The following is a 144,179-nucleotide window of genomic DNA, read 5'->3' as shown; positions in this document are numbered from 1 at the left end:
GAGGGTGGGGGGGGAGGGAGATATATTTAGTGAGACACTTGAATCTATGTAAGCACAATAAATTAAAATCAATTTTAAAAAGATAGAAAAAGAAAACATAATTTAATGAAAATGGCTATAAAACTGTTTGTAGTATTGAGGTCATTTACAGTACAGTTTAGAAGGATTTCTATTCAAAATAATAAAAATAAAACAGTTGTGTTGGTCAAAATGGTAGCTATGGAAAGCACCCAGTTCTCCAAACCATGTCCGGCTGGGCATTAGGAGACTGAGGTTTGGATTTGTTTTAGAACACCCTCTGGTGAGTACCTTGTAGGACAGCTGGTGGCTGGAGGACCGCCATATTCTCACTTAATACAACAAAATAAAACACATACTGTACACACAACTCCTCTTTACTACTTGGGCAAAGTGATTTTTAAACGAAACTCTGTCTCATTAAATAACAGCGAGAAAATGGACTGGAATGAAAAATGGCGTGCCATGGTCTCTGGGTTCTGGTTGTCAGATGAGCCTGCTGGTGGGGACCGCTGCTCTCCAACATGCTCTACAGTGCACGGAGCATTCTTTTCATTCTTACAGCAGCTCTCCATGGGCACATTCACCCCCATCTTAATGATGAGGACACTGAAGGGCTATGATGTGTTCAACCACGTGTTGAGTCATTCATTTACTCAATGTGTGAAGTAGACCTGGGAACAAGGAGTTGAATGTCTGCTCACAAGGGTGCAAAGTACACTCTGAGAAAACCACAACTATCCTATTTAGTAATTTCTGGCATGAAAGGGGGCGGAGGGCTCTGGTAGACTGGAGGAACACTTGGAAATGACATTTTATACAGATTTGGCAGGAAGGGTCCTCAAAAGTGAAGCAATTGAGCTAAGTCTTGACATAGGCATGGCATATTGCCAGGTGACCAAAGCTGGGGAATCTAGACCTCCTGACCTTGAAAAATCTATCTTGTACTATAAAACCTTGTAACATACGTGTGGTCCATGATAAACTAACTATAATATTACTGTAAAGCCAGGAGCTGCCATCATGGCCATTCACATGCAGGTTCGCATTGGATTCGGACAGATGGTAATGAAACAATGGAGCCAAAAACTGGTGGGCCATTATCTTTAATCCTAGCTTGCACCCGGCGGGCAAGTAGAAACACACACTGGGCTCCAAAACTCACTCATTCAGTGCTCACAAAGCTACTGACTTTATCCGAGTTTCCTAGAATCAAAGGTTTCTAGCTCACCAGACTTATTCATCTCTGTTCCTCATCTCCTTCCTTCTCCCTGCACAAACTCTGCACAAACTGGCTTCTCACTCAGCACTCCACCATCTTGGCTGCTTCTCCTGTTCTCCTTCACATGGCCTCTTTCTGCTCTCTTCTCTAATGCTAATCTCAGGAACCAAGAGAACAAGTTCCTGGTCTACCCCCATTTTTTTTTGAGTTTTTTTTTGTATTTTTCCAAAGCTGGAAACGGGGAGAGACAGTCAGACAGACTCCCGCATGCGCCCGACCGGGATCCACCCGGCACGCCCACCAGGGGCTACGCTCTTGCCCACCAGGGAGCGATGCTCTGCCCCCTTGGGGCGTCGCTCTGCCTCTACCAGAGCCACTCCAGCGCCTGGGGCAGAGGCCAAGGAGCCATCCCCAGCGCCCGGCCATCTTTTGCTCCAATGGAGCCTCGGCTGCAGGAGGGGAAGAGAGAGACAGAGAGGAAGGAGGGAGGAGTGGAGAAGCAAATGGGCGCCTCTCCTATGCGCCCTGGCCGGGAACCGAACCCGGGTCCCCCGCACGCCAGGCCGACGCTCCACCGCTGAGCCAACCGGCCAGGGCCTCTACCCCCATTTTATAGTGTAGAAATTCAAACCTTTTCAATATACAAAATAGGGAAGTCTCTAATATAAAGTCACTTATCTGAGGCATAATAGGATTCCTCATGAGAGTGTACCACCCTACATCAAAAAGGGTGGGAAAGCCTGACCTGCGCAGTGGATAAGGCATCGACCTGGAAATGCTGAGGTCGCCGGTTCGAAACCCTGGGCTTGCCTGGTCAAGGCACATAGGGAGTTGATGCTTCCTGCTCCTCCTCCCTGTCTCTCTCTCTCTCTCCTTCTCTCTCTTCTTTCTAAAATGAATAAATAAAAAAAATTAAATTAAATTAAAAAAAAAGGTGGGAAAGGTTTAGTCCTAAAACCAAGCCCCAGGCTATAAGGATCCTGCCTGCCCACAGCCCGTCCCCAACACACATTAATATCACCTGGGCAACAAGCTTCCATGTGGGCAGCGCCATCTTTAACAAAGTGAGCATAATATATTTTATCTGCCCAACAACTATATATATATATATATGTGTGTGTGTGTGTGTTTGTGTATTGCTTTGGTCAAGTTTAAGTTTTTAAAAACATTTCTTTTTCACAATTTGAGTTTATTATTAAATTTTTTTGAAAATTATGGGAATAAGAAAAATAACAAATTTTTGGTTTATCAACTTCAGATCATTTTTTCCTGCATAAAGAACCACGTGTGCTTCAACCTAACAAGATGTCAGGAACATTCATTCATTCTCCCATGTCAATAAACATGGAGCTGCGATCTCATTTGTAATGTTTGCAGAGTGTTAAATCCTGCGGTTGCACCACAGTGCATTTGGCTGATACCCTGCTGATGGACATTAGGGCCATTTACAGAACAGCTCTGAAGCAATGCCAAGCTGAGCAAGAGAACATGGTCCGGACAAAGGCAGCTGGGACACATCAGGTAATAGTTATTCAGTGACCCACCCTTGCCTTTCTTGTAAGTTATTTGCCTTTGAATCAGCTGCAATTTTGAAAGTTAATCTGCGTGTTTTGCAAGAAAAACAAATAAGCAGAAGTGCCCTCTGGAGCCTTAGGAGCAGACACGATTTGTATGCAGTGCAATCTCAGAGCCTTGCTGGGGGCCGGGGAACAAGGGAGAACACCAGACTCTTCATCTGTTTGAGGATGAGTTCATTAGGAGGGTAGATTCTGAAATGCAATACAACCTTGAACAACAATAACAACAAAATACCATAGAACATTTCCCATGTCACCGAGGTTTGCTTTGAAAATAAAATTTATATCGACAAAAATATGGTATGTTTATATCTTAATGACGCCTTTAAATGTTCTCTGAGTTCCAACACAGACATGAGTACTTTAAAGAGGCCCAATGGGGTGACCTTGAAATCGACATACCTTAGCTGCTTCTTTCCTCCCTCTTTTTGCTACCCTCTTGCAGTTTTATTATTTTCTGAGTGCCAACTTTGTGCCAGATGCTTTGCAAGTATTAGGGATACATAATGGAAATAGGCAGAGCTTGCTCACGAGGACCTTATTCACGGTTCCTCCAGGCAGTGGGCTATGGAAACAAATCCATCAGTACATGTGAGGGCACTAACTGCACGAGGTCCCAGGGGAGCATAACTTTGTCTCGGGAAGTCAGAGAAGTTCACAGAGCAGCTGACATTTGAACTGAATCATGCCAGGAAACAAGGGTGAAAGGCTTGTACAAAGGCATTGAGGGTGAAATCATGAGACCTATATGTGCAGAGAAAAGTGCAAGGCACTGAAGTATTGGGGACCCTCCTGGAAGTGGAGCTGAGGCTTACGGAGGAGGAGCTATCTATGGATTCTTCATGGAGAAATGGCACAATTAGTCAGGATCTTTCTCAGTTCTTTGCCTTCAAGCATACTCTCTAAGGTGGGTAATCAGAGCCAGAGATATTTCTTCTAGTTTTGACACTGCTGCTACTCAGTACCCACATCATGGCCCATCTCAACTGGGCCTCTGTCATCTATAAAATGAGGATCACAGGCAAGTGCAGGATGTAAGGAGAAAGGGGGGAGGGACTTCAGATGGTGGTTACTCCTGAATGATCTGTCCCCAGAAGTGTGGCAGCAGCAGGGAGGATGGGTATGAAACCAGGTCAGAATCTAGAAGGGCCTGGATGATGGACAGGGGGACACTCATGGGCAGAGGCAGGATGTAAGTCCTGGGGGAGGAGCTGGTGCCCTGCAGGTGGTTGGGGATGTGGGGGGGGGCAGGAAGAGCAGAGACCAGCTGTGACCTGGGAGAATCGGCGTGTCTCAGGGCTCAGACTGCCACTTTAGCCCTTTCCACAGGTGCTAGAGAGCATCACCAGGCCTGAGGCAGCTCTGGGACAGCAGTATCCTCTGTAATTTGGGCATGCCCCCACTACACAGTCCTCAGTGAAAATAGAAAGAGAGAGAGAGGCTTATGATCCCTGAACTCAAGAGCACCCAGTCTGCAGTGACCCTAAGGCAGGGGTCCCCAACTACGGCCCGCAGGCTGCATGTGGCCCCCTGAAGCCATTTATCTGGCCCCCACTGCACTTCCAGAAGGGACACCTCTTTCATTGGTGGTCAGTGAGAGGAGCACAGGATGCATCTGAGTGTATTGTATGTGGCAGTGTCGCTATGTACAGTACTACTTCCGGTGACGCGGGACGCATGCGTCACAGCTCCAGAAGCGCATCATATCACTTGTTACAGCTATCAGTGACAAATATGGAACCAGACATTGACCATCTCATTAGCCAAAAGCAGGCCCATAGTTCCCATTGAAATACTGGTCAGTTTGTTGATTTAAATTTACTTGTTCTTTATTTTAAATATTGTATTTGTTCCCGTTTTATTTTTTTACTTTAAAATAAGGTATGGGCAGTGTGCATAGGGATTTGTTCATAGTTTTTTTTTATAGTCCGGCCCTCCAATGGTCTGAGGGACAGTGAACTGGCCCCCTGTGTAAAAAGTTTGGGGACTTCTGCCCTAAGGCCATGGACACTTCCTGTTCTGACCAAGTGTCTTGGTGGAAACATGACACTTTTCCCCAACATGACAGAGGCCGTTGAGGGCAGGGGCTCTGGGATCTCCTCCTCTGCTGTCCTGCACAGCCCCTGTATGGCAGGACACGGCGCAGAGAGAGTGCTGTTGCATAAACTGCCACTTGTGTTGAACAAACCCAGTGGAACATAATCATGGCACTTTTTTTTTTTTTTTGGTATTTTTCTGAAGCTGGAAATGGGGAGAGACAGTCAGACAGACTCCCGCATGCACCTGACCGGGATCCACCCGGCACGCCCACCAGGGGGCGACGCTCTGCCCCTCTGGGGCGTCGCTCTGCCATGACCAGAACCACTTTAGCGCCTGGGACAGAGGCCAAGGAGCCATCCCCAGCGCCCAGGCCATCTTTGCTCCAATGGAGCCTTGGCTGCGGGAGGGGAAGAGAGAGACAGAGAGGAAGGAGGGGAGGGGGTGGAGAAGCAAATGGGCGCTTCTCCTATGTGCCCTGGCCGGGAATCGAACCCGGGTCCCCCGCACGCCAGGCGTTCCCCCACACACCAGGCCGACGCTCTACCGCTGAGCCAACCGGCCAGGGCCAATCATGGCACTTTTTTGTTGTTGTTGTTCTCCTACCATCCTTTTAAAAATTATTTACCTAGGACACTTGAGTTTTCTGTTCACACTCAGGTTTTGCAGTCACTTGAGTTGCAAACAGTTTCCTTCGAATAATTAATAAGGCTAGTGTGTGTAATAATATTCAGAATGAAAATTAGCATTCAGTCTGGTCCCCACTTCTTAGCTGGGGTGAAGGTTGGTGTAAGCCTGCTGTGTTAGAGGCCCTAGTCAGCGTTTCACTCTCTCAACTCATGTCTCCCCACCTTGCAAAAGAAGGCTTGCCGCTGAGCGGGGGTGCGTTCATTAGTGGGACAAGGAAAGGTCTCCTGCGGTGGGGCCTATGTCTGAAGCAGCCTCCTGGTGGCAGTTATTTGAAACTGAGTCTCTCACTTGTGTTACATTTGTGGGCTCTCAGAGACCTTTGCTGGTCCCTCTGACCACAGCCCCTGTGACATGGGCAGTGTGTTCTGTCCCTTTGAATGTCATTCTCCTGAGCCCCTGGTTTGCTGATGGTGCATTCTACAGTGAATCTCACCATTGGGATCCCCTTGGCCTCCTGGCTCTGCTCTTAGGCAGGTCTTTTTTTTTTTTTTATTTTTTATTTTATTGATTTTAGAGAGAGGAAGAGAGTGAGAAAGACAGAAACATTGATCATTCCTGTATGTGCCTTGATCAGGGATTGAACCGGCAATCTTTGCATATTGGGCCAATACTCTAACTCAGTGGTCCCCAACCCCAGGGCCACGGACAAGTAATGGTCCGTGGGCCATTTGGTACCAGTCCACAGAGAAAGAATAAATAACTTACATTATTTCTGTTTTATTTATATTTAAGTCTGAACAGTGTTTTATTAAAAAAAAATGACCAGATTCCCTCTGTTACATCTGTCTAAGACTCACTCTTGACACTTGTCTCAGTCACATGATACATTTATCCATCCCACCCTAAAGGCTGGTCTGTGAAAATATTTTCTTACATTAAACCGGTCTGTGGCCCAAAAAGGTTGAGGACCACTGTTCTAACTGACTGGCTCGTCTGCTTCCTGGTGGTCTGGGAAACATATCTTCTTGCTGATCAATTCTGGGAGTGTAGCCAGTCCCAGGGCACCCTCTTCTACTGTGCGGTACAGCCTGCTCAGTGTCTCAGCGTTTCCCTGACCCCCAGTCCACTGGAACACAATGCAAGATCTCCTACTGCAGTTGGGGAAGGGCCCTCATAAGTCTGGAGGAAAGATGGTCGCCCCTCCACACTCCACACTGGCAAATGGGGACTTGGCAACAAGCTCCCTCCCAAGAAATCTTTTCCCTATGCTTCCCCCTTCTTTCCTCTCTAGATACTTCTACATTCTCCAGGATGGGGTGTGCTTAAGGTTCATAGAACCAGTTTAGGATAGTGCCCTTTTGAACTCCCCACGTGGTGCACTGGCTCACACTCAGCTCTGCTTGGTGGCAGGTGAGCCCAAGGCAGGCAAGTTCCATCTTGTAGCCCTGTTACAGGGTGGGTAGAAACCCTATTGGGCTGGGGTCAACTCAGAGAGTCTCCATTCACTCACGCAACGGCTGGCTTCCTGGTCACTCCACCGTATCTGTTCTTTGTTAGGAGGCTGGAAACACCTCAGGGACTGGACAGCTCTGACGTTTAAGCAGTCCTTAGTCCATTCAACTTGCATTAACTTTAAGTTATCAATTACTTATTAGGTAAGGCTACTGGCTGGGACTCCATTCAGCAGAGTATGGAAGTGGTCAAGATTGCTCCACAAACTCGAGTTGCAATGCTGGCAGATATCTCTCGCTTTTCCAATTCCATGGCACATAACTTCCCTCTACCTGGCAGAATGTCAGCTTCTTGAGGTCGCTTCTCTCACGTGTCCTAAGATCCAAGGTCAGGTGTGGGAGGGAGAGCGCTGGAATCGCTGTGTCCGACGCTGCCACACGGTGGCGCCATTGAACAGTCCCTCGGCTTTCCACAAAGCGGCTTTTGTCCGTGTCCCAGAGCAGCCTCTCAGGTTCTCCGAGGGAGGATGACCCCATTCCCTGGGCGGTAACCTCAGCCAGGGGTGACCCCTCCAGAGCTCACGAGGTTGCCGCTCAGCTGAGTTATGCTGCCAGTTTTCTTTCCCAGCCGCCATCCAGGTGCCAGCTGGTCCCAGGAGCCCCAGGGCAGACCAGGCTCCCAGAATCCCTGAGAGCCTTTGTTTTCAACTCGAAACACAGCGTCCTCTTATCACCTCCCCTTCCTGGATAAAGGGGCTACTTGCCATCATCCATCTGCACCTCTGAGAAATGTACCTTCAGTGACTCCCTGGGGATTCCAGATGCCCTGCCTCTTCCTTTCCTGCCCTTTACATCAGGTCAACCGCCAAGGCAGGTCACCTTGGTTTTCTGTTGGAGTCTACTGGCTAAGAAGCTGGCAGTTTTCTCCCTAAAGAAAGGGACTACAAATGTAATCTTTTAATCTTACACAGGTTCCCTTCTTGTAAGTCACTTTGTCTCAAAGTTAAAGTGTGTCTAACATGCTTTACGATCTAGAACAATCTGTGACCCTGACCTTCACGGTCGACCTCTGGGAACACATTTGAAAACCACACAGCAGTCTGACCCCTCTGACTTATGAAAGTGACTTGGATTCCCAGGGCTTGTTCATGCATGACAATTAGTTTTTAAAGTTTCCAAAAGCAAAGGGTAGACTCCATGGGGATGCAGAGTGGGAACCCAGTGTTTTAATTTCACTGGTGGAAGTCACAAGTGCTAAATGTCCCACCAGCGACTAAGCTGCCTCTCACCTCTGCTGAGTAGGAGCCAGGCACTAAGGGGAGCAGAGTGCTCCCAGGGTCAGACATCCCACAATTTGTGGTAATAACAGTTGCCATCTTTTTAAAATTATTTTTTTTTATTTTTTTATTTTAGTGTGAGGAGGGGAGGCAGAGAGATAGACTCCCACATGTGCCCTGACCAGGATCCACCTGGAAAGCCCACTAAAGAGTGATCTGCCCATCTGGGGCTGTTGTCCTGTTGAAACCAGAGCCATTTTTTAGCGCCCGAGGCAAAGGCCATGGAACCATCCTCAGCACCTGAGGCCAACTTGCTTGAGCCAATTGAGTCATGGTTGTGGGAGGGGTGGGGAGGAAGAGAGACAGAGGCAAGAGGGGAGTGGAGAAGCAGATGGTCACCTCTCCTGTGTGCCCTGCCTAGAAATCGAACCCAGGACATCTACATGCTGGGCTAACACTCTACCACGGAGCCGACTGGCCAGGGCAACAGCTGCCTTCTTTGAACATGGGCTATACGCAAAGCATTTGGGGAAGCACTTTGCATATGTTATTTCTAATCCTCATGATCATTCTATTTGTAGGTACTAATTATCCCCATTTTAAAGGTGGGGAAGTGTGGCTCAGAGAAGTTAAGTAACCAGTCCAGTGTCACACAGCTAGTTATTAGTAAAGTTGGGATTCAAACCCAGATTTTAGGACTCTGCGACTCATTGACTCCTAATCCTATGTTACTTCTTGTGAATGGTGTCTACTTTGGAAGAAGATGGCAGGAGGGCAATTGGGAATGGATCTTGCCATATTGCAGGGTTCCTTGTGAGATTTCAAGTTTGGGCAGATGATACCTTTGCCTATGAGTCAGTCATGAAAATTGTCCTGACCTATAGTCCCCGGTGGAAAGAGAATCAGTGGGTGGAAGCAGAGGGCACAGAATAAACTTAACCACTTCTTGTCCTTGGCAATAAGTGAGCTTCTTGTTCATCTGGCATCTTCTTTTATGTCTCTGTGCCTTTGTCCTGTTGTTCCCTTGCCTGGACTTACCATCACTCCCCACCCTGTTCCATTTGGAGAAAGTCTGACTGTCACTTCTGCAGAAGAAGGCCTTTCTTTCTCTGATGGCTTCCCAACACACAGGTGGAGTTAGGCACTCTCTCATCTGTTCCCATTGTTCTTGCCCAGGCACCAGAGCATTATTCAAGACATAGTCATTGTTTGTGTAGGCCCAGGGCTGCCTTGTGGGAGAGGAGTTCTCTCCCACCCAAGACAAAAGCAGATGTCAGGAATAATCAGAGCCTCAATTATTCAAAAACAAAGATCTGAAGGGCATCTGTAGAACCCCCAAAACATAGGGGGGCAGAGGGGTTAAGCTGAGGCTAGGAACCAAGATCCTGGAGAAGCTAATGGGAGCCACACTAGCAGGGCAGGTCCGGAGGTGCAGCGTCTAGCATGGCCGCACACAGATGCGGGTTCTCTGTAAGCGGGTGATAAATGGGGGAGGAATGGCTGGGATGAATTATGACGAACAGTCTTTATAAAGCCAAACCTGAGGCTGTCTTTGTCACAGGCAGTTACCGCAGTCCGGGTTGAAGTCATAATTCCCTCACACTTCCAAAACTTTCCCATGTGTTTCCCAACCAATTTCCCTACCAGTTTGACCAAAGACCTGGACCACTTGAATTGGTCACCACACCGACCATCCTGGCCAGTCGCGCTCTGAGCAGCACCCCCCTCTCCAGGTACCTGTGTGCAGAGCTGGAAATAGCTGACCCCTTCATGATGACACAGTATGACTCAACCCCCTCGTCTGGGGGCCGGCCCCCACTGCAGTCCCTGTACCTAACTGTGCCCAGCAGCCCCTTGTTTTTCTAACTGGGTGTTGAGAATTTCCTCAGTTAAGCCTCCAGGTCTTCCTTCTTTCCGGATTTAATGAGCTCATTTATTTTTCTTTTTCACTTAACAGGTTTTAGGGCTGGATAATGAGTGGTGGGTTCTCTTTAAGAGCCACGTAGGGTTAAGCTCCGGGCACTTTTCTTGCCATTTCCAACTCTCAAGTTCCCAGTGTTTCTTGCATTCCTTCCCATCTGTGGAAGTTTCTGGAATACAACAACAGACAGGCCTCCGGGTTTTTTGTGTTGGTTTTTCCTTCCTGCATCTTTCCTGGCACAGTTGTTGCAAGATAAGCTAGCTGGTGCTTTCTAGAGAATAGAAGCTGTTGAAGATCATCCATTTTTAAATACAGAGTTTTGTCTCTGAGTTTTGTCTGGAGCTTTGGGGAGAGTGTGGGTGGGGGTGCTGGTTTGTGAATTCCAGGGAGACCTGCCAGAGGCTGTTTAAGCCTCTTTTGTGTGAAGCCGCTGTGAGAGCTGCCAGGAGGGCACACTAAGGGAAGGGAACTTGGAAGCCTCGCCGTGGTGGTTGGCGTTGGGAAACTTGCAGCCCAGAGAGAATGAGCAAGAATGCAGGGTCCACGTGGGGAGAACAGGAATCTACAGAGGCTCCAGGGCTGCCTCAGGTCCTAGAAGCTCCTCGAGGTAATGACTTCACAGCTGCTTTGTTGAATCACGTACCACAGAAAGTTTATCCCAAAGAGCAGGGGTCCCCTGCTATGGCCCGCGGGCCACATGCGGCCCCCTGAGGTCATTTATCCGGCCCCTGCTGCACTTCCGAAAGGGGCACCTCTTTCATTGGTGGTCAGTGAGAGGAGCATATTGACCATCATTAGCCAAAAGCAGGCCCATAGTTCCCATTGAAATATTGCTAAGTTAGTTGATTTAAATTTACTTGTTCTTTATTTTAAATATTGTATTTATTCCTTTTTTTTTTTTACTTTAAAATAAGATATGTGCAGTGTGCATAGGGATTTATTCATAGTTTTTGTTATAGTCCGGCCCTCCAATGGTCTGAGGGACAGTAAACTGGCCCCCTGCGTAAAAAGTTTGGGGACCCCTGCCAAAAAGGCTCCTTGTGTGCTTGTCCATCCATTCATTGGGCCATCCATCCACCCACACATCCAATAAACAAAGACTGAGCACTTATGGTGAGGCCAGCACGGGACGCAGTGCTGAGGCTACAGGAGGAATGACTGGGTACAGCCCTAATGAATGCTCCCGGGTCACCTCTGCACAGCTCCTCAAGTGAGGACCCCTGTGTGCTGGAGGCCAACAGACATTGGGAGGTACCAAAGGATAAGTCACAGAAACCTCAGCAAGCCATGCTTGGGTAGTTTGCCCAGCAGTTAGCTCCTTGTCTTCTGATGAACCCCTGAAGCTTGGGCACAACACTCCCCGTTTTGAGCTACACTCCCCACTGAGAGGCTGCAGCCCTCAGCTTGCTTTGGCCTGGGATCCAGGATGTGGGTGGCAATTGGGAGCCTGAGATGCTTCCATCCCAGCTGAAAGCCACAATTCCAGAGCCATTGCAGCCAAAAATATTGTTGTGGTCTGACTCCTCACCCAATCCCGAAAGATCAGAGAGGGGCTCAGCTGGGGGGGGGCAGCCTGCCTCCCTCTGCGTTGGGTTGCCAGGAGTATTAGTTTGCTTGGGCTACAGTAACAAAGTGTCATAGACTAGGTGACTTCAACAACAGAAATTACTGTCTCACAGTTCTGGAAGTCAGAAATCCAAGGTCACGGTGTCAGTTGTTGGATCTTCCTGAGGCTGAGGCAGAATCTGTTCCATCCTCTCCTCTCGCTTCCGGTGGTTTTCTGGCAATATTTGTTGTTTCTTGGCTTTTAGAAGCACCATCCCAATCTCTGCCTCCATCTTCATATGGCATTCTCTCTGTCTAGTTTCCCCTTTTATAAGGACACCAGTCCTATTGGATGGGACCCACTCTACTGACTTAATAAACTACATCTGCAACAACTCTGTTTTCAAATAAGGTCACACTTTGAGGTACTGCGGGTTAGACTTCAATGTATGAATTTTAGGAGGAGACAGTACAGCCTGTCACCATGTTTCTGACTTGATCCTCCTGCTGCCATCACAGTGCCTATGAAGAGGGGGCTGGGGTGAGTTCACTTCAGGGAGGGTTGGGGTGGGGGTGCCCCAGAGAGACAGCAGAGCAAAACATCTGCTAGACGAGTGTTTGTGCTGCAGAGCAGCATGGCCCATGGAGGTCTCACGGGCAGCTGCACAAAAGGGGAACAGCAGTTGGCAGGGACAGGAATTGGTTCTCTTTGCCTTTGTGCTCAAAGCTGCCAGGGACTTGAAGGGGAGGAGAGCCCCACAGAGTAGCCCTTTAGTCTGGAACAGAGCTGCCCGAGGATAGCAGGGTGCAGGCCACCCCTAGGATCTGGAGGAGAACAGTGGTCAGGGTCCAGAGGTCTAGCAGACTTTTGGGTGGTCTGGTGGGCAGGGACTCGAGTGTGAGACTGACTGTGGGGGTGTCTGGGTGACTTGACTTTCATTCCTGTAGCCATTAGGATTTACTGAGACTCTTTTAACCACATCGTCTTTAAAGGACAGATGAGTTTAATTAAAAAGCATAATTAAAGTGAGGCATTGTAGTAGAGCATTTGTAGACTTTGGCAAATAATTTTGAAAAAGAAAATACAGGACATTTGCCTTACTAAATATTAAAATTTAAAATATATATTCAGCCCTGGTTGATAGCACAGTGGATAGAGCATCATTCCAGAGTGCTGAGGTGGCCAGTTTGATCCCAGGGGTCACGGGTTTGAGTTCTGGTCAGGGCACACATGAGAAACAATCAAGGTGTGCACAACTAAGTGGAACAACAAGTTGATGCTTCTCTCTCTCTCCCTTCCTCTCTCTTAAAAATTAATAAGAAAAAAATACATATTCAAAAGAATGTTTTGACACATGAATAAATAGCTCAATGGAATAGGCCAGATTTCAGAAACAAATACATTATGTTTACATTCCTAAAATTTAATAAAAGTGACATTTCAATTCATTGGAAAAATTATGATTGATTCAAGAAATGATGTTGAGCCTGATCAGTCAGACTGAGACACAGAGGACCCAGGTTTGAAACCCTGAGGTTGGCTTGAGTGCGGGCTTACCAGCTTGACCACTCAAGCTGGTGTTTGAGCTTGGGATCATAGACATGACCCCATGGTTGCTGGCATGAAGCCCAAAGTTGCTGGCTTGAGCAAGGGGTCCCTCACTCTGCTGTAGCCTCCCAGTCAAGGCACATATGAGACAGTAATCAACGAACAACTAAGATGATGCAATGAAGAATTAATGCTTCTTATCTCTCTCCCTTCCTGTCTGCCTGTCCCTATCTATCCCTCTCTCTGTCTGTGTCACACACACACACACACACACACACACACACACAGAAATGGTGTTGACATAATTGGCTCTCCATTTAGGGGAGAAAATTGAGACATCATTATATACCATATCCAAAATTAAATCCCAGATGGGTTGAGGTTTAAGATCTAATTTTAAGTAAGCAAATAAATATGTACACAAAGTATTTAAAGAAAATTTAGAGTAAAATTTATTTTCCAAATATGTATAACTTTGGAGCAGAAGGGATATTTTCTTTTCTTTTTATTTTTTGTGACAGAGACAGAGAGAGGACAGATAGCAACAGACAGACAGGAAGGGAGAGAGATGAGAAGCATCAATTTTTTGTTGTGGCACCTTAGTTGTTCATTGATTGCTTTCTCATATGTGCTTTACTGGGGGGCTACAGCAGATGGAGTGACCCCCTGCTCAAGCCAGCAACCTGGGGTTCAAGCTGGTGACCTCACTCAAACCAGATGAGCCCGCGCTCAAGCTGGCAACCTCAGGATTTCGAACCTGGGTCCCCTGCGTCCCAGTCCGCTGCTCTATCCATTGCACCACCACCTGATCAGGCCAGAAAGGATATTTTTAATGATGTTGAAAATCCCAAAAACTGTGAAGGAAAAAAGAAAATAACACCTGTTTTGACCTTCTCCCCCCCTCCCAGATTTTAAGGAAAATACCCACCAAACTATAGACTCAGATAAACATTTTCAGCATGTATGAATATTATCCTTAATTTACCCAAAACTCATATAAATTGGTAATAAAATGGCAAAAGGCAATGAGAACAGGAAAAAGATATGAACAGGCAATTCACTGAAGAGGAAATGAAGATTTAACGGAGTTGAGAGGATTAGTCAGAGAAAGTCAAATTTAATTACTTATTCATTAGATTGGCAACAATTAAAAAGGAGCAGGAACATCCTGTGCTGCAGGGACTGCAGGGGAACAAACACTTAACACTTTTTATCCATGGCTGGTGGGAGTGTGAACCGCTGACACCTCAGGGGGAAAGTCTCTGGCGATGTTTATCACAGTTCCGAATGTGCACATTGCCTCAGCAACCCCATGTTGGGCTGTCATTCCAGGTGACAGGAAAGCACCAGTACCCAGGAATATATGAGCGGGGTGTTCACAGAGGCACTGTTTGCTGTGGCAAAATGCTGGCTCTGCACGACAGTCTGTCAACAATAAAATGGCCGAATAAACATGGTGCCTCCATGCTGTAGGATGTCACGTAGCTGTCACAACAAAGAATGAAAAAAGTTAGATCTAGCAACATATCCACATGGAGAGATGCTAATATATGAAGTGCCAAAGGAGTTGTGAAAAAATGTGTGTACTTTGCTCCTATTTTTGTAAAAACGGCGAATAAGCCAGTCAAACCCAGTGCATATGCCTGTTCTGGGTTTGCATGTATTTCTGCAGCTCGCAGAGTGTGGCTCAGCAGCACAAGTTAGCTCAGGGCACAGGAACAACAGGGAGTGATTTTTCACTGCTTTGTTTCTAGTCTTTGGCTCTTTTGCTTATAAGAATTGTGTTTCTGCTTTTTTCCCCCCTTTTTTTTAATTAAAAGCAATTGGGTAAAGACAGTTTTAAAGGGGAAAAAATGACAAAGTGTCTAAAAGACTTCTATGACTCATTGGGCTCTAGGGTAAAGTTCACTGTTTTACGGACTTGTAAGGCCCCTGGGATCTGGGGTCTGCACACAGCACCAGACTCCTTCCCTTTGTTCTACCCCTTTCCCTTTGTTCCCCAGCTGTGCAGAACCAGGAGCATTTTTGAAAGCTCTCTGCCCTCTCACATACTGAGACCTTTCTTCCCATGGGAATCCCTGAGACTGGGCCAAGTACCTGCCCACCAGTCCTTATAGTGTCTTCTGCCTATGCCCTGGCGGCATTGCTCGCCTCCCCTGTAATCAGCTATTTACTTAGTTTTACCTTCTACTGGACAGTAAGTAAATACCAAGAGAGCAGGAGTAGCATTCCTCACGGTGTCCCTAGTGCCTTGCCTAGGGCATTGCAGGTGCTACATACATGTTGGTTGAATGAAATGAATGGATGTCAAACATTAGAGATGCAAAAAAGGAAGCAGAGTCTGTGCCCTCAAAATTGTGAGGTGGACCGACAGGCATGTGAACAGTCCAGTTATAACACAAGAGGATAACTAGCCTTATAAGACAGAGGAAACACAAACTACCCAAAATTGCCTGAGGAAAGACCGAAGATTTCACAACTGAGAAAACATTTAATCAGAGATTGGAAGGATGAATTGTCGTTTACCAGGAAAAGAAGAGGATGGATGTTTCTGGCACAAGGATCAGCTCCTGCAAGGGAGTGACAACTAGAAAGAACACAGTATATTCTAAAAAGTGCAAGAGATTTAGCATTGCTTGAGTATGAAGTTCAAGATCAGGGAAAGGAGTATATATGAAAGACGATAAATGGAGGCTGTTATAATGGAATCAAACCATTCATGTAGTTCCCTGCAGGCTTTGCCCGTGAGTTTAGAGTACAGGGGGAACTACTGAGGAAGGTTTTAAGTGGGGGTGTGACATAAGGGATTTTATAGCTCACAGTGGCAAAATGTGGAGGGTGGGTTAGGCTGGGCAGTGGTGACGAGATCAGGTGGAGGGAGACCGGCCAAGCATGCCAGATGGAAAGGGGATATTACAGTCTTCTACTGGGAAAGTCATCAGGGCTGAGCCAGGGCAGAAACTGGGCTCACAGAGGATCAGTGAGGTAGGAAAGAGGTCAAGTTGGCATGAGTCGGTGGGCGGTAGGCTGGCCTGGAGATTGGGAGGGAGTTAAAGAGACTCTCAAATTTCTGATTTGGCAGCTTGTTTCATTTATTACAATAAGTAATTCCAGAAGAGAAGCAATTCTGAGAAAGGTAGTGTCTGCCAATGGCTGTTGCTGTGGCCATGCAGGTTCCCATTGGATTTGGGCAGACAGTAAAGGAACAGTGGAGCCAGAAAATGGTGGGCCATTCCACTTATTAAAGTCTCCTAACAGCGGATGAGCAAACAGGCAGGGTTCCCAAGCCCCTCAGCATTCTGGACTCACAGGCCCCCACCAGCCTCAGCACTCCCCAGCCCAACAGGCCGGGCTGGAATCTCAGGGGTCCCAAGCCCCTCTGCCCCCCCATCCTGCCCCCAACTCTCTCTTTCCCTCTGCACTCTCCAGCAAAACAGATTGGGGGGGGGGGATCTTCTCCAGCAAACAGTAGCAATCAATCACCCCTCCCAAGCAGGAAGGCAATCCACAATTTGCAATCTGCCGCCCTGAGAGCATGCATCTGCAGCTTCCATAGACTATGCACTCATGACGCTGCCACAGTACAAGCGATACAAGGGAGCAAACCTGAAAAAAACATTTGTTTACCCAACAGGTAGAAAATGGCAAACTCGATTTGGGCCATGTTGAGTGTGTCTTTTCCCTAGGGTTGCTAAATCCACAAACTGAATGGCTTAAAACAGAAATTTAATCTCTCACAGTTCTAGAGGCTAGAAGTCCAAACGCAAGGCATCATGAGGGCCATCTCCCTCTGAAACCTGTAGGGGAGAACCCTCCTTTCCTGGCCTTTTCAGGGGTGGCCGTTAATACTTGGTCTCCTTGACTTGTATCTGAATTCCCCTAATCATATCCTTGGTCTTCACACGACCTCACTCAGGGTGTCTGTCTTCAGATGGCATTTTCCTTTTTTTCTAAGAACACCAGTCTTACTGGACTAGGAGCCACCCCAGTGACCTCGTCTTAACTTGATTAGGCTACATCTGCCAAATAAGGGCACATTCACAGGTACTAGAGGTAGGACTTCAACACATCTTTTGGGGGGTGTAAGGCCAGCAGCCGCTGCCGTGGCCATGCAGATTCTCATTGGATTCGGGCAGACGGTAAAGGAAGAGTGGAGCCAGAAAATGGTAAGCCATTTCGTTTATTAAAGTGTCGTACTGGCGGAAGAGCGAACAGGCAGGGAAGACCACTTCTCTTTTTCTCTCCAGACTCACCCAGACTCAGAGGCCCCCACCATCAAAACAGGGCTCCCCAGCCAAACAGGCCAGGCTGACAGGGCTCCCCAGCCTCTCAGCACTCCCTCTCTCAAGCCAAAACAGTCTGGGGCAAAAAAACCCCAAAACACACACACAAAAAAACCCTCCTCCAGCAAACAATGGCCCCTCCCAAGCAGTAAGGCAATCCGCAATTTGCCATCTGCTGCCCTGAGGGCCAGCACCTGCCGCCTTCCATAGACTATACACATGGCGCTGCCCAGGCCAACGCAAAGCGAGCAAACCTAAACATGCTTGTTTCAAACTTGAAACACATTGGTTTGCCCAACAGGGGGACACACACAATTCAGCCCCTTACCCTGAGTTTGAAGAGCTATGGGACCTTGAGTGGGGATGTCCAGGAGGCCCCTGGATAGTCCTGAGTGAGTGATCAGGAGAGAGACCTGGGCGGCATCTTTACCTAGAATCTGCCAGCAAAGAGAGAACCGCAGGGGATGAGCATGGCAAGCAGTGAACCGCCTAAGAGGAGAATCCCTGGGGAAGGTCACGGTTAAGAGGCAGCAAGGAACAGAGGCTTCCCTGCAGGAGATGGCTGAAGAGAAAGGGGCTGCGTGTGCCTGTCTGTGAGGACTCCCAGGGCATGGCCGTGATGGGGCTGCCCGCATCCTTCATTCAGTGAGAGTTGACTGTCACCATTGGAGCACCAGACTGTTTCCTGTTGCCTCGTTCTTTCACGTCTGAATCCCTCCCCCACATGTGAGGGGCTTTTCTTCCTCTTGCAGGAAGCCTTCGAGCCCTACAGCCATCCCGTGAAGGAGCTGCAGGCTGTTAGGAGAGGTTGCGAGGGCAGCTGCCTCCCTAAACCCAGCACCACAGTACAGCATTGATGGAGCAAACAAGGACGGCTTGTTTGTGTTTTGCCATTTCTTCAGAAATGAGCTGGCAGTTCTGTAATAACATTGAGGAATTACACTTGACTGCAAAGCCAAAATATTCCCATATGGTCATAAAAGTGTTTTCCAGAGCGTACACATCCTTTCCCCTCGAACCGTGCCCCCCCCCCCCCAAGAGAGGCTGCAAGGCGAGCTTTCAGGTATCAGGAAAAGTTGTAGATTCTAGAAAATGAGACTGAAGCTCAGGGCAAACCAGAATGGCTCAGCCAGGGGACTCAGAAGGGAGTGCCTTTTGGATATGGTAGAAAAATAGCACGTGCTCTTCATTGAGGGGGGTGGGCTTGGCTGCTGTGCTCACTGCTGTAGCCCCGGCAATCTGGTAGGCTCATGGTAGACACTCAGTGTAATCCCAGTAGCTGCGGCCACCATCACAGCTGCCTAGCCCATGCAGGTTCGCATGTGATTCGGATAGACGGCAATGAAACAACCCAAGAACTGGTGTTCCATTGTCCTTTATTCTAGATTCACATACAGCAGGAAATACTTCCCTTTCCGTTCAGGGCTCCCAAAGCCACTGACTCATTCGAGTTTCCTAGAATCAAAGGTTTCTACCTCACCAGCCTTATTCACCTCTATTCCTCATTCCTTCTCCTAATCCGCCATTCTAGCTGTCTCCTCCATGTGGCTTCCCTGCCCTGCCTTCACGGGCTCTCCCTAGAACATAATCACTCTTCCCTAGAAGAACGTGATCTCTCCTCCTTTTAAGACCTTTTGGCATGAAAGCCCTCCCCCAACACACATTAGTATAATCACGCCCATCCCAAGCAAGAAGGGCAACTAATATCACCTGTGCGACGGGCATCCACGTGGGCAGCGCCATCTTTAACAAAGTAAGCATAATATATTTTATCTGCCCAACACTCAATAAAGGTTCTGGGTAGCCCAGGAGGTGAGACCATGGTCCACACTGGGACGTGTGATGCTCAGCTAACATGGGCCACCCACTCCAATGCTGGGTGAGCAGGAGGGAGACACTTGCAGCAGTCATCTTTTCTCTTCCCCTGAGGAGAGGCCAGTGGTCAGGACGCTGGGCCTCACACTGCTCCAGCAAAATCTGTCTTCACTGGTTCTGGGACATACACAACAAAACAATGATCAGAGTAACTATTGCATAATGATAATAACAACGCTGGCTAAGGGTTATCACGTGCTTGTTGTGGACCAGGTTCAGTGCTATGTGCTTTATGTACAGGCCGTCCCTGGGTTACGAATGGGATGGGCACTGTAGGCTTGTTCTTAAGTTGAATTTGTATGTAAGTTGAAACAGGCACATTTACCGATTAAATGCAACTCAGATGTTTGTCTTAACACAGTATTTATTTTTTACCTTTCTGTGCATATAAATACTTAAACATTTTCAAACCTATATCACCTATCTCATTTGTTACCCAGGAACTGCCTGTACATTATTGCAACTCTTGAAACAACTTTATGAGGTAGGTGCTATTTATATCACCATTGAAAACCAGAAAAGTGAGATTTAAAATGATGAAGTCATTTTACCCAAGTTCTCACAGTAGATTGTAGTGGTGGAAGGTAGGGGGTGTTTGAACCCAGACTCTCTGGAATTAGAGCCCATTCATTGAAGCCCTTCACTGTACTCCTGAGCTTTGCCAATATTGTGTTGAAATTTCTTATCCACTCACTGCATGTATAGCTTATGAATTATTGCCCAAGAGATGGAGTAAGAATGATGTTCACAGTTAGGAAGCCCTCAGGGCAGCTGCTGTCAGGTTCTGGGAATTACACTATGATTTTGGCTTTGGAGAGAAAAAATAGTGAGTTTAGTGGGAAATGCAGAAGAGCATTGGTGCCCAGGGTCATAACTTGCCCATAAGCTATGCATGTTTGTTGGGCTGAGTTTAGCTGTCACCACATGCAGCCCTACAAAGAGCAGGGACTCATTAACTGCGTTTATGCATCGGAACCTGTGACTCATAGCCTTTGGGGATTGGCAGGTTCCCCAGAGATAATCTAATTTTATCCTTTGATTTCACAGGTGAGAAAGCCTGGCACTCAAAGGACAAAGCAATGACTATGGCAGATTAAAGATGGCTGCAAATTCTCCCATGAAGAGTAAGAGTTACAACTCTCCCCTTGAATCTGGGCCGGCTCTGTAGCCACTTAGCTAACACAGAGCTGCCTGAGTGACCCTGTGCCAGTTTCTGGACTCAGGATTTAAGAGACTGGCAGCTTCTACTTTTTGCTCTGTGAACAGGGACTCTTGGAACCCAGATGCCATGCTGTGATGAAGCCCAAGCAGTCCCAGAAAGACACATGTGGAGAGGAATTGGTGTTCCTGATCATAGCCCCTGCTGACAGTTAGCATTTTGTGGCCAACTTGGAAATGGATCCTTCAGATCTAGTCAAGTGTCCCTTGCTAGAAATACTTGGATTAAGAACAGCTATTGATGGGGCCCAGCCCAAAATGTAGATTTATGAGTAAATGAAATGCTTGTTGCTATTTTAAGCCCCTAACTTTTGGGATGGTTTGCTATGCAGCAATAGATAATCTGAATGAGGACTAAGTAGCAGATGTTATGGCCCTCAGCCCGTGTTTCTTCCACTCCAGTGAATTGGTATTCACCTAGGTCATTTATCGCCTCAGTGGTCTATGAAGCTGGAAAGACTGCTGAACTGAATGTCTTCAGCAAAAGTAACCAAATCTAATAATTATGAGACTCCCTGGAGCCTGAGGGTGAAGTATGTAGATTCTTGAAGCCCATTACCATTCCAGCCATATACTGGATTAGCATCCTTAGGAGTAGACCGGATATTTTTAGTTTTTAAAGCTTCCCAGATGGTCCTGATAATCAGCCAGCTTTGGAAACCATTGGAAGCAATTGGGAGAAATATCCCAGCATCACCTGTGTGCATAGAGTATCCTACATTGACATCTCTAAAATTTTTCTGTTTATGTTAAGATTCCAGGGCAGGATAAATGATTTCTACTCCCTACTTAAGACAACCTGAGGCTCCAAGTTCTTAACACACTTGTCCTTCATTTAACTTAGTGTTGGTCTGAGATCTTCAGTGTAGATGTCTCTGATGTCCCTGCACCAGGCTGATATGACAGTCATTACTTTTGTTTGCTAAATATTTATGGTTCTCTCTTCTTTTCTTGCCCTTGTGATTGAGTGGGACCATATGAAGGAGCAGAAACAACATGTGGAACTTCTGGGCCAGAGCATTTTATTACTAATGTAAGACTCTCCAGAATCCTGTCCTCTCTTTTCATCTGCCTCATGACTGGCAATGTTCCAGATGGTGGTTGTTCTATCAGCATGGGCTCCTGAGTGACAGTGATGTACAGGGTCTCCTTGCTGACTTCGAACAGACATATGTTATTAGCAAGAAAGGAATTGTTATTGTTTGAAGCTGCTGAAATATGGAGGATGTTTGTTATTATGGCATAATCTAGCCTAACCTGACTGATACAGCTGGCAATGGTAAGCTTATCAATATGAAGTCTCCTCTCTCTTCAGTATCTATTGGGAAGCAGCATGCCCATTAACCATTTTGAGTTTTTATGTTTTTCACTTTGAAGACATATTAATCACAAGGTTCTATTCCCATTCTTGCATAAAAGAACACTTTCCCCCTCATTAAACTGGTCAGGGACTTATCAGTATTCTCTGAACAGCCAGTAAGTGTTGAGAACATGATGTTATCAGTTCAAAGGCAATGGCGTTTGCTTGTTTATCACACAGGGACTGATAATTATAAATAGTGGGGCATAAAGTAAATTAAAAAAATTCTACTTAAATGTATGAAATACTTCTAAAAGCTGTCGTAGAAAGCATGTTTCCAATTTCTCTGAAAAGCCAGTAGTGAAACGAGAGTGGGTTTTACATCAGTAAAGGTGACCTCTGTAGTAAGACAATATTTTCAGAGATAATTTTTCTCTCATCTTGCAGCAGAGAAGTGGAGATCCCTGGTATTCAAAAAGACAAAGTGCTGAACTAGTATATGGTGCTCTATTGATGCCGCTGTGACTTGTCATTATTATTCTTTTCCTGAAGATGAGAACATAAGTTGAGGGGTTGCTTTCTTTTATCTTGCTTATAAAAATAGTCTTCAATGCTTTCTTTGGCATCCTGAATGGTAGGTTTTCTTTCTCATCTAACAAGTGGTTATCTCTCTAATTGTTCTATATTTGAATTTGGTTTCTGAATTTAGAAGCTTTAATCTTTTATTCAAGTAATATGTATATATATTCTGTTAATAATAATTCAGATCTTGAAAATCATGCTGAAATCCCACCTTGCTACCTCTCATTTCCACTTACCTCCCCAGAGCAAATTGCTGTTATCAATTACCTGTGGATCTCTTCAAATCTTTATGCACATATTTACATCCATATATATACCTGTAAAATTATATTTTTGTTTTAACTTTTTTATATCTGTAGCGACAAATTGCTTTCTTCACTTTGAGGAAGGAGGGGCAGGCCCCCTCTTCCCTGACAAGGAAGAAACGAAAAGAACACAAGGCAAAGGAGCCAGCTGGGGTAACCGAGTCAGCCAGTGATAAATTAACTATATCTCATAGTTACAATACAAAGCAAGAATAGCAGGACCTGTATGAAACTATGGCCAGTGATCTGGAAACTCCTCCCCCCTTGCTGACCCCACCAAAACTTTCCTTCCCCTCTCCTTGAGTCCTGGGAAACCTTAAACAAAGAAATAACATGCCCATTGCTTAGAGACTGTAAAGGTATATAACCTGTAAGAAAATCAACTTTGGGGAGTCTGTGTTTTGGACCTACAAATCCCATGTGCTCTGCCAGCTTTAATAAATTCTCCTTCCTTCATTGATGAAGTTATCTGAGTGTCTATCCTTCATCAGGTCGCTTCCTGCTACAACTTAATAATAATAAACTTAAAAATAATAAACACGTCTTACAGAGTTTTCCCTTATATATAAATACAGGGGTCCTCAGGTTATGACACAGTTCTGTTTCTACGAGAGTGATGTGACTTGAATTTTGGTGTAAGTCGAAATACACCCTAGCCTAAGTCACTTACCTATCCTAACAGTTGTAAAATCATAATCTAGAACATAAAAACACAACTAAGCCACAGAAAAGGAAAAGGACATAAATATACTGTACTGTAGCAACAGAAAAAATGACCAAAAATATGAGTGTTAAAATAAAGTATGACACTAACGGTGTAAGCCAAAACACTCATGTCTCAATTTTTTTAAAGTTTTTATGGGAGTGAGCGTTGTAAACTCAAAATGGCTTTGTCGAGGATCTGGAACTTGCACTTAATAGAGACTCCTCAATCTCCTCCCAAATGGTTGGATCCTGGCGTAACAGTAGGCCATTTCCCCTTATTTTTGCCATCATTTTATATTAAGCAACTTTTATTTCAAAGATGAAAAAATATTTCATTCCTATTTCTCCAATTAATAGTGAGGTTAAACAGTTTATATATATATATATATATATATATATATATATATATATATATATATATATATATTTTTTTTTTTTTTTTTGTATTTTTTTTTTTTTTTTTTTCTGAAGCTGGAAACCGGGAGAGACAGTCAGACAGACTCCGCATGCGCCCAACTGGGATCCACCCAGCACGCCCACCAGGGGGCGACGCTCTGCCCCTCAGGGGCGTCGCTCTGTCGCGACCAGAGCCACTTCAGTGCCTGGGGCAGAGGCCAAGGAGCCATCCCCAGCGCCCGGGCCATCTCCGCTCCAATGGAGCCTCACTGCGGAGGGGAAGAGAGAGACAGAGAGGAAGGAGAGGGGAGGGGTGGAGAAGCAGATGAGCGCTTCTCCTGTGTGCCCTGGCCGGGAATCGAACCCGGGACTTCTGCATGCCAGGCTGACGCTCTACCACTGAGCCAACCAGCCAGGGCCAGTTTTTATATTTTTATTTGTATAAATTACTTCTTTAGAATCTTTCCTCATCTCCTATGGGATTGTTTCTTTCTCTTATTAATTTATGGAGTTCCTAAATTAATAAGATATTTGTCCTTTATCTATCATATTTGTTGCAGTTATTTTCTTAGTATGTCTCTTTGAACTTGGTTTGTGGGGTTTTTTTTCTAGTTGCCTCATCCCCTCTGTTTTCCATAGGTCAAGTTCTTCTATTCCCTGAGTTTGGTGCCTCTTTTTAATACTGTTAGCTTTCCTCAAATGTTTAATGATTTGTGACTGTTAGTAATTCTTTGTTTTTCCCTGTTAACTGCTCTGCATACATTACCTGCTTGCAAGCCTGTATAGGATAGGGTGAGAGGTGGCAGAGATGCCTTGCTTGCTGCCTTGCTTGTGTGCTAGTGTGCACAGGGAGCCTAGGGAGAAACAAACTGCTGTTAGGTGTGTTACTCTGATAGTTAAGCTCCTAGGTAGGAGAGTTCCTCATATTTTCAAGGGGTGATAAGTTGCCCAAGGCAAGTGTCTGCTTCTCCCTCCAAGCACATATGTTCATGGCTCATGTTTAAGCAGACAGCTTTGTTGTTTGCTGCCGGATCCAAGTAGAAGATGGGAAAGAGGAAGGAGAAAGGATTCCACACACCTCTGGTTCTTACTGTGGAATTACCCTGTCAGTGAGCTCAGGGCCCCTCCTACTCTACTGGCTTGTACCCAAGGTTGCTGGCGTGAGCAAGGGGTCTCAGTTTAGCTTGAGTCCTCTGGTAAAGAGATGTTATGAGAAGCAATCAATGAACAACTAAAGTGACATATGATTTGATGCTTCTCATCTCTCTCCCTTCCTGCCTCTCTCTTGTTTTCTCTCTCTCAAAAACAACAAGAAAAAAAAACAACAAGTCTTGTCATTTCATCAAGGTTGTAAAATTCTCTGAGCCATCGAAAGCCTGATAAATGGGGTCTCTTAGGATATATTTATATCCCAAAATTCTTTTTTCTTAAATTGAATTTATTGGGTGATACTGGTTAACATAATTCTACAAGTTTCAAGTGCCCAATTCTAGAACACATGTCTGTGCACCATACTGTGTGCTCACCCCCACCCCATTCACCTGTTTCAAGTCTTTGTTTGTCACCATTTAATCACTCTGTACTGTTCTCCACCTACCCCGCCCCGGGGCAATGACCACACTATTGTCTTTGTCCATAAATTTTTTTTTCTCTTTTTTTGCTCAATCTCTACACCTCCCTCAATTAGCCCCCCCATGTCCCAAAATTCTTAATCTGAGAACAAAATTCAGTGAACCTCTCTAACAACATTAAATAAAATAAATGTTAATTCTCTGCTTCTACCAGTTCTAGTATTCCTCAAGGTATAGTCCCAAAGCAAAATTCAGCCTTACTCACTCTCTTTTTCCCATAATGTAAGAAAACCTTCATAGAGAAAATATCCTGATAGAAGATTAACAGAAACTGAGGTCACTCATCTTCTCTGTTAATGTAAGTGTGGGTGCCAGTTGTCCTTTTAATTGCAGTGGCCCATTTGTGATGTGTGGACTAAATTTATCCAAGGTATTGTACATATTAGTAGGGAGGAGCCAAACCCAGGAGGTATCACTCCAGGATCAAATAACAACAGAAATTTACTGAGATAACAGAGTTTATCTTTTTCATCCTTTCCCACTCATTGGTGGGAGAGAGTATCAGAGAGTATCAGAGAGAGGTATTAAGGGCTGCTTGCCAAGGCCCACCTGCAGCAACGAGAAGTTACAAGGGCATATATATATTTGTAACAGGCATGGGAAACTTATAAAAATATTGCCCCTGAGCCACGAGCCACAAGCCACAAGCCAAGGCTGTTCTGTGAGAGTTATGGCCAGTTTGTTTTCACTTCATTCAGCCAGGTTTGTTAGAGGACAGTTTTGTTCTCAGAAGACTTATTAGTGAATAAGGGCTATAGTCAGGTTGCAACTTGTAAACTGACTAGGATATGAATATGTAAATTATATTCTAACACAATTGAAACATGCAGCTCATAAGTCAGATAGGGCCTTTGGGGAAATTCCAGTCAACAAAACTGTCAGAGATAAATTTGAAGATAGATGTTTTTTTTTTTAATGCTCTCTGGGTTTCTTCCTTTTATTTACCCTCTTTATTGTACCTAGTTAGCACAACTATGGTTAGATAAGAATATTTACATTAATGAAACAAACCATCTAATCTTCCTCTCTTCTCTATTACTCAAGAGAAGCATTTACTATCCCAGAAATATCAGACTGAATAGTGTAATATAAACCAGAAAGGATGACTTATCTTCTGAGTCAGGATGGCTGATAGATTTCACTGGGCAAATTCTTCACTCCAAATTCTTAAGAAGGACAATCTACTCTGGAAAACAAGATATACCCTCAATGGACCAGAAACCAGGGAAGGAAATCACTAAAACATGGCATACATATAGAATTGAATTGAAGAAGAAAACCACAACCAAATGCACATAGGAGAGCAAGCAGCTACAGAAGCTAAATAAAGCCAAGACAGGGAGAATAGAGTAGGAGGGGAGTAGAATAATTTTGAACCTGGGACCTCAGCGTCCCAGGTCAATGCTCTCTATCCACTGTACCACCTCTGCTCAAGTGACAAGACATTTGAACATGTTAACCTTGAAATTGCAGGGGAGAACAATTCAAGTACTTCTAATTTATTTATTTATTTGTATTCAGAGGAAATACAAATTTATGGAAATTGTAGATATTTCATGGGAATGAATTCTAAATATTAGAAGAGAGCCCTAAATTTTTTAGTGCATACAAATCATTCCTTAATAGGAATGCTCTTGGAATGAAAAGTCTAGTATATTTAGAACTACAGAATATCATCTCTAACAGTGTGACTGTTGGGGTTAAAAGTGTATTGTATCCACTGGGAAGAAGATAATTTGAAGTTTTAGAGACAGTGATATGCCTAGTAGACTAAACTAGGAATATATATACACCATAGGTTTAATAACAACAAAGCCTGTTGATACTAGTTCTATAATTAAGAGGGAAAAGAATTGAACTGAGACCAGTATCAGGCATATAAATGTTTTATAGAAGCAACATTTATTAAAATGTTTTTTAATTTCCTTTGGTGTTAGAGGTAAAAAGCCCACATTTCAGGCTTGCAAACAGACTATCAGTAAAACTTACATATAGTCTACACACATACATGGTTCATCACTGGAAAAAACAAAATGCCCAGCCTGGTGGAGTGTTACTGATTCCAGGCTGTGTCTGCAATAGCCAGTATTACTAAAACCTGAGGATGATTGTGCAAGATGGACACAGGTGCTGGTATCATTCATCAGACTACTTTTCCTCATCAGTGAGATGATGCTGTCTTTTGTGCATGTGTTTTTCAACCAGTGTGCAGCAGCACACTAGTGTGCCGTGAGACATGGTCAGGTGTGAGTATAAATACATTTAGAAACTATATTATTAACTATATGTATAATATATACTGTGTTAGAGTGTCATTTTGTGTCATTTTGGTAGGTGGTGTGCCCCAGGATTTTGTAAATGTAGGAAATGTGCCACGGCTCAAAAAAGGTTGAAAACCACTGCAAGGAACCCTTGTGGAAAGGAAAGGACTGGCTCATCTAAGTGCAGGCTCTCTGGGATACAGTGCAATCCTGTATACTCTGTGTTTGGTGTTTTGCCTGTGGCATTTCAGCTCCCTATCGTGGATTTTTTCTCTGCTCTGTATTTGACGATTGCATGAAGCATTTTTGGTAATGAGACTTAAATCTTTGTTTTGGACAAATGCCACCATCCTTAAGTATATGTTTTTCAGCTTGGATTATTGCCACACTTATTTTATGAACATTTGTCTGCACTAAGATGTAATTTTGTTTTTTTGTCTAAGGTCTGTGACAGATTCTAATCCTTCCCCCTCTGGCTTTATTTTTTGTCTTTATATACGGAATACTCATCAGTGGTTGAAATATCTTTGGCACACTCTTAGATCTTGATGGCTTTCTTGCCTCTAAGCCATTCGTGACTGCTTGGAAGCACGTAGACAGTTTTTATTCCTCAGCTCTAATGGATTAAGCCATAGTTCATATTCTTAAAAAAAATCTTTTTGAGTTACTTTATGCTGTGCTGTCTTCAGGATTTTATTCTCAGTTCTTTAACTTTCTATAGTCAGGCAAAGCCTGGGGGAGAGAAGAGTGATTGACCTCTAAACTGTTTACATAATGAAACTAGCTGGACTCTTTTTATGAATCTCTTTGATTATGAAAGTAATATATAAATATGTATCTACTAAATAAAGCTAGAAAATAGAGAAAAAGCTAAAGAACCCAATATCCAGAGAATATGTGTATTAGTTTTAGTGTCTTTTTTTTTCTAATCTTTTTTTATTTGGTTAAACTGCATAATCACTTAATAGCAGCTGGGGTTACAACTCAGATTTGTAACCAGCTTTTAAATTTCATATTACATCATAAACAGTTCCTCATGTTGATATCAATTCCATAAACATTTGTAATTGCTTCAAGACACTAAATCATAAAGATGCAGCATAATTTAACAACTCCTATATTGTTGAACACCGTGTTCCAAATTTTCACGAGTGTGCGTAATGATGTAATGATTATCTTTGTGCATAATTTGTGCATTGTTTCCTAAATTGGTAGTTTACTGCCTGGAACTTGACTCAAAACTTCAGAAGAAGCCTTGCCAACACAGTGTTCAAATATTTAAAGTACAAAAACATGGAAATCTGAATAAACATTTACAGAACCATGGTATATTTAACAAAACTAAGAAAATTGATGTGGTGCCATAATTGACTCAAGTATAGATAGATTTCACCCAAATTGTCCCAGATTTACTAGTATATTATTTTCTGTTCTAGGATGCAATGAAGGATACTAGATGGCATTTAGGATTAGACTTTTAGAACATAATATAATGACTGTCATTTTTTCAGCAAGGGAGCTGCATTGAATGTTTTTGGGTCATTGCATTGTTATGTCTTCTTCTTACCCTGACTCATAAATGGAAGCCTTGCTATGCTGTGGGACTCTTGAGTCACACTTTCCAACCTGTCTTCCTCCTGGAAATATTTGACTATAATTATCATGTTCCTAACACATTCTTTTTCTTCAGTCTTACCATTCTGAACCCCTTGAATTTTTCTTCTATGATCTGGTTCCTCATGTGATCTGGCTTCTCGTGTGATGATATTTTGCAAGGCCTCATAACTGATTGTGTGCAGCTTGTCAGAACCTCACTGATGGTCTGCTGCCTAGAACTGGATCAACACTCAGGAAGTCTCGCCAACACAAAGTGCATTAGAATTTTCACTACTATTATCTCCAGTACTTGGCTTTTTGACACAGCCCATGGCTATGATGCTTCTTTTAGTAGCTGTATTTCTTTGTTGACTCAACACTGAATGTCTTCAAATAAAATGTTAACACCAAATAAAAAGTTGATATTAGTATGAGGAAATGTGTATGATGGAGCATGAATTTGAATATTCCTTAATCAAATGAAATAAAGTGTGTATGTTATTTATCCCATTCTTCATCCATGTATTCTCACTGGGAGTGATTAGTGAAAAAAATCCTCTGCTTTACAATGGTTTGTGGCTCTCCAAAGCTTGGACTTACCAAACAAAATCTTATTTTTTAGTATTTAATTTCTGTCAGGGAGAAATTAAGTCAAATTAAAATGTTCTTCTTAGGGGAGGTGATAATAAAAGTTACACAGTTATTATCAACAAGTTGTCCCAATCTGACAAAAAAATTTTAATTTTATGGAGACTTAAATGTACAAATATCTTTACTATTAACTGATCCAAATCATCAGTAAACAATAAACATATTAAAGAAGGAAGCACCTTGGTTATAAGCACCTTGACTATTCTCAGAATTGAGAGAGTTAGTAGTTTAGTATGATTATTCATAAATCAAAGATTCTTCCTCATGGATAACATGGTATTGTTTTGAGTTCAAAAATATGATAAAATGGGGAGCCATCCTCAGCGCCTGGGGCCAATGCACTCAAACCAATCAAGCCATAGCTGCAGGAGAGGAAGAAGGAGAAATAAAAAGAGGGGGGTGGGTGGAGAAGCAGATGGTTGCCTCTCCTGTCTTCTCCTGGGTGCCCAAACTAGGAATCAAACCCAGGACATCTGCAAGCCAGGCCAACACTCTACCACTAAGCCAACCAGCCTGGGCCACTTATACACTTATATTTCAATAAATCTTTTTTAAGCAAAAAACCCAAAAACAAACAAACAAAAAAACCCAATGACATAAAAAAAGACTCTGATAAAATGTTTTAATAAAATAAAGACAGATTAGGGTCAATAGTATTTCCTTGGTTTATCAGTTTAATAACCAAAATTAAATGAAATCAGTTTGAAACAGCTATTAATAAATCTTTCCCAGTTCCTAATGCTTACTGAATTCTCTTTGGAAGCTTATAATTTCTCATCATCACTGTCATCATCATCATCATCACTACTTTATATTGAGCAGTTAGCATGTGCAGGTTCATTGAAATTGCCTTACTTTTGTCACCACTTTGAATCTTCACAAATACCTTCCTGTGAGGTAGGTATTAATATCCTCATTTTACCAAAAAAAAACTGTTGCTAAGTAATTTTCAAGGCCATATTTCCCTTAAAGGATGAAAGTAGTATTAGAGGCTTTCCTGATTCAAAAACTCATGTGACCATTGTCTCTCATTCATACTTTTATTTTTTTCTTTTTAATAATTTTATTTTTTTAATGGGGTGACATCAATAAATCAGGATACATATATTCAAAGATAACATGTCCAGGTTATCTTGTCGTTCAATTATGTTGCATACCCATCACCCAAACAGATTGTCCTCTGTCACCTTCTATCTAGTTTTCTTTGTGACCCTCCCCCTCCCCCTTTCCCTCTCCCCCCGTAACCACCACACTTTCATCAATGTCTCTTAGTCTCACTTTTATGTCCCACCTACGTATGGAATAATGCAGTTCCTGTTTTTTTCTGATTTACTTATTTTACTTCGTATAATGTTATCAAGATCCCACCATTTTGCTGTAAATGATCCGATGTCATCATTTCTTATGGCTCAGTAGTATTCCATAGTGTATATGTGCCACATCTTCTTTATGCAGTCATCCATTGATGGGCTTTTTGGTTGTTTCCATGTCCTGGCCACTGTGAACAATGCTGCAATGAACATGGGGCTGCATGTGTCTTTACGTATCAATGTTTCTGAGTTTTGGGGGTATATACCCAGTAGAGGGATTGCTGGGTCATAAGGTAGTTCTATTTTCAGTTTTTTGAGGAACCACTATACTTTCTTCCATAATGGTTGTACTACTTTACATTCCCACAAACAGTGTAAGAAGGTTTCTTTTTCTCCACAGCCTCTCCAACATTTGCTATTACCTGTCATGTTAATAATAGCTAATCTAACAGGTGTGAGGTGGTATCTCATTGCAGTTTTGATTTGCATTTCTCTAATAACTAAAGAAGATGAGCATTTTTTCCTATATCTGTTGGCCATTTGTATTTCTTCCTGGGAGAAGTGTCTGTTCATATCCTCTTCCCATTTTTTTATTGGATTGTTTGTTTGTTTGTTGTTGAGTTTTATGAGTTCTTTGTATATTTTGGATATTAGGCCCTTATCTGAGCTGTTTGAAACTATCATTTCCCATTTAGTTGGATGTCTGTTTATTTTGTTATCAGTTTCTCTTGCTGAGCAAAAACTTCTTAGTCTGATGTAGTCCCATTCATTAATTTTTGCCTTCACTTCTCTTGCCTGTGGAGTCAAATTCATAAAATGCTCTTTAAATCCCAGGTCCATGAGTTTAGTACCTATGACTTCTTCTTTGTACTTTGTTTCAGGTCTTATGTTTAGATCTTTGATCCATTTTGAGTTAATTTTAGTACAGGGGGACAAACTATAGTCCAGTTTCATTCTTTTGCATGTGGCTTTCCAGTTTTCCCAGCACCATTTATTGAAGAGGCTTTCTTTTCTCCATTGTGTGTTGTTGGCCCCTTTATCAAAAATTATTTGACTATATATATGTGGTTTTATTTCTGGGTTTTCTATTCTGTTCCATTGGTCTGAGTGTCTATTTTTCTGCCAATACCATGCTGTTTTGATTGTCATGGCCCTATAATATAGTTTGAAGTCAGGTATTGTAATGCCCCCAGCTTCATTCTTTTTCTTTAGGATTGCTTTGGCTATTCGGGGTTTTTATAGTTCCATATAAATCTGATGAGCTTTTGCTCCATTTCTTTAAAAAATGTCATTGGAATTTTGATGGGAATTGCAATAAATTTGTATATTGCTGCGGACGATCTCTTTTTGGGTGATGGGTATGCAACAGAACTAAATGACAAGATAACCTGAAAATGTTTTCTTTGAATGTATGTACCCTGATTTATTGATGTCACCCCATTAAAATAAAAATTTATTTATAAAAAAAATTGTATATTGCTTTGAGTAATATGGCCATCTTGATTATATTTATTCTTCCTAACCAAGAACAAGAAATATTCTTCCATCTCATTATATCTTTTTTGATTTCCCTTAACAGTGGTTTATAGTTTTCATTATATAAGTCCTTTACATTCTTTGTTATGTTTATTCCTAGGTATTTTATTATTTTTTTGTTGCAATTGTGAAGGGGATTATTCTTTTGAGTTCGTTCTCAGTTGTTTCATTGTTGGCATATAGAAAGGCTATTGACTTCTGTATGTTAATTTTGTATCCTGTGACCTTACTGTATTGGCTTATTGTTTCTAGTAGTCTTTTTGTGGATTCTTTGGGGTTTTCGATGTATAGGATCATATCATCTGCAAAAAGTGATACCTTTACTTCTTCTTTTCCGATATAGATGCCTTTTATTTCTTTGTCTTGTCTGATTGCTCTGGCTAGAACCTCTAGTACCACATTAAATAAGAGTGGAGAGAGTGGACAACCCTGTCTTGTTACTGATTTAAGGGGGAAAGCCTTCAGTTTAGTGCCATTTAATATGATGTTAGCTGATTGTTTATCATATATAACCTTTATCATGTTGAGATATTTTCCTTCTATACCCATTTTGTTGAGAGTCTTAAACATAAAATTGTGTTGTATTTTATCGAAAGCCTTTTCTGCATCTATTGATAAGATCATGTGGTTTTTGTTCTTTGTTTTGTTGATATGGTGTATTATGTTAACCATTTTATGTATGTTGAACCATCCTTGAGATTCTGGGCTGAATCCCACTTGATCATGATGTATTATCTTTTTAATATGTTGTTGTATTCGATTTGCTAGTATTTTGTTTAGTATTTTAGCATCTGTATTCATTAGAGATATTGGTCTGTAGTTTTCTTTTTTTGTGCCATCCTTGCCTGGTTTTGGTATGAGGGTTATGTTGGCCTCATAAAATGTGTTTGGAAGTATTGCTTCTTCTTCAATTTTTTGGAAGACTTTGAGTAGAATAGGGACCAAGTCTTCTTTGAATGTTTGATAAAATTTGCTGGTATAGCCGTCTGGGCCTGGACTTTTATTTTTGGAAAGGTTTTTAATGTTTTTTTCTATTTCTTCTCTACTAATAGGTCTGTTTAAGCTTTCTGCTTCTTCATGACTCAGCCTAGGAAGGTTGTATTGTTCTAGGAATTTATCTATTCCTTCTAGGTTGTTGAATTTAGTGGCATAAAGTTTTTCATAGTATTCTACAATAATTCTTTGTATATCTACAGTGTCCGTGGTGATTTCTCCTCTTTCATTTTGAATTTTGTTTATATGAGTTCTTTCTCTTTTTTTCCTTGGTAAGTCTTGCCAAGGGTTTGTCCATTTTGTTGATCTTTTCAAAGAACCAGCTCCTTGTTCTATTAATTTTTTCTATAGTTTTTCTGTTCTCTATTTCATTTATTTCTGCTCTGATTTTTATTATCTCCTTTCTTCAGCTGGTTTTTGGTTGTCTTTGTTCTTCTTTTTCTTGTTCTTTAAGGTGTGAGGTTAAGTGGTTCACTTGGGCTCTCTCTTATTTGTTCATATATGCCTGAAGTGATATGAACTTCCCTCTTATCACTGCTTTTGCTGCATCCCATAGATTCTGATATGTCGTATTGTCGTTTTCATTTGTCTGTATATATCTTTTGATCTCTGCACTTATTTCTTCTTTGACCCATTCATTTTTTAAAAGTATGTTGTTTAGTTTCCACATTTTTGTGGGATTTTTTCCCTCTTTTTTAGCAGTTGAATTCTAGTTTCAAGGCTTTATGATCAGAAAATATGCTTTGTACAACTTCAATTTTTCTGAATTTGCTGATGTTGTTTTTGTGGCCCAACATATGGTCAATTCTTGAGAATGATCCATGTACACTGGAGAAAAATGTATACTCAGTCACTTTGGGATGAAATGTCCTGTAGATGTCTATCATATCCAGGTGCTCTAGTGTTTTGTTTAAGGCCACTATATTTTTGTTGATTCTCTGTTTGGATGACCGATCTAGAGCCATCAGTGGTGTATTGAGGTCTCCAAGTATGATTGTATTTTTGTCAGTTTTTGTTTTAAGGTCAATAAGTAGCTGTCTTATGTATTTTGGTGCTCCTTGGTTTGGTGCATATATATTAAGAATTGTTATGTCTTTTTGATTCAGTGTTCCCTTAGCCATTATGAAATGGCCATTTTTGTCTCTGAGTACTTTTGCTGTCTTGTAGTCAGCATTATCAGATATGAGTATTGCTACGCCTGCTTTTTTTTGGAGGTTATTTGCTTGGAGTATTGTTTTCTAGCCTTTCACTTTGAATTTGTTTTTCTCCTTGTTACTTAGATGAGTTTCCTGTAGGCAGCATACAGTTGGATTTTCTTTTTTAATCCATTCTGCTACTTTGCCTTTTTATTGGTGATTTTAATCCATTTACATTTAGTGTAATTATTGACACTTGTGAGTTCCCTATTGCCATTTTATAGATTGCTTTCTTTTAGTTTTGTGTCTTGTTTGATCCTTCTCTTTCATTTTTCTATCTTTTGTTTTTATTTGGTTGTATTCCATACATCTTTTCTCTGTTGCTATCTTTTTTAAATCATGTGCTTCTGTGGTGGTTTTTTCAATGGTGGTTACCTTTAAATAATGAAAAGGGTTCCTACCCTGTTCATTGTAGTGCACTATTTTGTGAGTACTTTTGCACTCCATCGTCTTTTGCTACAGTTAATCTCCATCCTCTCCCCCCCTTTCTTTTTGTTGTTGTCACAGTTTAAATTTGGTTTTATTGTGTTCTTCTTGGAGCTTTTACTTGTGGCTCTGTTTTTTTTTTGTTCTTTGTATCTGATTGGAGAACCCCCTTTAGTAATTCCTGGAGTGGGGGTTTTCTGATGATAAATTCCCTCATCTTTTCTGTATCTGTGAATGTTTTTATTTCTCCTTCATATTTGAAGGATAGCTTTGATGGGTATAGTAATCGTGGCTGAAAGTTCCTCTCTTTCAGGACTTTAAATATTGGGGTCCACTCTCTTCTAGCTTGTAAAGTTTCTGCTGAGAAATCTGATGATAATCTAATGGGCCTTCCTTTATATGTTGTATTCTTCTTTTCCCTGGGTGCCTTGAGAATTTTTTCTTTGCTGTTAGTTTGTGCCAATTTCATTATGATGTGCCTTGGAGTAGGTTTGTTGGGGTTAAGAAAACTTGGAGTTCTGTTTGCTTCTTGAATTTGAGGCTTTAGTTCTTTCCACAGGCTTGGGAAGTTCTCATCTATTATTTGTTTGAGTATATTCTCCGTTCCATTTTCTCTCTCTTCTTCCTCTGATATTCCTATTATTCTTATGTTATTCTTTTTGATGGAGTCAGATAATTCCTGTAGGGCTATCTCATTTTTTTAATTTTTGAGTCTCTTTCTTCTTCTCTCTGTTGTGCCTCAAGTTGCTTGTCTTCTATTTCACTAATCCTACCTTCTATCTGGCCTGTTCTATTAGCTAAGCTTGTTACCTCGTTTTTCAGCTCATGAATTGAGTTTTTCATCTCTGTTTGATTTGTTTTTATAGTTTCAATTTCCTTTGAAATATATTCGTGTTCATTGAGTTGTTTTCTGAGCTCCCTAAATTGCCTTTCTGTGTTTTCTTGTATATCTCTGAGTATTTTTTAGGATTTCTATTTGAAATTCTCTGTTGTTTAACTCCAAGGTTTCCAATATATTAAATTTTTTCTCCATAGATTTTTCCTCATCTATCTGTGTTACCTCTCTTTTTTTTTTTGTATTCATGATATTTGATTTTCTCTTCCTTAATGGCATCTGAGGGTGGTTTTGTTGATAGTATTAATGAGATTTAATAAAGAATAAAAAGTTAAAAAACTAAAAATAAAAAGTCAAAAAGAGTTGTTTTTTAAAAAAAATTAATAATTAAATAAAGAAAAATAAAATAAAATAAAAATTAAGAAAAAAGGAAATTATTCCCCCCCCTCCTTTTTTTCTCTCCTTTCCTCTCCCCTCTTTCTTGAGAAAATCTTGTGGTGAACTGTGAATTATATTATACTAAATAGAACAGACAAGGCCTGTAATGGAGGGCCTGAATTGGGGAGAAGTAGTAAAGGGGAAAAGAAAAGGAAAAAAAGGGGGTATGAACCCACAAAAAGCAAATAAGGAAAAAATTTGGGTCAAGAATAAAATGATTTGCTTTTAGGTGTTGGTTGACTAAGAGTTATGATGAGAGGAATAAGAGGGAAACACAAAAATGGGGGACAAATTAAAAAATTACTATTGTATTTAGTGGAAGAAGAACTAGATAAAATGGAGAGCCAGGGATGGGAGCACTGCTAGTGAGTTAAAAAGGTGAAGTAAAAACCCCCAAAATGCCACAAACATAAGTTTGAGTCCCAGATAAGATAATTTGTTCGTTATTGAGGTTTGAATGAGAGGAGATGTAAAGGAGAAAAGAAGAAATTAATATAGAGGGAGAAAAGAAAGAGAGAGAGAGAAAAAAAGAGGAAACCACTAAAAGAAGAAAAAAGAAGAAAGAGGAGAGAGAGAGAAAGTTTAGGGTTTTGGAGTGCAACCCTCATAGAGAGAAAGGAAGAGGAAAGAAAAGATAATGGGAGATATAACACTTATAGGTAGTGTAGTTCAAGGAGAGGAGAGAGTAAGACCGGCAGAGAGTTAAAGGACCAAATTGGAGGAGGAAAAAAAAATTCAAGAATGAAGATAAGAGAAACAAACGAACAAATATAATAAAATGGGCTAGGTTATAAAGTCTGTGGATTATTCTTGATTTTAGAGGTTATCTTCTTGCTTTTTCTTTTCTCTCCCTCTTCCTGGTCGGTGACTCTGTACCCCAGGTTCTGCCCCTTTGGCACGCTCAGGTAGAGGTTTGCAGTTGATAAGTCTCTATGGCGATGTCATGTATTGTGCTTCAGTCTCGTTGGCAGTCGAAGCTCATTAGCATTTGCAGGCTCCGACAGTGAGAGAGTCTGTGTTCCTGGAACCTCTCTCCTAGTCTTTCCTTCCTCAATTAGTAGCCTGATGATCCAGCTATGGGGTTGCTGCTGCCTCTGCCTGGATAGTAAGAGGCTCAAAGAGCTGGCCACTCCCCATTCTATTTCCACTCAGCACAGGGCTCTGGGTAAGGCTCAGTCAGTCAGAGCAGCTAGCATAATCAGGCGGGGCTTCCACCCACTCAAGGACCTCTGGCTCTGCCACTCTGTCCAGTAACACGGGCGAGCGCCCACTCTTGGGGTGCTTGGAGGAAACTCTTGCTCATTATCTGTGCACGCAGACCAGGATATCAGGCCGGGAGTCTCACACTCTGAGTGAAACCCCCGCCGCACTGAAAAGTTCCAACATTGGAATTGGCTCTCGCTCTCTCCCCGTGCGCGGCTTTTTCAGGGCGCTGGGGCAGCCTGGAGATTTCACTTTTGGCTCACACCAAGGCCCCTGACTCTGCCCCTCTGTGGGATAACACAGGCTCCCACTCCTGAGGTGCTTGGAGGAATCTCTCGCTCACTATCTGCGCGCGCAGACCAGGATATCAGGCCAGCTGCCTCACCCTCTGAGTGAAACCCCCGCCCACACGAAAAAGTTCCAGCGTTGGAATTGGCTCTCGCTCCCTCCCTGTGCGCGGCATTTTCAGGGCGCTGGGTCAGCCTGGAGATTCCACTTTCGGCCCACACAAAGGCCTCTGACTCTGTCTCTCAGTGGAGTAACATGAGCGCCCACTGCTGAGGCACTCGGAGGAATCTCTCGCCCACTATCTGTGTGCGCCGACCAGGAAATCGGGGAAAATGGCTGCCCCACTTGTCTTTCTTTGTCTGGGTTTGGCGGGAGTGTTAACTTGTATTGACTGGGTTGCCACAGGCACAGTTTTTCCTCGGCTTGGATCTCTGTGCCACCGCTTGGTTTGGCCGTTTGTGCTGTGGCCTGGATCTATTCACTCCCTTTGCCCACCTCAGTTTCTATATTCTGTTACCAGTGAAAGCAGCCCTATTTAGGTTAGTGAGGAAGGCGGAGCATTTCTTACTCCCTATTTTCTTCGGGGTTTGATTATATATTTAGCCAATTTTTCGCTCGACCATACCTTCGGGTGTATTGTGAAACATCTGGAGGCTCCAAGGATAGGTTTTTCTGTTTCTGGTTGAAGATCTTGTTGAGTTTTGGGGAAGATTTATCGGTATCGCTTCCTTTCACGCCATTACTCTGATGTCATCTCCCATACTTTCATTTTTTTTATAGTTACTAATATGTCCTAGACTTCATTGAATTGGTATAATCCCTGGGATCTACTTTATTCCCTGTTTGAAAATTTGGATATTATTTTATTAATCTCTACTCTGATTTCTTGGGAAGTACTACTTCTTTAAACATATTCTGCATGTTCCTTCAGCAAATTGGCATGGTATGGATTTGGGCCTGGAGAATAAACCTGGCCGGGGTCAGTGTGTGAGGTATGTAGACTTTGGGAACAAGTAGATGCCTTTAAGGCAGCTACAGTTAATAGGTTGGTAGAATTCAGGATGGCTCTTGCAGGATATGTAGCCCTCTGACCAATCTGGGCCACCGACACCATCATGGCTGTTTTCTCTTAGAACTGAGATTTCTAACCCTGTCTGGTTAGCTCAGTTGGTTAGAGCATTACCCTGAAACAGCAATGTTGAGGGTTCAATCCCCAGTCAATCTTAAAACAGTGAATCTTAAAACAGAAAATCATTAAAATATTTAGATGGATTCACATGTTTTGATAGAAAGGGCAATAGCTCTTTGACTTTTTTAATTGGTGAAAAAATACAAAAGTATAGAGAATAAATATCAATGTACTCAATGCCAAAAGTAAATAAATGCCAACATTTTATCATATTTGCTTTAGTTTCTTTTTAAAGTACTAAAACATCACAATAAAGTTGAACAGTACTTTGCTCACTTCCCCATTCAATTTATTTCCTTCCCTCCCCAAAAGCAAGAACTATCATGAATCTGTTGTGTAAAAGCATAAATACATATATATTCACAACCGATACATAACTGATATCATAGAATGTACATAAATGATATCACATAAATGATATCATAATCTTCTGTGCTTTTTTCCCACTCAACATTATGTTGTTAAAGTTTATTTTTTTGATATATAAAAAAATACAGTTTGGTCATATAAATTGTGTTATGGTATTATATAATACTTATATACCAATACTTACTTATCTGTTTTCCTTCTGATGGACATTTGGGATATTTCCAGTATTTTGTGATTACAGACAGAGCTTCTTTCTCAAGCATAGGCTAAGAATATCACCAGAGTTATGAACCTAGAGTTGGAGCTTCCAGGGTTCCAATTATTATGTTGGGCTGTCCACTTCCAGGGTCCAATTATTATGAAACAGCTCTCCAAAGTCATTGAACTAAATTATCCTTGTATTTACAATGTTTGACAATTCCTGTTTTCCTTTATCTTGGCCAACAGAAATGTCCAACTTTCAGTGTTTGTCCTGCTGAGAAATGTTAAATGGAAGTTCAATGTGGTTCTGTTTTATTTTCTTGTTATTAGCATTTTCATGTACTAATTATCTATTTATGTTCTTCTGTGAATATAGATAAGAAACACTTGTCCTCTCAGTAAAGTGACCTTACTTGTACTGATGTTTTAGTTTAAATTTAGTCAAATTAATCAAGGCTTTATGATTTCTTCTCTTTGTATCTTGTTAAGGAGTTCCCCTTTCCCTTCCAAGGTCATGTAAATACTGTTAATTGTTTTTTTCAGTCAATTGAAATTTATTTATTTATTTATTTATTATTTTATTATTATTTTTTTGTGACAGAGACCAAGAGAGGGACAGGTAGGGACAGATAGGAAGGGAGAGAGATGAGAAACATTTGTTGCGGCACTTTAGTTGTTTATTGACTGTTTTTTCATATGGGCCTTGACCTGGGGCTATAGCAGACAGAGTGACCCCTTGCTCAAGCCAGTGACATTGGGCTCAAGCCAGTGACCATGGGGTCATGTCTATGATTCCACACTGAAGCCAGTAACCTGCACTCAAGCTGGTGAGCCCATGCTCAAGCCAGCAACCTCAGGGTTTTGAATCTGAGTTCTCTGTGTCCCAGTCCGATGCTCTATCCACTGTGCCACTGCCTCGTCAGTCTGGAATTTATTTTTTGAATGATATGAGGTGACAGCCAATGATATTTTTCAGCTGTGGAAATTTCCATATGGAAATTACATTGTCACAGCTCTACTTATTGTATAGTCTGTCCTTCCTCCAATGATTTACAATGCCTCAACTACTTTATATCAAGGACTCATACTTGGGTCAATTTCTGGTGTTTTTAATCTATTCCATTGATTTATTTGTCTATGTCTGGACTGTTATTATCTATCTTACTTGCTATATTACTTTATAGTAAGTCTATGTAGCTTGTAGGATAAGTTTTCCCCCCCAGAATTATATTGGCAACATCGTGGCATTTTGTTCTTCTGATTAAAATTTTATAGAACTTATAGGTTAATTTGATAAGAATATTGTACCATTTCTTCCTTCACATTACCCTTTTTAAAGAAATAAACATTATAATAAAGTTGAATTCTTTTCTTTCTTACTTTCCTAATCTGCAAGGTTGACTTTACCAAAAAATCTTTCCAGATCTTAGTTTCCTGATCTGTCATATGAGAATGATAAGAGTATCATTATAAAATTGTTATAAGTAATTAATATATTTAGTACATAGTAAGTCTCTGTAATAGGCTATTAAATAAATAAATACACTATCCAAAGAATTAAGAGACAGAATAATATCCATAAAAAAAGAACAAGAAATTATGAAATAAAAACAATTTAGGTGTGAATCCTGAACATAGAAAAATTTTGACATAGAAAAAAAATCAAAAATCTTGGAAATGTTAGTATATTTTCTGAAATTTAAGGTACAAATCAACATATAGGATAAACTCTAGACTGGGAACTCTTTTTTTTTTTTTTGACAGAGACAGAGTCAGAGAGAGAGAGAGATAGGGACAGACAGACAGGAAGGGGGAGAAATGAGAAGCATCAATTTTTTTCATTGCAGCACTTTAGTTATTCACGAATTGTTTCTCATATGTGCCTTGATCCTGGGGCTACAGCAGACCAAATAACCCCTTTGGTCAAGCTAGCGACCTTGCGCCCAAGTTGATGAGCTTTGCTCAAACTCGATGAACCCGTGCTCAAGCTGGCGACTTTGGGATCTCGAACCTGGGTCCTCTGTTTCCCAGTCCAACACACTATCCATTGCGCCACCATCTGGTCAGGCTAGACTGGGAACTCTTTATTTATAATTGATGAATTCAGTATAGAATAGAAGAAATCACATAGAAAGCTATAGAGCTAAAGAGACAAAAATATGAATGAAATGACATGAAATTCAGGCAAAGAGTTTCTAACACATATTAAATAGGAAATTAAAAAAGTATGAAATAAATAAAATGATATATGGCAGAAAATAGGTATTAGAGGCAATAATACCAGAATGTCAGAACTATAGAAAAACATGAGTTTTAAGATTCAAGGACATATAAAGTGTTGAACAGGATGAAATAAACTCACAACTAAACATATTAATAGAGATTCTAGAACATGAATAATGAGAAATTATTAAAAGTTAATAGAAAAGTAATTAGATTGGCAAAAGACCTTTTATTAATAATTAAATGCTAAAAGGCAGAATAATACCTTCAAAGTTATGAAGGAATATCATTGTCAACCTAGAATTCTATACCCAATTATACTATGATACAAGAGAGAAAAAAATAAAGATATTTTCAGAAATATCAAAAATATGAACATCTACCTTTTATAGACTCTTGAAGAGTTGCTAAAGGATGTACTTTAGCAAGAAGAGAAATACATTCAGATGTAAGAAAAAAGGCAAAGATAGTAAAATATATTGATAAATCTAATGAATAATTTTAAGAAGTTTAAAAAAATGAAACTTGCCTGACCTGTGGTGGTACAGTAGATAAAGCACTGACCTAGAACACTGAGATCACCAGTTTGAAACTCTGGGCTTGCCCAGTCAAGGCACATATGGAAGTTGATGCTTCCTGCTCTTCCCCTTGCCCTTCTCTCTCTCTCTCTCTCTCTAAAGTGAATAAAGGAAACTAAAATAAAATGATAAAACTAATATAAGGAAGTCATGGATTTTAGTGAGGAGATAATACATGTAGGACTTCCTCTACTTCAGGATGGGAAGGGTGACAACCACTTGGAATAGGGCCAGAGGTACTCTACTTTAACAAACCATAGCCATAGATGTGGTCTCATTAGTAATCTTCTTTCATGCGGTAAGCCCATCTCTGGATTGTTGTCATACACAGGGTGCTTTTGAGTCGCATCACCCTTCAGGAGTTAAACTCTCTTGTCTTAATCATCTCTAGCTGCTATCTTAATATCATAGACTAGTCTGACCTGTGGTGTTTCAGTGGATAAAGGGTTGATCTGGAACTCTGAGGTCACCAGTTCGAAACCTTGGGCTTGCCTGGTCAAGGCATCTATCCATGGGAGTTGATGCTTCCTGCTCCTTCCCCCTTCTCTCTCTCTCTCTCTCTCTCTCTCTCTCTCCTCTCTCTCTCTTTCTCTTCTCTCTAAAGTAAATAAGTAAATTCTTAAAAATTATATCATAGACTGGTAGTTTAAACAACAGACATTTTCCTCCCCTCATAGTTCTGGAGGCTGTGAAGTCCAAGATCAAGGTGCCTGCAGATTTAAGTCTTGGGAAGGCTGGCTTCCTGGTTTACTGATGGCCACCATCTCACTGTGTGTTCACATAACTTCTTTGTGTGCTCCTGGAGAGAGTGAGCTTTGGTTTTCTTCCCTTTATTATAAAGACACTAATCCCATTATGAAGACTATAGCCTCATGGACTCATCTGAATTTAGTTATCTCCCAAAGGTTCTACTTCCTAATATCATCATATGGGGATTAGGGCTCCAACATAAGAATTTTTGGGGGACACAAATAGTTTATCATATCCCTTGAGAAGTAGAATTCTTAAAAAATAATATATATATATAATTCTAATCTTCTCTGCCCATTTCTTGACCTATAGGTTCATGGCTTCAGCACCTGTTCGCTACCATATCATTCCTGGAAATGTTTATCTTGCTTGTGCGCAAGTATTATATTACCTACTTAAAAAGTTTTTAAACTGTTTATTATCATGTTAAGAGTATAAGGATGAATTTCAAGCCAAAATACATAGTATCATGCATGTTTTATTGAATGAAAACCGCCCAATGCCTGGGAGGGATTATCTGTGGTCAGCTCAAAATTACCACCACCTGCTTCCACAAACTCCCTTTATCATTAAGGAGAGGTCAAGAGTAACATTTCCCAGAATTCCCTTCTTTCTATGAGCCTAAGGTAGTGTCAGTCAGTGAGAGGCATTAGCATGAGATTAGAAGACAGGTGGACAGGAGGAACCACACTCTCTGGAAGCAGTGTGGTTCTCAGCAGCTTCAGGGTACTGTCTAGTGAATGACTCTCCTTGTTACTGTAAGGAAGCTGAAATAGCCACTGGTAGCCTTTAGAGCAGGGGTCCCCAAACTTTTTACACAGGGGGCCAGTTCACTGTCCCTCAGACCATTGGAGGGCTGGACTATAAAAAAAACTATGAACAATTCCCTATGCACACTGCACATATCTTATTTTAAAGTAAAAAAGCAAAATGGGAACAAATCCAATATTTAAAATAAAGAACAAGTAAATTTAAATCAACAAACTGACCAGTATTTCAATGGGAACTATGGGCCTGCTTTTGGCTAATGAGATGGTCAATGTCCAGTTCCATATTTGTCACTGCTAGCCGTAACAAGTGATATGACATGCTTCCAGAGCCGTGACGCGTGCTTCCCGTGTCACTGGAAGTAGTACTGTACAGGAGTGAAGCCGCGCTTTGCACCACCAATGAAAAAGGTGACCCTTCCAGAAGTGTGGTGGGCGCTGGATAAATGGCCTCAGGGGGCCGCATGCAGCCCCCGGGCCATAGTTTGGGGACCCCTGCTTTAGAGAATCTCTCACTCCAGAGCTGCTGGCTGAGATGGGTGGTTGAAATTTCTCAAAGTCGTCTGATATTTGAAGCAGCTTTCAAGTAAGCTCTTCAGAACCTCTTATGATGTCGACGCAAGCTGAGATCATCACAAATGGCCTCCTTGACCTTTGCTCCTAGCCCTGCAAAAAGATTTGAAAGCCTCAAATGTCCTTTAAATCCTATACTACCTGGAGTAGATTGAGGAATGTGTTAGCTGTTTTCCAAGATGCCCCCTTTCCACTTCAAATGATCTCTCCGAATGTTTGTGACTTTGTGGAGTCCCTTCACAGACTGAGTTAGGATGGCCTTGTGTAATCCACAGAATTAGGTGGAAGGGATGGTGTGTGACTTCTGAGGCTAGATCATAAAAGGCATTGTGGCTTCCGCCTTGGCCTTTTGAACGAAATGCTCTGGGGGAAGCCAGTTTTTAAGACATGAGGACCATTCAAACAGCCCTCTGGAGAGGCCTACCTAATGAGAAACTGAGGCTTCTCACCAATAACCAGCACCAACTTGCCAGCGATGTGAGTAAGCTGCTTAGAGAGGCCCTATAGTTCTAGGACATTCTTCAGATGATTTAAACTCTTCTTGAGGAGTCTAACCTCTTGAGGTACCCTAGGCTAGAATTGCCCAGTTGAGCAAATTCTTAGCTCATAGAAACCATGACAGATAATAAATGATTATTGTTGTCATATATCACTAAGTTTTTTGGGGCGATTATGCAGAAATAAATAATACAGTAGCTTCTATATTTTTGCCAAACCACCATTAAAATGTTTTCATTCTCATTCTTTCCAAACTATCATTTTTTTTTTTTTCTTTTTCATTTTTCTGAAGCTGGAAACAGGGAGAGACAGTCAGACAGACTCCCGCATGCGCCCGACCGGGATCCACCTGGCACGCCCACCATGGGGCGACGCTCTGCCCACCAGGGGGCGATGCTCTGCCCATCCTGGGTGTCGCCATGTTGCGACCAGAGCCACTCTAGCGCCTGAGGCAGAGGCCACAGAGCCATCCCCAGCGCCCGGGCCATCTTTGCTCCAATGGAGCCTTGGCTGCGGGAGGGGAAGAGAGAGACAGAGAGGAAAGGGCGGTGGAGGGGTGGAGAAGCAAATGGGCGCTTCTCCTGTGTGCCCTGGCCGGGAATCGAACCCGGGTCCTCCGCACGCTAGGCCGACGCTCTACCGCTGAGCCAACCGGCCAGGGCCTTTCCAAACTATCTTATGTACTTATATGGTCACTGAACAAAGGTAGTTCGACCCATTGCCATTTTCTTGCCTGGAATTATTTGACAAGCCCAGGCAGCTTGTGTTTTTCAAACTGGTTGCCAATTTCGAGCTGGAAGAGTTGTTTTTATCTCCTAAGATTATCCACCTGCCCATTACTTATTCTCTTTGCAAGAACATGACAAGTTTGACCCTGGCCAGTTGTCCCAGAGGTAGAGCATCGGCCAGCATGTGGATGTCTCAGGTTTGATTCCCTATCAGGACACATAGAAGAAGCAACCATCTGCTTTTCCATTCCTCTCCCTGCCCCTTCTCTCTCTCTATTCTTCTCCCACAGCCATGGCTTGATTGATTCGCATAGGTCTGGGGCACGGAAGATGGCTCTCTCAAGCTTCCACCTCCCCTTCAGGCTCAGGTGCTAAAAATAGCTCAGTTGCAAGCAACCCCAGGTGGGCAGAGCATTGGACCTAGACGAGGCTTGCCAGGTGGATTCTGATTGGGCGCATGCAGGAGTCTGTTTCTCTATCTCCCTTCCTAAACAAAAAGAAAAAAAAATGACAAGTTTGACAATGGTCAGAATATAATTAGTTGAATCCCATCTCTACAATTTTCTGGCTATATTATCTTGAGCAAATTTCTAAAACTTTGTAATTTTTAATTTTCTTGATTATTAAATGTGAATAATAGTATTTACCATAGAGGTTCATAGCAAGTTAAAATTTAAAAATATATTTAAACTTACAACACAGGGTCTGGCACAAATCATCCTTTATTAATGGTTTCCATGATGATGATGACGAAGTGTAGACTTTGGTAGTTGGCATTCAAAACCTCCCACAAGTTCCTTCCTGTTTCAATCCTCTATTGTTGTAAAATATATCACTTCAAAAATCTGTATTTAAGCCTGACCAGGTGGTGGCGCAGTGGATAGAGCGTCGGACTGGGATGCAGAAGGACCCAGGTTCGAGACCCCGAGGTCGCCAGCTTGAGCGCGGGCTCATCTGGCTTGAGCAAAGAGCTCACCAGCTTAGACCCAAGGTTGCTGGCTCCAGCAGGGGGTTACTCGGTCTGCTGAAGGCCCGCGGTCAAGGCACATGTGAGAAAGCAATCAATGAACAACTAAGAAGTCGCAACACGCAACGAGAAACTGATGATTGATGCTTCTCATCTCTCTCCGTTCCTATCTGTCTGTCCCTGTCTATCTCTGCCTCTGTAAAAAAAAAAAAAAAAAAAAAATCTGTATTTAAGAGAAAGCTCACTTATTGTGTCTTACAATTTGGTGGGTTGACTGGGATCATTTGGATGTTTTCTGCTCCATCTGGTATCAACTGTAGTCATCTGGGGGCTTGGCTGAGTTGAAATATGGAAGATGGCTCACTCCCATGGCTGGGAGTTCAGTTGGGGCTTTGCTTGGGCTTCCCATAGCATGGTGGCTAGATTCAAAGAAGCAAAGTCTCAAAAGTTCCAAGAAGCAAGAAATGAAAGATACTGATTCTTTAAAAGACTAGTTCCAAAACTATCACATTATTTTTGCTATGTTCTGTTTGTTAATCAGTCAGGAAACCAGCCCAGATTCAAGAATAAGAGAGGTAAAGTCTACTTCTTGATAGGGACAGGGATAAAAAATTTGCCATTGTCTTTAATCTATCACATTCCCCCATTCCCTTTCCAAATATTTCCCATAGGATCCCTAAGGGCATCCTATGAACCAAAGTAAATCTATTAACTTTTCCAGAACATGTCTGGTTGTTCCCTGTCTCTCTGTTCAGAGAAAGCCCAACCCTCTACATAAAGCTTCCCCTCCCAAACCCCTAGGACTGATTGTCGGCATTAGTCATTGATAAGTGACTCCTATGCAGTTTTATTTATGACAATACATGTACCTGTTATTTGACACTTTCTGGATTTGATTACTTATTTTGTGAGTACTTTCTCATTGAGCAGATGTTATATGTCTTGGTTTTCTGTATGAACCTGGTACAGGTCGTACAATTAATCAATGCTTAGTAAGTATTTTCTGATTTGAATAATACACTGTAGGGAGACAGTGGTGGGAGGGAACCGGCATTTATTGAAAACAGAGTCAAGCAAAACGCTAAATTTACATGCATCATTTCCTATTTTTCATATCCATCCTATAATCAGCATTATCATTCACTAAATGCAGGTCTGTTTGATGCCAAGGCCCTTATCTTTCATTGGTATTGTCCTGCCTGAAACGCCCTTGAAAGAAAACTATCTGGGTGAAAAGGGGAAACTTATGTAACTATAGACTGTGGTTTCTAGACCGTTTGAACCATAAACTCCCCTCGGAAGAGGGCATGCTCGCCCCAACCTCCCTGTGTGCAGGCATTTACCACGGCCTGGGACCACAGCTAAACATTAACCCACTCGGGCTCTGATTTCTTTCCTTTCCAACTCCCACTGCTCCTGGTGGCTTTGGTCACAGACCCTCTCCGTTATTATTCCATTTTAAACAGCTTCTGGGCTTCAGGATGACATGTTTGGAAACTCTGTGGCATATTTGTGGTGATTAAACTTTACTGAAACAGTCCTCGGGGCTCCAGCATTGCCCAGGAGCCCTCCTTAGGCCTCCAGCTGAGGAATCTCAAGAGAATGCTTGCGGCTCCTTCTCCCCAGCCTTGGAAGGGAGCAAAATTGCTCGCCAGGCATTTCCAGAGAGTTTCGAGGGGATCAAAGAGAGAAAAGCAAACACTGAGGAAAAATGTGCTATTTATTCTTGGAACAAAGTTACATTGGCAGCTTTCTCCTCTCCAGTAATACTAGTGTTCCTGAAAGGATTACACACGCGCTTGCTTCCTCCCATAGGATTTAACCACCGCTCCACTGGTGACCTGCAACTCCCGTCTCCTGCTCCCTCCCAACCCAGCGTGCAGTTTTCTCACAGGCTGGGCAAAAGTTAAAGAGATTAAAATCACCCATTAGAGAAAGTGGGTTAGTGCAGCTGCTGCAAATGCCCGCATCAGCAATCCAAGGCAGCAATCCCAGGCCCAGATAAGCTTGGCCATGTGAGTGGCGTTCCGGGCCCACCGAAGGGAGGATCGGAAGTTTTAGGCCACTCTCCCGGGGCAGGAATGAGAAGGCTAAGGCTGATTGAGGAGAGCTGCCAGGAGGAGGTGTCTCTCTTTGGGCCAGCAATTTCATTCATATTTTTGTTATGGACGTTTCAGCTTTTCTTACATAACTAAACAAATTTATTAAAGGTGATGGGGCTGAGTACTTCCCTGAGCTGTTGTATTGTGGCTTGTTCCCTCCGCCATAGGTACTCTTTTCTTCTCTGCCTCAAGGAGGTAGTAGGACCCTGGTGTGTGTGCCCTTGTCTTTGGGGTTTTGTTGTTGCAGGGCTGAAGAAGGGCTTTGTAGTAGTAGACATACTTATTTCTGATTTTGTTTAGCCACCTCCTATCACTGAGGGGAAGGGCGCTGCGCCATGGCGGGGCTGTGAGGTACTGGGAGTGCGTAGCTTTACTGAAGACCGAGTCCCTGAGAAGCAAAGACATTGCGAGATCACTGAGTGTATTCATGAGGAATGAACATATGGACTCCCCACACCCGCCACCTGGGCAAGAGTTGGGGGGGGGGTAGAAAAGACTAAACATTAAGAGCTGTGGCCTTGAAAATCTGTGAGAAAAACATCCCAAGGCCTCGGCCTCAGAAGAACCTGCCTCCTGGTTCCATGCTGGCTTGGACAATAAGCCCGGATGAGGCGCTGGTGCAGACAGATTGGAGGGCCCTCTTTGCATGCTCTGTATGGTACAAGTCACCAGGGACCTCCCTCAGACCCTGGGGAGGAGTCATGTTCCAATAATGGCTGAGATTAAATTTCCAGGGAGAGAGTAGAAAGTTCAGAGCAAATTAAATTCAGTTTGAGAAATAAAGGTGAGGTTTCTGACACCCTACTCAGTAGCACCTACTAGGTGTTAGGCACTGAACCACATTTGAGACTGATGAACAAGCTCCTATTACCCTCACAGGACTCAGATCTAGGTGAAGTGACACAGCGCAGAGCTCAAAGTGTCACAGATGCCAGGGACCCGGGAGGGAGTACTGCCTCTATCTGGGGGCAGGAAAGACTTCCCAGAATTGCTCACCTTTGTTTTGAGTCTTAAAAGATGAGCTGCTATTCTTCAGGGGAGGAGGGGGGTGGAGTCGAGAACATTCTGTACAGAGGTACAGAAGCATGAACAGCATGGCACGTTTGGGAGACTGTAAAGTGCTGGATACTCAAAGCGTAAGACTGGTTGTTACTGGATAGGTTGGAGAGGCAGGCAGGGCCAACTGCAAGGGCTGAATATCTTGTGCACAGAAATCTGGACTTTATCCTGTAAGAAAGTGGTTGACCCTTGAAAAATTTTAGTGATGTGAACAGATGCGTTCGTTATGAAGCCAAGGCAGTTAAGGAAGGTCACAAATAAGGGGTGATCACAGCAGTGGGAGGACTTTTGGAAATAGGGAAGTCCACAAATGAAAAGAGGACAGTCTGGGGAGAGGCCAACAGTGGAAACACTGCCAGAGGTCACCAACACGAGCTCAGGGGCAGGAAGCCAGTGAATTTTGAAATTTGGAGGCTACTGGTGACTTGAAGGAGGGCAGTTTCAGTGGAGTGTTGGGAACAGAAACCAGACTACAGTAAGTTGAGGACTGAATGGAGGTTAAGAAAGTGAAGATAACAAATACACCTATTTGTTTGAGGTTTGGTTATGAAAAGAAATAAAGATGGGAAATTATCTGTAAATGGGTACAGAATATGAATGATCTATTTAATAGCAATTTATTAATGTGTTTTAAATGATGGGGCTGGTTTTGACACGTTCAAGGTGGAAGGGAAGTAGGCAATGGGAAGATCAAAGACAACGGATGAGGAAGTCTAGGGAGGAAGAAAGGTCCAGCAAGCAGGGGCCTGAGGCACAGAGTAGACCCCCTGACCTGACCAAACTTCCCATGTGCCCCAGGGTTGAGGTCACACATCTGTGTGGAAGCTCTGTCACCCTGTACATCTCCTTGCAGTTAGTTCCCCCTTATCTGTGGGGGATATGTTTCAAGACCCCCAGTAGGTGTCTGAAACTGCAGATAATACCCAATTCTACATATCCTGTTTTTTTCCTATACATACTTACCTATGGTAATTTATAAATTAGACATAATAAGAGATTAACAATGAGAACTAATAGAACAGTTATAATGATATCCTGCAATAAAAGTTATGTGAATGTGATCGCTCAAAATATCATACTGCACTAAACACACCTTTTCACTTAAAGGAAGCACCTTGGCGCTTCTCTTTTGCATATCTAAATTACCAGCATCATTACTCTTGCACTTTGGGGCTATTATCAAGTGAAATAAGGGTTACTTAAACACAAGCACTGTGATATTGAGGCAGTCAGTATGAAAACCTAGGTGGCTACTAAGTGGTTAATGGGCAGGTAAGCATATACAGCCTGGATACCCTGGGCAAAGAGATGATTCACATCCTGGGTGGGAAGCAGCGGACTGCATGAGATTTCATCATCCTACTCAGAGTAGCACACAATTTAAAACACAAATGATTTATTTTTGGGATCTTTCATTTACTATTTTGGAGCGTGGTTGGTCGCTTGTACCTGAAAGTGCAAAAAGAAAAAAAAAAGACTACTGTACCAGTAAATCCTACACTTCTGAAAAGTATAGTAAACCTTTAAAAATAAATCATGCATCGTATTATAAATACATTAATCATACTAACTAATTTAAAGGATTCCTAGTGTGGACTTTTTGATGAAGCAAATGAATCAGACTTCCATTTATGACCTCTTCTCCTTATATTTTAGATTGCTTGTTGACATCCAAAGTAGATTTCCCCCAACCCCAGAAAATAAATAAATAAATAAAGTAGCTCCCAAACTCCATCAGCAGTGGCTGGACTCAGGAAGCTGACTGGTTGTCGGCGGCAGATACCAGTTTCAGAATGGAAATTATTCCAATTTGGGCACTGGGGTAATGAACAGCTTGCCATTCATTTAGTCTAATTAGATCTAACACACCTGTGCATAGGACATCATGTTCCAGAACTTGTTACCATGAAATTTATGAATCAGGAAACTGATTAAGTGAATGCTCTGTGGCGTTTTCAAAAGTTTCACCCTCTGCCACAACCATCTGTTCTAGTTCGTGCACACCCTTCAGGGAAATGAATAGTTTGGTATGTTTTGTCTTCTCTTCCATGTTTGCCCATTTATCTTTCAGAACAAATCACTCAATTAATTTCTCAAGCTCACAACTTCACAGTTACAGGAAGGAAGTCTCTGAGGTGTTTGGAAGGGTTGCGGGCAGCCTTGGAAGGGAGCACTGAATCAAGACTCAGTTATGCTGTTGGGCTGAGCTACCTTAACTCAAAGTTTATACTTTATTTTGAACTCTAGTGTTTCTTATTCCTGTAAAAAAATAAAGTGACTTTTAATAGTTCGCTTTCCTGCATATGAAGTATAATGTTTAATAGGTCATGGGTGTCTCAAATTTTTTTTTTTTTTTTTTTTTTTTTTTTTGTATTTTTCTGAAGCTGGAAACGGGGAGAGACAGTCAGACTCCCGCATGCACCCGACCGGGATCCACCCGGCACGCCCACCAGGGGGCGACGCTCTGCCCACCAGGGGGCGATGCTCTGCCCCTCCGGGGCGTCGCTCTGCCACGACCAGAGCCACTCTAGCGCCTGGGGCAGAGGCCAAGGAGCCATCCCCAGTGCCTGGGCCATCTTTGCTCCAATGGAGCCTCGGCTGCAGGAGGGGAAGAGAGAGACAGAGAGGAAGGAGAGGGGGAGGGGTGGAGAAGCAGATGGGCACTTCTCCTGTGTGCCCTGGCCGGGAATCGAACCCGGGACTTCTGCACGCCAGGCCGATGCTCTACTACTGAGCCAACCGGCCAGGGGGGTGTCTCAATTTTATAAGAATCAGTGGTATTTTCAATTTAGACATAGTTATTTAATAGTGATTTCAGGTCATATATGTTGTGGTAGGGCTCTAACTTGCATTTTCTTGAAGATATAAGCAATTTTGCTGGGCATATTTTAGAGTTCCATTGCCTCAATTTTTTTTTTAGGATTGAAACCTCTCATTTTTACAGTGGCTTCCTGTTGGTTATAGCAGGGTATTTCGTGTGGATGATTTATTAAAGTGCTATTCATGCTTATTTAACCTTGCTGGCCTAGATGAAAAAGTAGAGAAGGTGTCAGCCTGGGCATGAAAACCTCCCTATGGAAAATGAAGGGAAAAAAAGAAGCAAAATTTACACTCAGTTATGTTTATAGTTTAACTGGGGAATATGTTTTGATTTAAAACCCGCCATTAATCAGACATAACGTTGTATTAGGCAGCAGCAACTGGCTAGAGAAATATTTTGATTTCTACTCTATTACCCCAAGCAAGTTAAAGTGGTTTAGCCAAGAGCATTTAGACCTCTGTCTCCTGACCGGGGCCATGAGGAAATAATTCAATGAAAGATAAGCCTCCACTTCACAATAGATTGAAGACATGCTTAATTGATGCTTGTTCCTCATTATCTCATCTCTTCTGGGCACAAAATATTTAAAGAAAGGTGGGGGAGGTGATTAGAACACTGGGGGGGGGGATCTCAGTTGTGCACTTATATGCCCTGAGCTTTCTACTTCTATTAGCATTTTATGGAAACAAGTGAAAGGTGCTCCCTAGATCCCCTCATATTCCTCCGCACAGGTAAATAGCGCTCTCTGAAAAGGAAATCCATGGTAAACATGGATTTAATAATTTAGTTGTCTACATCTGGAAACTAGAACTTCAGAGGGGGTATAAGCATCAACATTGATTTATTTGGTGATTAAAGGCATCCATTAGACCTTGTAAAAAGTTGGTGAAAGGTTGGACTGTACAGGTGCCTTGCTGAAGTCCACCTTTAGTGTCTAGGGGGTGTTAGTAGTAGCTAATGCTATCAGATGACTGGTTTCATTTCAGCAGGCTGTTATGGAATAAATGAATTTAAATGCCACTTGGTTAATGTCTATCCATGGGCCTTAGTAGAAATCCTGTTACTTGGCCAGGGAATATAATGGCAAAAGTGAGACAGTGGGTTAAAAAAGTAAAGAAAAAGAAAAAGCAAGCAAGCCAGCAAGAAAAATAAATTGTTCTTTTTGTCCAAACTAATATCTTAAACAAGTACACATTTTCTTTACATGCTTACTTTTGCTAAGATGAATAAATATGAAATGACTGTAGGGCAAAACACTTTTAAAAAATCTCAGCCTCCTGATTTTCCCAAAGTGACATCATTAATGGTGACACATTGGTGTCCCTGTCTGCACATCCATTAGCCTCTCCTTGGGCCATGAGCAATTTCGTTTGTCTTTCATATTTTGGTTTACATGACTGCCTCGCTCCATGCTCCTGGAGAGCACTGGCGACTTCTGGAATTCATAAGCGCTGGATGTTTGAAGGCGTCTTGTAAAGAGCAGTGTCATAGGATGAGGGGCAAGGGTTCTGGTTTCAATCATTTGTACTTTCTGGGGTGGAACGAGAGATTTCCTACCCTTGACCATGTGGGGATGACCTCACTCACCCAAGGCTAAGTCCAAAAATTTTCGTCAGCTTGGGATTGTCTTAACATACTTTGGACAAAGAAGCGATTTCAATTTTTCTGTTCCTGATGACTTTTGGAGATTATTCCTAGACTGAGCTCCTTACTGTTTTGTTAAGGTCTCATCTCATAGGATCTAAGCCAGGGGTCCCCAAACTTTTTACACAGGGGGCCAGTTCACTGTCCCTCAGACCGTTGGAGGGCCGGACTATAAAAAAAACTATGAACATATCTTATTTTAAAGTAAAAAAACAAAATGGGAACGAATACAATATTTAAAATAGAGAACAAGTAAATTTAAATCAACAAACTGACCAGTATTTCAATGGGAACTATGCTCCTCTCACTGACCACCAATGAAAGAGGTGCCCCTTCCGGGTGTGCGGCGGGGGGGGGGGGGGGGAGGGGGGGGATAAATGGCTTCAGGGGGCCGCATGTGGCCCGCGGGCCAGGCCGTAGTTTAGGGACTCCTGATCTAAGCTTTGTCTGCATTTCCTATAGAAGTGGTTCTCAATCCTGACCTGCATGGTTTACTTACCTGCAGAGGTTTAAAAAAAAAAAAGCAAAACCAACCTTAGAGATTCTTTGATTTGATGGGCCTGGAGCCCAACTTGTTATTTCAAAAAGTTCCCCAGGTGAGGGTCAAGTGTGACATGCAGGTTGCCTATGGTGTCTAGAACACTTAAGAAACTTAGGTTGCTGGGACAAACAGATCTTCACTTCATGACGTTTATTTATAAAATAAGAAAATAAGAGTACTTAACCTGTCAGGATGCTGTGAGAATTAAAAGAAATATATGTGAATAGAGCTGGGGTTTGGCATCTAAGAGGATCTAGTTAAAAGGCAGTGCATGCACATACATGCGTGCTCACACACACATGCATCATGCACTCATGAAGTGGGTAGCTTGCAGAAGTCCCTTTCCCAGGCTTAGCCATAGCCCATGGGTCCTCTGAGATAGCTTCTGGGACAATTTATTTCTGTAAAACCCTAGAACCAAATTCTAAACCTTTCCCTCAAGGTTGATCTCCATGCCCGGGTGCATGCTTGAGAGCAGTGTTTTCTAACTGCCGGTTCATGGACCGGTGCCAGTAGTCCAGAAATTTTGTGCTTGTCCACAGAGTTAACCACCTGATGTTGTGTAGAGTATAGACCCAAAGATATTCTCTCTCTCTCTTTTTTTTTTAAAGCTAGAGAAACACAGACAACCCGACAGGAAGAGAGATGAGAAGCATCAACTCATAGTTGTGGCACTTTAGTTGTTGTTCATTGATTGCTTCTCATATGTACCTTGACCAGGGGGCTCCACTTAAGCCAATGACCCCTGCTCAAGCCAGCAACCTTTGGGCTCAAGCCAGCGACTATGGGATCATGTTGATGATTCCATGCTCAAGCAGGCAACCCTGCACTCAAACTGGTGAGCCTGAGCTCAAGCTGGATGAGCTCGCACTCAAGACAGAGACCTCAGGGTTTCAAATTGGGGATCTCAGCATCCCAGGTCGATGTTCTATCGACTGCACCATCATCAGTCAGGTTATACCAATAGTCTTAGTCGAATTCTCTTATGCCCAGTGATTGCCACTTATCAGCCTGTGTCATTAATGAAAATACTTTTGAGGTTGTCTCAGATATCTTTGGAACTTGCAGGCTCATTCAAACAACCTTTTGCACTGTGTAGAGCATTTACAAATCATGCATAATAGACAAAAAGCATTTGGACAAACTTATTAGTATTCAATGCATTGTACACGTAGAATTCAGAAATCTAGCAACAGCTTATACTGTGCTGCACTATTACGTGTGGTAAGATAAAACTTTGTTGTGTGTTTCTGTTTTGGGCTGGCTTGGTTATTGGTCCCCAAGTGTAAAAAGGTTGAAAACCACTACTCTAGGAGAATGACCTGTAAGGCCACCCAATGGGGCTTTTTGGCTTCTTGTGTCCAGCTGCACAAGAGGCAGAAGCTGGTCCAGATGACAGCTCATGTCCCTCCATATCTGTGATTCCTGAAATGAGTTGTAGTGCAGGGGTTCAACAATATCTTCATCATTATAATGAAGTGAAGCAATGCCAAGCAAAGCGTTTAGCACAATGCCAGGTGTATATTAACATTCAACAAATATTAGCAATTCTTAATAGTAATAGTTTTAAATCCTAGCTAGGTTCATGGGTCAGAGTGCTTCTAAATGTCTTTCTTCTGGTTTAGGGAGCAAATGCATAGGTTCTGGAGTAGGGCCAGTCCATTGGAAGTCTATGCCACCTACAGGCATCTGTACCCTATTTATTTATTCATTCATTTAGTACACATGTATTGAGCACCAACTGTGTGTGTAGCCGTGGGCTCGGCACACAATCCTTTGATGTCTGGTGTTCATGTATGGCTGTGTACATGACTGGAACCCACAATACAACAGGAAAACCCTCTTCTCTACACCACTTCTTCCTTTGCTTGCCTGCTGATAAAGCTGAGAATGTAGGGGAGCTCTGATAATGGCACCTTGCATCCTAGGTAGTAGACTGTAAATTTAATCAGATGTGTATTATTGTAGATAAGGAAACAAGGCCTACCAGAGGAGTACTGGTCTAAGTTCAGATAGTAATTTAGTGGCCATCTGAGGCTAGAATCTGGTTCCCTGATTAGGGAACCAGAAAACAAAGGCTCTTTCCAGCTGACAGTTGCCTCTGTATTAAGGCCACAACTTGTCATGACAGTTTCACCCACACGCAGGTGTTCTTTTCCTTTCTGAAGAGCTGCAGTTCAGGGTTAAATGAAGTACTCTTGAATAAATCTAGAACAGTGATTCTCTACTTATGACTATATTAGGTCATCTGGAAAGCATTTAAAAAATAGTGATATAGCCCCACCCCAAACCAATTAAATAAGCATTTGTGGGGGTGGAACAGGGGCCTCATATTGGTTTTTAAAGTTCTCCAGGTGTTTCTAATATACAGAAACTCTAATATACCTCCAGGAGTATAAATAGCAGTACTGCCAAAATGTTAATGAACATTTGTGTTATCTGGGAATTTGTTAAAATACATATTCTGATTTAGTAATCACGTGAAGCTGGAAAGTCCTATATCTAATAAGCTTCCAGTGGATGTTAATACTACCTGTCCCAGGACCACACTTGGAGTAGCAACTCCAGAGATGATCTGGGATTTTGTTTATCCACTATCACAATGACCTATGTGTTTCTTGGTCAATAGGTCTTATCAATTCTATCCCATTACTTTCTGCTGCTCCTATTCTCTCTCTTTTTATTTATTTATTAGCAAAAGAGAGAGATGAGAAGCATTAATTCTTCATTGTGGCATCGTAGTTGTCCATTGATTGCTTTCTCTTATGTGCCTTGACCGGGGGCTCCAGCAGAGCTCGTGACCCCTTGCTCAAGGGAGAAACCCTGTGCTTCAAGCCAGTGACCTTTGGGCTCAAGCCAGTGACCATGAGTTAATGTCTATGATCCCAAGCTCAAACTCACCACCCTGCGCTGAAGCCAGTGAGCCCATGCTCAAGCTGGTGAGCCCAGGGTTTCAAACTTGGGTCCTCAGCATCCCAGGTGGAGGCTCTATTCACTGAGCCACTGCCTGGTCAGGCTGCTCCTATCCTCTCTTGATCAATTGGTTCAACATTCTTTTCCCTGTTTGCCCACCATCACTTCCCATCCTGGCTATGCTCTCTGTCTGTGTCATGATAGGGTTTTGTCACTCTTTCTTGCCTCTGTCCAAGCTGTTTTTACCCTAAAGAAAATTCTTCCAGTCCTTGACCTATCTGTAAGAGACCACAGCATCCCTGACCTCCTTTCAACCTGCGCTAATCACCTATGACGATTGTCTAGGAACAATATGCCCTTCTGGTTCATTTCTGCCTGGTTCGGAGCAGATTAGGCTCTCAGTAATCATTGAATTAACAAACAAAACCCTAACTCTGAGTGAGCAAGGCCAAAGACCTCAGCTGCTCTCCTTCCCATCAAAATGAACACCCCTTTGAGATTATGCATCATGCTTTAAACTCCTCACTGGAAAAAAAAAAAAAAGGTTGATAGAATTTAACAAAGTAAGTACTTATTTCCTGTCTGGAGTGAGTGGTTTAATACAGGCTTATAGCAGGCAGCAAGAAGAAATGAGAGGATGGATGCTGGCAGGAGTTTAGAGGTATGCTTTTAAATCTGGGCTCGTCCCAGCAGGGGGAACGACCAGAGCACCGGGACAGGGTGGGCACGGCCGACGGGGAGCCTTCCGGGGTGCTGGAGACTGTCAGAAGCGCGGGGAACCAAGCAGGAGGCTGGGAGCGTGAACCAACTTGGCGAGGAGGGAGGCGCCGCACGCTGCAGTAGTTCAGGTTTCCCTTCTTCCAAGCGCCCACATGGGCCGCTGGCTTGGGGAAGGGGGCGGGGGAGAGTGAGGGCAGGTCCAGAGCAGAGGGGGCGGAGGAGTGGGGAGACCGAAGGAAATGAGACAACCTTTTCCTCCCACTGACTCGGGCTCTTCCAGCGTCTGCGGGGCTCGGCGCGATCGCTCGTGAGAGCCGAGGCGGTGGGACCCCGCTCTCCGCGCAGTCCCTTGGCGGCTCCTCCACTGGGATATCTTTCCGAGGCGCCAGCGCCGGCGCAAGCTCCGGGCACCGATTTGTCGCGTCCTTCGGTGACCCACTCCAGGTCCCCCGGCTCGGCCTGCGCCCCCCGCTCACAGCCCCCGGAAGTACGTGCGGGCGGCCCCAGCGAAGGTAAGCAGCGAGCGAGAGCGCGCCCGGGGCGCCCGGCATCCCCAGCCCGCCCGGCTCCTCGGAGCGCCCCCTCTGCGGAAACACCCAGAGCACTTCTGACCTGAAGCCGCAGCTTTGTTCCCGGCCCCCCACCCAGGTGTTGTAGGCTGGGTCCCCTAAGGAACTCTGCCTCCCCAGCGCTTTTTTCTTTTTGCCTCTTCTTCCTCCTACTTTCCTGTTCTTTCTCCGCCCCAGGTTTTCCCCCCACCCTGATCCAATAACTCTCAGCTCCCAGCCTTTGCAGCCTCGCTTCGGGGACGGGTGCCTTCCAAATCTCCGCGCTTCTCTGCTCCTCGGTCTCCGGGAGCTTAGACTGAACTGGCCGGCCGGCGGCAATGACTGGCTTCCACCCCGGGCCTGCTTGGTGCGGACCTGCCTGAAATTTCCGTGGTTCACGCTGAACTCATTTACCTGGCTCCTTTTGGAAGCACCCAGCTCGCCGTGCGCTTTTAGTGATTTCCATAACTCTGAAATCAGGGCGGATTGGGGAGTGACAAGGCTGTTGGCGCCCCCTAAGGCCCCAGGGGGACGCTGTGCTGGTAGAGAGAAGTACAATCAGCTTCTTATCGCACTAAGGGTCCCCAAGTTTGGGTTGTGGTGGTGGAAGTAGTGGAGAGGGCTACTGGATACCGACGCACACGAGGCGTGGAGGTAATAAGCATGGTTCCTAAGGCGAGGGAGGCCAACTTTATTGTGCTAATTTGCCATTTTGCTTTTATTCCCTGAGTTCTCACATCAAGTCCATGATTAGAAACTTTTACTCCTATTTTGTAAACGGACAAAGTGAGATGCAGAGAGGTTAACTAAGGAGCCAAGGGCCACACATCTGGGAAGTGGCCCAGCCAGGATATTGGTATGACATATCCCATGCTCAGCCCTACAGAGGTGTTTCTCTGTATAGCTGGAGAAGGAACACACCACCTCCTTCTGGTTTATACCACGGGGGACTAGGTTTTTCCTTTTTGAGTCAGTACATCTTGATTCTATTTAAGAAAATAGAGTCTAAAAAACAACAAACAAACAAATCCAAAGGACTTATTTAATACTTCCTATTCTCTCAGTTTAGTGGCAAGCACTGAGATTTCACCTTCGAACTCACTCTTCCTGTCATCAGTCCATCACCAAATCTATAATTCTGCTTCAGTAGGCTGGGTTGAGTCTCTCTTCCTGAAAGGCAGTCAAGTTGGATGGCTAAGGGTCGGGGTCCTGGAGCCAGACCACTGGCATTTGATTCCTGGCTGAGGCCTTTCTGTGGCTGAATTTCCTCATCTGTAAAATGGGAATTGGAGGATTTAAAGCAGTGGTTCTCAACTAGGGTTTTGATTTTGTGTCCCAAGTGACATTTGGCAATGTCTGGAGACATTTTTGGCTGTCTCCATGTAAGTGGCGGAAGATGCTATTCATCTGGTAGGCAGAGGCCAGGGATGCTGCAAAATTTCCTGTGATGAACAAGACGGTACCCGCCCTGCCCCCTGCCAACAAAGGATTATCAGTCCCAAATGTTAATGGTGCTGAGGTTGAGAAACCCTGATATCATGTATCAGTTCATGAGGAGTGCTATTATTCCCAGCTCTTACCCTCTTATCTGCTCCAGTTTGGTCAATTATTCTAGCTTCTGTCCCCAAATCTCCCTTCATTCCAGTGCCAGAATTCTGTTGTTAACACTTCAGCCAGCCATGCTATTACTACAGTCCCTTAACACCCTTGTTGGTTTCCAGAGCTCTCAGCAGGTATGGGAATCTACACCTCTTTTACAAGCACTGAAGGTAGATCCTGTGCCTGTTAAAATGAAAACTTTTACAGAATCAAATCTCACCTCTGATGTTGGCACACATGGCTGTTCATGATTGGCCTCAACTTACCTGCCCAGCCTAACTTTATGCAATGCAAGTTCCTCTGTGTGCCTCCCCTACCACCCAACTCATTATTCTTTTGGTATTCTAGGTTCTGACTTCTTGGAATGCCCTTCCTCCTTGACTGGCAAATTCCTCATCATTCTTGGGGACTAGAACTTAAGTCCCCTTCTGGGTGAAGCGTTCTTCAGGTCCTGCTAACTGATGCTCCCTGCTACACCAGCCCCAGCCCTTCTGCCTCCCCCCCTCCTTTTTTTCAATATATCTCTTCTGTAGTGAGTACTGCACTGTATAGGGGTCCTTTGTTCATCTTCCTACAGCTCTTTATGTACCTAGAAACTAACACAGTGGCATGCTTATGGTGGTGCTTAAGCTTGTGGGCTTTGGAGTCAGGCTGCCTGAGTTCAGATCCCAGCTCTGCCACTTATTAACTATCTGACCTTGAGCAAGTTGACTCGGTCTCTCAAAGCCTTATTGGTAAAATAGGAAGAAATAGTCTGCTTCTCTGCAAAGTAGTATGACTAACTAAAGGGATAGTAATTGTTCATTTTAGTACTGAGTGACTACTCTTTGCCGGGACATAGTTCAGGTTTAGCATTTTATGCCTTTACTCATTTAATCCTCATAACAATGCTTTAAAGTTAGTATTGGTATTACCCTATTTTCTGGACAAAGAAATGAGGCACAGAGAGGCTAAGCAGTTTGGCCAAAGCCACACAGTTAATGAGGGGTAGGGCCAAGATTCATATAGACATCTGGACTGCAGAACGCACACTCTTGACACTATGTGGGTAAAGGGCATAGCTGAATGCTCTGCATGTAGTAAGTGCTCAGTAAATATGAGTTGGGATTTGTTATGTGCATTAATAAAATCTGAAGTCCATTGGGTTTTCTACCTGCACCATATTTGTGATCTAAAACTGTGCCAGTATTCTTAGAATTCCTGTCCCTTTCCTCTCCTGCTTACTCTGCCCTCAGCCACAGAGTGACAGGACACTGGAGTCAGTCCCTTGTCACAGTGCCAATGAACTTGTTGCTAACTGGAGCCTTATATTTGCCTGGTTAGGGTCAGAACAGCGTTAACCCTTTGGGGCTGGGGTGTGAAGTCAACAACATCTGCCTGGAGGAGAGAGGGGTGCAAACGTGGGGTCAGGAACTATCTGACTCCAGCTTTGTCCTTTCCAAGCACATGGCCTTGTCAGTGTGCACCTAGCACATAAACATGGTGAAATCAATCAGTGGATGTGGGATGGATGGATGAATACCACCAGCTGGGTCTCCTACCTTATATTTGATCAGGTGCAGAGTATGCTTTCTCTCCAAATGTTATGAGGAACATTTATATATTAAAGGCAAACCTTGTTAAGAGAATTTAATGATCCATATGGGGTTTTGGAGAACAAAGTTTGGAACCAGTCACTGACTCTCTGTGAGTTATGTGTGACACCGGATACTAGGTTATGGCTGATCACTTCACCAATTTGGAATCTTTTATTTCCCTGAATGCAGCCTTGGGCTTTGAAAGCCAAGCCCCGCCCTTGCTGGTCCCTTGGCCACTTGTTGGGTAGACCAAACTGCCTTGCACAAAAACCTGCATATTTGTGTTTTCTGGCTTCTTCCACAGCTGCTCTGCCCAGCTGTGATCCCCTGAATTTGCTTATTTTGGCAGATTGTCCCCAGACTTCAGTGGGATGAGGTTACCTGGTTTGTATAAGGCCTTGTGGTTTTGTTAGAGGTTGAAGAAATAGTATAGTAAGACTGCTTTTCTGGGTGGACAGGATGAGAACTTCCCTGACCATCAGCATGTCAGAGACCCCTCAGACCCCCTGACTGCCTTTCTCCTTCAGACCCAGACTCTTGCTGCCTGCTGGCATTATCCTGGGTTTCCTGAGTCCCCAGCTGCCTGATCTCGGAAACAGACTGGCCTGATGGGCTAATGCCTGGAGTATAAGTCAGACCCAAGATCTTTGGGCATCACTTGCATTTCTACTGAGGCTTCTAAACTCGCCCAGCAGGGAATATTGGGCCTGGTGCCAGGTGTTCAGACCTCTGATGTCACATTTTGTTGGCCCCTGTCTTGGGAAGCAACTCCTAACTGACCAGATTCTTAATGAAGCTGGTTTCTGCTTATGTGTCTGGTGCTAGGGAGAGACACTTCACCCTGTTAGGTGTTGAGTTGTGTTTCCTGTGAAATATTCCTTTGTTATTTGCCTCTGTGAAATCTGTGGCGCTGTAAGGGGCATTTGGTTGAGACCACACTAGAGTGGTGACGGGATCTTCAGATGTTAGAGTGTGCTTGGAGTACACGTGGGGTGAGTAACTTATGCTGGTGCCAAAGGCTCCAAGATGGAGAAGATGTGGGCCTTATAATCAGGATCACAGTTCAAGACATGTGATGGACATGTAAACAGGTCTTTGGAGTGTATTAAGTGGAATAGGAAAGATCTGAGCAAAGCACTGGGAGCTCAAAGGAACCAGCCACCGTCTCTGCTAGAGGAGTCAGGAAAGGCTTCAGAGATCTGGCTCTTAATGCAGGAGCTTGCTGTGAGGAGCTTGCTGTGTTTGGAGGGACTGGTGATCATGGCTGTTACAGACAGGAAACTGCATGTACACTGTGCAAAGCCAAGAAAGGGCCAGGCAAATGAGGAGGTCAGGGTGGGACTGGGGGGCTAGAGATGGACCTGGGGAAGCGGCTTTGACTTTTCAGCAGTCCAAGAGTCTGTTCCTGCAGTTGGGAGACAATGGGATCACGTTTAAAGCTCAGGTGTGCTGAGCTCTTTAAATGGTGGCTCTGCCTCCAGTCTCTACTGGCCTGCTCCCTCCTGGGGCAGCGGGACCAGAGCCCAGGGGCCAGCAGAGGGACATTGTCTCCACTAAGCAAAGAAACCCAGTCACAAACAAAGCTGTGCTCCATGGTTTGAGTCTGCTGTTTTGTTTACTTTTCAAAGCCCTGTTTGATGAACTGTGATGGCCTCTTCTGGTTTGGAGTTTGGAACATTACCTTGAGCATCCAAAAGTCTGGATGAATTGCTAAGTAATTGATAAATTTTTCAGGTCTTAGAGGGAAGGAGGAAGAGAGCAAGTGATAGAAGGGGGAGGGAGGAAATGAGAGAGAAAGAGAAACACACACACACAGAGATATACACACAGATAGATACTGATCAGATCTGTCTTAAATAAACTCGGCATGTGAGGCAGCAGGTCAGCTGTGGCTCAGAATGTGTCATCAGAATGGACACATTTCTTGGGACTCAGGTTCACATTTGCAATTCTTCTCCTTGGACTCAAAGCCTTTGCATAGGTTTCACCACAGGTGATGGGCACATATGCTTGTTGATTGAATGATCTATACAGGTGTTCCTACAGGTTGTTCCCAGACTGCATTCATTTACTCACCACTTAGGGACTTCTTGGTACATAGGCACTTAATGTGTGACAAATGAGTGAACAAATGTTCTAACATGAAACTCACATTCCGACCCCCAAGGTGCTGATGGCCTGAATAGGGAGATAAGAAAACAGTCCGACACAGCACAGTGGGCGGCTAGTGCTATGACGGGGCAGATACGGGTGCAGAGGAAGACCCAGTCTAGCCAGTAGTCATGAACAGAGGCAGAGAGAAGGATGGTCTCTACTGAATATCCTCCCTCCAGGAATGTGGCCCCACAGGTGGTTCCTAGTGTTTGATTATAGTAGTGACACTGGAGGCAGGTGTCAAGCCCTGTGCTAAGGGCTTTTGCATGAATCCCCACAGCCAACCTTGGAGGTCAGAGTTAGAGCAGGAAAAACGGTTCCACCCACAGCTACAAGGCAGACCTGGGATCAGACTCAGGCTGCTGGGCTCTGAGCCCTTCCCCATTGACCCAGATGGTATCAGGATGGTCATCAGAGCTGCTGTTAGAAATTCTAGTTTTCAGAAAGGAAAGCACAGGTATATGTGGGCTGCTGTGGCCAAGGAAGGAATGGCCATTTCCTCCCAGTTTCTCCGCTTTCCCTCCCCCTGCCTGATGTCTGCGGCCCTGCCCCGGGCAGTTAGCGCTCTGCTCCCGGTTCAGCACCTCTCCCTTCCTCCTCTCACACCCCTTTGATCACTTAGGCAGCTTGCACTTTGTCCTCCACCGTGAGAGGAGGCGGAAATGTCTCTCAGCTCAGCGAGAAGTCAGCACAAACTTGAGAGGAGAAGAAGGCTTTTTACAGAACACCTGTTGTAATTTAAGCCTCTCCCCTTTGCCCTGTGCCCTCCTGCCTGTGTCACTCAGTCAGGGCAGCCGCTGCAGGGAGCAGGTTTCAGGGGATCTTGTTTCTGCACGGGGGCCCCGATCAAAAGGGCTGCCTGAAGCCGTCTTGCCCTGGGCACGGACACAAACACCGCTGGCTTGTCCTTTCACTCGCTCATCTTGTTAAGACAAGACCGGCCACAGCCGCCTGTGGGAGGGGGCGGGAAGGGCTCTCTACTGGAAAACACGTGCTTCCCTTCATGGAGCTCCTGTCCTGTGTGCCACATGGGTGAGCAGCCTCTAACAGCAGCTTCCATCTTGCTGCGTGAGCAGGATGAGCACTGGACGGGGTGTCAGCACTGCCACTTACCTGCTGTGAGGTCTTGGTCCCTCCCTCTCTCAGCAGGTCAGTTGCATGGGCGGGGATGGTGGCCTGGAAATTCACCAGTGTTAGAGCCTCCGCATGTCCAAGCTGCAGGGTGCACTGTGAGGACCTCATGGATGTGCAGAAAACAACGACTTGGACATTTAGAGTCTGGAAAAGCCACACACGAAAGTGGAGTTTCCCTGTAGGTGGGCTTGTGTGTCTGCTCAGCTCAAGCTGTCAGTATTTACTGACAGCCTCATGTGTCAAGCACAGTTCTAGGCCCTGAGGACCAAGATACTCTTCCTACCCAAGAATTTTAGCAATCCAGCATGGAGACAGGAATCAGATAATTTTACTGTCCATTTCGCTTTTTAAAGTCTGTTCTCTAAAAGCAGGACATACACCTTGTTGATTCCCGAGTCACTGGAACCCGCTGGGTCTCTGGCAGGTCATAGGTGTTCAATCAATGAATGTTCCATCACCTAAATTGCTGTGCAAGAGGCCACCACAGAGCCATTGGGCATCCAGACAAGCGACACCTAACTGAATTCAGCTTGGGCAGCGGGTGGGTCCAGGAGGACATGCATCTTGGAGGCTGAGATGGAGGCATCCAGCTGATGAGAGAAAAAAGCATCCCAGGCAGAAGGACCGCATGGCTGGGGAGCAGGCATAGTGTGCTCCAAAAGGAAGGAGGGAAAAAGGCCTGGGTGGAGAGAAGGCAGGCAGATATGTAAATGGACAATGTGACCACATCAGGAAGAACCTTGCTGAAGAATTTGTATTTTGTTCTGCCAGCATTGGGGAGCTACTGCAGGATTTCACACAGCAGATAGACTGGGTCAGAGTTTCTTTGTCAAATAGACCTCTCTGGCAAGAGAGTAGATATTAAAGATGAGTAAGACTTGTGGCAGGAGGGCCAATTAGGACACCATTGCAGTGTATAGAGTGGAGAAAGCAGATTTGAAGTCAGACAGACCACAGTGCACATCCCAGCTCCACAATGTCTTTGTGTAACTTAGGTAGTTAATCAAATGTCTCTGAGCCTTGGTCTCCTCATCTGAAAACAAGGACTCTAATTCCTCCCGCATGGATGGTATGGGTAGTGCTCAGGATTATGTATGATGAGGTTTGTGAAGTGTCTACCACACTGATTGATCTGTAATTGGTATGTGATGAGAGTAGCCATCATTATTTTTGAAATTATGGTTACTTATTATCATTCAGGTGAGAAATAATGAGATTCTATCAAAGGCACTGATAATAAGGGTGGAGAATTGGGCACAGAGTCAAGAAATACTTTGGTAATAAAGTCAACCTGATGTGGTGACTCACCGAGAGGGGAGTAGGTGAGGGGCAGGAGTCTGGGATGACTCTGGGCTTTTGGTCTAGGCAACCAAGAGGCAGGACGTACAGTGGGGCTGTTCCCTGGGAGAGGTAACAGAGGAGGAGGAGGCAGCATGTGCAGGAAAGGATGATGCACTCAGTTTCAGACACACTGAATTTGAAGCATCTCGGGGATGGCCAGGAAGACATGTCTAGTGGGTGGCATGGTTTTGTTGGTTTGACATTTGGAAGAGGTTCTTGAAGAAGATTCATGTGCAAACTTCTAACAAGAGTAATGAAATTATGACATGGCTCAGTTGCTCAAAGCAAGGGTAGAGCAAGGGGAGAGGAATTATTATGGCTAATGCTAATTGAGTGTGTTCTGTGTGCTTTAAGTCCTTTATGTTCTCAGTACCCATTGCCTGGAAAGACTATAATTATGCCCATTTTTCAAATGAATAAACTGAGGCACAGGGATGGTAAGTAACTGCCTATGGTCATATAGATAGATATAAATAATGGGCCTAGGATTTTAGCCCAGGCAGTCAGGATCCAGGGCCTGTGCTATCGGTGTCTGATCCAGACTTCCTCTGGGAGTGGTGGCTCAGGTCCTAGCAGTGACCTCTTACCGAAGGGAGGAAGAGGACCCGGTGGAGGCAGTGGGAGGAGGGGCTGGGCAGGGGGCGGGAATGGGAGACTGGAATATGGGAGAAAAGAATTTCCAGAAGTGGGGAATCGACAGCATCATGTAATTTGGAAATCACTAAAAAAATCAAAAGAAATAAAATATCCCTGGATTTGGGAATTAAGAGGCTATTGGTGACTTAGTGAGGGGAGTTTGAAAGACAAGGTAGGTTGGGGAACGTGGGGTGAGGAAGTGGAAACACCAGGCATAGGCAATCCTTTCCAGAAGCTTGGCTATGAAAGGATCAGGGAGAATAGATGATAACCAGAGGTGTTCGGCGGAGGGAGTATTTTGGAATTGGAAAAAGCTTGTTAATATATAAGGGGGGAGGGACTGAGCCAGAGGAGGCCTCGTGAAGGGGCCACAAGCGCACTGTGCACATGGGGAGGAGTACCTCAGTGTTGACCTGCCTCTTCCACAAAGATTTGGAATATTTCTCCCCATGTTCTGGGCAGCTTTTATATTTATGGTTAGAAATCACTAAGAAGTCTCTGTTAGGTGATTTGCATTTTCAGCTTTTGTTAGGTGGAGAAGAGAAAATTTTTTTCACAATAATACCCAGCTGTGAATCATCACATGTTGTTAGATCCAGACCATGTCAAAGTCATCTGCAGTACTCCCTCCTCTGAATTTGTCTTTGAAGGATTCTTGAGAAAGCAGTGTGCTGGCACTCCATGTCACGCACTAGAAAGTAGTGTCTGCTCTGTAGACATCGGGGTGCTAAGGGGAGTAGGGGCACAAAGCCTGGAAAGAAGAGAAAGGGACACCCTACAGTGGGGTGGGGGTGGGTAGAGTGAAGGGGACACTGGCTTTGAACTGGACATAAGACACCTGATCCTCTGAGCAGAAGGAAAGATGATTGGGCAGAAGGTAAGTCTATAGAAGGAGATGGATGCTTGGATCTTACAGGAAATGGGAGACACATTATAAGGAGGTTTGCTGGGTGACAACCCTATGCTTACAATGACTCTAGATGATTTGGCTACTGCCATTTAAGCTCTTAATAATGGAAAAGACTGACATTTCCTTATGAATGCTTTGTTGCCAGGCTTAAAGGACACAGGTCCAACAGGCTCTGAGAAAATGTATTTATCTAGAGCCAAAGACAATCTCTTGTTATTTTAATACATAACATTCTTTTGTTGTTCAGATCAGAGGTAGATACCATAGAGGGTTAATGTTTGACTTAAATAAGAAACTCAGTTTTGCCTTGGTTCATGGTGCTGACATCCGTGAGGCTCAGGGCTAGAATTAGGGTTTGGCTGCCAACTTCATATATTTGCCTTGGTGGAAAAGGCGTCTTTGCGCTTCTTGGAAACATCTAATAAAATGCACCCACCTCCACAGAGGGCCTTTATGGGTGGGTCTCTCCCAGTGTGACACTACAGAATCAGAAAGGTCATTTAGGAAATGGCTTTGGGAAATATATAGATAGATACTTTCTACACAAAGCCGCAACTCAAATGAATTATTTGCTTGATCTTGAGCTTTCAGTATCAGAAAAAGTGAATAGTACATCTTTCAAAGGTCATATTTCAAGCTTGAAGTTTCCCTTGGCACTAGACACTGTGAGGCAAGGGAGGATCATTCCTATTTAACCCTTTCCAACCCCATCTTGCCAAGGTGTCTCACCTGAATGTGAGCATGGTGTGGAGTGCCTTTGGCTGGGTGTGGGTGTGATGGACAGACAGGACACTCTCCTTAGGGAGAGAGGGGTGAAGCTGCAGGAACCTTGCCTACCTTTCCCCAGTAGACAGGAGGAGAAGATATCCTTCTCTAGGAGGGCATGGCTGGGGCGTTGTGTGGTTCAGTGCAAACATGGACTCAGTGATATAATCCTACATGTGGTTTTATTCCAATTCCATGGGGACTGAATTTGCTCTCATGGGAAAGGGCTATGCAAGCACTACACATTGATTTCAGGAATGAGTGACTAGGGCTGTATATATGCTCCAGAGTTATCAGTGGTGCTTATGCCTATCCAACCTTCTGTACCATGGGCCTGCAAGAGGGTCTGAGAGGCAGAATTTGGCATGCTCAGAAAATAACAGCTTTGATGCCTTAGTTTCTTTCATTTGTATTTGATTCATTCATAAAATTATTTCCCCCCATTCATCTAATCATTTGTTCATTGAACAAATTGAGCAGCGACTCTAGACCAGGTGATGGTAATGTGGTGATAAACCCAGCACTTAGTTCCTGCCTTCTTGGAATTCACAGTTGTTAAGGAAACACATAAAAAAAGTAAATTCACAGAGAAATACATGATTACAAACTGCGGTAGGTACTATGCTGGTAAAGAACAGGGTGGGCCAGGAGAGAACAGGTTAGAGTAAGGGTGTCTAGCAAGAAAGACAGATTTGTAGACCTGTATCTACTGTATATGACGTACCATTTATTGGTGGAATATCACTGCTTCGGGGGGAGTTCCTGAACCTTGGACTGAGGGGCTAATTCTGGAAGGTTTCAAACCTGGAAGAGTGGGTAGACATTTTCGGTGTGGAAAGGGAGTAGTGGTGTTCTGGGTGGACGGAACCTGGTGTGTTTGGAGGACTCATTCAGCGAGGATGGAGTTAGGCTGCACGTAGGGGAGTAGTGAGAGGTGAGCCAGGAAGGCTGGCAAAGGCAAATGAACTCAGCTCAGACATCATCTGAGAGGCCAGTCACTGGATGGACTGATGAGCTACCAAAGGGAGTATTCTAGAACAAGTTACCAAGGGTCCAGCAAATCTTTTCTGTCAAGGATCAGATGGTAATATGTATATATATATCCATCTTTGGCCCCAACTACAGTTTAATAAGGAATAAGAGAAAAATGAAATGTGGAATTCTTCACAGGGACTTCCTGAGAGAAATTGCAACAAAATTATCACCTGTAATGTTTAAAAAATGCTTTTTATTGTGGGATGTTACCCATATAGTGAAAAATCCATCAAATAATTATGCATTTTCATGAATTATTGCTATTTGGCACATAGCCACTATCTGGGTTAACACATATAACATGGTAGCATGGCAGAAACTCCTCTGTGTCTCTTTCATCCCACTTCCTCATGCCCATTAAAGATCACAATTTGGATTTTCAGAACTTACTTTTGAATCATTTGCTAAACTTTTTTTTTTTTTTTCTTTACAGAGAGAGAGTCAGAGAGAGGGATAGACAGGGACAGAAATGGAGAGAGATGAGAAGCATCAATCATTAGTTTTTCATTGCGTGTTGCAACACCCCAGTTGTTCATTGATTGCTTTCCCATATGTGCCTTGACTGTGGGTGGGCCTTCAGCAGGCCGAGTACCCCTTGCTCGAGCCAGTGACCTTGGGCTCAAGCTGGTGAGCTCGGAGTCTTGAACCTGGGTCCTCCGCATCCCAGTCCGACGCTCCATCCACTGCGCCACCGCCCGGTCAGGCCATTTGCTAAACTTTTATAAGCAAAAATGATGGCTTTAAAGAACAGATAATTTCATGAAGTGGAAGCATCTTGATGATTTTCACTGGCACAGAGATAAACATAGCCATGTCTTTTATTTGTTGTGTTTTTTTTTGTGTGTGACAGAGACAGATAGAGAGACAGAGAGTGGGACAAATAGGGACAGATAGAAAGGGAGAGAGATGAGAAGCATCAGTTCTTTGTTGCGGCTCCTTTCTTGTTCATGGACTGCTTTCTCATATGTGCTTTGACTGGGGGGGGGGCTACAGCAGAGCAAGTGACCCCTTGCTCAAGCCAGCGACCTTGAGATCAAGCCAGTGAGCTTGGGCGTAAGCCAGTGACCTTGGGGTCATGTTTATGATCCCACGCTCAAGCCAGCGACCCTGTGCTCAAGCTGGTGAGCCTGTGCTCAAACCAGCAACTTTGGGGTTTTGAACCTGAGTCCTCTGAGTCCCAGTTGGATGCTCTATCCACTGTGCCACTGCCTGATCAGGCAAACATAGCTATATCTTAATGTGAGTCACAAAGAATACATAGGAAGCCCAGTGTATCACCATTGAGATATTGTTACTTGATAAAAGGCCCTGTTAATCTTGCATCTCATCACCCACCTAATCTAATCAAATGATAATTTAATCACCCACCCATCCTAACATCTGCTAATCTAATCAGTCTAGCCGATGGTTGAGTGGCCCCTGCGAATCTGATCACCTGGATCAATCAAAATCAGTCACAAATGTAATCAGCCCACAAATGAATTGGGGCTTTAATCAACTGCCTGATGGCTAGATCCTTAATCTGATCAACTGCTTAGTCTGACTGAGCCATTCTTCGATCAAATGCTTTAATCTGATCAGCTGCTGATCTAATCAATCATTCAAATGAATCAGCAGCTTTATAAATCACTCCTTGAACCAATCAGCTGCCTAATTTAAGAGCGCTGATCTAATCTGTCTTTAATCAACTGTGGATCTAATAGCCGGCTATGTAACTGGTTGCTAATCTTATCTACCACTCCCTAAAACAGGGCCTGATTTAATCCAGCCCCCGCTGCACTTCCGGAAGGGGAACCTCTTTCATTGGTGGTCAGTGAGAGGAGCACTGTATGTGGCGGCCCTCCAATGGTCTGAGGGACAGTGAACTGGCCCCCTGTGTAAAAAGTTTGGGGACCCCTGGGATTGACTTAATTGAATCCTTAATCCAGTGGTTCTCAAACTTCTTGAAGTTGGGGTGCCTTTAAAATCCTACAAATAATTGTAGGCGCACTATACACAAATTTCTGAGAAGTATGTTATAATAATTAAGTCAAATATTAAAGAAAAAAATATGAAGTCTATTGGGCAGATAAAATGTATTATGCTCACTTTGTTAAAGATTACACTGCCCACGAGGAGGCCGTCGCCCAGGTGATATTAATGTGTGTTGGGGTGGGCTAAAGGCAGGCAGAATCCTTGTAGCCTGGGGCTTGGTTTTGGGATTAAGCCTTTCCCACCCTTTTTGATGTGGGGTGGTACAATACAATCATGCCTCAAAGAAGTGACTTTGTATTAGAGATTTCCCTATTTTGTATATTGGATTAAGGGTTTGGATTTCTACACTATAAAATGGGGACGGAGCGGGAGCTTGCCCTCTTGGTTCCTGGGATGATTAGCATGAGAGAGCAGAGGGAGCAGAACAGAGAGCAGAAAGACGCCATGTGGCCAGGAGAAGCAGCCAAGATGGCGGAATGCTGAGTGAGATGCCAGTTTGTGCTGAGTTTGTATCTGGGATAAGGAAGGAGATGGGGAACTGAGGAGAATAAGGCTGGTGAGCTAGAAACCTTTGATTCTAGGAAACTCGGATAAGTCAGTAGCTTTGTGAGCACTGAATGTGAGTGGGTTTTGGAGCCCAGTGTGTATTTTTACTTGCCCGCCAGGTGCAAGCTAGAATTAAAGAAAATGGCCTATCAGTTTTTGGCTCCATTGTTTCTTTACCGACTGTCCGAATCCAATGCGAACCTGCATGAGCCGGGCAGCTGTGATGGTGGTTCTGGCCGTGCCTACTGGCTTTACAAAGTCCAAGTGTGCTTTTATGGTAATGAAACAAAAATAAATATGACAAAATTAAATTTATTCTGATATTAAAAAAGTTTTTATGTTAATTTTTTTGAGTTATGCTTTTTAGAATTCATAAAAAAGGGATTAAAATAATAAAATGACAAAAAAGTTATATACACACACACACACACACACACACACACACACACACACATTCTTAGTAAGATTTAGTAAATTTGGCAGGTCCTGGTGTGAATGTGTTAAGTTTTTTCATTCTGTGTTTATGACAAAGAGGAGCCTGATATGTCCTAGCAATTTCTTCAATGTTTGGACATATATTTGAAAGGCAAACTCTTATTTCCTCATCAATACATTGAAGAATTCCTCTCTTTTTACAATTAATTGTGTTGAATGCAGAAAACCCCTACCATACATATCTTAACTTTACATCAACAAAGGATAGAAGAAACTTGCCGCCAGTCTTTCCAGAGAACATGAGGGTAGTGTAAACAATCCAGCACCACAGTTTAACAGCCTTTTGCAACCTAATCAGGCAAGTGAGGTGGGGGGTTGGGCAGACTGTCAGTTTACAGCCAATTCCCCACACCTCTGTCCCCCAAAAATCTAAACTCCAAAAACCCTGTTGGATTTTTGTCCCCAACAATATTTCTCTGGAATACCATAGGGCGCACCTGGAAACCTTCTAGGGCTAACCCCCTAACCCCCTAACCCCCTGTGGACTAGTACTGGTCCTTGGGCCATTTGGTACCAGTTCACAGAGAAAGAATAAATAACTTACATTATTTCCGTTTTATTTATATTTAAGTCTGAACTATGTTTTATTTTTTAAAAATGACCAGATTCTCTCTGTTACATCCGTCTAAGACTCACTCTTGACACTTGTCTCGGTCATGTGATACATTTATCCGTCCCACCCTAAAGGCCGGTCTGTGAAAATATTTTCTGACATTAAACCGGTCAGTGGCCCAAAAAAGGTTGGGGACCACTGTTCTAGGGCACACTAGTGCACCCTTGCGTACACTTTGATTTTATCCTTGTTACTTAGATGAGTTTCCTGTAGGCAGCATACAGTTGGATTTTCTTTTTTAATCCATTCTGCTACTCTGTACCTTTTTATTGGTGAGTTTAATCCATTTACATTTAGTGTAATTATTGATACTTGTGAGTTCCCTATTGCCATTTTATATCTTGCTTTCTGTTAGTTTTGTGTCTTGTTTGATCCTTCTCTTTCGTTTTTCTATCTTTTGTTTTTATTTGGTTGTATTCCATACATCTTTCCTCTGTTGCTATCTTTTTTTATCTCATGTGCTTCTGTGGTGGTTTTTTCAATGGTGGTTACCTTTGAGTAATGAAAAGGGTCCCTACCCTGTTCATTGTAGCGAACTATTTTGTGAGTACTTTTGCACTCCATCGTCCTTTGCTACTGTTAATCTCCGTCTTCTCCCCCTCTTTCTTTTTGTTGTTGTCACAGTTTAAATTTGGTTTTATTGTGTTCTTCTTGGAGCTTTTACTTGTGGCTCTGTTTTTTTTTGTTCTTTGTATCTGATTGGAGAACCCCCTTTAGTAATTCCTGGAGTGGGGGTTTTCTGATGATAAATTCCCTCATCTTTTCTGTATCTGTGAATGTTTTTATTTCTCCTTCGTATTTGAAGGATAGCTTTGATGGGTATAGTATTCGTGGCTGAAAGTTCCTCTCTTTCAGGACTTTAAATATTGGGGTCCACTCTCTTCTAGCTTGTAGAGTTTCTGCTGAGAAATCTGATGATAATCTAATGGGCCTTCCTTTATATGTTGTATTCTTCTTTTCCCTGGCTGCCTTGAGAATTTTTTCTTTGCTGTTGGTTTGTGTCAATTTCATTATGATATGCCTTGGAGTAGGTTTGTTGGGGTTAAGAAAACTTGGAGTTCTGTTTGCTTCTTGAACTTGAGGCTTTAGTTCTTTCCACAGGCTTGGGAAGTTCTCATCAATTATTTGTTTAAGTATGTTCTCCATTCCATTTTCTCTCTCTTCTCCCTCTGATATACCTATTATTCTTATGTTATTCTTTTTGATGGAGTCAGATAATTCTTGTAGGGCTATCTCATTTTTTTTAATTTTTGAGTCTCTTTCTTCTTCTCTCTGTTGTGCCTCAAGTTGCTTGTCTTCTATTTCACTAATCCTCTCTTCTATCTGACCTGTTCTATTAGCTAAGCTTGTTACTTCGTTTTTCAGCTCGTGAATTGAGTTTTTCATCTCTGTTTGATTTGTTTTTATAGTTTCAATTTCCTTGGACATATATTCTTTGTGTTCATGGAGTTGTTTTCTGAGCTCCCTATATTGCCTTTCTGTGTTTTCTTGTATATCTCGGAGGATTTTTAGTATTTCTATCTTGAATTCTCTGTCATTTAGCTCCAAGGTATCCAATATATTAAATTTTTTCTCCATAGATTTTTCCTCATCTAGCTGTGTTACCTCTCTTTCTTTTGTATCCATGATATTCGATTTTCTCTTCCTTAATGGCATCTGAGGGTGGTTTTGTTGATAGTATTAATGAGATTTAATAAAGAATAAAAAGTTAAAAAAAAAATAAAAAAATAACAAATCGAAAAGAGTTGTTTTTTTTAAAAAAAATTAATAATGAAATAAAGAAAAATAAAATAAAATAAAAATTTTTTTAAAAAAGGAAATTATTCCCCCCCTCTTTTTTTCCTCTCCTCTCCTCTCCCCTCTTTCTTGAGAGAATCTTGTGGTGGACTGTGAGTTAGTTATAACAAACAATGCCTGTGATGGAGGGCCTGAATTGGGGAAAAGTAGTAAAGGGGCAAAAAAGAGAGAAAGAAAAAAAAAAAAAAAAAGAGCGTATGGACCCACAAAAAGCAAATAAGGAAAAAATTTGGGTCAAGAATAAAATGATTTGCTTTTAGGTGTTGGTTTTCTAAGAGTTATGATGAGAGGAATAAGAGGAAAATGGAAAAATGGGGGGACAAATTAAAAACTTACTATTGTATTTAGTGGAACAAGAACTAGATAATATGGAGAGCCAGGGATGGGAGCACTGCTAGTGAGTTAAAAAGGTGAAGTAAAAACCCCCCAAAATGCCACAAACATAGGTTTGAGTCCCAGATAAGATAATTTGTTTGTTATTGAGGTTTGAATGAGAGGAGATGTAAAGGAGAAAGGAAGAAACTAATATAGAAGGAGAAAAGAAAGAGAGAGAGAGAAAAAAAGAGGGAACCACTAAAAGAAGAAAAAAGAAAGGAGAGAGAGAGAGAGTTAAGGGTTTTGGAGTGCAACCCTCATAGAGAGAAAGGAAGAGAAGAGAAATGATAATGGGAGATGTAACACTTATGGGTAGTGTAGTTCAAGGAGAGGAGAGAGTAAGACCAGTAGAGAGTTAATCGGCCAAATTGGAGGAGGAAAAAAAAGTCTCAAGAACGAAGATAAGAGAAACAAACGAACAAATATAATAAAATGGGATAGGTTATAAAGTCTGCAGATTATTCTTGATTTTGAGAGGTTATCTTCTTGCTTTTTCTTTTCTCTCCCTCTTCCTGGTCGGTGACTCTGTACCCCGGGTTCTGCCCCTTTGGCACGCTCAGGTAGAGGTTTGCAGTTGATAAGTCTCTATGGCAATGTCATGTATTGTGCTTTATTCTCGTTGGGAGTCGAGGCTCATTAGCATTTATAGGCTCCGACAGTGAGAGAGTCCGTGTTCCTGGAGCCTTTCTCCTAGTCTTTCCTTCCTCAATTAGTAGCCTGATAGTCCAGGTATGGGGTTGCTGCTGCCTCTGCCTGGATAGTAAGAGGCTCAAATTGCTGGCAACTCCCCACTCTATTTCCACTCAGCACAGGGCTCTGGGTAAGGCTCAGTCAGTCAGAGCTGCTAGCATAATCAGGCGGGCTTTCCGCCCACTCGAAGACCTCTGGCTCTGCCACTCTATCCGGTAACACAAGCTGGCGCCCACTTCCGGGGCGCTTGGAGGAAACTCTCACTCACTGTCTGCAACCAGGATATCCGGCCAGCAGTCTCATGCTCTGAGTGAAACCCCCAACCGCAGGGAAAAGTTGCAGCGTTGGAATTGAGTCTCGCTCCGTCCCCGTGTGCGGCTTTTGCAAGGCACTGGGGCGGCCCGAGATTCCGCTTTGGCCCACACAAAGGCCCCTGACTCTGCCCCTCTCTGCGATAACACGGGCGCGCACTGCCGAGGCACTCGGAGGAATCGCTCACTCCTTATCTGCGCGCGCAAACCAGGATATGAGGCCAGCCGCGGTTCCCTCTGAGTGAAACAGCCTCCAGCACGGAAAATCTCCACCGTTGGGATTAGTTCTCACTCCCTCCCGTGCGTGGCTTTCCCAGGGCGCTGGGGCTGCCCAGAGACTCTGCCCTCAGCCCACAGAAAGGCCTCTGACCCTGCCTCTCCGTGGGGCAACACGGGCACCCACTTCCGCGGCTTAGGAAGAAATCTCTCTTCCACTAACTGCGCACCGACCAGGAGACCGGGTAAAATGGCCGCTCCGCTTGTCTTTCTTTGTTTGGGTTTGGCGCGAGTGTTAGCTTGTATTGCCCGGGTTGCCACAGGATCAGATTTTCCTCGGCTTGGATCTCTGAGCCACAGCCTGGTTCGGCCGTTTTTGCTGCGGCGGCCTGGATCTATTCACCCCCTTTGCCCGCCTCAGTTTCTATATTCACAGTTACCAGAGAAAGCCGCCCTGTTTAGGTTAGTGAGGAAGGCGGAGCATTTCTTACTCCCTATTTCCTTCGGGGTTTGGTTATATATTTAGCCAGTTTTTCACTCAATCATACCTTTGGGTGTATTGCGAAGAATCTGGAAGCTCCAAGTATAGGTTTTTCTGTTTCTGGTTGAAGATCTTGTTGAGTTTTGGGGGAGATTTATCGGTATCGCTTCCTACTCCGCCATTACTCTGACGTCATCCCGCGTACACTTTGAGAACCACTGCCTTAATCTGATCGGCTACTAATGTGATTGGACCTTGATCAACTATGTAAACTAATCTGTCACTTAATCATTTTTTAACTGGTATTATGGCGCAATAATTTTTAAACATTCAATACCTGAGTATTTTTAGTCATGGGCAGTGACCTCTTTTCCTTTAAATTGTCAAAAAAAAAAAAATGACAACAGCCAAATCAAAGAGTGTGAATGTTCTGTCTTGAACCATAAATATATAGATCATGTAACAAAGAGTTGTGTCTTATTGAGCACATCACATAAGGTTGTGTCTGAGTCTTGGTAGGATCTGTCTGCCTGCCTAATCTAATCCACCCAATCTAATCGACCTCTTAATCTAGTCAGCTGTTCAATCTAATCGGCCACTAATCTAGCCAGATGTTAATGCGACCAACCTTAAGTCCTATCAGCCACAAATATAATCAGGCTGCTAATCAGCTGCTAATCTGAGCCTACTGCCTAATCTAATAACAGGGGATGCAGCCACTCAGTTGTGCCACTGTAGTGCAAGAGCAGCCACAGACAGTGTGTAATGAATGAGTATGGCTCTGTTCCAATAAAACTTTATATACAAAAAACAGGCCCTGGGCTGGATTTACCTGTGCGCTGGTTTATTAAGCCTTGCTCAAGAAGGATAATTGTGGTGGCTCAGTGGAGGGCTGGATTGGAGGATGAGGCGAGAATGGAGGTAAGGAGGCCAGTTAGGACACATTGCTTTAATTCAGGGGAAGTAAAGACGAGATCATGGGGAGGAATGGTTTGTGACATGCTTCAACATTGAAATAACAGGACTATAGGACCAATTTTCTGGGGACATCTCTAGTTGTTTCTTTAATGTTTAGTGGATTGATTCTTCCAGTAAAGAAAAAAAAATTGTGGCTGCTCTGGATGTGTGACTCAGAACCACCCGCACAGCTCAAGAGATCACCTGCTGGTCACAAGACACTATGCTGGGTGCATTACATAGATTACCTCATTATTCAGCAGAATTCTCAAGGGTTATAAATTGAATTTGCTATTTTCCAAACTCAAGTTTAGAAATCGTAAGTCATTTGCCCAAAGTCACATAGCTGGTAAACAGTGGAGCTGACAGTGGACCCAGGTCTGGTGTCAAAGCCTGTGTCATTCCTAAAATGTAGTCTTTCTCCCACCTCATCTGTGCAGCTCCCTCCTTTCCCTTCTCTGTTTCTGTTCAGACCCGTCTAGCCTTTTAAGGTTCTCAGAAAGTCTCTGGCCTAGCAAGAACTGAACCTATGTTTTAGCTTTAAAACTGTTAGGTGTGTACTATTCTGTGTTTGATGAAGGACATGCAGCAAAACCCAGACCTGGTTACAGCTCTAATCTGATGATTTTGTTCATGTGACAGTATGGAGAACACAGTGTGGTATTAGGTTATGGATTAGGCAATCACTGAATTTAAGTGCCTAAATTAGAACATTGTCTTATTTACTGACTAATAACAGAAGCACAGGAGATATTTCTTAAGTTGAGGTCAAAGTATCAGACATGGAGAAATTTGTAGGTTTAAACTCTGGAGGTAAAGGTTAGCCTCTGAAAGGACCAATCTAACAAGTGTCAAGGAAATCAATTCAGTTACCATTCTCCATCAGGTTGTTTAGTAACCTCACTGATTATTAATTTAGTGTCTATCTAGGTTCAAATAGGGACTGCCTCTGTGCCGAATATTTCAAACAGGACTTTAGAGACAGAAATGTTCAAGAACAAACTGAATTATATCATGGACACAGAAGTCCTTTTAGTGAAACCTGTTGGCTAGGATTGGTTCATGGTAAACAGAATGGCAAAGAGACCCCAGGATTGATCGAATCAATGGCATGACCTACGCCTTGGGCCAGGAAGGATGGAAACACAACAGAAGTGGAGCTCGTCCGGCACAGATGAAGGGGAATGAATGCCTGTTGTGGAGATAAGCGGCAGTGTTTGCCATACTTGTTGATCTGTTTTGACTACCAGCCTGTACTAGTTTCCCAGGGCTGCCATAACAAAGTGCTACAAACTGGATGGCTTAGTAACAGAAATTGTCTCTTAGTTCTGGAGGCCAGAAAAGGGATCAGCAGAGCTGTGCCCCCTCTGAAGACACTAGGGAAGGATCTGTTCCACATTTCTCCCCTGGCTTCTGGTAGTTTTAAGCATTTAGTCTTTCCCGAGTGGGTCTTTGCATCATCTTCCCTCTATGTGTCCTTGTGACCAAATTTCCCTTTTTAATAAAGACACTAGTCGTATTGAAGGAGGACCCACTCTAATGACCTCATCTTTACTTGGTTAATCTGACAAGACCCTATTTCCAAATATGGTTAAATTCTGAGATACTGGTGTTTAGGATTCCAGCATATATTTTTTGAGGGGCATAATTCAACCCATAATACAGCCCTTTCCCATGGAGAATTCAGACTGCTTTCTCAGACTGAGGTGACTCAGTGGGACTCAGTCCAGATCCTACTTCAGGGTATTTTCATCTGTGGTCATTCTTCTGTCTACTTCCTCCATATGATGTTTGGGAAATGGGGATTCTCTCTCTGTTTACTCATAGTTTATCACATTTCAGATGATTTCCTGTCCTAACTGCTCAACCAGCCTTCTCTAGGCCATACTCACTGCATTAGTTCTCCCAGCTCTCCTGTCCCTACTTTCCACTTTGCTTATTCACTTATTAGTTCACATCACAGGAAGTGTTGAGTTCGTACTGTGTTCCAGGCATACACTAAGCTCCAAGGATATAAAGATGAAAAAAGGTGAGAAAGACAGTTCCTGCTCTCAGGGAGTTCTGGGAGGCCACACTAGCAAATCGTGTGAAACAATTGAAAAAGGGAGTGTGCATGCAGGTTTTTACTGTGTTGCTCTCACCCTGGTGTCTCCCGTGGCTCCCTGGTGTTGACAGGGGAGAGTACAAGCTAGCAGAGAGTACTAGGCCCCTTCAGCAGCTTCACTCTTGCCATTCCTTCCCTTTCACTTTGTGCTATGCCCTTTTGATCCCCTTGCTGCTTCCCAACTAGACGGTTTTCTGTCTCAAATCTTGTCTTCCTGCACAAACACTCTCTGTTGGAATGCATTCCCCTTCGCTATCCTCAGCTATTCTCTACTTGACTAACTCCTATTTCTTCTTAGAGACTCATCCCTGGAACTGCCTCTGCCAGGGAACTGACTATGCCTCCAGCCCATCCTCTCCTAGCTCCCTGGTGCTCCCCTCCCCAAAGACACACTGACCAAAGCTCATTATCATCATCACTGCATGATCTAGTGTCTTGCCTGTATTAACAATGCTCAGTCAATGAGTAAATGAATGAGTCCAAGTCTGTGCTTGGCTTCTGCTCTCCAGGTTGTACTTTTCCGTTGGCCTCTTTCCCTCAGAATCTATGTCTGGTCACTACCATTTCTCTACCCCCAATCCAGAGACCCCACTGCTCATGACATTCTTCCTGTTATGTGACAGCTCAGCTATGCTGGCTCTCATGGCCTGTGGTCGCACATGGTTACCCACGGGCCATCATCTCTGGTCTGCCCTGCTCTGCACAGAAAGGCCTGCTTACTTACCCGTGAAGATGGTTCCCATAGGAAAAGCAGGACTTCCTCTGTGGCCTCTCCTGTCTCTCCATTTCCAGTTCCCATCACCCAATTCCAAGAGCAAGGGACACACTATTTCTGCTTGACTGATTAATTCAACAAACATTTGTTTTTTGAGCTCCAAGATTACACCTGGGGCCATGTGAAGCACACTGCCTGACATCTAGATTCTTCCTTTGTTACCAAAATGACCTGTTTCTTTTATCCTTTATTGCTTAATCTCTTGGGTTTCTCCTGTGTGTTGAAAAACAGTGATTTCTTTTTTTTTTTTTTCACTTTTCTGAAGCTGGAAACAGGGAGAGACAGTCAGACAGACTCCCGCATGTGCCCGACCGGGATCCACCCGGCACGCCCACCAGGGGCGAGGCTCTGCCCACCAGGGGGCGATGCTCTGCCCCTCCGGGCCGTCGCTCTGCTGCGACCAGAGCCACTCTAGGGCCTGGGGCAGAGGCCAAGGAGCCATCCCCAGCGCCCGGGCCATTTCTGCTCCAATGGAGCCTTGGCTGCAGGAAGGGAAGAGAGAGACAGAGAGGAAGGAGGGGGTGGGGGTGGAGAAGCAAATGGGCGCTTCTCCTATGTGCTCTGGCCAGGAATCGAACCCGGGTCCCCCGCACGCCAGGCCGACGCTCTACCGCTGAGCCAACCGGCCAGGGCCATTAAAATTCTTGAAATGAAGTCTTATGTGGACTCTTAATGAGTAAAACAGAAGCAGCAAATATTTTTGTATGTGTTATTTTATTTGATAATTGGAATTTATAATATACAGTTAATTAATGAAAACGATGAATATGAAAATTTGAAATTGAGGGTTTGGGATGAGTATTGCAGCCTCATAACATCCTCACTGTATCCCTGTAAGAACATCATGCTTCCCTGCATCTTAGTGTCATTGTATATTAGCTGGACAGCCTGAGAATGTGGTGACAGCTAGACATTGGAGGTGATAGCACGTTAAAGCAGGATACTGTGTGGACTCAGGTTATTCTGACTAAAATGTTCCGGAAACTTGAAAGAGGAATATAGCAAAATTTGGTTTTAAAGTTGACTCCTTAACAGTATGTAACTGTTTGCATTCCTTAATTATAAGGCATCTAATTGAAAGGAGTAGATGAACAGGTTCTTCAACCAAGTTATATCTTCATTTGACAGAAAATGCATCCCCCAAATATACATGCCATTATGAATTGTTAATTATATTATTTAAATTATTTTTCAGAACCTTTAATACCTGTTTCTGTCTAGTAATCACTTAAAACTAGTAAAAAAAATTTAATTTGACATGCTGATTCTAAATTCATCATGATACTCTGTGGGAGGGATGGTAACAGCACGGCCCTGCGTTCCTGAGATGGTCTTGTTTGGATTTTTAAAAGCCCACCAAGCCCCCTGAGGATAAAACAAGCACAAAAGCTACCAATAATACTTATTATCGTGCCACATGTTATGTGGTCACTTATTACTGTACAGTTTATTATTATATCTTTATATGAGCGTGGGGATTCCTGAGGCTTGCCTGGCATTTAGCTGAGTGTGGCCTGTGTGAGCCAGGGCGGTGGAAACGTATTTGATCATACCGTTTCACAGCATGAGAAGGCTTGTATGGATCGGAACTGTTAAAAGACATTTTTGGAACTACAGCTTTCCTAATTAATGACATACCTCCATGTGTTCAAACACATTCACGGCGTTGGCAAGAGAACCTTTATTTTGAAGTGGATATGAATATATTACCCTGTAGTTCATGGGGTCTGTGGTTGTTTACATTTGGCATAGCACACACTTGAATGTTTCTGTTTAAAAAATATTTTAAAAAATGTTATTTAAATCAAACATTTGTAGAACCCTTGAAACAAATAGGTTGAACTCCACTGTACCAGATAAGGTGGAAGACATTTGTGGATTTGGGGACCCTGCAAAGCTGACTTGATGGGGCCTCCCCGTCAGAATCAGAATAATGTTTGTCTGGCTCAGGGCTTCCACATCCCAGGTGCTCAGCAGTTTGTCGTCACTGAATTGGATTGGCACGGTGCAGGTCCTGTGTGGCTGTGGAACTAGCTCCCCCTGGTGTGGAGCTATCAGGAGGGTCTCAGTTGGAAGCTTCCTGCCTCTCCCCACCCCAAGAGTACACACAGTGCCCTCCAATGAAGGCTGCTACCTGCTACCTAGAAGAATTTCCCTTTCCTCCAGCTCCATGAGAGGCTGCCCTGGGCTTCTAGACCCTGTAGTCAGGGATTTTGATCCATCTTTTGACTTCCTCAGGGACCCTGTGCTCACGCTCTGGTTTTTATTATTGCAAAAGACTTAGAAGTCATCGTGGGACCTGTACGCCAAAATGGAAAAGGTTAAGATGATCTGGAAGGCTTCTTGTTCCCCTTTGTGTGTTCCTTGGTTGGGCATTATTTCTGTGCCTCAGATATGCTGGACTTGGGCGGGGTGGGTGGCTCGCTGGTGGTAGCCAGAAGCCTTTGCTTAAATACTGGATAGGAATAAAATGCAAGTGAATCGCTTTTTTAATGGCCTGGGTTAAAGATCCATAAGTTTGTCAACATGTCCTGCCTTACTTGAAATTCTGGAGAGAAAGCCACACAGGATTAGGTCAGAATTATTCTAGCACGTATTGGTGTGGCTGACCAACAAGGCTGCAATTCTCTTCATGCCCAGTGTAGTAAGAAGGCAGTGATTCTGACCACTTCCTGCCAGTCTCCATGACATTACCTTCTCTGGCTGACAATGGCAGGCTGTTTTTCTCCGGGGTGGGTCCTGCCAATGGCCTTTTCCTTTATATTTGGTGTTCTATGTCAGGGTTACCTCATCTATTTTTTCCTTCTTTTTTTTTTTTAGATATTATTTATTGATTTTTGGAGAGAGTGAGAGTGAGAGAGGGGGGAGAAGTGGGAAGCATCTAGACATAGTAGTTGCTTCCTGTATGTGCCTTGAAGAGCATGCCCAGGGATTCAAACAGGCGACCTCAGTGTTCCAGGTCGATGCTTTATCCACTGCACCACCATAGGTCAGGCCATCTGTTTTCATACTTCAAATGGTGGCTCTGAATTGCCTTTAATTATCACTCCAGGATCTCAAGATGATTCCTATCTTTCTTTCAAAAGTTTTGCCCCTAAACTTTATATTTCTTACAAGCTGGCCAAACTCAGAGTTCTTGGTTCTGCCTCCTCCTCCTCTGCGAAGGAGAATCAATGTAAGATCCCTATTGTCAAAGAGCTTATAACCTAATACAAATATATATATAAAAGGCATCTACTTTTACTGTCTGAAAAAGATTGATGCACAAGATTATGAGCGTCTAAAGGAGGGAGCAAGTATGTATGCAGGGAAGGATCAGAGAATGTTCTTGCAGGAGGGGACGTGACATAGATCTTAAAGGAAGGATAGGACCGAGAAGTTTAGTCATGTGGAAAAGTACATTCACCAGAGCAAAATGCAGAGGTAGAATCATATGGGAAGTATGTGGAGAAGAGAGTGACTCCATTTGCCTGGACATCGTTCTGTGTTGGAAAGGTTGGGAAGAACCCATGAAGAGCCTTGATCTGCAGGCTCACATTTGAATTGTACTCTGTAAGGTGACAATTTAAGAACAGAGTAGTGGTATTATTAGAACAGGTACTGAATGGTCCATCTGGCACCAGTATGTGATATTGCAGTGGGCGGGGGGGGGGGCGGAGGGAGGAACTACTGAATTAGGTGAATGGTAGTGGGGATAGAGAGTTAGAATGGACAGAAGATTAAATTTTAAGGACAAGAAAGTAGAGTTTGTGATGACCCTCCCTAGTTTAAGCGTGAGTGAGTGGGAAGCTCAGGATATTTTGAACACTGTAGAGCAAAGAAGTAGATTGGTAGGGGAGTAGATTTAGAACACTTTGGGCTGGAGAGATCTCTGGCAAACCCGGGTTGTCTCCCATCTCCCCCTTGTCCACCCTGTGTCTGGACTCCCTTTTTGGGTGAAGATGGTATGGTACCCTGCCAACTCCTTCCAGCTAGGACAACCCCACCTTATTGGCCAAGTTTATTTGACCTGAAGCACTAAATCCTTGAGACCTGACCCTGGGCACAGATTCGGGGCATTGGTCCTGATGGGCCAGCCCAAGGCTTGTCCTGAGAACCTTGCTGCCCTCGCCAACTGTGTGCTTTGCTTCACGGTACCAGGTTTGCTTGTCTCCTCTTCCAATTCATGTCCCCTTTCTGATGTTTTCACTTGTAGAGGCCTTGCTGGGACAGAAACCCCTGCCCCAGGCTGGTGCCTGGGCTTTGATAACCATGGACAGATCCCAGAGGCGGAAAGCTAGTGTATAACTTCCTGGGTTTTCTGTCTGTTCCACCAGCCTAGTGGATGACTATGGCTTCTACTCATTGATCCTTTTTGAGACCCATACAGTTGGCTCAACTCTGGTCTTCAAGGCCCAGTCTCCAGTACCTGTGTCACCCTCAGGGATGGGCCCTCGCCTTCTCCTTTCTCCCAGGTGCCAATTCAAGCCCAACACCAGCACCTCACCAGGAGCTCCCAGGAAAGGTGAGGTGTCCTGCAGGTGCACAGCAAACCCTGCACCTTGTACTTATGCATGACCTTTGATGAAAGCGTCTTGCATCCTGCCTTCCAGGTTTTGAGCATTCCTTTGGATTCGCACCCCTCCTTCTGTCCCTACCCTGGTTGTTCTTCCACACTGGACATCTGACCTTCACACTACACTGGTGCTGATGTTTCCTGTCTATTCCCTGGCTGTATTTGCTGCTGGTGGTACTGCAGTTCTGACAGTGCCATCATTCCCTCCAGGGGAGCTTCCTTGTGTTTATGGGTTAGGGACTGCGGAAGTAAACCGAAACCAGGGAGAGAGCTAGGAGTGTCCAGAGCCTTTGTGATTGAGTCAAACATCTTCAACCACTTTTTTCTTATTCTGAAGACTTCACATAATTAAAACCATTCCTGGCCAACACTAAATAAAATTTGCACATGCTGCTTGAATTACTGTGCAGTCTTACCTCGATGTGGCTTTCTCAGAGATTAATATTTCATTGGAACTATTCCTCTGGGTAGGCTGAAGCCAGCAGCTGTGGAAACTCAACATTTGCTTTATACAAAGAAACTTTAGGACAGAGCTGCTTTTCACATTTCTCAGATATGCTGCTCATTTTGGGGGGGGGCATTCTTGGCAGAGTCTAATTTGTGCTATGAGCCAAATATCCCAGCTTGGGTTTCTATATGTTTGGATATAAAGTAATGAGAAAATGTGGTTCAAAATGTCCCATCATATAACTTTGGCCCATAAAAGTTAGAATTACTGTTTATTGAGCACCTACTATGTGCTAAGCATCTTACATAGTCTGCATCCTTACAAACCCCCTGTGAGTGCTGTGGTCCTGGGTCTGTTTGCCTCTGACCCCTGCTCTGCTCTTTCTCAGGCTCACAGGTGCTCTGGCTTCCTGCTATGTTTGGCTAGTGGAGGCACTCGTGGCATATTGGGGTAGAGGAACGGAGGAAGCCAATAGTACATCCTCCCCCTTTCTCTTCATCAAGCATCTCCTCCAGATGTGACGGCATCTTTTCATGGTTCCAGCACCCACTGTTTGCGTCCTCCATGCTACCTGGTGGCCCTAGCTGCTGGGGTAACACTGCCTCCTCCCTTTGTCCTGGTGATCTTGGCTCTCAGGTAACACTGTCTCCTCCCTTTGTTCCTTCAACTGCCTGCTGCTTGTTGTTGCTAATCTGTTGATTACCTCATGGTCCCATCCTGTATGACCTTACTCCAATTAATTTCACCTTTTGAAAGTCAAACCAGTTTGAGATATTTAAATTTGATTTTTGTCATCATTGCAGCAATCTGCAAATCTCAGCCTCTCTATCACCTGGAACATGTAGTTCTTTCTTTATCACTGCAGCCAGTTCCCCACGTTACATTCCTTCTGTTGCAAATACTGAAAGCAGTTTCTGTTTCTCTGCTTGGACACTGATTGATGGATTGGGGTAGAAATCATAAGCCTTGTTTTAATGATGAGGAAACAGGGTCAGAGTGTTAATTGACTCGCCCAGTCTTAAAATATAGGAAATAGTGGAGCTTGGGTTTAAGCTCAGGCCTGATCAGTCCTGAAGGCTTGTGCCCTTTCCCGTACATCAGCCTGTCTGTTTCCTGGTGCCACATGAACCAAGTGTAATTTCTTCTGTTTAATCCTTTCATATTCTGGGAAAAGAAAACTCTCATAATCTCCTTCTCCAAGATTTCCCAAGATTAAATGTCCTCTTCCTTTCAACTGTTTCTTATGAAAAAGAATTTTGAGTTTCTCCTAATATCCTGGTTAAGTCTTCTGATTAATTAATGCTGCTTAACCTTTCACATGAAGATTATGGTTCAAGGTGACTCAAGATCATGCATCATTGTTCTCAATTAGACTTTTTGGGGGGAGAGATAATATCAGATTTACGTGCATTTGCAAGAAGAAATACAGAGATCCTATACTGCAGTTAATCAGTTTCCCTAATGGTAACATCTTACAAAACTAGAGTACAATATTACAGCCAGAATTTGACCTTGATATAGTCAAGATCCAGAACATTTCCATTGTTACAAAGATCCTCTGTTGCCTTTCTGTAGTTACACTCACTTCCCTTCTGACCCCGCTCCTTCCTTAACCCCTAGTTTGTTACCAAATTAGAAACCATGAATTTGTTTTCATTTCTATGATTTTGACATTTCAACAATATTATATAAATGAAATCATAGAATACACAATCTTTTGGGGTTGAGTTTTTTCACTCAGTATGATTTTCTAGAGATTCATTCATGTTGTGGCACATTGTTAAAAGTGTGTTCCTTTTAATCTTGCTGAGTAGTATACCATGGTGTGGACATACCACCGTTTATTTAAACGTTCACCCATTGAAGGAAGTTTGGGTTGTTTCCAGGTTTGGGCTGTTACAAATAAAACTGCTATAAATATCTATGTGGGTTTTGTTTGTTTTTTTGTGAACATAAATCTTCATTTCTCTGGGATAAATGCCCAGAAGGGTAGGATAATCACATGTCTAGTTTTTTGTTTTGTTTTGAGAAAACACCAGACTTTTCCAGAGTAGCTGTTTCACTTTACATTTCTATCAGCAGTGTACATCCTAGGCAACATTTGGTGTTGCTAGTTTTTAGGTTAGCCATTTTGATAGAAGTGCAGTGCTACCTCACTGTGGTTTTAATTTGCATTTTCCTAGTGGCTTATGATGTTGAATATCTTCTCATGGGCCTATTTGCTATCTGTATATCTTCTTCTGTGAACTGAACTGCTTCTTCATGACTTTGTTCCTGGTCTAAATAGATTGTTCACTTTTTGACTGTTGAGTATTGAAGGCCCTTTATCTCTTCTAGGTCCTGGCCTCTTCAGTAGGTGTATGATTTGCAAATACAAGAGTGGACAAAAGTAGGTGTACAGTTGTTCATCTTGAAAAAGACATGCAGGTTATACTTACTACAACAGCTTTATTAACTGTGTTTCAGTTAACACAGAGTTGTAAACCTACTTTTGCCCACCCTTGTATTTTTTTGCACTCTCTAGCTTGTCTTTTTCATCCTCTTAACAGAGATGAAATGCTTTTAGTTTTGATAAAATCCAAATTATCAAATTTTCCTCTTTTGGATTGTGATATTGGTGTCAAGTCTAAGAATTCTTTGCCTAGCCTTAGGTCCAAAAGACTTTCTCCTATTTTTTTTCTATAAGTTTCATAGTGTTAACATTTTTACATTTGGGGCTGTGGTCCATTCTGAGTTCATTTTTATGTCCAGCGTGAGGCTTGGAGTGAGGCTCACTCTCTTGCCTGTGGATATGCTCCAGCACCATTTCGTGAAAAGGCTGTCTTTCCACCACTGAATTGCTTTTACATCTTTGTCAAAAATCACTTGGGCATATTTGTATGGGTCTATTTCTGTGTTCTCTGTTCTGTTCCATTTATCTCTGTGTCTATCTCTCTGCAATAACATGGTCTTGATTAAGAGAGCTGGTAATAAGTCTCAAAGTTGGGTAAATTAATTCCTCTCACTTCATTCATTTTCAAACTTGTTTTAACTGTTCTAGTTCCTTTGCATTTTTATATATATATTTGAGCATAATTTTATCTATATATACAAAAAAATCTTGCTGATGTTTTTTGATAGGAATTGCATTATACCCATTTATCAATTTGGGAAGAGATAGCATCTTGATTATGTTGTGTCATTCAGTCTGTGGCCACAGTATGTCCCTGCATTTGTTTAGATCTTTCAGTTCTCTCTGTTGAGTAGTTTTCAGTGTTCAGTTCTGTACATATTTTGTTAGATTTATATTTATTTTATTTCTTGAGCAATTGTACATAGTATGTTTTAAATTTCACTGTCCACATGTTTTTTACTAGTATGTGTGTGTAGAAGTCAACTTGATTTTTGCATATTATGTTTATCTTGCCTCTGACCTTGCTGAACTCACTTATTAGGGTTTTCGGTTTGTTTTTGCTTTTGTGGATGCCTTGGGATGTTCTATGCAGAACACCATGTCATCTGCAAATAGGGACAGTTTTATTCCTTTCTGAACTCTATCTGCCCTATTGCTAAGGTGTCATTTTTCTCAGGCTGCTATCAGGATTTTTTCCCCCCAATAGTTTATTTATTGGTATTTACAGAGAGGAGAGAGACAAAGAGAGAGAGAAAGAAGATGGGGAGGAACAGGAAGCATCAACTATAGTTGCTTTTCATATATTCCTTGACTGGGCAAGCCTGGGGTTTTGAACCAGTGACCTCAGCATTCCAGGTCAATGCCCTATCCACTGCATCACTATAGGTCAGGCAAGATTTTTTTTTTTTGCTTTGTTTTTGATTTTCAGGAGTTTAATTATCTTGTTTAGGATTTGCTCAGCTTGAATCTGTAGGTTTATGTCTCTTGCCAATTTGCGGACTTTGCAGCCATCGTTTCTTTGATCACTTTTCTGTTCCGCCCATCTCCTCCTTCTCTCAGGCTTCCATGGCATGAGTGGCAGATGGTTGATTATAGTCTCAGATCCTGAGGGCTCTGCTTAATTTTTTTTTTTCAGTCTATTTTCACTCTGTTGCTCCATTGAATACATTTTATCTCCCAGTTTACTGATTCTTTCCTTAGTGCCTTCCATTCTTCTATTTGAGCCCATTTACTAAATGTTTTATAATTTTAATTTTTTTCTTCATATCTTCTATTCTTTGCTAGGACTCCCCCCCACACCCCCACCCCAGGATTTCTTTTTCTTTCTCATTTGTTTTAAGCACATTCATAATTGCTCTTTGAAGTGTTTTTTAAATTATGGCTGCTTTAACAGCTTTGTCAGATAATTCTAATATCCCTGTCATCTTGGTGTTGGCATGTATCAGTTGGCTTCTAATTCCTTCTGGGTGAGGATGGGACTTCTGGACCACATCGGTTCTCCACTGACATCGTGTTGGTGGTGATAGGGCTTGTCACCATTAGAGGTGATGAGTGTCCTGACTCTGCACCGGGCTCCTCTGACACAAGTGCAGCAGGGAGAGAGAGGGACACCTAGTTACAGCCGAGTGGGGTGGAAGTTCAGGCTTCCCACGTGTTCTCCATTGATACTGCCAGGAAGGGTAGCTCATAGATACTGCCAGGAAGGGTAGCTCATACCAGCTGTCTGGGATGAAAGTCCCATCTTCCAACTTGGCTTTCGTGGACATCAGCCTAGTGTCTTTCCCTTTGCTGCCTACCCCTTTGCTCCAGACACGCCACATATTTTAACTCCTGTTCTTCCTTCCCCTGCCAGTGTCTTTCTTTCCTCTGGGGACATTGGGATGACTTGTTATAGTCTCTCAAGGTTAGAGGTCTAGGCTTCCCTCATAGCCTTTGCTTGAGGGCCACAGTTTTTCCCATGGTGTTTGGCTGAAGTAGATTGGTTATTGTCTATGTATTTTCCGTCTTGCTTGGCTGTTCCTTTCCTGGTCCTTGGCTGGAGAGCAGGATTTTTTTTGGCAGGGGAAGGTTCTGTACCTGTTGGGTTGGATTTGGGTTGCCAGCTTCTTCAGACCCACTTGGGGGCTAACTCAATAGTCCAGATAAATAATTAATATTTAAAACTAATGTTTAGTTATCCCAGAACCATTTCTCAAAAAGACTAACCGTTCATTATTGTATTGCCATATCCATTCTGTTCTAAAGCTGGTGTCTGGCCACCTTAGCCCCACTTACTAAGTCCTTGACTCTCATCTTGGTGACAGAATTCATTTTAAAGAATTTATGTGCCAGGCACTGTGCTAGCCAGGGCAAATGGAGAGGACATGAGATCCTCAACAGCTGAGAGCTCACAATCTCCACCCTGGAACCCTTGTTAGAGGTGCAGACCTGACGGTCCCATCATGTCTCCTTACCAACAGATACTGTGGAGGATGGGCTGGATGTGAAGCCAAATATTTGTGGACCAGAGACTGAATGATGATAAAGAAATGGAGAGAGAAAATGTAAGTTTTTGTGAAAGGAAAGAGAGCAAGTGACAAGGACCTAGAGTGGAGGTTGAGCAAAGTGAAGGTCATGTAAGGATGGGAGCAATTAAACAAGTTTATTGTAGATAAGGAGTGGATAATACCAGGAGACTGAAAGAGATTTCTAAAGTGCTTGGGGAAGAATAAGAAAATGTTTGAGAGAGAAGGAGAGATGGATGTACATACATATGTGTATGTACAGATATATACATGTATGTTTATGCATATGCGCACCTCTGGGTATATATGATATATATTTCACATACATACAGAGAAAGGGAGATAAGGGGAGAAGGAAGGGAGAGACTGAAAGTTTTAGAGAGAATTATATAAATTTCTTCTCTTTGTCTATCAAAGCTTTCTATCTATCATCTATCTATCTATCTATCTATCAATCTAATCTATCTGTCTATCTTTCTGTTTACCTATCTCTATAGACAGAGGTGGAGCTCAGTCAATAAAGAAGGATTAATCAGACTGACTAGGCAGTGGTGCAGTGGATAGAGCATTGGACTGGGATGCGGAAAACCCAGGTTCAAAACCCTAAGGTGGCTAGCTTGAGTGCGGGCTCATCAGCTTGAGCACGGCGTTGCTGACTTTAGTGTGGGATCATAGACATGACCCCATGCTTGCTGACTTGAACCCAAAGGTTGCTGGCTTGAAGTCCAAGGTCACTGGCTTGAGTCCAAGATAACTGGCTTGAGCAAAGGGTTACTCGCTTTGCTGTAGCCCCCCTCCCTCCCATCAAGGCACAAATGAGAAAGCAATCAATGAACAACTAAGGCAGTGGTTCTCAAAGTTTTTGAAGTCGGGGCATATTTAAAATCCTACAAATAATTGTAGGTGCACTATATACAAATTTATCAGAAATATGTTATAATAATTAAGTCAGATATTAAAGAAAAGAATATAAAGTCCAAGCATGCTTTTATGGTAATTAAATGAAATAAATATGACAAAATTAAATTTATTCTGACAAAAAACATTCTTATGTTACATTTTTTTGAGTTATGCTTCTTAGAGTTTGTAAAAAAGAGGGGTTGACAAAAAAGTTCTTTATATAGATATATTCTTAATAAGATTTAGTAAATTCAGCAGGTCTTGGTGTGAATGTGTTTTTTTCATTCTTGTGTTTATGAAAAAAAATGATCCTGATGTGTCCTAGTGATTTCTTCAATGTTTGGGCATATATTTGAAAGGCAAACTCTCATTTTCTCGTCAATACATTGAAGAATTCCTCTCTTTTTACTCTTAATTGTGTTGAGAGTAGAAAATCCTAATTCACAAAATAGGATGTTGAAAATTGTAGTAAAATTTTCAAAGCTTTTTTAGATGTTGCCACATATTCTATAGAAATCCAAAAGGCTTCAAGAGACAATTCCTTATGTTTAATCATCAATCCATGATCAGTGGATATAGCTGCCAGTTCTTCTGTTAAGGGTAAACCAAAATCACTTGAAGCTTCCATGAATGGGTTTCTAATCCAATTGTATTGTTCAGTGTTAAATGATGGAAAATGCTATAAATTAAATTCTGTCTGTCAGCCTTCGAGTCCTATTTTATTTACACTTAACTTTCGCTCACTTCCAGAATCAAATTCTTCAATATCACACTTCTTTTTGAGAAATCTATCCATTTTATTTGGGTGTATTTATCTAAAAATAATATAATTATGTGTTAATCATAAATATAATAATGATGTGTTAACAAAAAGAGCAGTATTTCTGTAATGAAATGGTATAATAGAGTAACTATATTTATTTTTATATCTGGGCACATGCCGCAAACCAGTGCAGCTAGTAATTTCAGGTCCCCAGTCAGTGGGAACCGTGCAGAATTAAGAAAATATGGGGCTGGGGGGGCCCTATAATTGCTGCTGGCAAGAACAAAGTGCACCCCAAAACCATGTCTTGCTTTATTTAGAGGGCAAAGTGGGCCATTAGCAAATCAATGAGATCTTTGATCATGTTTCCAAGGCAACCCAAGAATTTTACCAAGTGCAGAAAACCCCCACTATACATATGATCTTAACTTTACACCAAACAAAGGATAGAAAAAACTTGCCTCCAGTCTTTCCAGGGAACATGGGGGGTAGTGTAAACAATCCAGCACCACAGCTTAACAAACAGTCTTTTGCAACCTAATCAGGCAAGCAAGGTGGGGAGTTGGGCAGACTGTCAGTTTACAGCCAATTCCCCACACCTCTGTCCCCCAAAAATCTAAACTCCAAAATCCCTGTTGGTTTTTTGGTCCCCAACAGGCACATATTTCTCTGGAATACCATAGGGCGCACCTGGAAATCTTCTAGGGCGCACCAGTTTGCCCTGGTGCACACTTTGAGAACCACTGGATTAAAAGCACAGGTAGAATCTCTCTTAGAGACAGGAGGGAAGAAGGTCAGGATCAGGTGGAACTAAGGGAAGTACAGTTAATGTAGATTTTCTCTGGGAAGATGGAGCACATAAGAGAGGTGAGGACAGAGAACGGGACTGGAAGAAAGAGGTAAAACTTTGGTACATTTTCTCTTGAAAATGAGAAAGTGCGATGCCAGGGACATGTAGGGTTTCCTAGCAACATATGGACCTCCCTGAGGCTAGAAACCAAACCTTTGCTATGATGCTAATAGGAATGATTTTTTTCCCAGAAGTACTCAGCCTGTGGGCAGGAAAGCAGGCAGGTAAGGGTTACAGTGGTCCTGTGATTAGACTGTGGGTGGTGGAAGGCAGCAGAAGGTCCTGGTTAGAGCTGAGGGTAGTGTAGTTAACAGCTGCCAGGCTGTGTGTGTAGAGAAAAGTGAGTGTAGGAGGAGACTTGTGCCCTGGATGAGCTGGAGAGTATAAGAAGCCAGAGGTCTCTGAGTGGTCAGGGGCACTTTTATTTTGAGTGAGAGAGATAGAAGCATAGAAGGTACTGGTTGGAGGGTGAGATTTCTGAGTATAAGTCATTTATCCAACTGTCACTCAGTGTGAGCTCTATGCATGTGTTGTGGGAGGCTCTGGGGACAAAGAGAAAAATGAAAACATGGCCCCTGTCCTTAAGGAGTCCACAGCCCAGATTTCAGAGTCAGCACTTTGCAGGCGACCACGAGGTCCAGGATCTGTCCTTGGGAGTGGTTGCTGCCATAGGTGGAGGGGAAGGTCGACTGAGCACAGGAAGCCTGCAGCTAGCGGGCCAGCATGCTGCCTGTCATCCACAGGTGGTTGTCAGTCCCACAGAGAAAATCGGGATTCTCTGCTCAGTCATTTCGCAGGGGCCACATGAATGCTCTTTGCCTCCAGTGATGTGGGAGCTATGTTTCCATTGAAGCCTTTGCATCTCAGACTGTGTGACCACGCTGGGGTCAGTCACTAGGGTGGTTTTCATTCATGTCGAGTGGAGGGTGAGCGCATCTCAAAAGAGCTACTTCCACACTTTGGTGCAAGAGTTTCTAAAGAACTCCAAGTTCTGTGCTTCAAGTTTCCTTCCTTAATTTCTTCACCAGCAGAATGGAGATCAAAAGGGGCCACAAATCCCTGTGAGTCAGAGGCAGCCGGGATAAGTATCTGTAAAGGCGTAAATAAACAAGCAGCATTCGGATGCTGCAGGAGTCAGCAGGAAGTGGTGACGACAAATAAATGAATGTGTCTGCTTGGAGCAGAGGGACTGCTCTGGGCTCTGTGAGCTCTGTGACAGATTTCATCCTTTCTACACACTTCTCACCGACACATAAGAGGAGCTGTGTGGGGTCCAGGACTCTGAGGCCCCTACCGGCTTCCCCAAGCTGGGGAAGCAGATGCCCTGAGACTTTGGGATGAAAGCGACAGGCTATGGGAATCCACACATCAGCATTTCCAGGTTTTTTGTGCCCACAGACTTCATGAGATCTCATTTCATGGCCCATCTGGGCATTGCTATCTGGGAACTGAATCCCCTCCCTTCCTGTTTCAAACAGGCTGCACTGGTGAGGGGCCACAGGGACACATCTCACGCTAGCTGTTTTGTAGGTTTTGGCTGACAGGAGGGAAGAGGAAGCATGTGTCTTTGATATTTTCCCCTTTGCTTCCCTTTCTGCTGTGACCTTGGGAGGTCGGTTTTTCTGGCTGTCTCTGGTTCAAAATCCGGATTAAACTCTGACAGTAGGCTTTGCCCTCTTAAGGGATGGCACTGCGTCTCTTTAGGGGTCCAGACAAACATCACCAAGGCTGCTCTGCTCAGTGGTTTATGACGACACCAGCTCTAATGTATGACATGATCTCCTGGGCATGCGATGCTCTCTGATGGTTTTTGTACCATTGCTTTTTTCTTTCAGAGCCTGATCAGCCAACAGGGACCAACCAAGTTTCAGGACCTGTACTACTTGGTACTAGCGTCACCAGAGATGAACTCTTCTTACCAGAGGTTCCTCTGCTCCTGACAGCACATCTCTCCCCAGGTAGCTAAGGGGATAATGAGATTTTTTACTCTCCTCTGCATACTATGTCATAAGATAATACCCCTGCATGGGGGCTTATGTACCAGGGATGCTCATTGCTGATACCATACACCTGCTGTATACCTATTATAATTTAAGGTGAAATGTATTATCACCGGACACATGTTATTTTATACATTTAGTGATTACGCTCAGTATAAATGGGTTCCAGGGAGGATGAATTTGCAGTACTAGAACTGAGGTTACCTTTCAAACGAAAGCCAGTGAAAACAGCATACAATGCATGCAATTAGCCATTCACTCTAGGAAGTATTGCTTCTAAGACAGGTTGTCATCTCCATTAAGAGACCAGCGTGTGTTCAGGAAGGCAACATTCTGACATGTAAGTCACGGAAAGGAGCTCTTTTCAATCATGTTGCAGTTTGTTTGTAATTAGGCAGAAGAACTTTGGGTCATAGATAAGAGAAAGCAGTTGGAGAGTAAGATTAATAAGAACTGGTAGGTTCTATCCAAAGGGAGTGTGCTGCGATGCTGTTTGACTGGCCCTAGAGTGTCCCTTATACATGGTTTTCCCCTAGAATAGCATGGTGTTAATCCAATGGGCCATCACGAGAAGAAAGCCCCGGCTTTGAAAATATATAGCCCCTTAGTCCTAATTTTGCCCTTACCAAGATAACTTCTGGGGTCAAATTGTCTGGAGGAGCACCTGATCTAGATCCTGTAGCAGATGGCTCTCCAGTTATGAATTAATAAGCTGGTATTGGTTGATATTACGTTCTCTCGAGGGCTTGGTTCATGTGAGCTGTTCTCCGGAGCCTGTTCATTTCTGGTCACTAGGAAGGGAACATTGAGTTGCTGGCCCAGTACTTAGATTTGTGATGTCCTGATTGAGGCTGTTGGGAGCTGCCAAGCAGCATGTCTCTGAAACATTTCTGAATGTTTTGGTGATGTGCATGAGACTCACAAACATGGAGAGTCACTTAGACTGGTCAATGAATTAATGATGTTTGTTCTGGAATAGGATTTCTCTTTTTTTGACAGAGACAGAGAGAATCAGAGAGAAGGACAGATAGGGACAGACAGACAGGAAGGGAGAGAGATAAGAAGCAGCAAGTCTTTATTGTAGCTCCTTAGTTGTTCATTGATTGCTTTCTCATATGTGCCTTGACTGGTGGGCTACAGCAGAGCGAGTGACCCCTTGCTTAAGCCAGCGACCTTGGGCTTACGCCACCAACCTTGGACTTCAAGCCAGCATCCTTTGGGCTCAGGCCAGCGACCACAGGGTTATGTTCATAATCCCACGTTCAAGCCAGCAACCCCATACTCAAGCTGGTGAGCTCGTGTTCAAGCCAGATGAGCCTGCACTCAAGCCGGCAACCTTGGGGTTTCAAACCTGGGTCCTCTGCATCCCAGTCCGACGCTCTATCCACTGCACCACTACCTGGTCAGGCCAGAACCGGGTTTCTTAACTTCAAGACATTAATATCTTGGGCTAGATGGTTCTTTGTCAGGGGGTGGGTAAGCATTGTGCATTATAGGATAGTTAGAAGTCTTGTTCCTACCTAGTAGACTCCATATCACTGCCCCCTCCCAAACTGCAACTGTAACAGCCAAAAATGTCTCCAGACATTGTCAAATGTCCACTGAAGGTCAAACCACCCAAAGTTGAGAATTGCTATTCACTGTTTTAGTAGCTGGCCAGCCATAAGGAGCTTCCTTGAGGAACAGAGCACAAAACTGAACTCTGGGGTAGATGAGTGCTTCATGCCCTTCATCTTTGTATGAGTATATCTATATATCTAAATCTATATCTATATCTATCTATATCTATATATATCTGTTGGAGATTGCAAGCTGACAGGGTCCTTGCCATTTAGATTTTTGAGAGACAGAGTTGTGGGGGAGTGGCAGTCTGCCCAGCCCCCCACCTCACTTGCTTAAGTTGCTAAAGGCTAAGTTTTTTCCCACACCTCCATATTAGCTATGATGCTGGAGTGTTTCTCCTCCTCCTATCCCCACTTGTTTAAATTGTTAGAGGCAATTTACATGCCCTTCCTCTCACCTTTTGTTCTGATGTTGGTTGATTTCAGTTATGCATGGTGGGGGATCCCTGTTTCCACCTTAAATGGATTCCTGTTTATGCCTCAGATGTGTGACTTTGTATCGGAGACTTTCTTATTTGCATATGGCTCTGCACTATATAATAAAGCAGACCTGGGCTTTGCTTTTGCTCTGGCTTTCCATCAGTTTACAGAAGCTTCCCGATCCTTTTTTCTTTCTGAGTTTATTTCTTCATTCTACACCATTCTTACTCAGAACCTGGACGGTTAGTAACCACACTGGTCTGTGGCAATATCTATCTATATCTATAAGTACATGTATTATAAGGAAGTGGCTCACATGATCATGGAGCCTGAGAAGTCACAGGATCTGCCATCCACGAGCAGCCAAAGCCCAGAATAGCTGGTGGGCAGTTCAGTCCAAGTCCGCAGACCTGAGGACTGGGGAGCTGGTGGTATAAAGCCCAGTCTGTGGGCCAGAGAAGATGAGATGAGATGGGCTGTCTCAGCTCCAACAGTGAGGCAAGAAAAAAGGGGCAAAATCCTTCTTCCTCTACCTTCTGACCTATGCCAGCCCTCAGCTGATTGGGTGATGCCCACCCACATTGGAGAGGGTGATCTATTTTTTGTGAGTCCATCAGTTCAAATCTTAATCTCATCTGGAAATACCCTCACAGACACACCCAGAAATAATGTTTAATCTGGATGCTCCATGGCCAGTCAAGTTAACTCATAAAATTAACCCTCGCTGTAGGAGATGTGATAATGTTTTAGTTAGAGGGCAAACCAAACCACTGGTAGAAAATGCCCAGACTTACCTGGAGCTGCTCCTTCATTGTTAAGGGAGAGCTCAGGGAGGAAGATTGGGGCTTAGAGTTTGGTGCTGGAGTTCATCAGTTCTCAGACTTCTGTAGCTCTTGTCTCATTGACAACTGTTCTGAACAGGATCTCCTCTTCCAAGTCCTGCCCTTGGTCATGGTGCCCTCACTAAGGTGCCCTGAACCACTTGGAGAACTGACTGTGCAGCAGGGCCAGCGAGGATTGCTCTCCAATTCTAGGTCACAGATCTACTGGTCAAACCCTACTGGGCATCTTGTAAAATGTGATTTTGATCTTAAAGGTCAGGGGTGGTGCCTAAGATTATGCCAACTTAACAAGCTCTTAAATGCTGTCCATGCTGTAGGTCCTTGAATCATATACATTTTGAGAAATAAGAACTAGGCCCGAGGTCAGGAGACTATGGCCCATGGGCCAAATTGGGTTCACCACTTCTTTTCAAAAACAAAGTTTTATTGGAACACAGCCACACATTCATTTATGTATTGTCTGTGATGGCTTTTATACCACGATAGCAAAGTTGAGTAGTTGAGACGGACTACACAGTCCTCAGAGCTTGAAAGACTTACACTCTGGCCCTTCCAGTAAAGCTGTCTTGACCCTGCTCTAGGCAGACTTGTGCCACGTGGACCATGGAGTGTCTTCTTAGTTGCCTTTTAGAATAGACCACCCAAAGGTTGTCTTTCTTCACTTCTGACCTTCTTTGTCCCTCCTCCTCTTGACTCTGGCTTTGAAGCCCTCTCACTTAGCACCTTAGTGCCTCCACCTGGGGCACGAGGAGATGCAGGGAGGATATCTGCCACAGTACAGCATCTGTCTTGCATGTGGTCCTTCCATAGTCCTGAGGACGTGCTCTGCTTGGCTCCTCATTCATAGCCAGTCAGCCATGGTGTCCTTTTAGACTTCATGGTGGCTCACCTTCAGACCTGTTCGGAAGTACTCTCTGAGACTTAAGCATCCAAAGCTCATGCTAATTGTTCTTTTTGTTTTCCAGCCAGTCAGTCAGAATTTACTTCGAACCTCCTTTCTTTAGGCACCAAATTAGGTGTTTGGGTAACAAGGATTATTTATTTATTTATTTATTTATTTATTTATCTATCTATCTATCTATTTATCTATTTATTTTGAGAGAGAGAGAGAGGAACAGACAGGAAAGGAAAGAGCTGAGAAACATCAACTCATACTTGAGGTGCCTTAGTTGTTCATTGATTGCTTTTTCATATGTGCCAAAGACCAGGGGGTTGCAGCTGAGCCAGTGACCCCTTGCTTAAGCCTGTGACCATGGCATCTTGTCTATGATCATATGCTCAAGCCAGCAACCTTGTGCTTAAGCCGGAGACCTCAGGGTTTGAGCCTGGGTCCTCAGCATCCCAGGCCGACATGATGTCCACTGCGCCACCACTTGGCCAGTGCTGGGTAACGAGGATTTATAAGATGCCTCTTCAGTGTGGAAGACAAACATGTAAACTGATCTTTTGAATCCTAATGCCATAGGTGCAGTGTTAGAAAGATATCTGGATGCTTTGATAGCCAAAAAAGAGTCTGGAGGATTTGGAACTTCATTGCAGTAGATTTTTTAAAAAATAATACACTTTTATTAAATTTTACACACACACATTTTTGCATTTATTGATGTAATATATTTTTTCCTGTTAATCTATATATGCGATAGCTTATAATTACTTACTATCCAGGTTTTGATAAGTGAGATAACATTTTTACTAAAAATTATACCATATTCATAGTGTGATATAAATGAAAATTTTATGAACTTCAACTATAATATCACCATAAGATAATTCTGCTACCATTCCTGTTAACATCCAAATTTGATTTCAGGATTCTCTATATGAAGTAATCTTCAAAATTTCCTATTGTACATCATCAACACCTTATTTTAATATTATTAATTTAAAAAATTGTGATAAATACATGCAACATATGATTTACTATCTTAACCATTTTTAAGAGTATAGTTCAATGGCATTAAGGACATTTACATTGTTGTGCAACCACGATCCATCTCCTGAATACTTTTCTTCTTGCAAAACTGAAACTTTGTACTCTGTACCTATTAAACAATAACTTCCCCATTCTCCTCTGTCCCCAACCACAGACAACTACCATTCTACTTTCTGTCTCTATGAATTTGATTATTCTAGGTCCTTCTTATATGTGGAACCATACCATACTTTCTCTTTTGTGACTGGCTTATTTCACTTTGCACAATGGTCTCAGGGTTTATCCATGTCGTATCCTGTGTTAGAATTTCCTTCCCTCTTAAGCCTATGAATAATATTCCACTGCATGTATATACCACATTTTGTTTATTTCTTCGTCTGTGGCTCGACACTTTGCTTTACTCTACCTTTAGGTTATTGTGAATAAGGTTTCATTATAATGGTGGACAAATATCTGTTTGAGTTCCTGTTTTCAATTCTTTTGTATACATACCTTGAAGTGGGATTGCTGGGTCATATGTAATTTTGTTTTTAATTTTTTGAGAAATTGCCATACTGTTTTCTATAACGCCTCCACAAATGTACCTTTCTACCAACAATATAAGGGGTCTTTTAAGAGTTTTATAGTTTTAGCTCTTGGGTTTAAGTCTTTGATCCATATTTAATTTTTAACATATGGCTTAAAGTAAGGGTTCAACTTCATTCTTATGCATGTGGCTATCCAGCTTTCTCAACACCATTGTTGAAAAGACAGTGACTTCATTATTGAATAGTCTTGGCACCTTATTGAAGATCGCTTGACCACATAGGTAAGGGTTTATTTCTGGGTTCTTTATTCTGTCCCATTGGACCATATGTTTGGCTATGCCTGTTCTACACTGTTTTCATTACTGTAGCTTTGAAATAAGTTTTGAAATCAAGAAGTGTGAGACTTTTAACTTAGTTCTTTTTTCAATATTGTTTTGGCTATTTGGGATTCCTTGAGATTCTATATCAATGTTAGTATGGATTTTTCTATTTCTGCAAAAGAAGTCATTGAGATTTGGGGTCTGCCATAGGACTATTGAATTATCTCTTAAAGGAAACATTTGCCAGACAGGTAAGGGGAGGTGGGCATTTTAGGAGAAAGGAAGAGCACAAATGCATGAAAAGATAGAAGAGGGTGCTGTATTTAGGGTGCTAAAACTAATCTGATATTGTTGGCACATTAGGCATCTTTGTGTGTCTTTGTATCTGTGTGTGTGTGTGTGTGTGTAAATTGGGGCGGAAGATGAGTTAGAAGCTGAGGTAGAGATTAGATATTGTGGAAGTGGGTGTGTGTTGTATTAACAGGTTTAATGGGGAGTAGTTGGAGGGCTGGGCTGTGGAAGGGAGTGATCAGATTTGTACTTCACAAAGATGAGCTGTTGGTTAGAGTGGGTGCTAGATTGACCAGGAAGTAGGTATTGGCAGAAGGACAAGGGAGGAGACTTACAAAACTTCCAGTAATGAGACGATGAGATATGCTCTATGATAGAATTAATGGGGATAGATAGGAGGGGATGGAATCTGAAATAGCCTCGTCCCCCTACATATTCAGGTATTTTGCAGGGGCTTTACTCTCTTCTTGGGGCCTGCAGTCTTCAGACCTGTCGAAAAGTCTCTGAACTCAGGATGGTGGTTCCAACTATTCACCTGTATAATCCAGTTGTTACCTTTTAGGAACTGAAATGGCTGTTGAAGGAGACCCTATGTTCCTGCACAGAGTAGCCAGGTGTAGTAGCCAGCCCCTTCTCAGAGCTCCCAAGCCTCCACTTCTTATCCTGCTACCTTCAGGGCATCTGTCTGCGCTAAGAACCTGTGGTCATTTCTCTCTTACCACAGTTGGTCTGTCTTTCCTGGTTTTGGCTTCCCCTGAGCACACTGGAATTGGCCAGACTGAGAGGTTTTTTTTTTTCTGTTGTGACCCATTCCATCTACCTGTGGAACTGCAGCTCTCAGGCCCCTAAGTGTGGTCCTTGTTACTGGTGTCAGTGATCCACCTGAGAACCTGTTTCTTCTACAAGGACTGGAGCCACCTGTTTTCTAGCTTTCCCCATCCTGACATCCTTCCATGCTCTATGACTTAGTTTCCCACCCTCAGCTCAGAACAGCATTGAACAGGTGTCATCAAGATGTTTTCAGTTTCTTCCCCCTTGCAGAGAGCTCCTCCGAGTGAACTGAGTAATAGTTCCCTGCAGCTGGGAAATAATATGAGTGCCTAATCACTGAGATGCTGAGTCCCTGCCCTGTACTCCGGAAGGAAGGTTCTGCCGATGGGCAGTCTGTGGCAGTGCATGTGTATTTGGTTGGCGTGTCACAGTCTCAAGTGGAATCATGAAACTGGGGGCAGGGAGTAGGCTTACGTTCCCAAGTTCTTGGGGGCTTCAGAATGGGAACCACCCAGCAGGTCTAGAGAAGCTAGCTCAGACCCATTGCCAGGACACATATTTGGTGATCTGTGGGATGAGGTGAGCTGACCAAAGTACACAGATGCTGTCAATGCAGGGGAAGCTGAGCCAGGCGGAGAGCCAGCTGGGCTTGAGGTTACAGTGCAGTGATTACAGTGACCATGAGCTTTGCTCAAAGGCAGACACGGAGAATACAATGGGAAGTACTGGAAAGGTGAGGGAGAAGTGCTCAAATGGGACGCTGGGAGGACATGGGGAAGAGAGAAAGGACAGGAAAAACAGAGATGCAAGGACGTGCTCTTCCTGAAAGCCAAGAAGCTCATGGGAGCAATGAGGGCGAGACCCCAGATCCTTGGCTGGGGAGGCTGGCTGGCATTTAGGAGACTGGCTCTTTGTCTTGAGCCCAGTCTACCTGGGACACAGCCTCAGGAAAGTGGCATGTGTTCTCATCATTCACTTTGTGTTCCCAAACAGAGGAGAAAAAAGGGAGGGGCCAAACTGATCCAGCTGGAGTATCTCCAGGAGGCGCCTCTGGATGCCACGTGGAGGCTGCCCTTCCACCGCTGCACGGAGCCCCTGACTGCCCAGCACCTGGACATGGCTTTACTCAGCAACATCCTAGCAGCCTATTCCTTTGTCTCAGGTAGTTGTCTGGTTTTGGCTGGGCTGGACTGGCTGGGGCTGGGGCTGGGGCCGGGGCCAGGGTGCATTCAGGAGAGAAATACTATGTGATCTAGCCCAGGAGCTCTGCTGTGCTGAGTTTTGAGATGAAAGGTCTTTTGGTTTGAGAATAAAGCCTGGCAGTCTCTAATTTGGCTGATGGGGGCGGTGTGCTAAGAGCTTTATCTGGCTGAAAATGTTTGGTTTCCTTTTGGGCTTAAAAGAGAGAATGAAGTAGCCTGGGGCTATTGTCTGCTTCTGTCATTATGCGTTAACTCTGATGTGACAGGCCAGGAGGGAGTATCCTCAGCCTGGTGTTTCAGTGCCCTGGTTCTCAGCTCACCAGCTGTGTGTGTGTGTGTGTTGTGTGTGTGTAGTGTGTGTGTGTGTGTTGTGTGTGTGCGTGTGTCCCATGTTTGGGGGTCTAGATGAGGTATCTGATAACCTTTTGGGAAACATGGAGGTAGAAGGCGTGTGAGTCTGGGAGAGAGTGCTTGTCAACATTGTGCTCTTTTAGGAAGATGGCTGACTTTCTCTTCAAAATCATTTCTTGAGAACAGATGCTCTTCATATTAGAGAAATCATTTAAAAATACATGAAAATATTCCTGGATCAAGCTGAAATTTATGAAGATGCTTACTGGTTTGAGTGACCAAACAGGTTTTCTCCTGGTTGAGTGAGTTTTTAATTTTTGATAGTTTGTTTTTGCTGTTTTGTTTACCTAATGTCTCTGGATGTTATATAAAAAGGAAAGGACTGAAGTTCTGACTAGATATTCTCCGGGCAAGGACTGGTTTTGCTTTTGAGTTCTCTAGCCAGGATTGATAGGTGGTGACTAAAGAGTTCAGATGCAAAACCTGACATTTCTGTTTACAGTGGAAAATCTGAGCCAGGGGCACATGTCAAGTCTAGGCTTCTCCCTCTCAGCTCAGCAAGGGCCCAGGTCCTCAGTCAGCTCCTCACCTCTTTCAGGAAACCCGGGGCTTTGGGCCTTCTTCCTCTGGTACCCACACATCAGAGGAATCTCAGCTTTGCTCTTTCTTAAAGGCTATTCTTGAGGAAAAAATCACTGCAGCTGGAAGAGAGGTGTTTGAAACTCTGGTGTCATGTTTTCACAAGCAATTGAATGATGGTCCCTCAAGTCTATAGTGAAGACCCCTAAAATGAATTGGGTGCCGGAGAGGGTCTAGAGTTTTCAAAGCCTCAAAGGACACTTGCAAATCAGTTGTTGCAAGGAAATATCTCTGATGAGCGCAAACAGGGTCCTGGACTTTGGAACTTCGCTCGGCACAGGAGGTACCTGGCCGTTTTCCATTCTGGCCAGCGTGACCAAGTTGTGACTATTGAGCATAGTAACTCATTGAATGGTCTGGTGTTTGCTGGGTGTCTTGTGATCCTGTTAAGACTGAAAGGGTGCATGGCCCTGCTTTTCTCTCTCTCCAACTTTTTTCCTTCCCACCCCATATTCTGGAATTAAATATTGCTTGGGATGCAGGAAGACAATGCTTCTTTTAAATAAGTACTGTGTTTCCCCATGTATAAGACAAACCCTTTTTCAAAAAATTTGGGGTCTAAAAACTGGGTGCATCTTACACAGTGGTTGTAGTTATTTTTACTTGCATTTCCTGCTTTTTCATGTTTGTTGTCTTTGCGCTCATTGGTTCACACTTGTTACCAATATATTACAGTAGGTTACATTTTGCCACATTCTGCCCAGAAATGGCTCAGAAAAGTATTTTGTACAGTGCTGAATTCAAATTAAAAGTGACCCAGTTTGCAGAACTGAATGGAAATCATGCTGCTCAACATAAGTTTGGTCCCCTCCAACTGAGAAATCAATCTGAGACTGGCGACGGGAAGAAGAAACCCTACTGAAAACACCACAGCAGAAGAAGGCCATGAGAGACAAGTCAGCAAAATGGCCTGATTTAGAGAGGGAAGTGAAGATATGGATTGAAGAGCAAAGGGCAATTGGAATTCCTGTGTCCACAAAGATGGTTCAGCATGAGGCAAGAAGAATTGCTGATGAAAAAGAAGTTACTGATTTCAAAGGAGGACACAATTAGTGCTTCAGGTTCATGAAACAGAATGGATTAAGCATGTGTACATGCACCAGACTTGCCCAAAAGGTGCCTGAAAAATATGCACAGAAGGTCCTTGAATTTAATTTTATTATCATTCAGTATCAGAAGACACATCAGTTTGAGTTGGGACAGATTGCAAATAAAGATGAAGTCCCCCTTCAATTTGATGTCCCAAGTAACAGAACTGTTGATAAGAGGGGGGTGAAAACTGTAACTGTGAAGACAAGTGGACATGAAAGGAGCCATTATACAGTTGTTCTAGCTTGTTGTGCCAACGGAATCATGCTGCCTCCTCTGCTGATTTTCAAATGCAAAACAATGCCAAAAGAAGACATTCCTCGAGGAGTGATTGTCCACATTCATGACAAGGGTTGGATGTATCAAGATGGGCTGAAGATCTGGTTTGGAAAAGTTTAGAGAAGGAAACTAGATGGGCTCTTATGCAAACCTGCCCTATTGGTGCTTGATTAGTTCAGAGCACACACAACAAAAAACACAAAGAAGATTGCTACAGAGCAAAACACAAAATTTGCCGTCATACCTGGAGGCTTGACATCCCAGCTCCAACCACTTGATGTCAGCATTAACAAACCCTTCAAAGCTGTAATGAGAGACAAATGGAACTAATGGATGAAGTCTTCTGGGGACAATTTGACAGCAGCAGGAAGAGTGAAGAAACCAACTATAGGAGAAGTTTGAACCTGGGTGAAAAGATCCTGGGATAATATCAAGATTGAGATCATTGTTAAGAAGTGTAGCATTTCAAATGCCATACATGTAACTGAGGATGAGACAATATATGAAGACAGTGATTCATCATTAGACACATATGAGGACAAGCTAACGAATGGGAGTTTTGACAGTGATGAGGAGTTGTATGAATTTTATGATGAATAAAATTTGAGTTCAGTAACTTTATGTAATACATTTTTTAAAAATTTCGGGCCCCAAAATTAAGGTGTATCTTATAATGGGAGTGTCTTATGCATGGGGAAATATGGTATGTGCTATGATAAAAAGAGAATGCAAGAAATTGGGAAGTAGAGTGGCTAAAATTAAATGTGATCAATCCAATCAAATTAGCTAAACATTGATTCTGAGTGTGATGGGGAATGCTGGCTGTGACTATACAGGAAATAAATATGTACAGTATGAAATGTAAAATATGAAGGTAAATATAACAGATACAAATAGTTTTTTCTTTAAAAGAGGAAGATAGAATAAATGGATCAGAAACAGTAAGAAAAATTTGATAAAAAGAATTTGTAGAAAATTTTCTAATCTTGTAGGTCTCTACTGTTTTTATTTTGCTGTGTCTGGATGTCAACTACAGGGGCCCCTGACCCTTTCTAGTGCATTACTTCCTTATCTTGTCCCACATGGCCCACCATTTCAGCAACACACTTGCTAACACATATAACTCTCTTATTGCTTTTCCAGCTTCTGATTAAAGCAAGAAAATACAAACGCTAAGTGAATCTAAGTTTCTCCCTGTTCTCCCTCTGCACACAAATAACCAAATGCTGCTACAACTTTGCAAAATGGAGTCATCAGAAATTTATGCTATCCACCTGACCAGGTGATGGCACAGTGGATAGAGCATTGCACTGGGATGTGGAGGACCCAGGTCTGAGACCCCGAGGTCACCAGCTTGAGCGTGGGCTCATCTGGTTTGAGCAAGGCTTGCCAGCTTGAGCCCAAGGTCGCTGGCTTGAGCAAGAGGTCACAGTCTGCGTTAGCCCCCCACCCCCCATCAAGGCACGTATGAGAAAGCAATCACTGAACAACTAGGGTACCACAGCAAAAGATTGATGCTGCTTCTCATCTCTCTCCCTTCCTGTCTGCCTGCCTATCTGTCCCTGTCTCAGACTCTGTCTTTGTCACAAAAAAAAAAAAAAAAAAAAAAAAGAAAAGAAATTTATGCTATCCAACCTCAGCTGAACCATTCAAATAGGGCTTCAATCTCTCTATTTGCTTTTGGATACATCTTGTTCTCATTCTTCATAGTAGCCCATTTGAACCATGAGCAAACCAATAGTTTTAAATATCTGTTCATCAAAATGTACTCTAGAAGGTGCTTGCTAGCGTTGATGAAGGGTTAAAGTTTATAACATATAAAGAGCTCTTACAAATCATTAAGAAGTAAGTATACCAAAAGAAAAGTAGACAAGGACAAGGATCAGCAGTTTGCCAAAAAAGATAAATTGTTGATAAAATATAAACAGCTCAAATTCTAGCAATTAAAAAATGCAAATGAAAACATCATTGAGATTAACACTTTATTTTACAAAATTCTTAAAGATTTGAGTGATTAAGTACATATATAATAACATCAGTTTGGGGGAAAGTGGGAGGAGATGAGGACTTGCATATAGTGCTGCTGGGATTGTAAATTGCTGCAGCCTCCCTAGAGAGTGATTTAGAAGCGTCTGTCAAAAACTTTAAAACACATAGATTATATACTGAGCAATTCTACATCTAGGAATTTATCCTAAGGAAATAATTAGGGATATGGGCAAAAATTTTACTGTGAGGACAGACAGTTGATCTCAGAACTTTTCATAATAGTAAAAAAAAAAAAAAAAAGTAAGAAAATGGATGAATATTAATTGAAGCACAAAGATGTTATGATATGCTGTTCACTGAATAAGCCTGTTTTCATTCAGCATTTGCAGTGTGATATCATTTCTGTGTGTGTAGTCACATGTCTGTGTAACCACATTTAACTGTAAATTAGACCTGGATGCTGATGTTGTATGAGTATCTGTATTTTTAATTTTTTTTTGCTTAACTATATTTTAAGTATTCTATATTTCATTGATATTACTTTTGTAATAAGTGATATTATTTTATTGGCATTTAAAATTTTGAACTCTATCATACGTCTGTTTTAAAAATTGCTACTATCTAACTCTCTCCTGACTTTTAAGCTGTGGAAATGCCTTTAACATTACCACTTGGATGTGCCATAAGCACATCAAGCTCAACCTAGCCTAGAATGGAATATTGTTCTTCTCTTTGAACATGTTCCTTCCTTTGTGTACCATAGGGCATCCTCTATACTAGAAATACAATTGTTAGCCTTCGATACATCTTCTTCACTGCCCATATCCATCCAATTGCTCAGGGTTGGTCCATTTTGCCTTTCAGAGTCTCTCAAATACGTCTTCTCCACTTTATTCCCATCACCACTGAGACGGTTCAAGCCCCTTTGTTTTCTGTTTGTCTTGCCATAATAACATTTTTCATGGTATCATCTCCAGTCTTGCTTCATAGACTGACTATATTTTGAAGTAAAATGATCGTTCCAAAGTGTAAGTGATTATTCAATTCTTTTTATTTTTTAGAATCCTTTAGTGGATCCTCACTATTTCTAGGATAAAATTAAAAAAATTTTTTTTGTGCAATTTCACAGTTAGAATTGTTTTCAGTTGCAAATAATAGAAAAACCTCAACTTGGTGGCCTAAACACACAGGAGTTAGCTCACCTACAAAACAGGAAGTCTGGAGATAGGCGCTTGCTGGCATTACTCCATGGGCTCGTAAATGCAGGGGCTGACATCTCTGTGATTCTCATGGCCTTTGTTTTATGTTTGTCATTTCATGGCTGCAAAGTGACTACTGTTTTTCTTGCCTTCATTCAAGATTAAAAGAAGGCAGTAAAGGAAGGATTTTCCAGTATATCTACTCTCATATATTTCATTGCCAGAACTGCATCACATGACCATCTTTAGCCACAAGGAATGCTGGGAAAATGAGAATTTTAGTTTTTTTTTAACTCCTCACCAGTGGTTCATCGTCACATGGCCATCTCTAGCTGCAAAGGAGGCTGGAAAAAAATGAGAATTTTAGCTTTTTTAACTTGCAAACCAGTGGTTCATAACCAGGATGATTCTGCCATACAGGGGAATTTCAGTCAATGTTTGGAGACATTGTCGGTCGTCACAGCTGGAACAAGGAGGGGTAGCTGCTACTGATACCTAGCAGGTGAAGAAACATTGTACAACCTCCCACAACAAAGAATTAACTGGTTTAAGATATCAATACTGCCAAGGTCGAAGAAATATGCTCTAGAGTAGAGGCAAGCAAGAGAAAAGGGACTTGAGGATCGTTTAAAGTACTTTAATCTGTAGTTTCTTATGTGCCTTCCAAGAGCTTTTACTGTCTGACCTTGACATTTCCATGCCCTTATTTAGTTATAGCCCTTCCTGACTGAGTTCTCACTCAGGTCTTTTTAAACTACTTACCAGACCTTTTCTCACCTCTGCTTTTGCACAATCATTTCCCCCCCCAAGAATTCTTCCTCCAAGCCTGGACTGGCTAACTCCCTTCCAGTCTTCAAAACTCTCAGTGTCATCGTCTCCCTTCACTCCCCAGCGGGCTTGTGTGTCCATCCGTGTTCTCCTCACTCATGTTTTGTATCCCTCTGTCTTAGCGCTTGGATTAGAGGAGTTAGTATGTCTTGTTTCAACTAGTTGCAAATGACCCTTTGGGATCATAATAGAATTTATAATGAGAGTGATAATCTCATTAATAATAATAATCACAATATATCTTCTAATGGGGTTGATAGAAAGATTAAATGGAATGGTTGCTCTTTTTAATTTAATATTTTGAATTAATAATACATTCTCCAGGCTCACTCTCCCATTTCCTTCAGATTTTTCTTTAAAAGTCACATCCCCCCCTCCAGCATATATTCAACACTTCCTATCTTCCTTCCCAGTTTTCCTGTTACCGCCTGTCATCACCTAACATACTACCTGTTTTATTTATTGACCTTATTTATTTTCTATCTCCTCTACTAGAGTGTAAGCTCTCAGGAGCACAGAGATTTTTCTCTCTGTTGTTGACTACTGTATCCTTATCATCTAGAACAGAACCTGGCACCTGTTAGAGGCTCAACACATCAGTGCATGAACATGGCTCAATGAGCAAACAATGTAAAAAGACACATAGTGAGAAGTCTTACCCCAGAGCTTCCCCCTCCATCCAGTCCCCAAGTTTGTCCCATCTCCAGGTTTCTCTGCATTCTCCCAGAGTTCTTTATGCAGATATAAGAACTATATGAACTATATAATCTCATCCTTTCCCCTTTTATGCAAAGATAGCATAGCTACATACTTTTTTTTTTTTGGTCTTTTTTGTGTGTGGGTTTTTTCTTTCCTTTTTCCTTTTTTTTTTTTTTTTTTTTTTTTAAGTAAGAGAGGAAGGGGTGGAGAGAGAGAGGAACATTGATCTGTTTTTGTATGTTCCCTGACCGAGGATCGAACTGGCAACCTCTGAGCTTCCAGCCAGTGATTTTCAACCTTTGTTTCTCACGCACTCATAAACTAATTACTAAAGAAAAAGGGGCCCTGACCTCTTCTTCCTTAGTAACTAATTTATTTGTGCCATGAGATGAAAATGGTTGTATTTAGTCAGGGGCACTGACCTTAGTAATTAGTGTGTGTTTGTGCCATGAAAAAAAAAAGGTTGGAAATCACCAACCAAGCTATTTGGCCAGGGCCCTATATACTGTGTTTTACTTTGCTTTTTTCACTGAACAATGTGTCATAAAGATATGTCACATCACTGTATAGAGAGCTCCCACATTCTTTCCTACAACTACACTATTGTATATATTAACTATAGTTTAACTAATTTATTATTGATAGCCAGCGAGAATAGTTCAGATCTCTTCAAACAGGGCAACAGAGTTGTTGCAATAAATAACTATTGCAAGCATACATGTTCAAGTACTTTTGAAGAATAAATTCCCAAAAGTAGAATTGCTAGATCAGAGTGTATATAAATTATTAATTAAGGTAAACATTACCAAATTGCCATTTAAAGAGTTTTATCAGTTTGCTCTTTATAAGAAATATGAGGTCTTGCAATAATATTTTCAGACTGTTAGATTTTTGACAGTCTGATAGATAAAAGAATAACATACAAATACCATTTTATATGTGTTTTTCTAGGTCACAGGTCAGCCAACTTTTTCCGTAAAGGGTCAGATAGTAAATATTTTCAGCTTTGCAGGTTGTACCGTCTCTGTTCTTACTATTCAACTCTGCAGCGCAGCTCAGGGCAGAGACAAAACATGAATGCTCATGACTCTGTGCCCCAAACAGTAGCTGGCCAGGTGTGGCTAGTGAGCTGTTGTTGTGCCAATCCCTGCTTTAGGTGAGCATCTTTTTCTAGGTTTAGTGCCATTTGTGTTTATAATTCTGTGAACTATTCATATTGTTTGTGCATTTTCTTTAGTAGTTGTTGGTCTTTTTCTTAATGCGCTTTCTAGGTGCTCTTTACATATATATTAGTCCTTTGTTTCTGTTACATATTTCAACTATTTTGTCTTTTGACTTTGCTTACAGTAATGTTTTCTAGTGCAGAAATTTTAGGAGATCATTTTTAAAAATTTAACCAGTATTTGCAAGTACAGCATTATAGACTGTGGAGCAGTTAGACAGAAAATGAATCACTTTTCCTATGAGCTTGTCATGCATGAAGCAGTCTCTCATCAGCAGCAAGGGGTCCTAACCCACCATAACTCAACTGATAGTCACAAATTTGGGAGTTTTAGAAAGTACTGTAATTTCTGTTTTATGTTATTCCCCTTTATACTTGGAATCCTGTGAGGGCTGGGAACCTTCATGTTTATAGCCCCAAAGGCATTGTAGTCTCATAGTAAATTTTTGTGGCATAAAGTAGCCATTTAGTGACCTATAAAATTTGAAAAAAAAAATGAACAGTTGAAGTAGTCCCTCCTGGAGAGGGTTTCATAAAAGTGATGCTCTCACACACAGCTGATGGCGAGATAAATGAATGTACCACTTTTGAAAAGCCACTTGGCAGTATGTATCAAGAGGATAAAAATATGTATCCCCTTTGACACAGAGATTTCCAATTATAAGGCAGTAAATAAAAGAAATAAGCAAAATTGAAAGTAGTGTTAAGCACAAAAATACTTCATCATTAATTTTAATGAAAAAAAAGTAACAATCTAAATATCCAAAGGTAGAAAACTGTTTTTGTGAATGTACTTGTAGAATAGTATGGAGCCATTGCAAGGCCTGATTAAGGGGAAGATGATGAAACAGTAAAGAAAGATGTCATACTTTATATAAAATGTGAATCTTTGAGGGGAGGGATGAATAGGTGGAACACAGAAGAATTTTAGGGCAGTGAAAAGACTCTGTATAATAAATCATTATACATTTGTCTAAACCCATAGAATGTACACACAAAAAGTAAACCTTAGTGCAGGGGTCCCCAAACTTTTTACATAGGGGGCCAGTTCACTGTCCCTCAGACCGTTGGAGGGCCGGACTATAAAAAAAACTATGAACAAATCCCTAAGCACACTGCACATATCTTATTTTAAAGTAAAAAAACAAAACAAGAACAAATACAATATTTAAAATAAAGAACAGGTAAATTTAAATCAACAAACTGACCAGTATTTCAATGGGAACTATGGGCCTGCTTTTGGCTAATGAGATGGTCAGTGTCTGGTTCCATATTTGTCAATGCTAGCCGTAACAAGTGATATGACGCGCTTCCGGAGCCCTGACGCGTGCATCCCGCATCGCTGCGCTTTGTGGCGCCACCACATACAGCACACAGGATGCATCCTGTGCTCTCTCACTGACCACCAATGAAAGAGGTGCCCCTTCCGGAAGTGTGGCGGGGGCCGGATAAATGGCCTCAGGGGGCCGCATGTGGCCCGCGGGCCGTAGTTTGGGGACCCCTGCCTTAGTGTAAACTGAACTTCGTTGATTATGTTGTATCAATGTAGGTTCATCATTTGCAACAAATATATCATGCTGGCAGGGGATGTTGATAGTGGAGAGGTATGCATGCTAGGGCTGTGAGTATATGGGAAATCTCTGTATCTTTTTGTCAAATTTTCTGTGAATATATAAAACTGCTCTAAAAATAGTCTTAAAAACAGGCAAAAGTATATTATCCAGATAAAAATATGTAAATGGACTATAACCCATTAAATATAAATATCTACATACTTACATGAGAAAAAATAGAATAAAAGAAAATTTACTACATATTTTGTTTGTGAGATTATGGTGATTTTATAAATGTTTCCATCCTCCACTCTTTTAATGTTATACTATTATATATATGGGTGATATATATATAATATATATGCATATACATATATATACTTACATACATCTATAGACATATTTATCCACATATAATAAACTAGAAAGCCCAGCGGTCATATGAAACGACCGCTGTTCTAGGTATTATAAATTGTAATTAAAATGATTTGTGCGAAGGTGTCTGCTAATTCAAACTGAATTACCCAGGGCAGACGGCAAGGACGCCCCTTTGCTTACTGCCCCACGGGGTTTCCCCCTTCTACTTGCTTAATTGCTTAAAGTAGAGTGCAATGAAGGAAACCACTGGTGGTACATTTCTTAAGAGCCACCGCTAGCTCAATAAATAAAGGTGATTTAAATAATAAAATGTTAATTCACATGTCAAAGATCTCTTTGTACACATTTCTTGTGTAGATCTTTCCATCATTTTTAAGCTCACCTTGCAGAGGACCATCAATTATTTTTAATTTTACGTCCATTCTTTCACGAACTCTTGAACAGGCAACATAAAGTTGACCGTGTCCAAATGCAGGCTCAGGTAAAAAAATGCCAACACGCTTAAGCGTTTGGCCCTGAGACTTATTGATGGTCATAGCAAAGGCAAGTTTTACAGGAAATTGTCTACGTCTCAATTGAAACGGCAATCCTGTTTGAGATGGAGCCAAATCAATTCTTGGAATGACATGTATTTCACCTTTAGAGGAGCCAGTCAAAGACTTAGCTATTATGACATTATTTTTCAATTGGAGAACCTCTAGTCTTGTACCATTGCAAAGACCCCTTCTGGTGTTAAGATTTCTTAACAGCATAATAATTGCTCCAATCTTTAACCTCAATTTGTGAGATGGCATGCCAGAAGGCGGGACTATTTGAATGCCATGGCAACTTCACCCCATTGGCTAGTACAGTTATGCAAGCAACCAATAAGCTATCGGCGACAAACAGACACTTAAGCCACATATAATAGAGATTTATTAATGGGAAACTAAGAAATTATGTATTATTTATGATTTAATTCTATAATTAAAGAGATACACTATAAGCAAGGCATTGTGCTGAATGCTCTGGAAATCCTTAGTGACTCATGGATTTTGCTTTCAGATTTGTCACTGTCAATGTGGGAAAAATAATGGTTACATAACTAATTATAATACAGCTACATAAAGTGCTGCCAAGTTTGGAGGGGCTAATTAAGCACATTCTTCCTCCCTTCCAAAGGAGCCAGAAAAGCATCAGAATACATACCAACTTCTGCAGAGGTTAAGCCAGATCAATGAATGGGTCAGGGTTTGCCTAGTTCCTCTTGAGTCCTAAAGTGTCGGTCTGTCTCACCGCAGGTAAAGAAAAGTGGGCGGGATGATTAGGATGATGGTAGAGTAATGGACGGCTTCTTTTGGGGGACTTATTACTGGGGGGTGAGAGGTGGGTATAAGGGAAGAGAGGGGAAGATGAAAGAGGTGAAAGCAAAGGAACATACACCAGAGCCCACCTAGTGGGGACAGTGATTCTCCATTAGTCCTTCCTGAGAAAGAACAAGGCAGTGATGAACAGAGAAGGAAGGCAGCTTCTCCAGCACTTCATAGAGGGCAGAAGTGTTAGTGTGAGTCTTCACTTTTCGATGGAGAGGGGCCGAATCTCATGAAGAGACATCCTACAGTGCCTTAGAAGTTCAGAGAAGAGATTATGCTAAATATTTCCCAGTTCCACACAAGCCCCAATTATTATCTTTAAGGCCTATTTTTAAAACATTTTCCTTTTCATTGAAGGGATTGCAAGCTTTGGGGCCAAGAAGAATGTCCAGGTAGGGTAAAGGTTCCACTAGCAGGAAGACCAGTGGACCTGGCCTAGACTGGTGTTGCTCTCTGTCCTGTGGAGTCTGCGGGGCATGATCTGACCTCCAAGGGTGCAAATGAAATTAACCTCAGGACCTCCACATAGAGTCTCTTCCTGCTCAGGAAAACAATGACCCTGTAGGAAGCAAGATATAGCAATGCATTTATTTTTATTTACTGAGGGAAAACAACTCACAATAGCCCTCCCCATTCTGCTTCCTGGGCAATTAACAGCTGTCTGGATCTGTTCAAGACCAGGGTAGATCAGTGGCCAAGAGGAAGTGACCTGGAACAGAGAAGAGAAAAAACAACCACAACAGAGCTACAGTTTTGATCTTTGCAGATGAGCGATGCAGAGAAACAACATAATTTATATCAGCTCTGAAAATCAGCCCTGAGTCACCTGTTCAGGACCTGGTGAGGCCCAATAAACTCCCTCGCCCTCCCTGGTTGCTTTTACTGGGCTTCTCTGGGAACTCATGTCTGAGATTGTTGTAAGCAAAAGAGGATGTTTTCTGATCATGTAGCAAGAAGGGATGGACTAATTAAGCTACAGAGTGAACAGTGGTTTCCACGGTTCAGTTCAGCAAACATCTTCAAAGGTAACCTGTGTCACAGGTGGGGTGAGGACAGGGTATGAAAGAGACGGAGACAGACACTCAGTGGGACAAGCGGGTAGAATGAGAAAAGGAAGGAAAGTAGAGAGGGAGAGAAAGGAAAACAGACTAGATGGATGAATGGGAGAGAGATACATGATAGATAGATATATAGATAGAAACATAGATAGAAAAAGAGAAGAAAGAAAGAGAAAAGAGGAAAAAGGAAGGAGGAAAGGAGGAAGGAAAGAAAGAAGAGAGAAAAGAAGAAGAAAAGGCAGGAAAGAAAAAAACCAAAGTGAGCTACCATTCATTTAATGCCTCTCTTTGCCAGGCTCTGGGATAATCCCTTTACCAAAATTCAGCAGAGTAGGTAGGTAGTGTTACCTTCTTTAAAAGATGAGGCTGAAGGAGTCTTCAGATGCAGGTCTGCCTGATGGTTTTCCACTCTGGTAAAAGCATTGCTTTGCAAATCTTTTCTAGAATGCCCTCTCAAATCTTCATGCCTCAACTTGGCTTTTCTACTTACATCTGTGTTTCTGGAGATCCCTCTTTGTGCTTCTGTCGGAGCACTTCCTGTGGTACTGGACCTGATGGGTCAGCTCCCCTCCTGGAGTGTTAAGCTCCTCAAGGAAGGAGCTCTCTCAATTCTCCCAGTGTTTGCTAAATATCAACTGGCCAGAGGCAGTTCCAACCTCTTTCACTGCATTCATTCATTCATTCATTCATTCATTCATTCATTATTTTTGTTGAAATAAAAGTGACATGTAATACTGTGTAGATCTATGGTGATGATGTGTTGATTTGATACATTTATGTATTGCAATATGAGTACCATTGTCACAGTAGCTAGCACCTCTATCATGTCACATAATGATTATCACTGTTTTGTGCTGAGAACAATTAAGATCTACTCTCTTAGCAACTTTGAAGTCTATAATACAATACTGTCTATAATCACTATGCTATTCATACAATTTCTAGGACTTATCCACTAGTTGCAAATGTGTGCCCTGAAATATCTCCCCAATCCCTCTCCACCCCCGGCCTCTGGTAATCAGCATTCTACTTTGTTTTTATGATTTCAACTTTTTTAAGTTCCACATATTAGTGTATGATACAGTATTTGTATTTGCTAATTCATCTCAATTTTAGCATAATGTTCCCCAAATCTATCCATGTTGTCACAAATGGAAGAATTGTTTCCTTTTTTTTTGGCTGAATTTTCCATTGCATATATATCATCAATGATACAGGCTGATAAGCAGCAATCACCCTGAGCATAAGCAAATTTGACTAATCATTTTATTGGGTCTATAACCTTCATGCAACATCAGGTTAACTCTTCCGCGGACTTGCACAAAATTTTGGGGAGACTGGTGGACCAGCAGTTGAAAAACACTGCCATTGATTGTGTAGGCTTTCTTCACATTTTTCATTCTTTTCCCTCTGTTCACTTCTAATTGCGTTATTTCAAGATACCTAATATCTAGGTTGCTTATTCTGTCTTTCATTTGATCTATCTTGCTGCAGTTTCCCTGTATTGAATTTTTTCCTTTAACTGAATTTTTCAGCTCCAGAATTTGTTTGGTTAGTTTTTATAGGTTTTGTTTCTTTGCAAACTTCATTTTGTTCAAGTATGTTTTCCCCTGATTTTGTTGAACTTCCTTCTGTGTTTGTCTTTCATTGTTTCCTCAAATTAGCTATTTGTGTTTTTTATCCACTAAGTTGCAAGATTCAGTGTCTTTGAGCTCAGTTATTTGAAGGATTATTATCTTTTGGTGATGCCATGTTTTTTAAATTATTTCTTAGTTTTGCATTTCTGGTTTTGCCTATGATGTAGCAGACACCTCCTCGAATCTTTCTTAGTTGCCTTCACATGGGTAGTATACTATTTTTGATCCTGGTATATCTGTGGTTCTCTTTGACCTTGTATTTATATACCTGCTCTGCACTTTCTTCTTGCTTTTGTAGCAGAATTCTTTTTTCTTTTTTGACAGAGACAGAGAGAGGGACAGATAAACAGGAAGGGAGAAAGATGAGAAGTATCAAGTCTTCGTTGTGGCACCTTAGTTGTTCATTGATTGCTTTCTCATATGTGCCTTGACCGGAGTGGGGGAGGGATTCCAGCATAGTGAGTGACCCCCTGCTCAAGTCAGTGATCTTGGGCTCAAGATAGCAACCATGAGTTCATGTCTATGATCCCATGCTCAAGCCAGCGACCCCGTGCTCAAGCTGGTGAGCCCATGGTCAAGCCGACGACTTCAGGGTTTCAAACCTGGGTCTTCTGCATCCCAGTCTGACACTCTATCCACTGCACCACTGCCTGGTCAGGCTGTAGCAGAATTCTTAAGCTTTTATGTCTTTTCTGTTTTTTACAACTCACTTGGCTGGCTGTTGAAAACCTCCTTTTTGTTTTCCAGAAGGTGGTACTGTGGATCAAGTTTCTGGTTTCTGTCTTACCCACAGAGTCTATTCTGTTTTTCTGATAGCACTCCACTTGCTAACCTTACTTGCTGCCAATGTTGGAGAGTGTACAAGGAGCCACTGCAGAGTGGAGGCAGATGTGGGTTTAGCACTTGGGTTGTTGAGGGTGTCTGCCAGCTGGTAAGAGATCTTTGTCTGAGGTCTCCCAGAGGCTCCTGGGTGAACTTCCTGCTGAACTCCTGAGTTCAGTCAGCAGTAACTCTGACCCTTTAATGCCCTTTGATATTTCCCCTGCCTTTCCCACTCTTTTCCCTACCTCCTGCCATGGATGTCCTGTTTCAGTGCTCTGGGTGTTGCTGGAGAGGAATGGGTTTGTCCTGAAGCACCCAGCACAGCTGGGGTACTGGGCACTCACACACTGCTTTCCTCCTCCCCCTGTGGAGAGGGCTCCATGGAATAATCAGTCCTGTGCTTTGTCACTTGGGAGGGGGGACAGTGCTAAAAGTTCCTCTTCCGCTTTTCCCCTTTCTGCTGAATCCCAACTCATTTGGTTTGTTTGTTTGTGTCAATGATGTGCTGGAATTTCCTTTCTGGAGGTATCTTCCCAAGTCAGCACTCTCTAGGTTTTCTCCAACTGCTCTGGGAGGGGTTGGGGTAGGGCTGGCTCTGATGGCCCTGTAGCCCAAGCTGAGGTCTGTTTGCCTACTACCAGATGAACGGATGGGCGAGACTCCTCATGGTCCCTTGGCACATGTTGTTGGAACATACAACTAACTCCCACAGAGAAACTTTTATGTGTGGATGGATGCCTAATTAGTTGTTAAAAGGGGGAGCAAAAAGTGGAGATCACTTACATTCCATGATGCTGATGTCACTGCCTTCTCACTGCAGTTACATTGCTTGTTGATTATTCTTGTATTGACTGTTCATGTTTTATATTTTCTTCTCTACTCTTATCTTTGTGCTTGTAAGTTTATTTATTCTATTCACATCATTTTGGTGGGGGTTTCAGAGAGAAGTGATCATAAACATGTATATTCAGTATTCTGTGTTTAGACTGATAGAGTCTTTTTGGGTACAATATAACATGCATAAAATAAAGTTTCAAAATGCTTATGCCTTTGATGCAGCTATTTCTAGATAACTAACCTGTAGAAATAATTCTGCTTGTGCATAAAAAGATGTATACAAGGAGTTGACTCTAGTGTTGATTATGATAATGAAAAATTAGAAACAATTTATATACTATCAATAAGGAAATGGTTAAATTAACTTTGATAGGTATATACTATGGAACACCATACAACAGGCAAAAAGAATGCCATTGACATGTCTGGAAATCTCTTTAAGAAACTTTCTTAAATTTAAAAATCAAATGTGTATCATATGTGATCCCACTTATAGTATTAAAAACCCCACAAAACAATGTACCGGTATATTTTAATTTGTACTTACCAGTAAATATAGATTACGGAACACTAAGGTGCTGGTGTCAGTTGTAGGTCAGATTGACCATACTCTGTGACTGAAGGCCAGCTGTCCCATGTTCTCACACTTACCTAGAAGGGGAAAGCTCTTCACTATGTTGAGTGCATCAAACAATGATCATCACCAGTCTCACTAGGCACGTTGCTTATGTATAGAATGATCATTTTCTTCTCTCACCCAGATAAAGCTCAAATTCCTTCTCAGAAGATTAACCCAATGAGGTCATTCCAGAATGCCTATACTGAATTTCAATATGCGGTTGTATATGATCTCTTGCTGCATAGCAAATTACCTGAAAACTTAGTGATTTAAAGCTAAATACACTTATTATCTCTCAGTGTATGTGGGTCAGGGGTATGGGTTAGGCTTGGCTGAGTTTTCTGGTTCAAGGTCTTCCACAGGTTGCTGCAAGGCCAGGTCTGTGGTCACCTCAGGACTCCACCAGGGGGATTCACTTCCAAGCTCACCTACATGATTCAGTTCACAGGCTGTTAGCCAGAGGCCATGCTCAATTCCTTGCTGTGTGGGCCTCTCGGTGGGCAGCTCACAACATGTCACTTAATCTTAGACTCATCCATTACATTTGCCATGTTTTGTTTATTAGAAGTAAGTCACTGGGTTTAGCCCACTAGGTCTAGCCCTCAGAGAGTGGCTTGTATAAGAGTGAGACTCTCAAGAGATGGGGGCATCTTACAAGCTGTCTACATTTGTTGATAAGGCCCATGATGGTATATTTAGAATAAAAGAGACTGATTGCCCTTGGCTTTATTTACAAATTTGTTGGATGATGAGGAGAAGGAGCCTACAATGTGAATAATAGGTTATTCAAGGGGTTGTGGAGCAAATTCAAAAGAAAAGATTTTTCTAGTATAGGCTAAAATAAGTTTTAGACAGAAACATCTCTTAATCAAATGACATCTAAGCACAGTAGCTTGCTTATAGTAGGTGCTAAATATTTTTATGTATTTTAACTTTTCATTTTGAAATAATTTCAAATTTAAAGTTGTAAGCATAGTAGGAGAATCTCATACACTCTTTACCTACAGTCACCACTGGTGGATAATTACATTTTGAATACATGATGCTTTTTGTCACAGGGGAAGGCATTTTATATGTGTAATTATAAAAGCTTGGGGTCTGGTGAGAGATGTGCAAGTTGGACTGAAGTTGTCATCCGTAAAATGCTCTATTCTTCCTCCTCCTCCAGAAAATCCCGAGCGAGCAGCTCTGTACTTCGTCTCTGGCGTGTGCATTGGACTGGTCCTCACCTTGGCTGCCCTGGTGATGAGAATCTCTTGCCACACAGACTGCAGGAGGCGTCCCCGCAAGAAGTTCCTGCACGACCAGGAGAGCAGCAGCGACAGCAGCGACAGCGAGGATGGCAGCTCGGACACGGCGTCTGACATCTCAGTCAGGAGACATCGCCGCTTTGAGAGGACTTTGAACAAGAACGTTTTCACGTCGGCGGAGGAGCTGGAGCGCGCGCAGCGGCTGGAAGAGCGGGAGCGCATCATCAGGGAGATCTGGATGAACGGCCAGCCCGAGGTGCCCGGGACCAGGAGCCTGAACCGCTACTACTAGGGACAGGGGCAGGACCCCGTGCCCCATTGGAAGCCGCTGGAGGGGAGGAGGGCTGCAGGGAGGGTGGGCACAGAGAGATGGACGCAGTCTGCAAAGGGCACGGCGGACACCAGAGATCAGCAGGGATACCCCGTTAACTAATCAGGAGGACTGATTTCTCCTTTTTTGACTAACTTTATGGAGAAGTAGAAAAACTAAGTCGGTTCATCAATATGTCCAGGTCTTGGAATGGTGCTGAAGAACCCTCTCCAACAATGTGCGTGGAGATAAGAGAAACAGGACTGCAGTTTCTCTTGATTTCTGAGGATCTCAGAAGTGTCTGCAGACTTCATAGCTATGTGTTATTCCTTTGCAAAAGGAAAGCTGATCATAGCCTGAGCGCTAGGAACAGCAGGTGCACTTAACCCAGTAAACGCAATTTTCCAAATGGCTCAATGCAATGGAGGTGATTCTAATCCAGATAGCATGAGCCATGCTTATTATTTAAGGCTGATTTTTTAAAATCATGTGTTGCAATGGCAACCTTGTCCATTTTTTAACTGACACCTCAGGGATTAAAATCCTATTTTTTATTATAGTTCCCACTTCATTCATGAAAATGAATAGAATTAATTATTATGGGAGATGTGTCAGTGAACTTAGTGTCAATAACCTCAAAGGATGAAGGGTTTTATTTTAAATAGTTTATTAAAAATATATATTAACATGGATATTTGAAGATGCTGCATAAGAATAAAAGCTGCGTTTTCCCCCTTTTGGAGAAAAATTTTGTAACTCTAGATAATCATGATTTTAAACATTTTGTTTTAAAAAAAGTTTGCATTTCCAAGAAAAGAGTTGGAATGGGAGGTAAGAAATAAAGCCAAAATTAGGATGGGAGAAAAAATAAATGTTACATAAAATCTTTTGTGTGTGTGTCATGTTTGTCTCTGTGATTATCTTAAATGGCAGCCCTTTAATGTATGTGGGTTTGGTCTTTTGTGTGGGCCTTCAAATAACTGGAGAATTGATAGAAATGGAAAAACTGAAAAATGGAGAAATAGCCATTCTGTGTGGTGAGGGGCTTTTCATTTTCTGTCTGTTGTATGCTATGGTTGCAGTACAGCTGAGTAGTTGGTAAGCAGATAAACAGACTCAACTAAGGCTAGAAACAAGAGGGTGGCCCCATATGGAAAGGAGAAGTTGGTAGGGAAGGAAGAGAGGCAGAGCTGGGCCGCATTTAGAAATAGATTAGAGGAGGAAGTAGCCTCCTGCAGCCTGATAGGAATAGTGAATTCTGTCTGTCTGCCTTTCCACTTCCTTCTCTTGCCATGCAGAGGGTCTTCAGAGCCTTCCTCCTGGGAGGATCTCCCTGTCGTCCATTGGCTTCATCACCATGCCTAAAAGGACGGTCAGGAGATTTCCTCTGCCGGGGTCTTGGAGGTTACTGCTTTAGCAACCTCCTTTTTGAGATAGGGGGCTTGCAGGCTGTCACTTTAAGAAGTGAACAATCACAAATCTGTATTTGCCAAGGACGAAATACCGTTTGCTGAAGCCCTCAGTGGCTGGCCTGATTATATCACTCTGGGTGGCCTCTTTGGCTAGTAACAACTGCCACAGATCTTGTTAATTCAGTCTCTCAGAATCCGAGTTCCCAGCCTTGTGGTTTCAGTCCCTCAACAGCAATGCAAGAACAATCCTGTTCTCCTGATTTTTGGAGGAACATGGTCTATCTTGGTCTCCAGCTCTTAGGAAACAATGGGGAACTGCCTCAATCCCCAGGATGCATCCAAAGCTGGCAATGGGGGAGGAATACAAGAGGCGGATTTAACGGGGCGCACTGGGTGTGCGACCTGGGCCCTGCAAAACCCCAGCTTTACACTTTTTTCTAATGACAATGGCCCGATATTTCCTTCTGCTCCTGGGGCCTCAACCGACCTTATTCTGCCTCTGGATATGACCCTTGCAGCAGGGGCTACTGGGACTGCATTGGTGGAGGTGTTTGGGGAGCTCTGGGGCATTTGGCTTTCCCAGCCCTTCAATATCCTGATGCTTTTCTACCAAGTTCATAAAGTTTCCATTTTTAGGGCCTTGGGGGCTTTGCCTGAGGTAAGATGCACTAGAAAACCATTGATCCACTGCTTTACCTGTATATACCAGGAATTCCAGCTTTTCAGCCAAGGACAGGAAACCTCCACTGTTACCTTTCCTATCTTGACTCAGTTTCACCATTCAGGTCTGTCACTCACTCCTGGTTCCAGTTTCTGTATTAGGACACTTTAATTTGCAACAGAAAGATACCCAACTTAAGAGCATTTTTATATAACTTGGAAGGGCAGTTAAAGGTTTGAGAAGATGTTAGGAAGTGCAGGTGCCTTTGGAAGCGCCCACCAACTTCCCTTAAGAGCCTCTTCCTGTGCCGCAAGGCACAGGTGGTCATTATCAACTCATGGACATTTCTGGGTTTTACATCATTCCAAGATAAGGACAAAAAACGAAAGAAACATTTTGCTTCAAGATTCAAAATTAAAATTGTAGGCAAGAACTACTTGGCCTATTCTGTAGAGTGTGGCCATCCACGGACCAACCATTGTGGTCCAGCAGATGGGTCTGTCTAAGGAGACAGTGGAGATTCTTTCCTGGTTTTTCCTACTATCTCTTGATTTTCTACATTTTTGCTTCCTTAATGTTATCTCTTTTCCATACTCCTTTCAATGTGAGTCTGTGCTTCTAATCTTGATCCTCTAATCTCATTCCAAATATCCTAAAACATCTCATGGATTGCAATGGCTCTAATGACCTACATACTGATGATTTGCAATGTCATTTTCTAGTCCTGACTAAGTTTCAGACTCATATATCTCACTGTTCCTCAACCATCTCCAATGGGAGATAGTTGTCCTTTAAGCAATATTGTCAATGTCAGACATTTTCATTGTCACGTGGGTGAGTTAAATGCATTTGTTATCTTAAAATTTTTATTTATTGATTTGAGAGAGACAGTAACATCAATTTGTTCCTGTATGTGCCCCGACAAGGGATTGAACCAACAACCTCTGCATTTCTAACCAGCCGAGCTATTCAGTCAGGGCTGCATTTGTTATATTGTAGGTAGAGAGCCACTATTGCATGATCTTACTTATATTTATCATCTAAAAAAGTTGAATTTATAGAAACAGTAAATTGATGGTTCCTAGGGTTGAGGGTGTGGGGAAAATGGGGAAATGTGTCAAAGTACACAAAATTTTAGTTATAAAATGAGTAAGTTCTGAGGAACTAATGTATATAATGGCCATAGTTAACAATTCTGTACTCTATACATGAAATTTGCTAAGAGAGTAAATCTTTTTTTTGTGTGTGTATTTTTTCAAAGCCAGAAACCGGGAGGCAGTCAGACAGACTCCCGCATGCGCCCGACCGGGATCCACCTGGCACGCCCACCAGGGGGTGGTGCTCTGCCCATCCGGGGCGTTGCTCTGTTGCGACCAGAGCCACTCTAGCGCCTGAGGCAGAGGCCACAGAGCCATCCTCAGCGCCTGGGCCAACTTTGCTCCAATGGAGCCTCAGCTGCGAGAGGGGAAGAGAGAGACAAAGAGGAAGGAGAGGGGTGGGTGCTTGTCCTGTGTGCCCTGGCCGGGAATCGAACCCGGGACTCCTGCACACCAGGCTGACACTCTACCACTGAGCCAACCGGCCAGGGCCAAGAGAGTAAATCTTAAATGTTCTCACCACACACACACACACACACACACACACAACCGTGAAGGATGTGTTAACTAACTTTATGTATACAAACTTTTAAAAAGAAACTAAAAGTAGTAAAAGAAGATGTTTCCCAAAATAAGAGGCTTACTCTGACCTATAGAATTCCCTCTAAAGATTTAGGATCTATTTTACTCGTGAAGAATGAAATAAAGAGTAAGCCTATCTAGAAATAGAAAGAATTTCTCTTTCTGTCCGGTTTATTCCACTTAGCATGATGCCCTCAGGGTTCATCCATGTTGTCACTAATGTCAGGATTTCTTTTTTATGGCTGAATAATTTTCCATTGTATATACCACATTTTCTTTATGCATTTAATCCATTGATGGACACTTAAGTTTATTTATTTATTTAGGAAGTTAGGTTTAATAGTGTGACACTGATCAACAAGGGTACATATGTAGATTTCAGGTAAACATCTCTACATCATTTAAACAGTCGATTATGTTGTATACCCATCACCCAAGGTCAAATCATTTTCTGTCACCTTATATTTGTCCCTTTTTACACCCTTTCCTCAACACCCTCCCTCACCCCTCCTCCACATATACTTCCCCTGGTAACTACTGCACTTTTATCTATGTCCATGAGTCTCAGTTTTGTATCCCACTTAGGTGTGAAATCATATAGTTTTTAGCTTTCTCTGCTTTACTTATTTCACTCATTATAACGTTCTCAAGGTCCATCCATGTTGTAGTAAATGTCACTATGTCATCATTTCTTATGGCTGAGTAGATTAAGTTGATTTCATGACTTTGCTATTGTGAACAATGTTGCAATGAATGTGGAGGTACAGATATCTCTTCTAGATAGTGACTTTATTTGGGGGGGAAATACAAAGTGGTGGAATTCAGCTAGTTCACACTGGCTCAGCAGAACTGATACCTAATTTTTTGTTGAGTTTGGTAAACCAGTTGTTAAAATGGCACTTGTAATTAGCGTTCTCTCTAAGGTAGGCTCTGGGCAGCTGCCCAATGTAGAAGTCACAAATTTACATTTCTTACTCTTTTTTTAAAAAAAATTATTTATTTATTTATTTTGTGGCAGAGACAGAGAGAGTCAGAGAGAGGGACAGACAGGAAGGGAGAGAGATGAGAAACATCAGTTCTTCATTGCAGATCCTTAGCTGTTCAGTGATTGCTTTCTCATATGTGCCTTGACCAGGGGGCTACAGCAGACCGAATGACTTCTTGCTCGAGCCAGTAGCCTTGGGCTCAAGTTGGTGAGTCTTGCTCAAACCAGATGAGCCCGCACTCAAGCTGGCGACCTCGGGGTCTTGAACCTAGGTCCTCCACATCCCAGTCTGACACTCTATCCACTGCGCCACTGCCTAGTCAAGCCATTTCTTACTCTTTTTTAATGTCCATCTGCACAACAGTGTGTTCTAAGTGCCCGTAGTAATGTTGATTCCATCCATAGGTTAAAAAAAAAATGCAAGTAACAGTTTTATTAGGGTTTTTTTTAGGTATTATTTAATATTTTTTCATTAATATTTTAAAACTTTTATAACATAATCTAGTTTTGTGTACTTGCTTTTATTGTTTTTATTTAAATATTAAATGTATGAAATAATAAATTACCTTTTGGTATTTTTTTTATACTTAAAACAGTCATTAGGGCAGAGAATCAGTTGTTAAATTATTTGAATCCCACCACTGGGTATATACCCAGAAGCAGGATTGCTGGGTCACATGGTAGTTCTATTTTAACTCTTTGAGGAACCTCCATACTGTTTTCCATAGTGCCTATATCAGTTTATATTCCCACCGACAGTGTACAAGGTTTCCTTTCCTCTTTTGTCATTTGGATAATAGCCATTCTAACAGGTGTGACATGACATCTCATTGTGGTTTTGATTTGCATTTCCCTGATGATTAGTGATGTTAAACATCTTATCATGCACCTGTTAATCATTTGTATAACTTCTTATTTATTTAAGTCCTTTGTACATTTTTAAATCACATGATTTTATCTGTTTGTTATTGAATTGTATGAGCTCTTAAAAATATTTTAGAGATTACCCCTTATCAGGTATATGGTTTGCAATGTTTTCTCCCATTTCATAATTTGCCTTTTCATTTTGTTCATTTTTTCTTTCTGTGCAGAAGCTTTTTAGTTTGATGTAGTCTTGCTTGTTGTTTTTTGGGGTTTTTTTTTTTGCTACTGTTGCTTATTCTTTTGGTGTCACATCCAAAAAATCATGCCAAAGCTCATGCCAAGGAAATTTCCCTATGTTTTCTTCTAAGAGTTTTAGTATTCTAGCTCTTACATTTAAGTCTTTAATTTATCTTGAGTTGAAGTTTGTGAGTGGTGTAAGATAGGGATTCAATTTCATTCTTTTGCATGTGACTATCCAATTTTACCAACATTCTTAATTGAAAAGTCAATTCTTTCCTTTTGAGTATTCTTGACTACTTTGTCAAATGTTACTTACCCAGATATGCATGGATTTTTTCCTAGGCTCTTGATTCTGTTCCATTGGTCTATTTTTATGCCAATTTCATACTGTTTTGACTACTACAGCTTTGTAATATAATTTGAAACCAAGAGGTGTGATGCTTCCAGCTTTGCTCTTCTTGCTCAAACTTGCCTTGGCTATATGGGGTCTTTTGTGGTTCCATATGAATTTTAGAATTTATTTTCTATTTTGTAAAAAATGTCATTGGAGTTTCCATAGGGATTGCATTAAATTTATAGATGGCTTTGGGTAGTATGGATATTTTAACAATATAATTTTTTCATTCTATGAGCACAGGGATTTATGTATGTATGTATGTATGTATGCATGTATGTATGTATTCTGCAGTTTTTTAAACAAAGTCTCTCAGTTTTTCATCTACAAGGTTTTTAACTCCTTGGGTAAATTTATCCTTAAATATTATATTGATAAAAAGTGCTCTATGGCCATACCATCCTGAACGCGCCCAATCTTGTCTGATCTGGGAAGATAAAAAGTGCTTATATTTATGGAATAATTTTCTCTTTTTCAAATAGCTGTTAATGTACAGAAAGACAATGGATTTTTTTTGCCCCTCCCCTCCCCCAACTCCCTCTCTCTCCTCGCCCCCAACCTGTAACCCCCACACTCCTGTCCATGTCTCTGAGTCTCATTTTTATGTATGTATGGAATCATATAGTTCTTAGTTTTTTCTGATTTACTTATTTCGCTCAGTACAATGTTATCAAGGCCCATCCATGTTATTGTACAATAAATGATCCGATGTCATCATTTCTTATGGCTGAGTAGTATTCCATAGTATATATGTACCAAAGCTTTTTAATCCACTCGTCCACTGACGGACACTTGGGCTGTTTCCAAATCTTCACTATTGTGAACAATGCTGCCAGAAATATGGGGGTGCATTTGTTCTTTTCAAACAGTGTTATGGTGTTCTTGGGGTATATTCCTAAAAGTGGGAATAGCTGGGTCAAAAGGCAGTTCGATTTTTAATTTCTTGAGGAATCTCCATACTGTTTTCCACAGTGGCTGCACCAGTCTGCATTCCCACCAGCAGTGCAAGAGGGTTCCCTTTTCTCCATATCCTCGCCAGTGCTTATTCTGTGTTGTTTTGTTGCTGAGCGCCATTCTGACTGGTGTGAGGTGATATCTCATTGTGGTTTTAATTTGCATTTCTCTAATGATTAGTGATGTTGAGCATTTTTTCATATGCCTATTGGCCATCTGTATGTCCTCTTTGAAGAAGTGTCTATTCATTTCTTTTGTCCATTTTGGTTTGGGTTTTTTGTGTTCCTGGTATTAAGTTTTACAAGTTCTTTATAAATTTCAGTTATTAACCCCTTATCAGACACATTGTCAAATATATTATCCCATTGTGTAGTTTGTATTTTTATTCTCTTCTTATTGTCTTTAGCTGTGCAGAAGCTTTTTTTAGTTTGATAAAGTCCCATTTGTTTATCCTGTCTTTTATTTCACTTGCCTGTGGAGACAAATCAGCAAATATATTGCTGTGAGAGATGTCAAAGAGCTTACTGCCTATGTTTTTTTCTAAGATGCTTATGGTTTTATGGCTTACATTTAAGTCTTTTATCCATTTTGAGTTGATTTTTGTGAATGGTGTAAGTTGGTGGTCTAGTTTCATTTTTTTGCAGGTAGCTGTCCAACTTTCTCAACACCATTTGTTGAAGAGGCTGTCTTTATTCCAATGTATGCTCTTACCTCCTTTGTCAAATATCAGTTGTCCATAAAAGTGTGGGTTTATTTCTGGGTTCTCAGTTCTGTTCCATTGATCTATATGCCCGTTCTTATGCCAGTACCGGGCTGTTTTGAGTACAATGGCCTTATAGTATAACTTGATATCTGGAAGCGTGATACCTCCCACTTTATTCTTCCTTTTCAAGATTGCTGAGGCTATTCATGTTCTCTTTTGGTTCCAAAGAAATTTTTGAAATATGTGTTCTATATCTTTGAAGTAAGTCATTGATATTTTAATCGGCATTGCATTGAATTCATAAATTGCTTTGGGTAATATAGACATTTTAATGATGTTTATTCTTTGTACCCATGAGCACGGTATATGCTTCCACTTGTTTGTATATTCCCTGATTTCTTTTATCAAAGTTTTATAATTTTCTGAGTACAAGTTTTTAATCTCCCTGGTTAAATTTATTCCTAGGTACTTAATTTTTTGGTTGAAATGGTAAAGGGGATTGCTTCCTTGATTTCTCTTTCTGACAGTTCATTGTTAGTGTATAAAAATGCCTCTGATTTCTGAGTATTAATTTTATATCCTGCCACCTTGCTGAATTCATTTATCAGGTCTAGTAGTTTTTTGAATGCAACTTTAGGGTTTTCTATATACAATATCATATCATCTGTAAGTAATGATAGTTTTACTTCTTCTTTTCCAATTTGGATGCATTTTATTTCTTTTTCTTGTCTGATTGCTATGGCTAGGACTTCCAGAACTATGTTGAATAAGAGTAGTAAAAGGGGGCACCCCTGCCTTGTTCCTGATCTTAAGGGTATTGCTTTTAATTTTTGCCCATTGAGTATGATGTTGGCTGTGGGTTTGTCATAGATGGCCTTTATCATGTTGAGGTATGTTCCCTGTATTACCACTTTGCTGAGATTTTTGATCATGATGGGTGCTGAATTTTTTTTTAATTTTATTTATTGATTTTTTTAGAGAGAGAAGATAGAGAAAGAAGGGGGAGAAGTAGGAAGCATCAACTCATAGTTGTTGCTTCCCATATGTGTCTTGACCAGGCAAGCCCAGGGTTTTGAACCGGCAACACAGTGTTTCAGGTCAACGCTTTATCCACTGCACCACCACAGGTCAGGCCAGCTGCTGGACTTTATCAAATGCTTTTTCTGCATCTATTGAAATTATCATGTGGTTTTTCTCCTTCCTTTTTTTTATGTGACGAATCACATTGATTGATTTGCGAGTATTGTACCAGCCTTGCCTCCCAAGAATGAATCCCACTTGATCATGGTGTATGATTTTTTTCATATATTGCTGGATCCGGTTTGCTAATATTTTGTTGAGGATTTTAGCATCTAAATTCATCAGGGATATTGGCCTATAATTTTCTTTGTGTTGTCTTTGCCTGGTTTTGGAATCAGAATTATGCTCGCCTCATAAAAGGAGCTTGGAAGTCTTCTTTCCTCTTGAATTTTTTGAAATAGCTTGAGAAGGATAGGAGTTAGTTCTTCTTTGAATATTTGGTAGAATTCACTTGTGAAGGCATCAGGCCCATGACTTTCCTTTTTTGGGAGTTTTTTGATAGCTGTTTCAATCTCATGTGTTGTAATTGGTCTGTTTAGGTTTTCTGATTCTTCCAGATTAATTTTTGGAAGATTATATGTTTCAAGGAATTTGTCCATTTCATCTAGGTTGTCTAGTTTTTTGGTGTACAGTTCTTTATAGTATATTCTTACAATATTTTGTATTTCTGTTGTGTCAGTTGTTATTTCTCCACTCTCGTTTCTAATTTTATTTATTTGAGTCCTCTCTCTTTTTTTCTTGGTGATCTCATTGTTTACCCATTCGTTATTTAATAACATGCTATTTAGTTTCCAAGTATTTGAGTATTTATCAGTTTTTCTGTTGTGCTTGATTTCTAGTTTCATGCCATTGTGATCAGAGAAAGTGCTCGATATGATTTTAATCTTCTTAAATTTGTTGAGACCGCTTTTGTGCCCTATCATGTGGTCTATTCTAGAGAATGTACCATGAACACTTGAAAAGAATGTATATTCTGCTGTTTTAGGGTGAAAGGTTCTGAAGATATCTATTAAATCGAGTTGATCTAGTATGTCCTTTAAGTCTGCTGTTTCTTTGTTAATTTTCTTTCTTGAGGATCTATCTAGTGATGTTAGTGGGTTATTGAAATCCCCTACTATTATAGTATTGCTGTTGATCTTGCCCTTTAAATTCATCAAAGTCTGCTTTATATATTTAGGTGCTCCTATATTAGGTGCGTAGATATCTATAACGGTTATGTCTTCCTGTTGGATTGCTCCCTTTATCATTATGTAGTGACTTTCTTTATCTCTAACGATTTTGTTTTAAAGTCCATTTTTTCTGATATAAGTATTGCTACCCCAGCTTTTTTTTCATTTCCATTTGTGTGAAATATTTTTTTCCATCCTTTTATCTTTAGTCTATGTGCATCTTTTGTTTTAAGGTGTGTCTCTTGTAGACAGCATATGTATGGGTCCTGTTTTCTTAACCATGCAGCTACCCTATGTCTTTTGATTGGATCATTTAATCCATTTACATTTAAGGTTATTATTGATATGTAATTTTTTATTGCCATTTTATTCTTTAAAATTGTATTCCTCTTTTGCTATATTCTTTTTCTGCTTTGATCTGTTTACAACAGGCTCCTTAGCATTTCTTGTAGCCTTGGTTTGGTTGTAGTGAATTCCCTGAGTTTTCTTTTGTCTGTAAAGATTTTTATTTCTCCTTCAATTTTAAATGATAGCCTTGCTGGATAAAGTAGTCTTGGTTGCAGGCTCTTGTTCTGCATTACTTTGAATATTTCTTGCCATTCCCTTCTGGCCTCAAGTGTTTCTGTTGAGAAGTCAGAAGTCATCCTTATGGGGGCTCCTTTGTAGGTGATAGTCTTTTTTCTCTAGCAGCTTTTAATATTTTCTCTTTATCACTTAGCTTTGGTATTTTAATTATGATGTATCTTGGTGTTGATTTCTCTGAGTTTCTCTTTAATAGAGTTCTCTCTGCTTCTTAAACATGTGAGATGTTTTCCTGCCTTAACTGAGGGAAGTTTTCAGCTATGATATGCTTGAACAAAGTTTCTATCCTTGTTCTTTCTCTTCTTCTTCAAGAACCCCTATGATCCAGATGTTATTTCTCTTCATATTGTCACAGAGCTCTCTTAGAGTTTCCTCAGACTTTTTGAGTCTCTTTTCTTTTTCTGCTCTGCTTCTATGTCTTTATTTATCTTGTCCTCTAACTTGCTGATTCGATTCTCAGCTTCATCCATCCTGATTTTAATTACTTCCATTGTGTTCTTCATTTCTGATATTGTATTTGTCATTTCTGACTGATTCTTTTTTTATTATTTCAATGTCCTTTTTTATATTTGCTATCTCTTTATTTAGGTGTTCGTAATGACTATCTATTATTGTTCTAATATCTTTGAGCATCCTAACAATCGTTATTTTAAACTCTGCATCTGGTAATTTGGTTATATCTGATTCATTCAGGTCCTTTTCTGGGGATTTCTCTTGATTCATTTGTATTGCATTTTTCTGCCTTCTCATTTTCTCTGTGTAAAGGAAGGTTTTGGCCACTGGAGTCCACTGGGTGTGGCCTCTGTTCCCTAGGTATGGTCTGTCTGCAGGCCTGTCACCCCCTCTGCTGTTGCTGCCTAGGGCATTTGGGTATGGGCTTTGCCGGTGCCTGCCCACGGGGGCTGTTGCTGTGGTTTCTGCCTCTCCTTCATGGGAGTGGCTGTGATAACATGCTCAGGTGTACAAGTCTTGGTGGCATTATACTCAGCCCTGAGGGCAGTGGCGAGCACCTTTGCTCAGCTGCGGGTCTCCACCTGTTTCTGGGCTTTAGCCCCACTCTTGCAGGAGGAGCTTGCTTGTGGAGGGCAGCAAGCCTTGGCTCCACAGGCCAGGTGGGACTTTACAATGGATTTTTGTATTTGGTTTATGTCCTGAAACTTTACTAAACATTAATTCTAAGAGATTTTTGGTGAAGTCATTAGGGCTTTCTATATATAAGATCATGTCATTCTTCCATTTCTATTTCTATTATGTTTTTTCTGATCTAATTTTTTTATCTAGGACTATAGTACTATGTTGAATAGGAGTGGTAAAATGAGGCATGTTTGTCTTGTTACTGATCTTAGAGGAAAAAGTTTTCAATCTTTCAACATTGAGTATGAAATCAGCTGCAGGCATGCTATATACGGCCTTTATTATGTTACTTTTAATTTCTTATGTTTTTTTGAAGTTCCATATGTTCATCAAGAATATTTATCTATCTCCTTTTGCAATAATTCATATCTGATTCATGCTTGACATGTTCCTTGCCTTTCTTCTCTTCATGCTAAGTATTTTAAAATTTATTTCTATCATTCTCATGGTACCTCTTCCTTTTTGTCCCATATTTTATTTACATATAAACAGTTTGTATATTCACTTTGTGGAAGGCAAATGTGTCAGGCAGTACTTCCTGCCTTTTGTCACTGAAGCTTTTCACAAAAGCTTCAGCATTATTTTTATTGGAGTGGCAGTTCTGAGAAAGCCGGTTAAACTTGCTCTTTTAATCAGCTTTGGGCAGAGAAAAATTAGCCTCATTGTTATGTCATTCTTCATCTTCTCTACCTATTTTTAGATTACACAAATTGAAAAATGAACTCCTCATAAAAACTAGAGTCAGAAAAAGGGTGTTAATCTTCTATTGTATGCCTCCACACCAGTCTCAGGATACTTTATTTTCTTGCCCTAACTATTGGATTTAACATTTAAAAAATATAGCAAAGTAGTATCAGCCTGCAAGGTGATAGTCTCCTCAAGTATTCTTGAAAATCTGTATCATGACTTTGCTTTATCACTAATTAGAGATTTAAAACTTCATGAATTTTTTAAAGTTTTAAATTAATAAAGTAACAAAGACTCAGAAAATGGGAAATGTATGACCAGTAGTCGCTGCTGTCATGGCCATGCACATGCAGGTTCTCACTGAATTCAGAGAGATGGTAAAGAAACAGTGGAGCCAAAAAATGGTGGGCCATTCTTTTATTCAAGTCTTGCACCATCTGATGAGCAACACACAGGGAAAACATTTCTTTTTCACTCAGAGCTACCAAAACCACTGACACATTCTCCAGTTCCACAACCAGAAGAATCTTCACTGGTTTCTCCTAGAATCAGAGGCCCTATCAGTCTCAGCAGAGCTCACAAAAGCCCCTCACCTCTGGTTCCCCATCTGTATACCTTCTACCTTCTCTGCGGTTGGGCAAATGAGTTTGTAAAATCTGTATTTTCTGGTTTTGCTCACTTTTATTGTTAAAAGTGGTGGTGGCCACGTGAATGGCTGTCACCCAGGTGATACAGCTGATTGCCTTCTGCTTAGGAAGGGGCTTGGTTATGCTAATGTGTGGGCTTTTGCACTGAAAAGTTTTAAAAGGAGGAGCTAGGAAGCCAGTTTGGCAGGGAGGAAACCACGATGTTGCAGGGAAGAGAGGCCACGTGGTGGCTGGAGAGAAAGCAGCAAGATGGAGGCATGCTGAAGGGGAACAGAGGTGAGGAGCTTTGTGAGCTCCACTGAACTGGTGGTAAGAACCTTTGATTCTAGGAAAATTTGGATATGTCAGTAGCTTTGTGAGCACTGAGGGAGTAGGTTTTAGAGCTGTATGGCCATGGGCCACCATTACAGCCGCCTGGCCCGTGCAGGTTCACATTTGATTCAGACAGACAGTAATGAAACAATGGAGCCAAGAAATGGTAGGCCATTACCTTTAATCCTAGATTGTACCTAGCGGGTGAGAAAATACACACAGTGGAAAAATACTTCCTTTTCTATTCAGGGCTCCCAAAGCCACTGACTCATCTGAGTATTCCTAGAATCAAAGGCCCCACCAGCCTTATTCACCTCTGTTCCCCATCTCCTTCTCTCTGGACATACTCTGCATAAACTGGCTTCTCCTTCAGCACTCTGCCATCTTGGCTGCCTCTCCTCTGCAATGCTAATGGCAGGATCTGAGCGAGCAAAATCCCCTGGTTGGCTTCATTTTATAGTGTAGAAAATAACAGTCTTTAAGCCAATATACAAATAAGGAAGTCTCTGATCTGAGGCATAGCCACTTATCTCAGGCATAAATGGGATTCCTCATAAGAGTGCACCACCCCACATCATGCAACAGTCAAGGGTGTGGAGAAAAACTTAGTTTTGAGAAGATCTTAGTATTAGAAGGATGTTGAAAAGATCTTAGTATTAAAAGGGTGGGAAAGGCTTAGTCTTAAAACTAAGCCTTAGGCTATAAGGACCTTGCCAGCTGATAGCCTGTCTCCCACACCCAATGCAAACTACAGTGGTACCTTGAGATATGAACAGATAAACATATATACATTTTTTTTAAAATACAAGCTGTGACTCAGTCTGTATTTTTGTTCAAGATCTGAGCAAAATTCTGAGATATGAGTCATGATTCAGGAAGCTGCCACTAGTTGGTACATTGGCGCACGAGTCCAGTATTGGCAGTTTGATATACAAGTTGACTGACTTATGAGCTTGGTTACAGAACGAATTAAATTCGTATCTCAAGGTACCACTGTATAAGTGAGCAAACATATATATCATATTTACAAAGTTATTTGACTAACAAGAGCCCAGTGTGTTTGTGTGTACTTGCCTGCAGGGTGAGAGGCTAGAAATAAAAGATATGGCCCACCAGTTCTTGGCTCCGCAGTTTCAATACAATCTATCCAAGTTCAGTGCGAACCTGCATGTGCCAAGTGACTGTGATGGCCGCAACTTCTGGCTTTACATCTGCCAACATGGCTTCTCCTTCAGCCCTTTGCATTCTCTCTGCTCTCACTCTGCAAACATGGCTTCTCTCTCTGCTTCTTCTTCTTCTTCTCGTCTCTTTTCAAAACTTTCTGTGGCAAAAACCTTTCCTCCAGCAAACATTAGCAAAACAATGGCCCTTCCCAAGTAGGAAGGTAATTTGCAATTTCACAGACCACTATACCTGGCGCTGCCCAGCCCCCAATGCAAATTATAAGCCAGTGAACATAAAAATCACATTTTATGAACTTATTTGACCAACAGGAAATAAGGCCTGTAGCAGTGTGCTGTTCTATAGAGCCTTACAGCTTTACTTATTTGTGACAAAGATGATTTTAAGTTTAAGAGGGTCTGCTTTCTCTGCTTTAATTTATTGTCTTCTCTACTGTTAATCATTTCCTTGTCTCTTTCAATTAACGAGTCACCCATCTTCTTCTACATGAGTTCATATGACCAGGGCTTCAGCTATCAGTGTACTTTTCAAGTTCAGTTAAGTATTAAGAGTCTTACAAAGCTCTTACAGGTTTATAAGGAGTGAATGTTCCTTCTTAAAATCACAATGGCTGTTCTTAACGTCATTGATGACTAATTTTCTAGTCCCTCAGGCTTGAAGAAATAAAGGGAAAGTTTTAAAGCTTAACCACTGGGAGTGTACCTCTTGTGCTTCCAAAAGAGTCACATCATACATCCTTGATTATTCCTACTTTCAAGAGCATCTTAGTTTCACTTGACCAGAGGCACTTGACCCTCAGATACCTTTAAAATCTCTTTATTGGAAAAGCTATCATTCAGTCACTGTCAGAAGGAACTGCCAGATGAAATCTATTCCTTTATGTTTTGTTTTTTTTCAGCAGTAGGAAGAGATCTGGGCCTAACCGTGACAACAATAAAATAAAAAAAATGACCCGCACTTCCAACTCCCACGTGAAAAACACAAGGAACTCTGAAGCTCTAAGAAGGAGGATTTCTTGGGCCTGAAGCCAGGCCCTGTATTTGGGAGTACATTCAGACTCAGAATTGCACAACCAGCTCACATAATCAAAAAGATGTGGTGACAAACTAAAAAATTTTCTCTTCCTGTAATTCACATTGTTTATTCGTAGTCTCTAGCTTTTTCACAGAGAGTATTCGACACCTCATACTGTGTTGTGACACCAAGTCTTACATTCATCTTTGGAATGGAAAACCTTACCACTCTGTGCATTATCTATATATTTGTGAGTGAATTCCTTGAATGGAAAGATAGCATTCTTGAATTAGCAACTTTTGATAGAAAGGAGAGATGCATGAAGAGAAATATATTTGCTCTCCTTATGATATTAAACATTACTTTACAGAATTAGATATTTGCATATTCAGGACTCAAGAGGTTGTTCCTGCTTTTTTGGAACCTCTCCAAGTAAGTAGCTCATCAATATGTATGACAGTCACAGCATAACTGTAAGTGACAAAGGCAAGTTGAAATGGAGGAGATTTAGTTGAACGGCACGAGTTTCTAAGAAAGTATTATATAAGTAAGGTGACCAATCATCCTCCTTTAGGGAGGACAGTCCTTCTTTTGTAAATTCCATCCTCCTGTGAAAAGTGTCCTCTTACATGTCTTCCTTTTTGATATTGGAAGACTAATCTGTAAATGTCCATATTCGATCCATATAGAGTCAATCCATTGCGTGTGATGTGATATACTTGTATCTAAATGAGTACTTTTTTCTTACAATTATTATTAAAAATTAATAGGCATGTAAGCATAATTACAATATAAAATATCACAAATGTTTTTATTATGCATTTATCATATTATAGTGTATTATTGTTGCAATGAATAAAATGTTTCTTTTATTTACGATATTGTTTCCTTCAATTTATTTTTTTCCTCCTTTTCATTGTAAAAAAGTTGATCATCTTAGTATAAGAGACTGGAGAGTAGAATTTGGCAAACAACAGCTCATGGGCTAAATCCAGCCCAACACCTGTTTATGTATCACTTGCAAGCTAAAAATGGTTTTTACATCTTAAAATGATTACATTTAAAATGGTTATACAAGTGCCTACATGATAGCCTCTATTTTGCCTCAGGGCCCACAAAGTCTGAAATATTTACTATCTGGCTCTTTCTGAAGAAAGTTTGCTGCTGAGACCTGTTGTAGAGCAATGGCCTGGAAATATCAATAGAGAATAAGGTGAGTGCAGAATTCTATCCCTCCCCCAACTGTGGTAAGGGGAATAACGACCTCAAAGGTGACTGGCCCTGCCCAAATCCTTGGAACCTGTAAATATATTGCCTTACATAGCAAAAGGGACTTTACAGATGTGTTTAAGTTAAGGCTGAGATGTGATATTATTTCAAATTATATGGGTGAACCCAATGGAATCACAGGGATCCTTTATAAGAGGGAAGCAGAGGGGTCAGAATCAGACAGGATATGTGAAGATAGAAGCAGAGCTTTCAGTGATGGAGCCATGAGGCAAGGTACTCGCGTAGCTTCTAGAAGCTGGAAAAGGCAAGGAAACAGTGTCCCCTGGAATCTCCAGAGGGAAGCAGCCCCGCCAACACCTTAATTTTAGCCATATTAGAATTATTTTGGACTTCTGAACTCCAGAACTATAAGATAATAAACCTGTGTTGTTCTAAGCCACAAAAATGTGTGCTACTTGGTTACAGCAGCCATAGGAAATTTATATGTTCAGTAGCCTTGTGCTCCTTAGGATATAGAAAAATCATATGCTTCACCATAGACTCTCACAAAACATAGTGAGTTTATATAGGCAAGCTGAGTAAGAGGGAGAGGTAAAATTGAGAGAAAGAGTTTAGAGTGTAAGACATGTAGCTAGTTGCAGATTGATGGACTAGAGAGAATTTAGAAAAGGCACCCAAAGAAGAGCTCAATTGTAATCCATTAGAGAAGGAAGAGCTGCCCAAGGGAATGTGGTTGAAAGTCAAGGGGAGGTAGATGATTGAAGGATCTGAAGATGAGACATAGTTGCATTAACTAGACTCAGATTTTGAAGGGACTTCACTCAGGTATCTATCTGAGCTCTAATGGTATCTCCACTGGAAGAAGAAGAGAAAAGAAGAAAGCCCTTAAAATTATCAGGGTGTATTTTTGTCAGCCACATAAACCCTGTGAGTTCTCTTCCAATCAGAATATTTATTTCTACCTACTTCTTAAGTTCAGATGAATTCTCCTCCCTCTAACTAAGCATCCATCTGTTCATTGTCTTTCTGTAATTTTCACACAGTGGTATCTTTAGCAACCAGTCATTTGTTGCATATACAGCACTTAGAGTTCAAAATTATGTTCTTATTCTAAAAGCTAATCACTAAATATAACAATATCTAATATATCTAATATATATATATAATTTATTATTTTTTTTAGGTGAGAGAAAGGGAGATAGTGAGACAGACTTCTATATATGTCCTGACCAGGATCCACCTGGCAACCCTGTCTGGAGCCAATGCTCTAGTATGCAGCTATTTTTAGCACCTGAGGCTGATACACTTGGATCAACTGAGCTATCCTCAGCAGAAGAGAGAGAGAAAGTGTGGACAAGGCTCACTGGGGGTGAGGACGATGGAGATGGAGAGACCCAACTCTGGGGACCAGGTTCAGTGATGCAGATCCGCTTTATTCAGGAAGTAAGCTAGCTTATATACATGGGTTCAGCCAGTAGAATGTTACAGTAGGGAAGATGGCCAATAAAGGTCAGGAGGCTGCCTGGCTGGTGCTGAGCCATTTCTGTATAGTGGGCGAGCTCCCTTCCTGGGTGTGCCCAGGAAGCTTCCAGGAGCTGGAGTATTCTCACAGCATTGCATCAGACACAGCTGCTAGGTAAATGCTCTGCGCTCTACCTACAAGAAAGGGGAGAGGAAAGGGTGGAGAAGCAGATGATTGCTTCTCCTATGTGCCCTGACTGGGAATCAAATCCAGGATGTCCATATGCTAGGCTTATGCTCTATCTACTGAGCCACCGGCCAGGGCTGAACAATATCTTTTAAGACAACGTTTCTCAAATTATGTCTTGCAGATCACCAATTATCATTTCTTGGAACCAGGAGTTCATAGAACACAGTTTAAGAAGCACTTCCTTAAATCATTAAGACTGAATGCAAAACAAATATTGAACCTGAAATTTAAAGAGAGTTCCTGCTTCTGTTCCAGACCTTAGAAGAGATACCAGTACATGGAATTACTGAAGCTTTTCTAGAAATTTTCATCTATACTGAAACAGAGCCTATAATTCAAATTATTTATGAACAATATGAATATGAAGGCTTGAATATGAAAACTATTTTTGGAGGTTCTCTCCAGATATCTGAGTAGTTTTTATACTTTCTGAACCAACTCGCATATGGGTGCAATAACCCGCAATGTCCCTTTTCCCAAGATGCCTGCAGTTCATGATCACCAGTTTCTTCTAGGTGATGAAGAGCATAACCAAGACTTCTCTAGGGACCAAGAAGGCAGCAGGTGCTGCTAAAGGCCTCCTTGACATGTAACATACCCAACACTGCTCATTTGCTTAACTTTGAAAGCGTGAAGGTTTGTAAGAATGCTGGTGTTTTTTTGGTTGGATATGAAACAAAGCCCCAAGAATCATCCTTGACATATTGGAAGTAGAGAGGCAGGCAATTTGTCAACTGAGTTTACTGCTTTATGCATTCAGTGCATAAGGGATACTGAGCAGGTAATTTCTTTTATTTATTTATTTATTTATGTAATTTCTTGTTTAAATTATTCTAAGTTTTATGAGGTCAGTAAATTATCAAAGTCCTTTGTAGGTAAATATGTGTTCTCAGATATGAGAGAAACTGGATTAGAAAAGTTAGAGTTTTGTGAAAAGGGGTTTGGGTAGAAAGTTTTTGCAATAGTTTTGTTATAGAATCAAGAAGATCTGACAACTGGTCAGATGGGAGAGGATTAAATGTTGATGGGAGAGGAAGAAGTGAAGAGGGATGGAGGTATTGAAGTCTAAATTATTTAAATTTGTGATATCATTAAAATGTAGTAAAATTAACAGCATTTGAGGATAAAATTTAGTTCACATAATGTTTTTACATACACTATGCTTTTTAACAGAAAGAAGTAAATCAGTGGAGAAAACTTATTTTTGGAGGGGAGATGGACTGTAATTAGTATATGTTGCTTTTGTCTATTCAATGTACTTTCTTCTTTTTCTCAATTTTTCTATAAAGATCTAAAGTTTATGTAATTGAAGCTAATCCATAGCTTCCAAGGATTAATAATTAGCACGTTTTCATCCTTGTAGAGGTGGTGTTAAAAATGGTCACTGAGATTACGAAGATTTCTGGTATTTCTCAAATTATGTATGACAACCTGAAAGCTCCCAAGGGAACTACTGAGTGGGCATAATAAATTTTTTTAATTTAAATATAATAATAATAAGTAACATATTTCCACATCTTAGTTATGTGATTAGTTACAGGATAGTCAGTGTCCCAAGTTATCCCAACTGTAGGATTTTTGATGGAGCTGTTGGGAAAGAGAATTTTTTTGATTCTCTAGGTTTACTAAGGCAGTGAAAGCAAGCCTAGTGCTCAAGACTGCTATAATATGAACAGATAATAATAGGGAGACCCTGGGTTAGAAAGAAGGAAGTTAACACATATACATACACAGAAATAAGAGAGGGGTGTGAGGGAAACCAGAGAAGAAGGGCAGATGAGAGGAGAGGAAGAGAGGCAAGAGATTCCATTTCAGATAGTTTCTGGATTGAACTCAGGACTCCTATGGTTACAGAGAGAATATTCCTTATCCCCCAGCTAAGCTACTTTAAGTTGGAGTTTTCATTTGCAATACAAAAGATCTGGTAAATACAGTGATGATGTGTTTGACTTCAAATATACAGAATTCATTTCCAGAATAATATCTTGTGGTCTCTAACTCAGAAAAGAAGCTATAACCAGGGATAAATATTTGAGACTCATTTGCATGAAAATGATACTAAATCTCTGGTAGTGACTGAGGTCCCAAAGAATAATGTAGAGAAAGATGGAAGAAAACAAAGGTCAGGATAATGCTTATTCACAGGAACTGACACAGAGGCAATTAGAGAGAGAGAGAGAAAAAAAAAAGGTCCTTAGGGTTAAATAAAGGTCAAATAAAATGAAGATTGCCAGTGGGTTGGCAACTGGAAGTGATTGACTATCATTGAGGAGGTGATATTTAGGGTCATGATCTTAAAAATCATTATGAGAGGATTTGGATTCTATAGCACTTTACTTTATTCTCCATTGGCATTTGTTTATGACTTGAGTAAGACATTACTATCTTATCCATTGTTAACACTATGTGTCTGGCACCCAGTAGGTGCTCATTAAATGAATTCATAAAATGCAGATGTATGCACAGGATGTTTTACTTAAGAAAATGTTTTCTGTTAGGAAAAACATGCTATTTACAATGTGCTTCAATTTGAAATCTGAGACTATGCCTCTGGCATAACAACAACCATGATTTACATAATGACATAGGTAGTTGGGAGTTATCAGCCTAGTTCACTGCAGAGCTTGGTGAATGTGAACAGGTCAAACAACACGAA

The 144,179-nt window shown here is 42.1% G+C and overlaps 1 protein-coding gene across 1 annotated transcript; it reads left to right on the top strand.

Annotated features, from left to right (window-relative positions):
• Window positions 1-58,772: 58,772 nt before the first annotated feature.
• EVA1A (eva-1 homolog A, regulator of programmed cell death) lies at window positions 58,773-123,755 on the top strand. Its single transcript, XM_066267485.1, is given in 6 exon segments — window positions 58,773-58,839; window positions 59,179-59,410; window positions 96,680-96,802; window positions 104,564-104,652; window positions 104,654-104,732; window positions 122,492-123,755. Coding segments are annotated over 6 exon segments (921 nt in total). The 5' UTR covers window positions 58,773-58,815; the 3' UTR covers window positions 122,866-123,755.
• Window positions 123,756-144,179: the final 20,424 nt, after the last annotated feature.

This window comes from Saccopteryx bilineata, chromosome 3 (assembly GCF_036850765.1).
Source record: "Saccopteryx bilineata isolate mSacBil1 chromosome 3, mSacBil1_pri_phased_curated, whole genome shotgun sequence".
Lineage (NCBI taxonomy): Eukaryota > Metazoa > Chordata > Mammalia > Chiroptera > Emballonuridae > Saccopteryx > Saccopteryx bilineata.
This window is presented reverse-complemented; position numbering and strand designations above follow the sequence as displayed.